We start from the raw sequence: 144,179 nt of genomic DNA on the forward strand, positions 1-144,179 counted from the left end.
TTGTGGGCTTATAACTTGGCTTCCGAATGTCCTAGAGAGATCAGGTTTGTTTTAATGTACTCCAATCAACAGCCTCTACAACCACAAAAAAGAATGAAGTCATTAGCACTTATGGTTTTTAAATGGCAACCAGAATTATGTTGCACGAAGCACAATTTCACATCATTCTGGGTCCATTTGTGTGAAAACAAGGTCCAATCAGGCTGAAACGTTACAAGAAGGTAGAATCTATTGAGTTGTAAGTGATCTGAACGTTTCATGATGATCGCACATTCCTATAGGGGGTCAAACCATGTCCCAAAGGTCACCGGGTCTGGTGTCACTTTAAAGAAGTAGTCCAGTTACACCTTTGAGGGCTTATAACTTGGCTTTGGAATAGCCTAGAGAGGTCAGGTTTGTTTTAGAGTACTCCAATTAACAGCCCCCATTACCCCCAAAAGGAATGGAGTCATTAGCACTCATGGTTTTTAAATGGCACCCAGAATTATGTTGCACGAAGCACAATTTCACATCATTCTGGGTTCATTTGTGTGAGAACAAGGTCCAATCAGGCTGAAACGTTACAGGAAGGTAGAAGCTATTGAGTTGTAATTGATCTGAACGTTTCATGATGATAGCACTTTCCTATAGGGGGTCAAACCATGTCCCAAAGGTCACCGGATCTGGTGTCACTTTAAAGAAGTAGTCCAGTTACACATTTGTGGGCATATAACTTGGCTTCTGAATGTCCTAGAGAGATCAGGTTTGTTTTAGTGTACTCCAATCAACAGCCCCTACAACCACAAAAAGGAATGGAGTCATTAGCACTTATGGTTTTTAAATGGCACCCAGAATTATGTTGCACGAAGCACAATTTCACATCATTCTGGGTTCATTTGTGTGAAAACAAGGTCCAATCAGGCTGAAACGTTACAAGAAGGTAGAATCTATTGAGTTGTAAGTGAACTGAACGTTTCATGATGATCGCACATTCCTATAGGGGGTCAAACCATGTCCCATAGGTCACCGGGCCTGGTGTCACTTTAAAGAAGTAGTCCAGTTACACCTTTGTGGGCTTATAACTTGGCTTCTGAATGTCCTAGAGAGGTCAGGTTTGTTTTAGTGTACTCCAATCAACAGCCCCTACAACCACAAAAAGGAATTGAGTCATTAGCACTTATGGTTTGTAAATGGCACCCAGAATTATGTTGCACGAAGCACAATTTCACATCATTCTGGGTCCATTTGTGTGAAAACAAGGTCCAATCAGGCTGAAACGTTACAAGAAGGTAGAATCTATTGAGTTGTAAGTGATCTGAACGTTTCATGATGATCGCACATTCCTATAGGGGGTCAAACCATGTCCCAAAGGTCACCGAGCCTGGTGTCACTTTAAAGAAGTAGTCCAGTTACACCTTTGAGGGCTTATAACTTGGCTTTGGAATATCCAAGAGAGGTCAAGTTTGTTTTAGAGTACTCCAATTAACAGCCCCCATTACCCCAAAAAGGAATGGAGTCATTAGCAGTTATGGTTTTTAAATTGCACCCAGAAATATGTTGCACGAAGCTCAATTTCACATCATTCTGGGTTCATTTGTGTGAAAACAAGGTCCAATCAGGCCGAAACGTTACAGGAAGGTAGAATCTATTGAGTTGTAAGTGATCTGAACGTTTCATGATGATAGCACTTTACTAAGGGGGTCAAACCATGTCCCAAAGGTAACCGGATCTGGTGTCAATTTAAATAAGTAGTCCAGTTACACATTTGTGGGCTTATAACTTGGCTTCTGAATGTCCTAGATAGATCAGGTTTGTTTTATTGTACTCCAATCAACAGCCCCTACAAGCACAAAAAGGAATGGAGTCATTAGCACTTATGGTTTTTAAATGGCACCCAGAATTATGTTGCACGAAGCACAATTTCACATCATTCTGGGTCCATTTGTGTGAAAACAAGGTCCAATCAGGCTGAAACGTTACAAAAAGGTAGAATCTATTGAGTTGTAAGTGATCTGAACGTTTCATGATGATCGCACATTCCTATAGGGGGTCAAACCATGTCCCAAAGGTCACCGGATCTGGTGTCACTTTAAAGAAGTAGTCCAGTTACACATTTGTGGGCTTATAACTTGGCTTCTGAATGCCCTAGAGAGATCAGGTTTGTTTTAGAGTACTCCAATTAACAGCCCCCATTACCCCAAAAAGGAATGGAGTCATTAGCAGTTATGGTTTTTAAATGGCACCCAGAAATATGTTGCACGAAGCACAATTTCACATCATTCTGGGTTCATTTGTGTGAAAACAAGGTCCAATCAGGCCGAAACGTTACAGGAAGGTAGAATCTATTGAGTTGTAAGTGATCTGAACGTTTCATGATGATAGAACTTTCCTAAGGGGGTCAAACCATGTCCCAAAGGTCACCGGATCTGGTGTCAATTTAAATAAGTAGTCCAGTTACACATTTGTGGGCTTATAACTTGGCTTCTGAATGTCCTAGAGAGATCAGGTTTGTTTTAGTGTACTCCAATCAACAGCCCCTACAAGCACAAAAAGGAATGGAGTCATTAGCACTTATGGTTTTTAAATGGCACCCAGAATTATGTTGAACGAAGCACAATTTCACATCATTCTGGTTCCATTTGTGTGAAAACAAGGTCCAATCAGGCTGAAACGTTACAAGAAGGTAGAATCTATTGAGTTGTAAGTGATCTGAACGTTTCATGATGATAGCACTTTTCTAAGGGGTCAAACCATGTCCCAAAGTTCACCAGATCTGGTGTCACTTTAAAGAAGTAGTCCAGTTACACATTTGTGGGCTTATAACTTGGCTTCTGAATGTCCTAGAGAGATCAGGTTTGTTTTAGTGTACTCCAATCAACAGCCCCTACAGGCACAAAAAGGAATGGAGTCATTAGCACTTATGGTTTTTAAATGGCACCCAGAATTATGTTGCACGAAGCACAATTTCACATCATTCTGGGTCCATTTGTGTGAAAACAAGGTCCAATCAGGCTGAAACGTTACAAGAAGGTAGAATCTACTGAGTTGTAAGTGATCTGAACTTTTCATGATGATCGCACATTCAATAGGGGGTCAAACCATGTCCCAAAGGTCACCGGATCTGGTGTCACTTTAAAGAAGTAGTCCAGTTACACATTTGTGGGTTATAACTTGGCTTCTGAATGCCCTAGAGAGACCAGGTTTGTTTTAGTGTACTCCAATCAACAGCCCCTACAACCACAAAAAGGAATGGAGTCATTAGCACTTATGGTTTTTAAATGGCACCCAGAATTATGTTGCACGAAGCACAATTTCACATCATTCTGGGTTCATTTGTGTGAAAACAAAGTCCAATCACGCTGAAACGTTACAGGAAGGTAGAATCTATTGAGTTGCAAGTGATCTGAACGTTTCATGATGATAGCACTTTCCTAAGGGGTCAAACCATGTCCCAAAGGTCACCGGATCTGGTGTCAATTTAAAGAAGTAGTCCAGTTACACATTTGTGGGCTTATAACTTGGCTTCCGAATGTCCTAGAGAGATCAGGTTTGTTTTAATGTACTCCAATCAACAGCCTCTACAACCACAAAAAAGAATGAAGTCATTAGCACTTATGGTTTTTAAATGGCACCCAGAATTATGTTGCACGAAGCACAATTTCACATCATTCTGGGTCCATTTGTGTGAAAACAAGGTCCAATCAGGCTGAAACGTTACAAGAAGGTAGAATCTATTGAGTTGTAAGTGATCTGAACGTTTCATGATGATCGCACATTCCTATAGGGGGTCAAACCATGTCCCAAAGGTCACCGGGTCTGGTGTCACTTTAAAGAAGTAGTCCAGTTACACCTTTGAGGGCTTATAACTTGGCTTTGGAATAGCCTAGAGAGGTCAGGTTTGTTTTAGAGTACTCCAATTAACAGCCCCCATTACCCCAAAAAGGAATGGAGTCATTAGCACTCATGGTTTTTAAATGGCACCCAGAATTATGTTGCACGAAGCACAATTTCACATCATTCTGGGTTCATTTGTGTGAGAACAAGGTCCAATCAGGCTGAAACGTTACAGGAAGGTAGAATCTATTGAGTTGTAATTGATCTGAACGTTTCATGATGATAGCACTTTCCTATAGGGGGTCAAACCATGTCCCAAAGGTCACCGGATCTGGTGTCACTTTAAAGAAGTAGTCCAGTTACACATTTGTGGGCTTATAACTTGGCTTCTGAATGTCCTAGAGAGATCAGGTTTGTTTTAGTGTACTCCAATCAACAGCCCCTACAACCACAAAAAGGAATGGAGTCATTAGCACTTATGGTTTTTAAATGGCACCCAGAATTATGTTGCACGAAGCACAATTTCACATCATTCTGGGTTCATTTGTGTGAAAACAAGGTCCAATCAGGCTGAAACGTTACAAGAAGGTAGAATCTATTGAGTTGTAAGTGATCTGAACGTTTCATGATGATCGCACATTCCTATAGGGGGTCAAACCATGTCCCATAGGTCACCGGGCCTGGTGTCACTTAAAAGAAGTAGTCCAGTTACACCTTTGTGGGCTTATAACTTGGCTTCTGAATGTCCTAGAGAGGTCAGGTTTGTTTTAGTGTACTCCAATCAACAGCCCCTACAACCACAAAAAGGAATTGAGTCATTAGCACTTATGGTTTGTAAATGGCACCCAGAATTATGTTGCACGAAGCACAATTTCACATCATTCTGGGTCCATTTGTGTGAAAACAAGGTCCAATCAGGCTGAAACGTTACAAGAAGGTAGAATCTATTGAGTTGTAAGTGATCTGAACGTTTCATGATGATCGCATATTCCTATAGGGGGTCAAACCATGTCCCAAAGGTCACCGAGCCTGGTGTCACTTTAAAGAAGTAGTCCAGTTACACCTTTGAGGGCTTATAACTTGGCTTTGGAATATCCTAGAGAGGTCAAGTTTGTTTTAGAGTACTCCAATTAACAGCCCCCATTACCCCAAAAAGGAATGGAGTCATTAGCAGTTATGGTTTTTAAATTGCACCCAGAAATATGTTGCACGAAGCACAATTTCACATCATTCTGGGTTCATTTGTGTGAAAACAAGGTCCAATCAGGCCGAAACGTTACAGGAAGGTAGAATCTATTGAGTTGTAAGTGATCTGAACGTTTCATGATGATAGCACTTTCCTAAGGGGGTCAAACCATGTCCCAAAGGTAACCGGATCTGGTGTCAATTTAAATAAGTAGTCCAGTTACACATTTGTGGGCTTATAACTTGGCTTCTGAATGTCCTAGATAGATCAGGTTTGTTTTAGTGTACTCCAATCAACAGCCCCTACAAGCACAAAAAGGAATGGAGTCATTAGCACTTATGGTTTTTAAATGGCACCCAGAATTATGTTGCACGAAGCACAATTTCACATCATTCTGGGTCCATTTGTGTGAAAACAAGGTCCAATCAGGCTGAAACGTTACAAGAAGGTAGAATCTATTGAGTTGTAAGTGATCTGAACGTTTCATGATGATCGCACATTCCTATAGGGGGTCAAACCATGTCCCAAAGGTCACCGGATCTGGTGTCACTTTAAACAAGTAGTCCAGTTACACATTTGTGGGCTTATAACTTGGCTTCTGAATGCCCTAGAGAGATCAGGTTTGTTTTAGAGTACTCCAATTAACAGCCCCCATTACCCCAAAAAGGAATGGAGTCATTAGCAGTTATGGTTTTTAAATGGCACCCAGAAATATGTTGCACGAAGCACAATTTCACATCATTCTGGGTTCATTTGTGTGAAAACAAGGTCCAATCAGGCCGAAACGTTACAGGAAGGTAGAATCTATTGAGTTGTAAGTGATCTGAACGTTTCATGATGATAGCACTTTCCTAAGGGGGTCAAACCATGTCCCAAAGGTCACCGGATCTGGTGTCAATTTAAATAAGTAGTCCAGTTACACATTTGTGGGCTTATAACTTGGCTTCTGAATGTCCTAGAGAGATCAGGTTTGTTTTAGTGTACTCCAATCAACAGCCCCTACAAGCACAAAAAGGAATGGAGTCATTAGCACTTATGGTTTTTAAATGGCACCCAGAATTATGTTGCACGAAGCACAATTTCACATCATTCTGGGTCCATTTGTGTGAAAACAAGGTCCAATCAGGCTGAAACGTTACAAGAAGGTAGAATCTATTGAGTTGTAAGTGATCTGAACGTTTCATGATGATCGCACATTCCTATAGGGGGTCAAACCATGTCCCAAAGGTCACCGGATCTGGTGTCACTTTAAAGAAGTAGTCCAGTTACACATTTGTGGGCTTATAACTTGGCTTCTGAATGCCCTAGAGAGATCAGGTTTGTTTTAGTGTACTCCAATCAACAGCCCCTACAACCACAAAAAGGAATGGAGTCATTAGCACTTATGGTTTTTAAATGGCACCCAGAATTATGTTGCACGAAGCACAATTTCACATCATTCTGGGTTCATTTGTGTGAAAACAAGGTCCAATCACGCTGAAACGTTACAGGAAGGTAGAATCTATTGAGTTGCAAGTGATCTGAACGTTTCATGATGATAGCACTTTCCTAAGGGGTCAAACCATGTCCCAAAGGTCACCGGATCTGGTGTCAATTTAAAGAAGTAGTCCAGTTACACATTTGTGGGCTTATAACTTGGCTTCCGAATGTCCTAGAGAGATCAGGTTTGTTTTAATGTACTCCAATCAACAGCCCCTACAACCACAAAAAAGAATGAAGTCATTAGCACTTATGGTTGTTAAATGGCACCATGAATTATGTTGCACGAAGCACAATTTCACATCATTCTGGGTCCATTTGTGTGAAAACAAGGTCCAATCAGGCTGAAACGTTACAAGAAGGTAGAATCTATTGAGTTGTAAGTGATCTGAACGTTTTATGATGATCGCACATTCCTATAGGGGGTCAAACCATGTCCCAAAGGTCACCGGATCTGGTGTCACTTTAAAGAAGTAGTCCAGTTACACATTTGTGGGCTTCTAACTTGGCTTCTGAATGCCCTAGAGAGATCAGGTTTGTTTTAGAGTACTCCAATTAACAGCCCCCATTACCCCAAAAAGGAATGGAGTCATTAGCACTTATGGTTGTTAAATGGCACCATGAATTATGTTGCACGAAGCACAATTTCACATCATTCTGGGTCCATTTGTGTGAAAACAAGGTCCAATCAGGCTGAAACGTTACAGGAAGGTAGAATCTATTGAGTTGTAAGTGATCTGAACGTTTCATGATGATAGCACTTTCCTAAGGGGGTCAAACCATGTCCCAAAGTAACCGGATCTGGTGTCAATTTAAAGAAGTAGTCCAGTTACACATTTGTGGGCTTTTAACTTGGCTTCTGAATGGCCTAGAGAGATCAGGTTTCATTTAGTGTACTCCAATCAACAGCCCCTACAACCACAAAAAGGAATGGAGTCATTAGCACTTATGGTTTTTAAATGGCACCCAGAAATATGTTGCACGAAGCACAATTTCACATCATTCTGGGTTCATTTGTGTGAAAACAAGGTCCAATCAGGCCGAAACGTTACAGGAAGGTAGAATCTATTGAGTTGTAAGTGATCTGAACGTTTCATGATGATAGCACTTTCCTAAGGGGGTCAAACCATGTCCCAAAGGTCACCGGATCTGGTGTCAATTTAAATAAGTAGTCCAGTTACACATTTGTGGGCTTATAACTTGGCTTCTGATTGTCCTAGAGAGATCAGGTTTGTTTTAGTGAACTCCAATCAACAGCCCCTACAAGCACAAAAAGGAATGGAGTCATTAGCACTTATGGTTTTTAAATGGCACCCAGAATTATGTTGCACGAAGCACAATTTCACATCATTCTGGGTCCATTTGTGTGAAAACAAGGTCCAATCAGGCTGAAACGTTACAAGAAGGTAGAATCTATTGAGTTGTAAGTGATCTGAACGTTTCATGATGATCGCACATTCCTATAGGGGGTCAAACCATGTCCCAAAGGTCACCGGATCTGGTGTCACTTTAAAGAAGTAGTCCAGTTACACATTTGTGGGCTTATAACTTGGCTTCTGAATGCCCTAGAGAGATCAGGTTTGTTTTAGTGTACTCCAATCAACAGCCCCTACAACCACAAAAAGGAATGGAGTCATTAGCACTTATGGTTTTTAAATGGCACCCAGAATTATGTTGCACGAAGCACAATTTCACATCATTCTGGGTTCATTTGTGTGAAAACAAGGTCCAATCACGCTGAAACGTTACAGGAAGGTAGAATCTATTGAGTTGCAAGTGATCTGAACGTTTCATGATGATATCACTTTCCTAAGGGGTCAAACCATGTCCCAAAGGTCACCGGATCTGGTGTCAATTTAAAGAAGTAGTCCAGTTACACACTTGTGGGCTTATAACTTGGCTTCCGAATGTCCTAGAGAGATCAGGTTTGTTTTAATGTACTCCAATCAACAGCCCCTACAACCACAAAAAAGAATGAAGTCATTAGCACTTATGGTTTTTAAATGGCACCCAGAATTATGTTGCACGAAGCACAATTTCACATCATTCTGGGTCCATTTGTGTGAAAACAAGGTCCAATCAGGCTGAAACGTTACAAGAAGGTAGAATCTATTGAGTTGTAAGTGATCTGAACGTTTCATGATGATCGCTCATTCCTATAGGGGGTCAAACCAAGGTCAACGGGCCTGGTGTTACTTTAAAGAAGTAGTCCAGTTACACCTTTGTGGGCTTATAACTTGGCTTTGGAATATCCTAGAGAGGTCAGGTTTGTTTTAGAGTACTCCAATTAACAGCCCCCATTACTCCAAGAAGGAATGGAGTCATTAGCAGTTATGGTTTTTAAATGGTACCCAGAATTATGTTGCACGAAGCACAATTTCACATCATTCTGGGTTCATTTGTGTGAAAACAAGGTCCAATCAGGCTGAAACGTTACAGGAAGGTAGAATCTATTGAGTTGTAAGTGATCTGAACGTTTCATGATGATAGCACTTTCCTATAGGGGGTCAAACCATGTCCCAAAGGTCACCGGATCTGGTTTCACTTTAAAGAAGTAGTCCAGTTACACATTTGTGGGCTTATAACTTGGCTTCTGAATGTCCTAGAGAGATCAGGTTTGTTTTAGTGTACTCCAATCAACAGCCCCTACAACCACAAAAAGGAATGGAGTCATTAGCACTTATGGTTTTTAAATGGCACCCAGAATTATGTTGCACAAAGCACAATTTCACGTCATTCTGGGTTCATTTGTGTGAAAACAAGGTCCAATCACGCTGAAACGTTACAGGAAGGTAGAATCTATTGAGTTGTAAGTGATCTGAACGTTTCATGATGATAGCACTTTCCTAAGGGGGTCAAACCATGTCCCAAAGTTCACCGGATCTGGTGTCACTTTAAAGAAGTAGTCCAGTTACACCTTTGTGGGCTTATAACTTGGCTTCTGAATGTCCTAGAGAGGTCAGGTTTGTTTTAGTGTACTCCAATCAACAGCCCCTACAACCACAAAAATGAATTGAGTCATTAGCACTTATGGTTTGTAAATGGCACCCAGAATTATGTTGCACGAAGCACAATTTCACATCATTCTGGGTCCATTTGTGTGAAAACAAGGTCCAATCAGGCTGAAACGTTACAAGAAGGTAGAATCTATTGAGTTGTAAGTGATCTGAACGTTTCATGATGATCGCACATTCCTATAGGGGGTCAAACCATGTCCCAAAGGTCACCGAGCCTGGTGTCACTTTAAAGAAGTAGTCCAGTTACACCTTTGAGGGCTTATAACTTGGCTTTGGAATATCCAAGAGAGGTCAAGTTTGTTTTAGAGTACTCCAATTAACAGCCCCCATTACCCCAAAAAGGAATGGAGTCATTAGCAGTTATGGTTTTTAAATTGCACCCAGAAATATGTTGCACGAAGCTCAATTTCACATCATTCTGGGTTCATTTGTGTGAAAACAAGGTCCAATCAGGCCGAAACGTTACAGGAAGGTAGAATCTATTGAGTTGTAAGTGATCTGAACGTTTCATGATGATAGCACTTTACTAAGGGGGTCAAACCATGTCCCAAAGGTAACCGGATCTGGTGTCAATTTAAATAAGTAGTCCAGTTACACATTTGTGGGCTTATAACTTGGCTTCTGAATGTCCTAGATAGATCAGGTTTGTTTTATTGTACTCCAATCAACAGCCCCTACAAGCACAAAAAGGAATGGAGTCATTAGCACTTATGGTTTTTAAATGGCACCCAGAATTATGTTGCACGAAGCACAATTTCACATCATTCTGGGTCCATTTGTGTGAAAACAAGGTCCAATCAGGCTGAAACGTTACAAGAAGGTAGAATCTATTGAGTTGTAAGTGATCTGAACGTTTCATGATGATCGCACATTCCTATAGGGGGTCAAACCATGTCCCAAAGGTCACCGGATCTGGTGTCACTTTAAAGAAGTAGTCCAGTTACACATTTGTGGGCTTATAACTTGGCTTCTGAATGCCCTAGAGAGATCAGGTTTGTTTTAGAGTACTCCAATTAACAGCCCCCATTACCCCAAAAAGGAATGGAGTCATTAGCAGTTATGGTTTTTAAATGGCACCCAGAAATATGTTGCACGAAGCACAATTTCACATCATTCTGGGTTCATTTGTGTGAAAACAAGGTCCAATCAGGCCGAAACGTTACAGGAAGGTAGAATCTATTGAGTTGTAAGTGATCTGAACGTTTCATGATGATAGCACTTTCCTAAGGGGGTCAAACCATGTCCCAAAGGTCACCGGATCTGGTGTCAATTTAAATAAGTAGTCCAGTTACACATTTGTGGGCTTATAACTTGGCTTCTGAATGTCCTAGAGAGATCAGGTTTGTTTTAGTGTACTCCAATCAACAGCCCCTACAAGCACAAAAAGGAATGGAGTCATTAGCACTTATGGTTTTTAAATGGCACCCAGAATTATGTTGAACGAAGCACAATTTCACATCATTCTGGGTCCATTTGTGTGAAAACAAGGTCCAATCAGGCTGAAACGTTACAAGAAGGTAGAATCTATTGAGTTGTAAGTGATCTGAACGTTTCATGATGATAGCACTTTCCTAAGGGGTCAAACCATGTCCCAAAGTTCACCAGATCTGGTGTCACTTTAAAGAAGTAGTCCAGTTACACATTTGTGGGCTTATAACTTGGCTTCTGAATGTCCTAGAGAGATCAGGTTTGTTTTAGTGTACTCCAATCAACAGCCCCTACAGGCACAAAAAGGAATGGAGTCATTAGCACTTATGGTTTTTAAATGGCACCCAGAATTATGTTGCACGAAGCACAATTTCACATCATTCTGGGTCCATTTGTGTGAAAACAAGGTCCAATCAGGCTGAAACGTTACAAGAAGGTAGAATCTACTGAGTTGTAAGTGATCTGAACTTTTCATGATGATCGCACATTCAATAGGGGGTCAAACCATGTCCCAAAGGTCACCGGATCTGGTGTCACTTTAAAGAAGTAGTCCAGTTACACATTTGTGGGTTATAACTTGGCTTCTGAATGCCCTAGAGAGACCAGGTTTGTTTTAGTGTACTCCAATCAACAGCCCCTACAACCACAAAAAGGAATGGAGTCATTAGCACTTATGGTTTTTAAATGGCACCCAGAATTATGTTGCACGAAGCACAATTTCACATCATTCTGGGTTCATTTGTGTGAAAACAAAGTCCAATCACGCTGAAACGTTACAGGAAGGTAGAATCTATTGAGTTGCAAGTGATCTGAACGTTTCATGATGATAGCACTTTCCTAAGGGGTCAAACCATGTCCCAAAGGTCACCGGATCTGGTGTCAATTTAAAGAAGTAGTCCAGTTACACATTTGTGGGCTTATAACTTGGCTTCCGAATGTCCTAGAGAGATCAGGTTTGTTTTAATGTACTCCAATCAACAGCCTCTACAACCACAAAAAAGAATGAAGTCATTAGCACTTATGGTTTTTAAATGGCACCCAGAATTATGTTGCACGAAGCACAATTTCACATCATTCTGGGTCCATTTGTGTGAAAACAAGGTCCAATCAGGCTGAAACGTTACAAGAAGGTAGAATCTATTGAGTTGTAAGTGATCTGAACGTTTCATGATGATCGCACATTCCTATAGGGGGTCAAACCATGTCCCAAAGGTCACCGGGTCTGGTGTCACTTTAAAGAAGTAGTCCAGTTACACCTTTGAGGGCTTATAACTTGGCTTTGGAATAGCCTAGAGAGGTCAGGTTTGTTTTAGAGTACTCCAATTAACAGCCCCCATTACCCCAAAAAGGAATGGAGTCATTAGCACTCATGGTTTTTAAATGGCACCCAGAATTATGTTGCACGAAGCACAATTTCACATCATTCTGGGTTCATTTGTGTGAGAACAAGGTCCAATCAGGCTGAAACGTTACAGGAAGGTAGAATCTATTGAGTTGTAATTGATCTGAACGTTTCATGATGATAGCACTTTCCTATAGGGGGTCAAACCATGTCCCAAAGGTCACCGGATCTGGTGTCACTTTAAAGAAGTAGTCCAGTTACACATTTGTGGGCTTATAACTTGGCTTCTGAATGTCCTAGAGAGATCAGGTTTGTTTTAGTGTACTCCAATCAACAGCCCCTACAACCACAAAAAGGAATGGAGTCATTAGCACTTATGGTTTTTAAATGGCACCCAGAATTATGTTGCACGAAGCACAATTTCACATCATTCTGGGTTCATTTGTGTGAAAACAAGGTCCAATCAGGCTGAAACGTTACAAGAAGGTAGAATCTATTGAGTTGTAAGTGATCTGAACGTTTCATGATGATCGCACATTCCTATAGGGGGTCAAACCATGTCCCATAGGTCACCGGGCCTGGTGTCACTTAAAAGAAGTAGTCCAGTTACACCTTTGTGGGCTTATAACTTGGCTTCTGAATGTCCTAGAGAGGTCAGGTTTGTTTTAGTGTACTCCAATCAACAGCCCCTACAACCACAAAAAGGAATTGAGTCATTAGCACTTATGGTTTGTAAATGGCACCCAGAATTATGTTGCACGAAGCACAATTTCACATCATTCTGGGTCCATTTGTGTGAAAACAAGGTCCAATCAGGCTGAAACGTTACAAGAAGGTAGAATCTATTGAGTTGTAAGTGATCTGAACGTTTCATGATGATCGCACATTCCTATAGGGGGTCAAACCATGTCCCAAAGGTCACCGAGCCTGGTGTCACTTTAAAGAAGTAGTCCAGTTACACCTTTGAGGGCTTATAACTTGGCTTTGGAATATCCTAGAGAGGTCAATTTTGTTTTAGAGTACTCCAATTAACAGCCCCCATTACCCCAAAAAGGAATGGAGTCATTAGCAGTTATGGTTTTTAAATTGCACCCAGAAATATGTTGCACGAAGCACAATTTCACATCATTCTGGGTTCATTTGTGTGAAAACAAGGTCCAATCAGGCCGAAACGTTACAGGAAGGTAGAATCTATTGAGTTGTAAGTGATCTGAACGTTTCATGATGATAGCACTTTCCTAAGGGGGTCAAACCATGTCCCAAAGGTAACCGGATCTGGTGTCAATTTAAATAAGTAGTCCAGTTACACATTTGTGGGCTTATAACTTGGCTTCTGAATGTCCTAGATAGATCAGGTTTGTTTTAGTGTACTCCAATCAACAGCCCCTACAAGCACAAAAAGGAATGGAGTCATTAGCACTTATGGTTTTTAAATGGCACCCAGAATTATGTTGCACGAAGCACAATTTCACATCATTCTGGGTCCATTTGTGTGAAAACAAGGTCCAATCAGGCTGAAACGTTACAAGAAGGTAGAATCTATTGAGTTGTAAGTGATCTGAACGTTTCATGATGATCGCACATTCCTATAGGGGGTCAAACCATGTCCCAAAGGTCACCGGATCTGGTGTCACTTTAAAGAAGTAGTCCAGTTACACATTTGTGGGCTTATAACTTGGCTTCTGAATGCCCTAGAGAGATCAGGTTTGTTTTAGAGTACTCCAATTAACAGCCCCCATTACCCCAAAAAGGAATGGAGTCATTAGCAGTTATGGTTTTTAAATGGCACCCAGAAATATGTTGCACGAAGCACAATTTCACATCATTCTGGGTTCATTTGTGTGAAAACAAGGTCCAATCAGGCCGAAACGTTACAGGAAGGTAGAATCTATTGAGTTGTAAGTGATCTGAACGTTTCATGATGATAGCACTTTCCTAAGGGGGTCAAACCATGTCCCAAAGGTCACCGGATCTGGTGTCAATTTAAATAAGTAGTCCAGTTACACATTTGTGGGCTTATAACTTGGCTTCTGAATGTCCTAGAGAGATCAGGTTTGTTTTAGTGTACTCCAATCAACAGCCCCTACAAGCACAAAAAGGAATGGAGTCATTAGCACTTATGGTTTTTAAATGGCACCCAGAATTATGTTGCACGAAGCACAATTTCACATCATTCTGGGTCCATTTGTGTGAAAACAAGGTCCAATCAGGCTGAAACGTTACAAGAAGGTAGAATCTATTGAGTTGTAAGTGATCTGAACGTTTCATGATGATCGCACATTCCTATAGGGGGTCAAACCATGTCCCAAAGGTCACCGGATCTGGTGTCACTTTAAAGAAGTAGTCCAGTTACACATTTGTGGGCTTATAACTTGGCTTCTGAATGCCCTAGAGAGATCAGGTTTGTTTTAGTGTACTCCAATCAACAGCCCCTACAACCACAAAAAGGAATGGAGTCATTAGCACTTATGGTTTTTAAATGGCACCCAGAATTATGTTGCACGAAACAATTTCACATCATTCTGGGTTCATTTGTGTGAAAACAAGGTCCAATCACGCTGAAACGTTACAGGAAGGTAGAATCTATTGAGTTGCAAGTGATCTGAACGTTTCATGATGATAGCACTTTCCTAAGGGGTCAAACCATGTCCCAAAGGTCACCGGATCTGGTGTCAATTTAAAGAAGTAGTCCAGTTACACATTTGTGGGCTTATAACTTGGCTTCCGAATGTCCTAGAGAGATCAGGTTTGTTTTAATGTACTCCAATCAACAGCCTCTACAACCACAAAAAAGAATGAAGTCATTAGCACTTATGGTTTTTAAATGGCACCCAGAATTATGTTGCACGAAGCACAATTTCACATCATTCTGGGTCCATTTGTGTGAAAACAAGGTCCAATCAGGCTGAAACGTTACAAGAAGGTAGAATCTATTGAGTTGTAAGTGATCTGAACGTTTCATGATGATCGCACATTCCTATAGGGGGTCAAACCATGTCCCAAAGGTCACCGGGTCTGGTGTCACTTTAAAGAAGTAGTCCAGTTACACCTTTGAGGGCTTATAACTTGGCTTTGGAATAGCCTAGAGAGGTCAGGTTTGTTTTAGAGTACTCCAATTAACAGCCCCCATTACCCCAAAAAGGAATGGAGTCATTAGCACTCATGGTTTTTAAATGGCACCCAGAATTATGTTGCACGAAGCACAATTTCACATCATTCTGGGTTCATTTGTGTGAGAACAAGGTCCAATCAGGCTGAAACGTTACAGGAAGGTAGAATCTATTGAGTTGTAATTGATCTGAACGTTTCATGATGATAGCACTTTCCTATAGGGGGTCAAACCATGTCCCAAAGGTCACCGGATCTGGTGTCACTTTAAAGAAGTAGTCCAGTTACACATTTGTGGGCTTATAACTTGGCTTCTGAATGTCCTAGAGAGATCAGGTTTGTTTTAGTGTACTCCAATAAACAGCCCCTACAACCACAAAAAGGAATGGAGTCATTAGCACTTATGGTTTTTAAATGGCACCCAGAATTATGTTGCACGAAGCACAATTTCACATCATTCTGGGTTCATTTGTGTGAAAACAAGGTCCAATCAGGCTGAAACGTTACAAGAAGGTAGAATCTATTGAGTTGTAAGTGATCTGAACGTTTCATGATGATCGCACATTCCTATAGGGGGTCAAACCATGTCCCATAGGTCACCGGGCCTGGTGTCACTTAAAAGAAGTAGTCCAGTTACACCTTTGTGGGCTTATAACTTGGCTTCTGAATGTCCTAGAGAGGTCAGGTTTGTTTTAGTGTACTCCAATCAACAGCCCCTACAACCACAAAAAGGAATTGAGTCATTAGCACTTATGGTTTGTAAATGGCACCCAGAATTATGTTGCACGAAGCACAATTTCACATCATTCTGGGTCCATTTGTGTGAAAACAAGGTCCAATCAGGCTGAAACGTTACAAGAAGGTAGAATCTATTGAGTTGTAAGTGATCTGAACGTTTCATGATGATCGCACATTCCTATAGGGGGTCAAACCATGTCCCAAAGGTCACCGAGCCTGGTGTCACTTTAAAGAAGTAGTCCAGTTACACCTTTGAGGGCTTATAACTTGGCTTTGGAATATCCTAGAGAGGTCAATTTTGTTTTAGAGTACTCCAATTAACAGCCCCCATTACCCCAAAAAGGAATGGAGTCATTAGCAGTTATGGTTTTTAAATTGCACCCAGAAATATGTTGCACGAAGCACAATTTCACATCATTCTGGGTTCATTTGTGTGAAAACAAGGTCCAATCAGGCCGAAACGTTACAGGAAGGTAGAATCTATTGAGTTGTAAGTGATCTGAACGTTTCATGATGATAGCACTTTCCTAAGGGGGTCAAACCATGTCCCAAAGGTAACCGGATCTGGTGTCAATTTAAATAAGTAGTCCAGTTACACATTTGTGGGCTTATAACTTGGCTTCTGAATGTCCTAGATAGATCAGGTTTGTTTTAGTGTACTCCAATCAACAGCCCCTACAAGCACAAAAAGGAATGGAGTCATTAGCACTTATGGTTTTTAAATGGCACCCAGAATTATGTTGCACGAAGCACAATTTCACATCATTCTGGGTCCATTTGTGTGAAAACAAGGTCCAATCAGGCTGAAACGTTACAAGAAGGTAGAATCTATTGAGTTGTAAGTGATCTGAACGTTTCATGATGATCGCACATTCCTATAGGGGGTCAAACCATGTCCCAAAGGTCACCGGATCTGGTGTCACTTTAAAGAAGTAGTCCAGTTACACATTTGTGGGCTTATAACTTGGCTTCTGAATGCCCTAGAGAGATCAGGTTTGTTTTAGAGTACTCCAATTAACAGCCCCCATTACCCCAAAAAGGAATGGAGTCATTAGCAGTTATGGTTTTTAAATGGCACCCAGAAATATGTTGCACGAAGCACAATTTCACATCATTCTGGGTTCATTTGTGTGAAAACAAGGTCCAATCAGGCCGAAACGTTACAGGAAGGTAGAATCTATTGAGTTGTAAGTGATCTGAACGTTTCATGATGATAGCACTTTCCTAAGGGGGTCAAACCATGTCCCAAAGGTCACCGGATCTGGTGTCAATTTAAATAAGTAGTCCAGTTACACATTTGTGGGCTTATAACTTGGCTTCTGAATGTCCTAGAGAGATCAGGTTTGTTTTAGTGTACTCCAATCAACAGCCCCTACAAGCACAAAAAGGAATGGAGTCATTAGCACTTATGGTTTTTAAATGGCACCCAGAATTATGTTGCACGAAGCACAATTTCACATCATTCTGGGTCCATTTGTGTGAAAACAAGGTCCAATCAGGCTGAAACGTTACAAGAAGGTAGAATCTATTGAGTTGTAAGTGATCTGAACGTTTCATGATGATCGCACATTCCTATAGGGGGTCAAACCATGTCCCAAAGGTCACCGGATCTGGTGTCACTTTAAAGAAGTAGTCCAGTTACACATTTGTGGGCTTATAACTTGGCTTCTGAATGCCCTAGAGAGATCAGGTTTGTTTTAGTGTACTCCAATCAACAGCCCCTACAACCACAAAAAGGAATGGAGTCATTAGCACTTATGGTTTTTAAATGGCACCCAGAATTATGTTGCACGAAGCACAATTTCACATCATTCTGGGTTCATTTGTGTGAAAACAAGGTCCAATCACGCTGAAACGTTACAGGAAGGTAGAATCTATTGAGTTGCAAGTGATCTGAACGTTTCATGATGATAGCACTTTCCTAAGGGGTCAAACCATGTCCCAAAGGTCACCGGATCTGGTGTCAATTTAAAGAAGTAGTCCAGTTACACATTTGTGGGCTTATAACTTGGCTTCCGAATGTCCTAGAGAGATCAGGTTTGTTTTAATGTACTCCAATCAACAGCCCCTACAACCACAAAAAAGAATGAAGTCATTAGCACTTATGGTTGTTAAATGGCACCATGAATTATGTTGCACGAAGCACAATTTCACATCATTCTGGGTCCATTTGTGTGAAAACAAGGTCCAATCAGGCTGAAACGTTACAAGAAGGTAGAATCTATTGAGTTGTAAGTGATCTGAACGTTTTATGATGATCGCACATTCCTATAGGGGGTCAAACCATGTCCCAAAGGTCACCGGATCTGGTGTCACTTTAAAGAAGTAGTCCAGTTACACATTTGTGGGCTTCTAACTTGGCTTCTGAATGCCCTAGAGAGATCAGGTTTGTTTTAGAGTACTCCAATTAACAGCCCCCATTACCCCAAAAAGGAATGGAGTCATTAGCAGTTATGGTTTTTAAATGGCACCCAGAAATATGTTGCACGAAGCACAATTTCACATCATTCTGGGTTCATTTGTGTGAAAACAAGGTCCAATCAGGCCGAAACGTTACAGGAAGGTAGAATCTATTGAGTTGTAAGTGATCTGAACGTTTCATGATGATAGCACTTTCCTAAGGGGGTCAAACCATGTCCCAAAGGTCACCGGATCTGGTGTCAATTTAAATAAGTAGTCCAGTTACACATTTGTGGGCTTATAACTTGGCTTCTGATTGTCCTAGAGAGATCAGGTTTATTTTAGTGAACTCCAATCAACAGCCCCTACAAGCACAAAAAGGAATGGAGTCATTAGCACTTATGGTTTTTAAATGGCACCCAGAATTATGTTGCACGAAGCACAATTTCACATCATTCTGGGTCCATTTGTGTGAAAACAAGGTCCAATCAGGCTGAAACGTTACAAGAAGGTAGAATCTATTGAGTTGTAAGTGATCTGAACGTTTCATGATGATCGCACATTCCTATAGGGGGTCAAACCATGTCCCAAAGGTCACCGGATCTGGTGTCACTTTAAAGAAGTAGTCCAGTTACACATTTGTGGGCTTATAACTTGGCTTCTGAATGCCCTAGAGAGATCAGGTTTGTTTTAGTGTACTCCAATCAACAGCCCCTACAACCACAAAAAGGAATGGAGTCATTAGCACTTATGGTTTTTAAATGGCACCCAGAATTATGTTGCACGAAGCACAATTTCACATCATTCTGGGTTCATTTGTGTGAAAACAAGGTCCAATCACGCTGAAACGTTACAGGAAGGTAGAATCTATTGAGTTGCAAGTGATCTGAACGTTTCATGATGATATCACTTTCCTAAGGGGTCAAACCATGTCCCAAAGGTCACCGGATCTGGTGTCAATTTAAAGAAGTAGTCCAGTTACACATTTGTGGGCTTATAACTTGGCTTCCGAATGTCCTAGAGAGATCAGGTTTGTTTTAATGTACTCCAATCAACAGCCCCTACAACCACAAAAAAGAATGAAGTCATTAGCACTTATGGTTTTTAAATGGCACCCAGAATTATGTTGCACGAAGCACAATTTCACATCATTCTGGGTCCATTTGTGTGAAAACAAGGTCCAATCAGGCTGAAACGTTACAAGAAGGTAGAATCTATTGAGTTGTAAGTGATCTGAACGTTTCATGATGATAGCACTTTCCTAAGGGGGTCAAACCATGTCCCAAAGGTCACCGGATCTGGTGTCAATTTAAATAAGTAGTCCAGTTACACATTTGTGGGCTTATAACTTGGCTTCTGAATGTCCTAGAGAGATCAGGTTTGTTTTAGTGTACTCCAATCAACAGCCCCTACAAGCACAAAAAGGAATGGAGTCATTAGCACTTATGGTTTTTAAATGGCACCCAGAATTATGTTGCACGAAGCACAATTTCACATCATTCTGGGTCCATTTGTGTGAAAACAAGGTCCAATCAGGCTGAAACGTTACAAGAAGGTAGAATCTATTGAGTTGTAAGTGATCTGAACGTTTCATGATGATCGCACATTCCTATAGGGGGTCAAACCATGTCCCAAAGGTCACCGGATCTGGTGTCACTTTAAAGAAGTAGTCCAGTTACACATTTGTGGGCTTATAACTTGGCTTCTGAATGCCCTAGAGAGATCAGGTTTGTTTTAGTGTACTCCAATCAACAGCCCCTACAACCACAAAAAGGAATGGAGTCATTAGCACTTATGGTTTTTAAATGGCACCCAGAATTATGTTGCACGAAGCACAATTTCACATCATTCTGGGTTCATTTGTGTGAAAACAAGGTCCAATCACGCTGAAACGTTACAGGAAGGTAGAATCTATTGAGTTGCAAGTGATCTGAACGTTTCATGATGATAGCACTTTCCTAAGGGGTCAAACCATGTCCCAAAGGTCACCGGATCTGGTGTCAATTTAAAGAAGTAGTCCAGTTACACATTTGTGGGCTTATAACTTGGCTTCCGAATGTCCTAGAGAGATCAGGTTTGTTTTAATGTACTCCAATCAACAGCCCCTACAACCACAAAAAAGAATGAAGTCATTAGCACTTATGGTTGTTAAATGGCACCATGAATTATGTTGCACGAAGCACAATTTCACATCATTCTGGGTCCATTTGTGTGAAAACAAGGTCCAATCAGGCTGAAACGTTACAAGAAGGTAGAATCTATTGAGTTGTAAGTGATCTGAACGTTTTATGATGATCGCACATTCCTATAGGGGGTCAAACCATGTCCCAAAGGTCACCGGATCTGGTGTCACTTTAAAGAAGTAGTCCAGTTACACATTTGTGGGCTTCTAACTTGGCTTCTGAATGCCCTAGAGAGATCAGGTTTGTTTTAGAGTACTCCAATTAACAGCCCCCATTACCCCAAAAAGGAATGGAGTCATTAGCAGTTATGGTTTTTAAATGGCACCCAGAAATATGTTGCACGAAGCACAATTTCACATCATTCTGGGTTCATTTGTGTGAAAACAAGGTCCAATCAGGCCGAAACGTTACAGGAAGGTAGAATCTATTGAGTTGTAAGTGATCTGAACGTTTCATGATGATAGCACTTTCCTAAGGGGGTCAAACCATGTCCCAAAGGTCACCGGATCTGGTGTCAATTTAAATAAGTAGTCCAGTTACACATTTGTGGGCTTATAACTTGGCTTCTGATTGTCCTAGAGAGATCAGGTTTGTTTTAGTGAACTCCAATCAACAGCCCCTACAAGCACAAAAAGGAATGGAGTCATTAGCACTTATGGTTTTTAAATGGCACCCAGAATTATGTTGCACGAAGCACAATTTCACATCATTCTGGGTCCATTTGTGTGAAAACAAGGTCCAATCAGGCTGAAACGTTACAAGAAGGTAGAATCTATTGAGTTGTAAGTGATCTGAACGTTTCATGATGATCGCACATTCCTATAGGGGGTCAAACCATGTCCCAAAGGTCACCGGATCTGGTGTCACTTTAAAGAAGTAGTCCAGTTACACATTTGTGGGCTTATAACTTGGCTTCTGAATGCCCTAGAGAGATCAGGTTTGTTTTAGTGTACTCCAATCAACAGCCCCTACAACCACAAAAAGGAATGGAGTCATTAGCACTTATGGTTTTTAAATGGCACCCAGAATTATGTTGCACGAAGCACAATTTCACATCATTCTGGGTTCATTTGTGTGAAAACAAGGTCCAATCACGCTGAAACGTTACAGGAAGGTAGAATCTATTGAGTTGCAAGTGATCTGAACGTTTCATGATGATATCACTTTCCTAAGGGGTCAAACCATGTCCCAAAGGTCACCGGATCTGGTGTCAATTTAAAGAAGTAGTCCAGTTACACATTTGTGGGCTTATAACTTGGCTTCCGAATGTCCTAGAGAGATCAGGTTTGTTTTAATGTACTCCAATCAACAGCCCCTACAACCACAAAAAAGAATGAAGTCATTAGCACTTATGGTTTTTAAATGGCACCCAGAATTATGTTGCACGAAGCACAATTTCACATCATTCTGGGTCCATTTGTGTGAAAACAAGGTCCAATCAGGCTGAAACGTTACAAGAAGGTAGAATCTATTGAGTTGTAAGTGATCTGAACGTTTCATGATGATCGCTCATTCCTATAGGGGGTCAAACCAAGGTCAACGGGCCTGGTGTTACTTTAAAGAAGTAGTCCAGTTACACCTTTGTGGGCTTATAACTTGGCTTTGGAATATCCTAGAGAGGTCAGGTTTGTTTTAGAGTACTCCAATTAACAGCCCCCATTACTCCAAGAAGGAATGGAGTCATTAGCAGTTATGGTTTTTAAATGGTACCCAGAATTATGTTGCACGAAGCACAATTTCACATCATTCTGGGTTCATTTGTGTGAAAACAAGGTCCAATCAGGCTGAAACGTTACAGGAAGGTAGAATCTATTGAGTTGTAAGTGATCTGAACGTTTCATGATGATAGCACTTTCCTATAGGGGGTCAAACCATGTCCCAAAGGTCACCGGATCTGGTTTCACTTTAAAGAAGTAGTCCAGTTACACATTTGTGGGCTTATAACTTGGCTTCTGAATGTCCTAGAGAGATCAGGTTTGTTTTAGTGTACTCCAATCAACAGCCCCTACAACCACAAAAAGGAATGGAGTCATTAGCACTTATGGTTTTTAAATGGCACCCAGAATTATGTTGCACAAAGCACAATTTCACGTCATTCTGGGTTCATTTGTGTGAAAACAAGGTCCAATCACGCTGAAACGTTACAGGAAGGTAGAATCTATTGAGTTGTAAGTGATCTGAACGTTTCATGATGATCGCACTTTCCTAAGGGGGTCAAACCATGTCCCAAAGTTCACCGGATCTGGTGTCACTTTAAAGAAGTAGTCCAGTTACACATTTGTGGGCTTATAACTTGGCTTCTGAATGCCCTAGAGAGATCAGGTTTGTTTTAGTGTACTCCAATCAACAGCCCCTACAACCACAAAAAGGAATGGAGTCATTTGCACTTATGGTTTTTAAATGGCACCCAGAATTACGTTGCACGAAGCACAATTTCACATCATTCTGGGTTCATTTGTGTGAAAACAAGGTCCAATCACGCTGAAACGTTACAGGAAGGTAGAATATATTGAGTTGCAAGTGATCTGCACGTTTCATGATGATAGCACTTTCCTAACGGGTCAAACCATGTCCCAAAGTTCACCGGATCTGGTGTCACTTTAAAGAAGTAGTCCAGTTACACATTTGTGGGCTTATAACTTGGCTTCTGAATGTCCTAGAGAGATCAGGTTTGTTTTAGTGTACTCCAATCAACAACCCCTACAAGCACAAAAAGGAATGGAGTCATTAGCACTTATGGTTTTTAAATGGCACCCAGAATTATGTTGCACGAAGCACAATTTCACATCATTCTGGGTCCATTTGTGTGAAAACAAGGTCCAATCAGGCTGAAACGTTACAGGAAGGTAGAATCTATTGAGTTGTAAGTGATCTGAACGTTTCATGATGATCGCACATTCCTATAGGGGGTCAAACCATGTCCCAAAGGTCACCGGATCTGGTGTCACTTTAAAGAAGTAGTCCAGTTACACATTTGTGGGCTTATAACTTGGCTTCTGAATGCCCTAGAGAGATCAGGTTTGTTTTAGTGTACTCCAATCAACAGCCCCTACAACCACAAAAAGGAATGGAGTCATTAGCACTTATGGTTTTTAAATGGCACCCAGAATTATGTTGCACGAAGCACAATTTCACATCATTCTGGGTTCATTTGTGTGAAAACAAGGTCCAATCACGCTGAAACGTTACAGGAAGGTAGAATCTATTGAGTTGCAAGTGATCTGAACGTTTCATGATGATATCACTTTCCTAAGGGGTCAAACCATGTCCCAAAGGTCACCGGATCTGGTGTCAATTTAAAGAAGTAGTCCAGTTACACATTTGTGGGCTTATAACTTGGCTTCCGAATGTCCTAGAGAGATCAGGTTTGTTTTAATGTACTCCAATGAACAGCCCCTACAACCACAAAAAAGAATGAAGTCATTAGCACTTATGGTTTTTAAATGGCACCCAGAATTATGTTGCACGAAGCACAATTTCACATCATTCTGGGTCCATTTGTCTGAAAACAAGGTCCAATCAGGCTGAAACGTTACAAGAAGGTAGAATCTATTGAGTTGTAAGTGATCTGAACGTTTCATGATGATCACACATTCCTATAGAGTTTCAAACCATGTCCCAAAGGTCACCGGGTCTGGTGTCACTTTAAAGAAGTAGTCCAGTTACACCTTTGAGGGCATATAACTTGGCTTTGGAATAGCCTAGAGAGGTCAGGTTTGTTTTAGAGTACTCCAATTAACAGCCCCCATTACCCCAAAAAGGAATGGAGTCATTAGCACTCATGGTTTTTAAATGGCACCCAGAATTATGTTGCACGAAGCACAATTTCACATCATTCTGGGTCCATTTGTGTGAAAACAAGGTCCAATCAGGCTGAAACGTTACAAGAAGGTAGAATCTATTTAGTTGTAAGTGATCTGAACGTTTCATGATGATCGCACATTCCTATAGGGGGTCAAACCATGTCCCAAAGGTCACCGGATCTGGTGTCACTTTAAAGAAGTAGTCCAGTTACACATTTGTGGGCTTATAACTTGGCTTCTGAATGCCCTAGAGAGATCAGGTTTGTTTTAGTGTACTCCAATCAACAGCCCCTACAACCACAAAAAGGAATGGAGTCATTTGCACTTATGGTTTTTAAATGGCACCCAGAATTATGTTGCACGAAGCACAATTTCACATCATTCTGGGTTCATTTGTGTGAAAACAAGGTCCAATCACGCTGAAACGTTACAGGAAGGTAGAATCTATTGAGTTGCAAGTGATCTGCACGTTTCATGATGATAGCACTTTCCTAAGGGGTCAAACCATGTCCCAAAGTTCACCGGATCTGGTGTCACTTTAAAGAAGTAGTCCAGTTACACATTTGTGGGCTTATAACTTGGCTTCTGAATTTCCTAGAGAGATCAGGTTTGTTTTAGTGTACTCCAATCAACAGCCCCTACAAGCACAAAAAGGAATGGAGTCATTAGCACTTATGGTTTTTAAATGGCACCCAGAATTATGTTGCACGAAGCACAATTTCACATCATTCTGGGTCCATTTGTGTGAAAACAAGGTCCAATCAGGCTGAAACGTTACAAGAAGGTAGAATCTATTGAGTTGTAAGTGATCTGAACGTTTCATGATGATCGCACATTCCTATAGGGGGTCAAACCATGTCCCAAAGGTCACCGGATCTGGTGTCACTTTAAAGAAGTAGTCCAGTTACACATTTGTGGGCTTATAACTTGGCTTCTGAATGCCCTAGAGAGATAAGGTTTGTTTTAGTGTACTCCAATCAACAGCCCCTACAACCACAAAAAGGAATGGAGTCATTAGCACTTATGGTTTTTAAATGGCACCCAGAATTATGTTGCACGAAGCACAATTTCACATCATTCTGGGTTCATTTGTGTGAAAACAAAGTCCAATCACGCTGAAACGTTACAGGAAGGTAGAATCTATTGAGTTGCAAGTGATCTGAACATTTCATGATGATAGCACTTTCCTAAGGGGTCAAACCATGTCCCAAAGGTCACCGGATCTGGTGTCAATTTAAAGAAGTAGTCCAGTTACACATTTGTGGGCTTATAACTTGGCTTCCGAATGTCCTAGAGAGATCAGGTTTGTTTTAATGTACTCCAATGAACAGCCCCTACAACCACAAAAAAGAATGAAGTCATTAGCACTTATGGTTTTTAAATGGCACCCAGAATTATGTTGCACGAAGCACAATTTCACATCATTCTGGGTCCATTTGTCTGAAAACAAGGTCCAATCAGGCTGAAACGTTACAAGAAGGTAGAATCTATTGAGTTGTAAGTGATCTGAACGTTTCATGATGATCACACATTCCTATAGAGTTTCAAACCATGTCCCAAAGGTCACCGGGTCTGGTGTCACTTTAAAGAAGTAGTCCAGTTACACCTTTGAGGGCTTATAACTTGGCTTTGGAATAGCCTAGAGAGGTCAGGTTTGTTTTAGAGTACTCCAATTAACAGCCCCCATTACCCCAAAAAGGAATGGAGTCATTAGCACTCATGGTTTTTAAATGGCACCCAGAATTATGTTGCACGAAGCACAATTTCACATCATTCTGGGTCCATTTGTGTGAAAACAAGGTCCAATCAGGCTGAAACGTTACAAGAAGGTAGAATCTATTGAGTTGTAAGTGATCTGAACGTTTCATGATGATCGCACATTCCTATAGGGGGTCAAACCATGTCCCAAAGGTCACCGGATCTGGTGTCACTTTAAAGAAGTAGTCCAGTTACACATTTGTGGGCTTATAACTTGGCTTCTGAATGCCCTAGAGAGATCAGGTTTGTTTTAGTGTACTCCAATCAACAGCCCCTACAACCACAAAAAGGAATGGAGTCATTTGCACTTATGGTTTTTAAATGGCACCCAGAATTACGTTGCACGAAGCACAATTTCACATCATTCTGGGTTCATTTGTGTGAAAACAAGGTCCAATCACGCTGAAACGTTACAGGAAGGTAGAATCTATTGAGTTGCAAGTGATATGCACGTTTCATGATGATAGCACTTTCCTAAGGGGTCAAACCATGTCCCAAAGTTCACCGGATCTGGTGTCACTTTAAAGAAGTAGTCCAGTTACACATTTGTGGGCTTATAACTTGGCTTCTGAATTTCCTAGAGAGATCAGGTTTGTTTTAGTGTACTCCAATCAACAGCCCCTACAAGCACAAAAAGGAATGGAGTCATTAGCACTTATGGTTTTTAAATGGCACCCAGAATTATGTTGCACGAAGCACAATTTGACATCATTCTGGGTCCATTTGTGTGAAAACAAGGTCCAATCAGGCTGAAACGTTACAAGAAGGTAGAATCTATTGAGTTGTAAGTGATCTGAACGTTTCATGATGATCGCTCATTCCTATAGGGGGTCAAACCAAGGTCAACGGGCCTGGTGTTACTTTAAAGAAGTAGTCCAGTTACACCTTTGTGGGCTTATAACTTGGCTTTGGAATATCCTAGAGAGGTCAGGTTTGTTTTAGAGTACTCCAATTAACAGCCCCCATTACTCCAAGAAGGAATGGAGTCATTAGCAGTTATGGTTTTTAAATGGTACCCAGAATTATGTTGCACGAAGCACAATTTCACATCATTCTGGGTTCATTTGTGTGAAAACAAGGTCCAATCAGGCTGAAACGTTACAGGAAGGTAGAATCTATTGAGTTGTAAGTGATCTGAACGTTTCATGATGATAGCACTTTCCTAAGGGGTCAAACCATGTCCCAAAGGTCACCGGATCTGGTGTCAATTTAAAGAAGTAGTCCAGTTACACATTTGTGGGCTTATAACTTGGCTTCTGAATGCCCTAGAGAGATAAGGTTTGTTTTAGTGTACTCCAATCAACAGCCCCTACAACCACAAAAAGGAATGGAGTCATTAGCACTTATGGTTTTTAAATGGCACCCAGAATTATGTTGCACGAAGCACAATTTCACATCATTCTGGGTTCATTTGTGTGAAAACAAAGTCCAATCACGCTGAAACGTTACAGGAAGGTAGAATCTATTGAGTTGCAAGTGATCTGAACATTTCATGATGATAGCACTTTCCTAAGGGGTCAAACCATGTCCCAAAGGTCACCGGATCTGGTGTCAATTTAAAGAAGTAGTCCAGTTACACATTTGTGGGCTTATAACTTGGCTTCCGAATGTCCTAGAGAGATCAGGTTTGTTTTAATGTACTCCAATGAACAGCCCCTACAACCACAAAAAAGAATGAAGTCATTAGCACTTATGGTTTTTAAATGGCACCCAGAATTATGTTGCACGAAGCACAATTTCACATCATTCTGGGTCCATTTGTCTGAAAACAAGGTCCAATCAGGCTGAAACGTTACAAGAAGGTAGAATCTATTGAGTTGTAAGTGATCTGAACGTTTCATGATGATCACACATTCCTATAGAGTTTCAAACCATGTCCCAAAGGTCACCGGGTCTGGTGTCACTTTAAAGAAGTAGTCCAGTTACACCTTTGAGGGCTTATAACTTGGCTTTGGAATAGCCTAGAGAGGTCAGGTTTGTTTTAGAGTACTCCAATTAACAGCCCCCATTACCCCAAAAAGGAATGGAGTCATTAGCACTCATGGTTTTTAAATGGCACCCAGAATTATGTTGCACGAAGCACAATTTCACATCATTCTGGGTCCATTTGTGTGAAAACAAGGTCCAATCAGGCTGAAACGTTACAAGAAGGTAGAATCTATTGAGTTGTAAGTGATCTGAACGTTTCATGATGATCGCACATTCCTATAGGGGGTCAAACCATGTCCCAAAGGTCACCGGATCTGGTGTCACTTTAAAGAAGTAGTCCAGTTACACATTTGTGGGCTTATAACTTGGCTTCTGAATGCCCTAGAGAGATCAGGTTTGTTTTAGTGTACTCCAATCAACAGCCCCTACAACCACAAAAAGGAATGGAGTCATTTGCACTTATGGTTTTTAAATGGCACCCAGAATTACGTTGCACGAAGCACAATTTCACATCATTCTGGGTTCATTTGTGTGAAAACAAGGTCCAATCACGCTGAAACGTTACAGGAAGGTAGAATCTATTGAGTTGCAAGTGATATGCACGTTTCATGATGATAGCACTTTCCTAAGGGGTCAAACCATGTCCCAAAGTTCACCGGATCTGGTGTCACTTTAAAGAAGTAGTCCAGTTACACATTTGTGGGCTTATAACTTGGCTTCTGAATTTCCTAGAGAGATCAGGTTTGTTTTAGTGTACTCCAATCAACAGCCCCTACAAGCACAAAAAGGAATGGAGTCATTAGCACTTATGGTTTTTAAATGGCACCCAGAATTATGTTGCACGAAGCACAATTTGACATCATTCTGGGTCCATTTGTGTGAAAACAAGGTCCAATCAGGCTGAAACGTTACAAGAAGGTAGAATCTATTGAGTTGTAAGTGATCTGAACGTTTCATGATGATCGCTCATTCCTATAGGGGGTCAAACCAAGGTCAACGGGCCTGGTGTTACTTTAAAGAAGTAGTCCAGTTACACCTTTGTGGGCTTATAACTTGGCTTTGGAATATCCTAGAGAGGTCAGGTTTGTTTTAGAGTACTCCAATTAACAGCCCCCATTACTCCAAGAAGGAATGGAGTCATTAGCAGTTATGGTTTTTAAATGGTACCCAGAATTATGTTGCACGAAGCACAATTTCACATCATTCTGGGTTCATTTGTGTGAAAACAAGGTCCAATCAGGCTGAAACGTTACAGGAAGGTAGAATCTATTGAGTTGTAAGTGATCTGAACGTTTCATGATGATAGCACTTTCCTATAGGGGGTCAAACCATGTCCCAAAGGTCACCGGATCTGGTTTCACTTTAAAGAAGTAGTCCAGTTACACATTTGTGGGCTTATAACTTGGCTTCTGAATGTCCTAGAGAGATCAGGTTTGTTTTAGTGTACTCCAATCAACAGCCCCTACAACCACAAAAAGGAATGGAGTCATTAGCACTTATTGTTTTTAAATGGCACCCAGAGATATGTTGCACAAAGCACAATTTCACGTCATTCTGGGTTCATTTGTGTGAAAACAAGGTCCAATCACGCTGAAACGTTACAGGAAGGTAGAATCTATTGAGTTGTAAGTGATCTGAACGTTTCATGATGATAGCACTTTCCTAAGGGGGTCAAACCATGTCCCAAAGTTCACCGGATCTGGTGTCACTTTAAAGAAGTAGTCCAGTTACACATTTGTGGGCTTATAACTTGGCTTCTGAATGTCCTAGAGAGATCAGGTTTGTTTTAGTGTACTCCAATCAACAGCCCCTACAAGCACAAAAAGGAATGGAGTCATTAGCACTTATGGTTTTTAAATGGCACCCAGAATTATGTTGCACGAAGCACAATTTCACATCATTCTGGGTCCATTTGTGTGAAAACAAGGTCCAATCAGGCTGAAACGTTACAAGAAGGTAGAATCTATTGAGTTGTAAGTGATCTGAACGTTTCATGATGATCGCACATTCCTATAGGGGGTCAAACCATGTCCCAAAGGTCACCGGATCTGGTGTCACTTTAAAGAAGTAGTCCAGTTACACATTTGTGGGCTTATAACTTGGCTTCTGAATGCCCTAGAGAGATCAGGTTTGTTTTAGTGTACTCCAATCAACAGCCCCTACAACCACAAAAAGGAATGGAGTCATTTGCACTTATGGTTTTTAAATGGCACCCAGAATTACGTTGCACGAAGCACAATTTCACATCATTCTGGGTTCATTTGTGTGAAAACAAGGTCCAATCACGCTGAAACGTTACAGGAAGGTAGAATATATTGAGTTGCAAGTGATCTGCACGTTTCATGATGATAGCACTTTCCTAACGGGTCAAACCATGTCCCAAAGTTCACCGGATCTGGTGTCACTTTAAAGAAGTAGTCCAGTTACACATTTGTGGGCTTATAACTTGGCTTCTGAATGTCCTAGAGAGATCAGGTTTGTTTTAGTGTACTCCAATCAACAGCCCCTACAAGCACAAAAAGGAATGGAGTCATTAGCACTTATGGTTTTTAAATGGCACCCAGAATTATGTTGCACGAAGCACAATTTCACATCATTCTGGGTCCATTTGTGTGAAAACAAGGTCCAATCAGGCTGAAACGTTACAGGAAGGTAGAATCTATTGAGTTGTAAGTGATCTGAACGTTTCATGATGATCGCACATTCCTATAGGGGGTCAAACCATGTCCCAAAGGTCACCGGATCTGGTGTCACTTTAAAGAAGTAGTCCAGTTACACATTTGTGGGCTTATAACTTGGCTTCTGAATGCCCTAGAGAGATCAGGTTTGTTTTAGTGTACTCCAATCAACAGCCCCTACAACCACAAAAAGGAATGGAGTCATTAGCACTTATGGTTTTTAAATGGCACCCAGAATTATGTTGCACGAAGCACAATTTCACATCATTCTGGGTTCATTTGTGTGAAAACAAGGTCCAATCACGCTGAAACGTTACAGGAAGGTAGAATCTATTGAGTTGCAAGTGATCTGAACGTTTCATGATGATATCACTTTCCTAAGGGGTCAAACCATGTCCCAAAGGTCACCGGATCTGGTGTCAATTTAAAGAAGTAGTCCAGTTACACATTTGTGGGCTTATAACTTGGCTTCCGAATGTCCTAGAGAGATCAGGTTTGTTTTAATGTACTCCAATGAACAGCCCCCATTACCCCAAAAAGGAATGGAGTCATTAGCACTCATGGTTTTTAAATGGCACCCAGAATTATGTTGCACGAAGCACAATTTCACATCATTCTGGGTCCATTTGTGTGAAAACAAGGTCCAATCAGGCTGAAACGTTACAAGAAGGTAGAATCTATTGAGTTGTAAGTGATCTGAACGTTTCATGATGATCGCACATTCCTATAGGGGGTCAAACCATGTCCCAAAGGTCACCGGATCTGGTGTCACTTTAAAGAAGTAGTCCAGTTACACATTTGTGGGCTTATAACTTGGCTTCTGAATGCCCTAGAGAGATCAGGTTTGTTTTAGTGTACTCCAATCAACAGCCCCTACAACCACAAAAAGGAATGGAGTCATTTGCACTTATGGTTTTTAAATGGCACCCAGAATTATGTTGCACGAAGCACAATTTCACATCATTCTGGGTTCATTTGTGTGAAAACAAGGTCCAATCACGCTGAAACGTTACAGGAAGGTAGAATCTATTGAGTTGCAAGTGATCTGCACGTTTCATGATGATAGCACTTTCCTAAGGGGTCAAACCATGTCCCAAAGTTCACCGGATCTGGTGTCACTTTAAAGAAGTAGTCCAGTTACACATTTGTGGGCTTATAACTTGGCTTCTGAATTTCCTAGAGAGATCAGGTTTGTTTTAGTGTACTCCAATCAACAGCCCCTACAAGCACAAAAAGGAATGGAGTCATTAGCACTTATGGTTTTTAAATGGCACCCAGAATTATGTTGCACGAAGCACAATTTGACATCATTCTGGGTCCATTTGTGTGAAAACAAGGTCCAATCAGGCTGAAACGTTACAAGAAGGTAGAATCTATTGAGTTGTAAGTGATCTGAACGTTTCATGATGATCGCTCATTCCTATAGGGGGTCAAACCAAGGTCAACGGGCCTGGTGTTACTTTAAAGAAGTAGTCCAGTTACACCTTTGTGGGCTTATAACTTGGCTTTGGAATATCCTAGAGAGGTCAGGTTTGTTTTAGAGTACTCCAATTAACAGCCCCCATTACTCCAAGAAGGAATGGAGTCATTAGCAGTTATGGTTTTTAAATGGTACCCAGAATTATGTTGCACGAAGCACAATTTCACATCATTCTGGGTTCATTTGTGTGAAAACAAGGTCCAATCAGGCTGAAACGTTACAGGAAGGTAGAATCTATTGAGTTGTAAGTGATCTGAACGTTTCATGATGATAGCACTTTCCTATAGGGGGTCAAACCATGTCCCAAAGGTCACCGGATCTGGTTTCACTTTAAAGAAGTAGTCCAGTTACACATTTGTGGGCTTATAACTTGGCTTCTGAATGTCCTAGAGAGATCAGGTTTGTTTTAGTGTACTCCAATCAACAGCCCCTACAACCACAAAAAGGAATGGAGTCATTAGCACTTATTGTTTTTAAATGGCACCCAGAGATATGTTGCACAAAGCACAATTTCACGTCATTCTGGGTTCATTTGTGTGAAAACAAGGTCCAATCACGCTGAAACGTTACAGGAAGGTAGAATCTATTGAGTTGTAAGTGATCTGAACGTTTCATGATGATAGCACTTTCCTAAGGGGGTCAAACCATGTCCCAAAGTTCACCGGATCTGGTGTCACTTTAAAGAAGTAGTCCAGTTACACATTTGTGGGCTTATAACTTGGCTTCTGAATGTCCTAGAGAGATCAGGTTTGTTTTAGTGTACTCCAATCAACAGCCCCTACAAGCACAAAAAGGAATGGAGTCATTAGCACTTATGGTTTTTAAATGGCACCCAGAATTATGTTGCACGAAGCACAATTTCACATCATTCTGGGTCCATTTGTGTGAAAACAAGGTCCAATCAGGCTGAAACGTTACAAGAAGGTAGAATCTATTGAGTTGTAAGTGATCTGAACGTTTCATGATGATCGCACATTCCTATAGGGGGTCAAACCATGTCCCAAAGGTCACCGGATCTGGTGTCACTTTAAAGAAGTAGTCCAGTTACACATTTGTGGGCTTATAACTTGGCTTCTGAATGCCCTAGAGAGATCAGGTTTGTTTTAGTGTACTCCAATCAACAGCCCCTACAACCACAAAAAGGAATGGAGTCATTTGCACTTATGGTTTTTAAATGGCACCCAGAATTACGTTGCACGAAGCACAATTTCACATCATTCTGGGTTCATTTGTGTGAAAACAAGGTCCAATCACGCTGAAACGTTACAGGAAGGTAGAATATATTGAGTTGCAAGTGATCTGCACGTTTCATGATGATAGCACTTTCCTAACGGGTCAAACCATGTCCCAAAGTTCACCGGATCTGGTGTCACTTTAAAGAAGTAGTCCAGTTACACATTTGTGGGCTTATAACTTGGCTTCTGAATGTCCTAGAGAGATCAGGTTTGTTTTAGTGTACTCCAATCAACAGCCCCTACAAGCACAAAAAGGAATGGAGTCATTAGCACTTATGGTTTTTAAATGGCACCCAGAATTATGTTGCACGAAGCACAATTTCACATCATTCTGGGTCCATTTGTGTGAAAACAAGGTCCAATCAGGCTGAAACGTTACAGGAAGGTAGAATCTATTGAGTTGTAAGTGATCTGAACGTTTCATGATGATCGCACATTCCTATAGGGGGTCAAACCATGTCCCAAAGGTCACCGGATCTGGTGTCACTTTAAAGAAGTAGTCCAGTTACACATTTGTGGGCTTATAACTTGGCTTCTGAATGCCCTAGAGAGATCAGGTTTGTTTTAGTGTACTCCAATCAACAGCCCCTACAACCACAAAAAGGAATGGAGTCATTAGCACTTATGGTTTTTAAATGGCACCCAGAATTATGTTGCACGAAGCACAATTTCACATCATTCTGGGTTCATTTGTGTGAAAACAAGGTCCAATCACGCTGAAACGTTACAGGAAGGTAGAATCTATTGAGTTGCAAGTGATCTGAACGTTTCATGATGATATCACTTTCCTAAGGGGTCAAACCATGTCCCAAAGGTCACCGGATCTGGTGTCAATTTAAAGAAGTAGTCCAGTTACACATTTGTGGGCTTATAACTTGGCTTCCGAATGTCCTAGAGAGATCAGGTTTGTTTTAATGTACTCCAATGAACAGCCCCTACAACCACAAAAAAGAATGAAGTCATTAGCACTTATGGTTTTTAAATGGCACCCAGAATTATGTTGCACGAAGCACAATTTCACATCATTCTGGGTCCATTTGTCTGAAAACAAGGTCCAATCAGGCTGAAACGTTACAAGAAGGTAGAATCTATTGAGTTGTAAGTGATCTGAACGTTTCATGATGATCACACATTCCTATAGAGTTTCAAACCATGTCCCAAAGGTCACCGGGTCTGGTGTCACTTTAAAGAAGTAGTCCAGTTACACCTTTGAGGGCATATAACTTGGCTTTGGAATAGCCTAGAGAGGTCAGGTTTGTTTTAGAGTACTCCAATTAACAGCCCCCATTACCCCAAAAAGGAATGGAGTCATTAGCACTCATGGTTTTTAAATGGCACCCAGAATTATGTTGCACGAAGCACAATTTCACATCATTCTGGGTCCATTTGTGTGAAAACAAGGTCCAATCAGGCTGAAACGTTACAAGAAGGTAGAATCTATTGAGTTGTAAGTGATCTGAACGTTTCATGATGATCGCACATTCCTATAGGGGGTCAAACCATGTCCCAAAGGTCACCGGATCTGGTGTCACTTTAAAGAAGTAGTCCAGTTACACATTTGTGGGCTTATAACTTGGCTTCTGAATGCCCTAGAGAGATCAGGTTTGTTTTAGTGTACTCCAATCAACAGCCCCTACAACCACAAAAAGGAATGGAGTCATTTGCACTTATGGTTTTTAAATGGCACCCAGAATTATGTTGCACGAAGCACAATTTCACATCATTCTGGGTTCATTTGTGTGAAAACAAGGTCCAATCACGCTGAAACGTTACAGGAAGGTAGAATCTATTGAGTTGCAAGTGATCTGCACGTTTCATGATGATAGCACTTTCCTAAGGGGTCAAACCATGTCCCAAAGTTCACCGGATCTGGTGTCACTTTAAAGAAGTAGTCCAGTTACACATTTGTGGGCTTATAACTTGGCTTCTGAATTTCCTAGAGAGATCAGGTTTGTTTTAGTGTACTCCAATCAACAGCCCCTACAAGCACAAAAAGGAATGGAGTCATTAGCACTTATGGTTTTTAAATGGCACCCAGAATTATGTTGCACGAAGCACAATTTCACATCATTCTGGGTCCATTTGTGTGAAAACAAGGTCCAATCAGGCTGAAACGTTACAAGAAGGTAGAATCTATTGAGTTGTAAGTGATCTGAACGTTTCATGATGATCGCACATTCCTATAGGGGGTCAAACCATGTCCCAAAGGTCACCGGATCTGGTGTCACTTTAAAGAAGTAGTCCAGTTACACATTTGTGGGCTTATAACTTGGCTTCTGAATGCCCTAGAGAGATAAGGTTTGTTTTAGTGTACTCCAATCAACAGCCCCTACAACCACAAAAAGGAATGGAGTCATTAGCACTTATGGTTTTTAAATGGCACCCAGAATTATGTTGCACGAAGCACAATTTCACATCATTCTGGGTTCATTTGTGTGAAAACAAAGTCCAATCACGCTGAAACGTTACAGGAAGGTAGAATCTATTGAGTTGCAAGTGATCTGAACATTTCATGATGATAGCACTTTCCTAAGGGGTCAAACCATGTCCCAAAGGTCACCGGATCTGGTGTCAATTTAAAGAAGTAGTCCAGTTACACATTTGTGGGCTTATAACTTGGCTTCCGAATGTCCTAGAGAGATCAGGTTTCTTTTAATGTACTCCAATGAACAGCCCCTACAACCACAAAAAAGAATGAAGTCATTAGCACTTATGGTTTTTAAATGGCACCCAGAATTATGTTGCACGAAGCACAATTTCACATCATTCTGGGTCCATTTGTCTGAAAACAAGGTCCAATCAGGCTGAAACGTTACAAGAAGGTAGAATCTATTGAGTTGTAAGTGATCTGAACGTTTCATGATGATCACACATTCCTATAGAGTTTCAAACCATGTCCCAAAGGTCACCGGGTCTGGTGTCACTTTAAAGAAGTAGTCCAGTTACACCTTTGAGGGCTTATAACTTGGCTTTGGAATAGCCTAGAGAGGTCAGGTTTGTTTTAGAGTACTCCAATTAACAGCCCCCATTACCCCAAAAAGGAATGGAGTCATTAGCACTCATGGTTTTTAAATGGCACCCAGAATTATGTTGCACGAAGCACAATTTCACATCATTCTGGGTCCATTTGTGTGAAAACAAGGTCCAATCAGGCTGAAACGTTACAAGAAGGTAGAATCTATTGAGTTGTAAGTGATCTGAACGTTTCATGATGATCGCACATTCCTATAGGGGGTCAAACCATGTCCCAAAGGTCACCGGATCTGGTGTCACTTTAAAGAAGTAGTCCAGTTACACATTTGTGGGCTTATAACTTGGCTTCTGAATGCCCTAGAGAGATCAGGTTTGTTTTAGTGTACTCCAATCAACAGCCCCTACAACCACAAAAAGGAATGGAGTCATTTGCACTTATGGTTTTTAAATGGCACCCAGAATTATGTTGCACGAAGCACAATTTCACATCATTCTGGGTTCATTTGTGTGAAAACAAGGTCCAATCACGCTGAAACGTTACAGGAAGGGAGAATCTATTGAGTTGCAAGTGATCTGCACGTTTCATGATGATAGCACTTTCCTAAGGGGTCAAACCATGTCCCAAAGTTCACCGGATCTGGTGTCACTTTAAAGAAGTAGTCCAGTTACACATTTGTGGGCTTATAACTTGGCTTCTGAATTTCCTAGAGAGATCAGGTTTGTTTTAGTGTACTCCAATCAACAGCCCCTACAAGCACAAAAAGGAATGGAGTCATTAGCACTTATGGTTTTTAAATGGCACCCAGAATTATGTTGCACGAAGCACAATTTCACATCATTCTGGGTCCATTTGTGTGAAAACAAGGTCCAATCAGGCTGAAACGTTACAAGAAGGTAGAATCTATTGAGTTGTAAGTGATCTGAACGTTTCATGATGATCGCACATTCCTATAGGGGGTCAAACCATGTCCCAAAGGTCACCGGATCTGGTGTCACTTTAAAGAAGTAGTCCAGTTACACATTTGTGGGCTTATAACTTGGCTTCTGAATGCCCTAGAGAGATAAGGTTTGTTTTAGTGTACTCCAATCAACAGCCCCTACAACCACAAAAAGGAATGGAGTCATTAGCACTTATGGTTTTTAAATGGCACCCAGAATTATGTTGCACGAAGCACAATTTCACATCATTCTGGGTTCATTTGTGTGAAAACAAAGTCCAATCACGCTGAAACGTTACAGGAAGGTAGAATCTATTGAGTTGCAAGTGATCTGAACATTTCATGATGATAGCACTTTCCTAAGGGGTCAAACCATGTCCCAAAGGTCACCGGATCTGGTGTCAATTTAAAGAAGTAGTCCAGTTACACATTTGTGGGCTTATAACTTGGCTTCCGAATGTCCTAGAGAGATCAGGTTTGTTTTAATGTACTCCAATCAACAGCCCCTACAACCACAAAAAAGAATGAAGTCATTAGCACTTATGGTTTTTAAATGGCACCCAGAATTATGTTGCACGAAGCACAATTTCACATCATTCTGGGTCCATTTGTGTGAAAACAAGGTCCAATCAGGCTGAAACGTTACAAGAAGGTAGAATCTATTGAGTTGTAAGTGATCTGAACGTTTCATGATGATCGCACATTCCTATAGGGGGTCAAACCATGTCCCAAAGGTCACCGGGTCTGGTGTCACTTTAAAGAAGTAGTCCAGTTACACCTTTGAGGGCTTATAACTTGGCTTTGGAATAGCCTAGAGAGGTCAGGTTTGTTTTAGAGTACTCCAATTAACAGCCCCCATTACCCCAAAAAGGAATGGAGTCATTAGCACTCATGGTTTTTAAATGGCACCCAGAATTATGTTGCACGAAGCACAATTTCACATCATTCTGGGTTCATTTGTGTGAGAACAAGGTCCAATCAGGCTGAAACGTTACAGGAAGGTAGAATCTATTGAGTTGTAATTGATCTGAACGTTTCATGATGATAGCACTTTCCTATAGGGGGTCAAACCATGTCCCAAAGGTCACCGGATCTGGTGTCACTTTAAAGAAGTAGTCCAGTTACACATTTGTGGGCTTATAACTTGGCTTCTGAATGTCCTAGAGAGATCAGGTTTGTTTTAGTGTACTCCAATCAACAGCCCCTACAACCACAAAAAGGAATGGAGTCATTAGCACTTATGGTTTTTAAATGGCACCCAGAAATATGTTGCACGAAGCACAATTTCACATCATTCTGGGTTCATTTGTGTGAAAACAAGGTCCAATCAGGCTGAAACGTTACAAGAAGGTAGAATCTATTGAGTTGTAAGTGATCTGAACGTTTCATGATGATCGCACATTCCTATAGGGGGTCAAACCATGTCCCAAAGGTCACCGGGCCTGGTGTCACTTTAAAGAAGTCGTCCAGTTACACCTTTGTGGGCTTATAACTTGGCTTCTGAATGTCCTAGAGAGGTCAGGTTTGTTTTAGTGTACTCCAATCAACAGCCCCTACAACCACAAAAAGGAATGGAGTCATTAGCACTTATGGTTTGTAAATGGCACCCAGAATTATGTTGCACGAAGCACAATTTCACATCATTCTGGGTCCATTTGTGTGAAAACAAGGTCCAATCAGGCTGAAACGTTACAAGACGGTAGAATCTATTGAGTTGTAAGTGATCTGAACGTTTCATGATGATCGCACATTCCTATAGGGCAGAGATCACTAATAGGCGGACCTGGGTCCGGATCCGGACCGAAATGCTGTCTGGTGTGGACCCGAGCCTAATGCCAAAATAAAGTTCGCCTAATTTTATAACCGCTTCTGGCCGGTGCAGCTATTGCATTCTTTACGGTAGTATTCTAGCATCCACGAACACCCACAGGCCAATTGTGCGCGAGTTTAGTCAGACCACGTGACACCAACAAGTCAATAACATGTTTTATTCCTGCCAGAAAATACAGGCGATACGTAGCGAAAATAAACGGTTTAGACGCCGGAGAGAAGGAGAGCAGCAAAGAGCAGAAATTCGAACAGAGAAAACGAGAGATTCAGGCGGAGAGCGGTGGAAAGAAGGAGACATTCAGGCTAAGAGCAGCGACAAGGAGAGATTCAGGTGTAAAGGAGGAGGAATTCAGTTAGAGAAAAGGAAAGCGGCGACAGGCGACAAGGAGAGATTCAGGCGGGTGAGACGGAGAGAAGTAGAGAAAGCAGAAATGGCAGCCTCTAAAAAACGGAAAGTGGACAGCGAAAATAGAGCATTTAATCCAGAATGGACAGAGTCATTTCTCTTTGTTCTTCCCACTGGTGGCACAAAACCTGTTTGTCTCATATGTTCAGAAACAGTGGCACTTATTAAAAGTGGCAATGTGAAACGCCATTATGAGACAAAACACAAATGTTTTGAAGAAACATATCCCCTCAGATCAGAAGTAAGATCAGAGAAAATACGTAGTCTCAAAGCCCAATATGAACAGTCCACCAGGATCCTGAGCCACACGTTCACTGCTCAGCAACGAGCCCATGAGAGTTCCCTCAGAGTTTCTTGGATTTTGGGTCAGCACAAAAAACCATTTACTGATGGAGAGGTTGTCAAAGAGTGTATGACAGCAGTTGCTGAAACACTGTTTGAAGGAAAAGAAAAACAAGAAGTTTGTGAAAAAATAAAGCAAATCCCCATTTCAGCATCATCTGCTACAAAGAAAAGTGAAATACTGACTCAGGATGTTGTAGCCCAGCTAGATGAAGCCATACAGAAGGCACCATGTGTAGGTTTGGCTGTGGATGAGTCCACTGACGTGTGTGACAATGCTCAGCTGTTGGTTTATGTGAGGTTTTATTACGCAGAGCAGAAAGCATTCTATGAAGACCTGCTGGGTATTACTCCTCTTCAGACCAGCACAACAGGAGAGGACATCTACCTGGCCATTATGGAGATGTTGGCAAAGAGAGGAATTGAGCCTTCAAAAGTGATTTCAATAACTACAGATGGAGCCCCTGCTATGATAGGGAGAGAAAAGGGAGCTGTAACAAGAATGAAGAAAGACAACCCTGACCTCTTAACCTACCATTGCATTATTCATCAATCTGTCCTCTGTGCCTCCCTGTCAGATGAGCATGCTGAGGTGATGACTTCAGTGATGAAAATGATCAACTTTCTTAGAGCGTCCTCTTCCTACCAGCATCGCATGCTTAGAGAATTCCTCAAAGAAGTTGATGCCAATGCTGATGATCTTCTGCTGCACAACAATGTGAGATGGCTCAGCAAAGGCAGAGTTTTAGCACGCTTTTGGGCCATTAGGAGGGAAGTAGCATCTTTTTTGGCAGAGCTAAAACATCATAAGGCAACACAGTTTTCTACATTTCTAGAAAATGAGAAGCAGATGGACAATGTTGCCTTTTTGGTTGATATAACTTCACATCTAAACGAACTGAACTTGAGGCTACAGGGCAAGGACAATTCTATTTGTGAACTAATGACAGCTGTGCGTGCCTTTCAGAGAAAACTTGAAATGTTCAAGGAGGACTTGCAGGAAGACTGTGTCCACTTCCCAGCAGTGCAGGAACAGGTTCAGGGACAGCGAGATGTCTCGTCGTTTGTCGTCTTCATTGATAAACTTATTGCTAACTTCAGCAATCGTTTTGATAGCTTCAGCATTGGCCAGCAGCTCACCATGTTCATTCAGAATCCATTCCTCATCACAGATGTCAGGAGCTTCTCAAAGGAAGCCACACAGCATTTTAAATGGGTCAATGCCAGGGATCTTCAGATGGAGTTAGTTGACCTCCAAGCAAACTTGGCCATGAAAGAACTGTCTGCCAGGACTGACCCGTCCTCATTCTGGCTCCAAATGGTTCCTGAGACAGCTTTCTCACATCTAAAGAAAGTAGCCTTGTACATCCTGACCATGTTTGGTTCCACCCACAACTGTGAGGCAGCGTTCTCCACAATGAACATTATAAAAACAAATATCGTTCCAGGCTCACCAATGAGCATCTCCACACATGCATGAGGATGGCTCTGTCTCCATTCAAGCCCAGGTTCAAAATGTTGGCAGGACAAGCAAGAGCTCACTTCTCTCACTAAGTAAAAATGTGGAAAACATTAACCTAAATATATGTTCAGTTATTACATGTGTGCAAAGTCACATTTTTTAAAATCATTTTAAGACTTTTTAGTTCGCACGTGAAGAGGAAAAATGTAAAAAATTATGCTTTTTCTACATTTATTCTGAAGTTAGTAGTTTGTGAAGATTCAGTTGCCATGTGTTATTTTCTTGTTGACAATTTTTTCTACTTTTATTTAGTAAACGAGAGAACATTCCAAATAAATCATTTACATGTTCAACACTTTAAGTGACAATAAATGTCATAAGTATTTGAATTACACTGAAGTATTTCTGATTTGATATGCAAATTAATAATGCAGATGTTGATAAAACTGCTAGGATACTTAAATACATGTCACACTATTGTAGGTCGGACATAATGATCTTTCGGACCTTGGGCTAAAAAAATTCTTTCTGACTGGACCGTTTTAAATAGTATTTGTATACCCCTGCTATAGGGGGTCAAACCATGTCCCAAAGGTCACCGAGCCTGGTGTCACTTTAAAGAAGTAGTCCAGTTACACCTTTGAGGGCTTATAACTTGGCTTTGGAATATCCTAGAGGTGTCATGATTGTTTTAGAGTACTCCAATTAACAGCCCCCATTACCCCAAAAAGGAATGGAGTCATTAGCAGTTATGGTTTTTAAATTGCACCCAGAAATATGTTGCACGAAGCACAATTTCACATCATTCTGGGTTCATTTGTGTGAAAACAAGGTCCAATCAGGCCGAAACGTTACAGGAAGGTAGAATCTATTGAGTTGTAAGTGATCTGAACGTTTCATGATGATAGCACTTTCCTAAGGGGGTCAAACCATGTCCCAAAGGTAACCGGATCTGGTGTCAATTTAAATAAGTAGTCCAGTTACACATTTGTGGGCTTATAACTTGGCTTCTGAATGTCCTAGATAGATCAGGTTTGTTTTAGTGTACTCCAATCAACAGCCCCTACAAGCACAAAAAGGAAAGGAGTCATTAGCACTTATGGTTTTTAAATGGCACCCAGAATTATGTTGCACGAAGCACAATTTCACATCATTCTGGGTCCATTTGTGTGAAAACAAGGTCCAATCAGGCTGAAACATTACAAGAAGGTAGAATCTATTGAGTTGTAAGTGATCTGAACGTTTCATGATGATCGCACATTCCTATAGGGGGTCAAACCATGTCCCAAAGGTCACCGGATCTGGTGTCACTTTAAAGAAGTAGTCCAGTTACACATTTGTGGGCTTATAACTTGGCTTCTGAATGCCCTAGAGAGATCAGGTTTGTTTTAGAGTACTCCAATTAACAGCCCCCATTACCCCAAAAAGGAATGGAGTCATTAGCAGTTATGGTTTTTAAATGGCACCCAGAAATATGTTGCACGAAGCACAATTTCACATCATTCTGGGTCCATTTGTGTGAAAACAAGGTCCAATCAGGCTGAAACGTTACAAGAAGGTAGAATCTATTGAGTTGTAAGTGATCTGAACGTTTCATGATGATCGCACATTCCTATAGGGGGTCAAACCATGTCCCAAAGGTCACCGGGCCTGGTGTCACTTTAAAGAAGTAGTCCAGTTACACCTTTGTGGGCTTATAACTTGGCTTCTGAATGTCCTAGAGAGGTCAGGTTTGTTTTAGTGTACTCCAATCAACAGCCCCTACAACCACAAAAAGGAATGGAGTCATTAGCACTTATGGTTTGTAAATGGCACCCAAAATTATGTTGCACGAAGCACAATTTCACATCATTCTGGGTCCATTTGTGTGAAAACAAGGTCCAATAAGGCTGAAACGTTACAAGAAGGTAGAATCTATTGAGTTGTAAGTGATCTGAACGTTTCATGATGATCGCACATTCCTATAGGGGGTCAAACCATGTCCCAAAGGTCACCGAGCCTGGTGTCACTTTAAAGAAGTAGTCCAGTTACACCTTTGAGGGCTTATAACTTGGCTTTGGAATATCCTAGAGAGGTCAAGTTTGTTTTAGAGTACTCCAATTAATAGCCCCCATTACCCCAAAAAGGAATGGAGTCATTAGCAGTTATGGTTTTTAAATTGCACCCAGAAATATGTTGCACGAAGCACAATTTCACATCATTCTGGGTTCATTTGTGTGAAAACAAGGTCCAATCAGGCCAAAACGTTACAGGAAGGTAGAATCTATTGAGTTGTAAGTGATCTGAACGTTTCATGATGATAGCACTTTCCTAAGGGGGTCAAACCATGTCCCAAAGGTAACCGGATCTGGTGTCAATTTAAATAAGTAGTCCAGTTACACATTTGTGGGCTTATAACTTGGCTTCTGAATGTCCTAGATAGATCAGGTTTGTTTTAGTGTACTCCAATCAACAGCCTCTACAAGCACAAAAAGGAATGGAGTCATTAGCACTTATGGTTTTTAAATGGCACCCAGAATTATGTTGCACGAAGCACAATTTCACATCATTCTGGGTCCATTTGTGTGAAAACAAGGTCCAATCAGGCTGAAACGTTACAAGAAGGTAGAATCTATTGAGTTGTAAGTGATCTGAACGTTTCATGATGATCGCACATTCCTATAGGGGGTCAAACCATGTCCCAAAGGTCACCGGATCTGGTGTCACTTTAAAGAAGTAGTCCAGTTACACATTTGTGGGCTTATAACTTGGCTTCTGAATGCCCTAGAGAGATCAGGTTTGTTTTAGAGTACTCCAATTAACAGCCCCCATTACCCCAAAAAGGAATGGAGTCATTAGCAGTTATGGTTTTTAAATGGCACCCAGAAATATGTTGCACGAAGCACAATTTCACATCATTCTGGGTTCATTTGTGTGAAAACAAGGTCCAATCAGGCCGAAACGTTACAGGAAGGTAGAATCTATTGAGTTGTAAGTGATCTGAACGTTTCATGATGATAGCACTTTCCTAAGGGGGTCAAACCATGTCCCAAAGGTCACCGGATCTGGTGTCAATTTAAAGAGGTAGTCCAGTTACACATTTGTGGGCTTATAACTTGGCTTCTGAATGTCCTAGAGAGATCAGGTTTGTTTTAGTGTACTCCAATCAACAGCCCCTACAAGCACAAAAAGGAATGGAGTCATTAGCACTTATGGTTTTTAAATGGCACCCAGAATTATGTTGCACGAAGCACAATTTCACATCATTCTGGGTCCATTTGTGTGAAAACAAGGTCCAATCAGGCTGAAACGTTACAAGAAGGTAGAATCTATTGAGTTGTAAGTGATCTGAACGTTTCATGATGATCGCACATTCCTATAGGGGGTCAAACCATGTCCCAAAGGTCACCGGATCTGGTGTCACTTTAAAGAAGTAGTCCAGTTACACATTTGTGGGCTTATAACTTGGCTTCTGAATGCCCTAGAGAGATCAGGTTTGTTTAAGTGTACTCCAATCAACAGCCCCTACAACCACAAAAAGGAATGGAGTCATTAGCACTTATGGTTTTTAAATGGCACCCAGAATTATGTTGCACGAAGCACAATTTCACATCATTCTGGGTTCATTTGTGTGAAAACAAGGTCCAATCACGCTGAAACGTTACAGGAAGGTAGAATCTATTGAGTTGCAAGTGATCTGAACGTTTCATTATGATAGCACTTTCCTAAGGGGTCAAACCTTGTCCCAAAGGTCACCGGATCTGGTGTCAATTTAAAGAAGTAGTCCAGTTACACATTTGTGGGCTTATAACTTGGCTTCTGAATGTCCTAGAGAGATCAGGTTTGTTTTAATGTACTCCAATCAACAGCCCCTACAACCACAAAAAAGAATGAAGTCATTAGCACTTATGGTTTTTAAATGGCACCATGAATTATGTTGCACGAAGCACAATTTCACATCATTCTGGGTCCATTTGTGTGAAAACAAGGTCCAATCAGGCTGAAACGTTACAAGAAAGTAGAATCTATTGAGTTGTAAGTGATCTGAACGTTTCATGATGATCGCACATTCCTATAGGGGGTCAAACCATGTCCCAAAGGTCACCGGGTCTGGTGTCACTTTAAAGAAGTAGTCCAGTTACACCTTTGAGGGCTTATAACTTGGCTTTGGAATAGCCTAGAGAGATCAGGTTTGTTTTAGAGTACTCCAATTAACAGCCCCCATTACCCCAAAAAGGAATGGAGTCATTAGCACTCATGGTTTTTAAATGGCACCCAGAATTATGTTGCACGAAGCACAATTTCACATCATTCTGGGTTCATTTGTGTGAGAACAAGGTCCAATCAGGCTGAAACGTTACAGGAAGGTAGAATCTATTGAGTTGTAATTGATCTGAACGTTTCATGATGATAGCACTTTCCTATAGGGGGTCAAACCATGTCCCAAAGGTCACCGGATCTGGTGTCACTTTAAAGAAGTAGTCCAGTTACACATTTGTGGGCTTATAACTTGGCTTCTGAATGTCCTAGAGAGATTAGGTTTGTTTTAGTGTACTCCAATCAACAGCCCCTACAACCACAAAAAGGAATGGAGTCATTAGCACTTATGGTTTTTAAATGGCACCCAGAATTATGTTGCACGAAGCACAATTTCACATCATTCTGGGTTCATTTGTGTGAAAACAAGGTCCAATCAGGCTGAAACGTTACAAGAAGGTAGAATCTATTGAGTTGTAAGTGATCTGAACGTTTCATGATGATCGCACATTCCTATAGGGGGTCAAACCATGTCCCAAAGGTCACCGGGCCTGGTGTCACTTTAAAGAAGTAGTCCAGTTACACCTTTGAGGGCTTATAACTTGGCTTTGGAATATCCTAGAGAGGTCAAGTTTGTTTTAGAGTACTCCAATTAACAGCCCCCATTACCCCAAAAAGGAATGGAGTCATTAGCACTTATGGTTTTTAAATGGCACCCAGAAATATGTTGCACGAAGCACAATTTCACATCATTCTGGGTTCATTTGTGTGAAAACAAGGTCCAATCAGGCTGAAACGTTACAAGAAGGTAGAATCTATTGAGTTGTAAGTGATCTGAACGTTTCATGATGATCGCACATTCCTATAGGGGGTCAAACCATGTCCCAAAGGTCACCGGATCTGGTGTCACTTTAAAGAAGTAGTCCAGTTACACATTTGTGGGCTTATAACTTGGCTTCTGAATGCCCTAGAGAGATCAGGTTTGTTTTAGAGTACTCCAATTAACAGCCCCCATTACCCCAAAAAGGAATGGAGTCATTAGCAGTTATGGTTTTTAAATGGCACCCAGAAATATGTTGCACGAAGCACAATTTCACATCATTCTGGGTTCATTTGTGTGAAAACAAGGTCCAATCAGGCCGAAACGTTACAGGAAGGTAGAATCTATTGAGTTGTAAGTGATCTGAACGTTTCATGATGATAGCACTTTCCTAAGGGGGTCAAACCATGTCCCAAAGGTCACCGGATCTGGTGTCAATTTAAATAAGTAGTCCAGTTACACATTTGTGGGCTTATAACTTGGCTTCTGAATGTCCTAGAGAGATCAGGTTTGTTTTAGTGTACTCCAATCAACAGCCCCTACAAGCACAAAAAGGAATGGAGTCATTAGCACTTATGGTTTTTAAATGGCACCCAGAATTATGTTGCACGAAGCACAATTTCACATCATTCTGGGTCCATTTGTGTGAAAACAAGGTCCAATCAGGCTGAAACGTTACAAGAAGGTAGAATCTATTGAGTTGTAAGTGATCTGAACGTTTCATGATGATCGCACATTCCTATAGGGGGTCAAACCATGTCGCAAAGGTCACCGGATCTGGTGTCACTTTAAAGAAGTAGTCCAGTTACACATTTGTGGGCTTATAACTTGGCTTCTGAATGCCCTAGAGAGATCAGGTTTGTTTTAGAGTACTCCAATTAACAGCCCCCATTACCCCAAAAAGGAATGGAGTCATCAGCAGTTATGGTTTTTAAATGGCACCCAGAAATATGTTGCACGAAGCACAATTTCACATCATTCTGGGTTCATTTGTGTGAAAACAAGGTCCAATCAGGCCGAAACGTTACAGGAAGGTAGAATCTATTGAGTTGTAAGTGATCTGAACGTTTCATGATGATAGCACTTTCCTAAGGGGGTCAAACCATGTCCCAAAGGTCACCGGATCTGGTGTCAATTTAAATAAGTAGTCCAGTTACAGATTTGTGGGCTTATAACTTGGCTTCTGAATGTCCTAGAGAGATCAGGTTTGTTTTAGTGTACTCCAATCAACAGCCCCTACAAGCACAAAAAGGAATGGAGTCATTAGCACTTATGGTTTTTAAATGGCACCCAGAATTATGTTGCACGAAGCACAATTTCACATCATTCTGGGTCCATTTGTGTGAAAACAAGGTCCAATCAGGCTGAAACGTTACAAGAAGGTAGAATCTATTGAGTTGTAAGTGATCTGAACGTTTCATGATGATCGCACATTCCTATAGGGGGTCAAACCATGTCCCAAAGGTCACCGGGCCTGGTGTCACTTTAAAGAAGTAGTCCAGTTACACCTTTGTGGGCTTATAACTTGGCTTCTGAATGTCCTAGAGAGGTCAGGTTTGTTTTAGTGTACTCCAATCAACAGCCCCTACAACCACAAAAAGGAATGGAGTCATTAGCACTTATGGTTTGTAAATGGCACCCAGAATTATGTTGCACGAAGCACAATTTCACATCATTCTGGGTCCATTTGTGTGAAAACAAGGTCCAATAAGGCTGAAACGTTACAAGAAGGTAGAATCTATTGAGTTGTAAGTGATCTGAACGTTTCATGATGATCGCACATTCCTATAGGGGGTCAAACCATGTCCCAAAGGTCACTGGATCTGGTGTCACTTTAAAGAAGTAGTCCAGTTACACATTTGTGGGCTTATAACTTGGCTTCTGAATGCCCTAGAGAGATCAGGTTTGTTTTAGAGTACTCCAATTAACAGCCCCCATTACCCCAAAAAGGAATGGAGTCATTAGCAGTTATGGTTTTTAAATGGCACCCAGAAATATGTTGCACGAAGCACAATTTCACATCATTCTGGGTTCATTTGTGTGAAAACAAGGTCCAATCAGGCCGAAACGTTACAGGAAGGTAGAATCTATTGAGTTGTAAGTGATCTGAACGTTTCATGATGATAGCACTTTCCTAAGGGGGTCAAACCATGTCCCAAAGGTCACCGGATCTGGTGTCAATTTAAAGAGGTAGTCCAGTTACACATTTGTGGGCTTATAACTTGGCTTCTGAATGTCCTAGAGAGATCAGGTTTGTTTTAGTGTACTCCAATCAACAGCCCCTACAAGCACAAAAAGGAATGGAGTCATTAGCACTTATGGTTTTTAAATGGCACCCAGAATTATGTTGCACGAAGCACAATTTCACATCATTCTGGGTTCATTTGTGTGAAAACAAGGTCCAATCACGCTGAAACGTTACAGGAAGGTAGAATCTATTGAGTTGCAAGTGATCTGAACGTTTCATTATGATAGCACTTTCCTAAGGGGTCAAACCATGTCCCAAAGGTCACCGGATCTGGTGTCAATTTAAAGAAGTAGTCCAGTTACACATTTGTGGGCTTATAACTTGGCTTCTGAATGTCCTAGAGAGATCAGGTTTGTTTTAATGTACTCCAATCAACAGCCCCTACAACCACAAAAAAGAATGAAGTCATTAGCACTTATGGTTTTTAAATGGCACCATGAATTATGTTGCACGAAGCACAATTTCACATCATTCTGGGTCCATTTGTGTGAAAACAAGGTCCAATCAGGCTGAAACGTTACAAGAAGGTAGAATCTATTGAGTTGTAAGTGATCTGAACGTTTCATGATGATCGCACATTCCTATAGGGGGTCAAACCATGTCCCAAAGGTCACCGGGTCTGGTGTCACTTTAAAGAAGTAGTCCAGTTACACCTTTGAGGGCTTATAACTTGGCTTTGGAATAGCCTAGAGAGATCAGGTTTGTTTTAGAGTACTCCAATTAACAGCCCCCATTACCCCAAAAAGGAATGGAGTCATTAGCAGTTATGGTTTTTAAATGGCACCCAGAAATATGTTGCACGAAGCACAATTTCACATCATTCTGGGTTCATTTGTGTGAAAACAAGGTCCAATCAGGCCGAAACGTTACAGGAAGGTAGAATCTATTGAGTTGTAAGTGATCTGAACGTTTCATGATGATAGCACTTTCCTAAGGGGGTCAAACCATGTCCCAAAGGTCACCGGATCTGGTGTCAATTTAAATAAGTAGTCCAGTTACACATTTGTGGGCTTATAACTTGGCTTCTGAATGTCCTAGAGAGATCAGGTTTGTTTTAGTGAACTCCAATCAACAGCCCCTACAAGCACAAAAAGGAATGGAGTCATTAGCACTTATGGTTTTTAAATGGCACCCAGAATTATGTTGCACGAAGCACAATTTCACATCATTCTGGGTCCATTTGTGTGAAAACAAGGTCCAATCAGGCTGAAACGTTACAAGAAGGTAGAATCTATTGAGTTGTAAGTGATCTGAACGTTTCATGATGATCGCACATTCCTATAGGGGGTCAAACCATGTCCCAAAGGTCACCGGATCTGGTGTCACTTTAAAGAAGTAGTCCAGTTACACATTTGTGGGCTTATAACTTGGCTTCTGAATGCCCTAGAGAGATCAGGTTTGTTTTAGTGTACTCCAATCAACAGCCCCTACAACCACAAAAAGGAATGGAGTCATTAGCACTTATGGTTTTTAAATGGCACCCAGAATTATGTTGCACGAAGCACAATTTCACATCATTCTGGGTTCATTTGTGTGAAAACAAGGTCCAATCACGCTGAAACGTTACAGGAAGGTAGAATCTATTGAGTTGCAAGTGATCTGAACGTTTCATGATGATATCACTTTTCTAAGGGGTCAAACCATGTCCCAAAGGTCACCGGATCTGGTGTCAATTTAAAGAAGTAGTCCAGTTACACATTTGTGGGCTTATAACTTGGCTTCCGAATGTCCTAGAGAGATCAGGTTTGTTTTAATGTACTCCAATCAACAGCCCCTACAACCACAAAAAAGAATGAAGTCATTAGCACTTATGGTTTTTAAATGGCACCCAGAATTATGTTGCACGAAGCACAATTTCACATCATTCTGGGTCCATTTGTGTGAAAACAAGGTCCAATCAGGCTGAAACGTTACAAGAAGGTAGAATCTATTGAGTTGTAAGTGATCTGAACGTTTCATGATGATCGCTCATTCCTATAGGGGGTCAAACCAAGGTCAACGGGCCTGGTGTTACTTTAAAGAAGTAGTCCAGTTACACCTTTGTGGGCTTATAACTTGGCTTTGGAATATCCTAGAGAGGTCAGGTTTGTTTTAGAGTACTCCAATTAACAGCCCCCATTACTCCAAGAAGGAATGGAGTCATTAGCAGTTATGGTTTTTAAATGGTACCCAGAATTATGTTGCACGAAGCAAAATTTCACATCATTCTGGGTTCATTTGTGTGAAAACAAGGTCCAATCAGGCTGAAACGTTACAGGAAGGTAGAATCTATTGAGTTGTAAGTGATCTGAACGTTTCATGATGATAGCACTTTCCTATAGGGGGTCAAACCATGTCCCAAAGGTCACCGGATCTGGTTTCACTTTAAAGAAGTAGTCCAGTTACACATTTGTGGGCTTATAACTTGGCTTCTGAATGTCCTAGAGAGATCAGGTTTGTTTTAGTGTACTCCAATCAACAGCCCCTACAACCACAAAAAGGAATGGAGTCATTAGCACTTATGGTTTTTAAATGGCACCCAGAATTATGTTGCACAAAGCACAATTTCACGTCATTCTGGGTTCATTTGTGTGAAAACAAGGTCCAATCACGCTGAAACGTTACAGGAAGGTAGAATCTATTGAGTTGTAAGTTATCTGAACGTTTCATGATGATAGCACTTTCCTAAGGGGGTCAAACCATGTCCCAAAGTTCACCGGATCTGGTGTCACTTTAAAGAAGTAGTCCAGTTACACATTTGTGGGCTTATAACTTGGCTTCTGAATGTCCTAGAGAGATCAGGTTTGTTTTAGTGTACTCCAATCAACAGCCCCTACAAGCACAAAAAGGAATGGAGTCATTAGCACTTATGGTTTTTAAATGGCACCCAGAATTATGTTGCACGAAGCACAATTTCACATCATTCTGGGTCCATTTGTGTGAAAACAAGGTCCAATCAGGCTGAAACGTTACAAGAAGGTAGAATCTATTGAGTTGTAAGTGATCTGAACGTTTCATGATGATCGCACATTCCTATAGGGGGTCAAACCATGTCCCAAAGGTCACCGGATCTGGTGTCACTTTAAAGAAGTAGTCCAGTTACACATTTGTTGGCTTATAACTTGGCTTCTGAATGCCCTAGAGAGATCAGGTTTGTTTTAGTGTACTCCAATCAACAGCCCCTACAACCACAAAAAGGAATGGAGTCATTTGCACTTATGGTTTTTAAATGGCACCCAGAATTACGTTGCACGAAGCACAATTTCACATCATTCTGGGTTCATTTGTGTGAAAACAAGGTCCAATCACGCTGAAACGTTACAGGAAGGTAGAATATATTGAGTTGCAAGTGATCTGCACGTTTCATGATGATAGCACTTTCCTAACGGGTCAAACCATGTCCCAAAGTTCACCGGATCTGGTGTCACTTTAAAGAAGTAGTCCAGTTACACATTTGTGGGCTTATAACTTGGCTTCTGAATGTCCTAGAGAGATCAGGTTTGTTTTAGTGTACTCCAATCAACAGCCCCTACAAGCACAAAAAGGAATGGAGTCATTAGCACTTATGGTTTTTAAATGGCACCCAGAATTATGTTGCACGAAGCACAATTTCACATCATTCTGGGTCCATTTGTGTGAAAACAAGGTCCAATCAGGCTGAAACGTTACAGGAAGGTAGAATCTATTGAGTTGTAAGTGATCTGAACGTTTCATGATGATCGCACATTCCTATAGGGGGTCAAACCATGTCCCAAAGGTCACCGGATCTGGTGTCACTTTAAAGAAGTAGTCCAGTTACACATTTGTGGGCTTATAACTTGGCTTCTGAATGCCCTAGAGAGATCAGGTTTGTTTTAGTGTACTCCAATCAACAGCCCCTACAACCACAAAAAGGAATGGAGTCATTAGCACTTATGGTTTTTAAATGGCACCCAGAATTATGTTGCACGAAGCACAATTTCACATCATTCTGGGTTCATTTGTGTGAAAACAAGGTCCAATCACGCTGAAACGTTACAGGAAGGTAGAATCTATTGAGTTGCAAGTGATCTGAACGTTTCATGATGATATCACTTTCCTAAGGGGTCAAACCATGTCCCAAAGGTCACCGGATCTGGTGTCAATTTAAAGAAGTAGTCCAGTTACACATTTGTGGGCTTATAACTTGGCTTCCGAATGTCCTAGAGAGATCAGGTTTGTTTTAATGTACTCCAATGAACAGCCCCTACAACCACAAAAAAGAATGAAGTCATTAGCACTTATGGTTTTTAAATGGCACCATGAATTATGTTGCACGAAGCACAATTTCACATCATTCTGGGTCCATTTGTGTGAAAACAAGGTCCAATCAGGCTGAAACGTTACAAGAAGGTAGAATCTATTGAGTTGTAAGTGATCTGAACGTTTCATGATGATCGCACATTCCTATAGGGGGTCAAACCATGTCCCAAAGGTCACCGGGTCTGGTGTCACTTTAAAGAAGTAGTCCAGTTACACCTTTGAGGGCTTATAACTTGGCTTTGGAATAGCCTAGAGAGATCAGGTTTGTTTTAGAGTACTCCAATTAACAGCCCCCATTACCCCAAAAAGGAATGGAGTCATTAGCAGTTATGGTTTTTAAATGGCACCCAGAAATATGTTGCACGAAGCACAATTTCACATCATTCTGGGTTCATTTGTGTGAAAACAAGGTCCAATCAGGCCGAAACGTTACAGGAAGGTAGAATCTATTGAGTTGTAAGTGATCTGAACGTTTCATGATGATAGCACTTTCCTAAGGGGGTCAAACCATGTCCCAAAGGTCACCGGATCTGGTGTCAATTTAAATAAGTAGTCCAGTTACACATTTGTGGGCTTATAACTTGGCTTCTGAATGTCCTAGAGAGATCAGGTTTGTTTTAGTGAACTCCAATCAACAGCCCCTACAAGCACAAAAAGGAATGGAGTCATTAGCACTTATGCTTTTTAAATGGCACCCAGAATTATGTTGCACGAAGCACAATTTCACATCATTCTGGGTCCATTTGTGTGAAAACAAGGTCCAATCAGGCTGAAACGTTACAAGAAGGTAGAATCTATTGAGTTGTAAGTGATCTGAACGTTTCATGATGATCGCACATTCCTATAGGGGGTCAAACCATGTCCCAAAGGTCACCGGATCTGGTGTCACTTTAAAGAAGTAGTCCAGTTACACATTTGTGGGCTTATAACTTGGCTTCTGAATGCCCTAGAGAGATCAGGTTTGTTTTAGTGTACTCCAATCAACAGCCCCTACAACCACAAAAAGGAATGGAGTCATTAGCACTTATGGTTTTTAAATGGCACCCAGAATTATGTTGCACGAAGCACAATTTCACATCATTCTGGGTTCATTTGTGTGAAAACAAGGTCCAATCACGCTGAAACGTTACAGGAAGGTAGAATCTATTGAGTTGCAAGTGATCTGAACGTTTCATGATGATATCACTTTCCTAAGGGGTCAAACCATGTCCCAAAGGTCACCGGATCTGGTGTCAATTTAAAGAAGTAGTCCAGTTACACATTTGTGGGCTTATAACTTGGCTTCCGAATGTCCTAGAGAGATCAGGTTTGTTTTAATGTACTCCAATCAACAGCCCCTACAACCACAAAAAAGAATGAAGTCATTAGCACTTATGGTTTTTAAATGGCACCCAGAATTATGTTGCACGAAGCACAATTTCACATCATTCTGGGTCCATTTGTGTGAAAACAAGGTCCAATCAGGCTGAAACGTTACAAGAAGGTAGAATCTATTGAGTTGTAAGTGATCTGAACGTTTCATGATGATCGCTCATTCCTATAGGGGGTCAAACCAAGGTCAACGGGCCTGGTGTTACTTTAAAGAAGTAGTCCAGTTACACCTTTGTGGGCTTATAACTTGGCTTTGGAATATCCTAGAGAGGTCAGGTTTGTTTTAGAGTACTCCAATTAACAGCCCCCATTACTCCAAGAAGGAATGGAGTCATTAGCAGTTATGGTTTTTAAATGGTACCCAGAATTATGTTGCACGAAGCAAAATTTCACATCATTCTGGGTTCATTTGTGTGAAAACAAGGTCCAATCAGGCTGAAACGTTACAGGAAGGTAGAATCTATTGAGTTGTAAGTGATCTGAACGTTTCATGATGATAGCACTTTCCTATAGGGGGTCAAACCATGTCCCAAAGGTCACCGGATCTGGTTTCACTTTAAAGAAGTAGTCCAGTTACACATTTGTGGGCTTATAACTTGGCTTCTGAATGTCCTAGAGAGATCAGGTTTGTTTTAGTGTACTCCAATCAACAGCCCCTACAACCACAAAAAGGAATGGAGTCATTAGCACTTATGGTTTTTAAATGGCACCCAGAATTATGTTGCACAAAGCACAATTTCACGTCATTCTGGGTTCATTTGTGTGAAAACAAGGTCCAATCACGCTGAAACGTTACAGGAAGGTAGAATCTATTGAGTTGTAAGTTATCTGAACGTTTCATGATGATAGCACTTTCCTAAGGGGGTCAAACCATGTCCCAAAGTTCACCGGATCTGGTGTCACTTTAAAGAAGTAGTCCAGTTACACATTTGTGGGCTTATAACTTGGCTTCTGAATGTCCTAGAGAGATCAGGTTTGTTTTAGTGTACTCCAATCAACAGCCCCTACAAGCACAAAAAGGAATGGAGTCATTAGCACTTATGGTTTTTAAATGGCACCCAGAATTATGTTGCACGAAGCACAATTTCACATCATTCTGGGTCCATTTGTGTGAAAACAAGGTCCAATCAGGCTGAAACGTTACAAGAAGGTAGAATCTATTGAGTTGTAAGTGATCTGAACGTTTCATGATGATCGCACATTCCTATAGGGGGTCAAACCATGTCCCAAAGGTCACCGGATCTGGTGTCACTTTAAAGAAGTAGTCCAGTTACACATTTATTGGCTTATAACTTGGCTTCTGAATGCCCTAGAGAGATCAGGTTTGTTTTAGTGTACTCCAATCAACAGCCCCTACAACCACAAAAAGGAATGGAGTCATTTGCACTTATGGTTTTTAAATGGCACCCAGAATTACGTTGCACGAAGCACAATTTCACATCATTCTGGGTTCATTTGTGTGAAAACAAGGTCCAATCACGCTGAAACGTTACAGGAAGGTAGAATATATTGAGTTGCAAGTGATCTGCACGTTTCATGATGATAGCACTTTCCTAACGGGTCAAACCATGTCCCAAAGTTCACCGGATCTGGTGTCACTTTAAAGAAGTAGTCCAGTTACACATTTGTGGGCTTATAACTTGGCTTCTGAATGTCCTAGAGAGATCAGGTTTGTTTTAGTGTACTCCAATCAACAGCCCCTACAAGCACAAAAAGGAATGGAGTCATTAGCACTTATGGTTTTTAAATGGCACCCAGAATTATGTTGCACGAAGCACAATTTCACATCATTCTGGGTCCATTTGTGTGAAAACAAGGTCCAATCAGGCTGAAACGTTACAGGAAGGTAGAATCTATTGAGTTGTAAGTGATCTGAACGTTTCATGATGATCGCACATTCCTATAGGGGGTCAAACCATGTCCCAAAGGTCACCGGATCTGGTGTCACTTTAAAGAAGTAGTCAAGTTACACATTTGTGGGCTTATAACTTGGCTTCTGAATGCCCTAGAGAGATCAGGTTTGTTTTAGTGTACTCCAATCAACAGCCCCTACAACCACAAAAAAGAATGGAGTCATTAGCACTTATGGTTTTTAAATGGCACCCAGAATTATGTTGCACGAAGCACAATTTCACATCATTCTGGGTTCATTTGTGTGAAAACAAGGTCCAATCACGCTGAAACGTTACAGGAAGGTAGAATCTATTGAGTTGCAAGTGATCTGAACGTTTCATGATGATATCACTTTCCTAAGGGGTCAAACCATGTCCCAAAGGTCACCGGATCTGGTGTCAATTTAAAGAAGTAGTCCAGTTACACATTTGTGGGCTTATAACTTGGCTTCCGAATGTCCTAGAGAGATCAGGTTTGTTTTAATGTACTCCAATGAACAGCCCCTACAACCACAAAAAAGAATGAAGTCATTAGCACTTATGGTTTTTAAATGGCACCCAGAATTATGTTGCACGAAGCACAATTTCACATCATTCTGGGTCCATTTGTCTGAAAACAAGGTCCAATCAGGCTGAAACGTTACAAGAAGGTAGAATCTATTGAGTTGTAAGTGATCTGAACGTTTCATGATGATCACACATTCCTATAGAGTTTCAAACCATGTCCCAAAGGTCACCGGGTCTGGTGTCACTTTAAAGAAGTAGTCCAGTTACACCTTTGAGGGCTTATAACTTGGCTTTGGAATAGCCTAGAGAGGTCAGGTTTGTTTTAGAGTACTCCAATTAACAGCCCCCATTACCCCAAAAAGGAATGGAGTCATTAGCACTCATGGTTTTTAAATGGCACCCAGAATTATGTTGCACGAAGCACAATTTCACATCATTCTGGGTCCATTTGTGTGAAAACAAGGTCCAATCAGGCTGAAACGTTACAAGAAGGTAGAATCTATTGAGTTGTAAGTGATCTGAACGTTTTATGATGATCGCACATTCCTATAGGGGGTCAAACCATGTCCCAAAGGTCACCGGATCTGGTGTCACTTTAAAGAAGTAGTCCAGTTACACATTTGTGGGCTTATAACTTGGCTTCTGAATGCCCTAGAGAGATCAGGTTTGTTTTAGTGTACTCCAATCAACAGCCCCTACAACCACAAAAAGGAATGGAGTCATTTGCACTTATGGTTTTTAAATGGCACCCAGAATTATGTTGCACGAAGCACAATTTCACATCATTCTGGGTTCATTTGTGTGAAAACAAGGTCCAATCACGCTGAAACGTTACAGGAAGGTAGAATCTATTGAGTTGCAAGTGATCTGCACGTTTCATGATGATAGCACTTTCCTAAGGGGTCAAACCATGTCCCAAAGTTCACCGGATCTGGTGTCACTTTAAAGAAGTAGTCCAGTTACACATTTGTGGGCTTATAACTTGGCTTCTGAATTTCCTAGAGAGATCAGGTTTGTTTTAGTGTACTCCAATCAACAGCCCCTACAAGCACAAAAAGGAATGGAGTCATTAGCACTTATGGTTTTTAAATGGCACCCAGAATTATGTTGCACGAAGCACAATTTCACATCATTCTGGGTCCATTTGTGTGAAAACAAGGTCCAATCAGGCTGAAACGTTACAAGAAGGTAGAATCTATTGAGTTGTAAGTGATCTGAACGTTTCATGATGATCGCACATTCCTATAGGGGGTCAAACCATGTCCCAAAGGTCACCGGATCTGGTGTCACTTTAAAGAAGTAGTCCAGTTACACATTTGTGGGCTTATAACTTGGCTTCTGAATGCCCTAGAGAGATCAGGTTTGTTTTAGAGTACTCCAATTAACAGCCCCCATTACCCCAAAAAGGAATGGAGTCATTAGCAGTTATGGTTTTTAAATGGCACCCAGAAATATGTTGCACGAAGCACAATTTCACATCATTCTGGGTTCATTTGTGTGAAAACAAGGTCCAATCAGGCCGAAACGTTACAGGAAGGTAGAATCTATTGAGTTGTAAGTGATCTGAACGTTTCATGATGATAGCACTTTCCTAAGGGGGTCAAACCATGTCCCAAAAGTCACCGGATCTGGTGTCAATTTAAATAAGTAGTCCAGTTACACATTTGTGGGCTTATAACTTGGCTTCTGAATGTCCTAGAGAGATCAGGTTTGTTTTAGTGTACTCCAATCAACAGCCCCTACAAGCACAAAAAGGAATGGAGTCATTAGCACTTATGGTTTTTAAATGGCACCCAGAATTATGTTGCACGAAGCACAATTTCACATCATTCTGGGTCCATTTGTGTGAAAACAAGGTCCAATCAGGCTGAAACGTTACAAGAAGGTAGAATCTATTGAGTTGTAAGTGATCTGAACGTTTCATGATGATCGCACATTCCTATAGGGGGTCAAACCATGTCGCAAAGGTCACCGGATCTGGTGTCAATTTAAATAAGTAGTCCAGTTACACATTTGTGGGCTTATAACTTGGCTTCTGAATGTCCTAGAGAGGTCAGGTTTGTTTTAGTGTACTCCAATCAACAGCCCCTACAACCACAAAAAGGAATGGAGTCATTAGCACTTATGGTTTGTAAATGGCACCCAGAATTATGTTGCACGAAGCACAATTTCACATCATTCTGGGACCATTTGTGTGAAAACAAGGTCCAATCAGGCTGAAACGTTACAAGAAGGTAGAATCTATTGAGTTGTAAGTGATCTGAACGTTTCATGATGATCGCACATTCCTATAGGGGGTCAAACCATGTCCCAAAGGTAACTGGGCCTGGTGTCACTTTAAAGAAGTAGTCCAGTTACACCTTTGAGGGCTTATAACTTGGCTTTGGAATATCCTAGAGAGGTCAAGTTTGTTTTAGAGTACTCCAATTAACAGCCCCCATTACCCCAAAAAGGAATGGAGTCATTAGCACTTATGGTTTTTAAATGGCACCCAGAAATATGTTGCACGAAGCACAATTTCACATCATTCTGGGTTCATTTGTGTGAAAACAAGGTCCAATCAGGCCGAAACGTTACAGGAAGGTAGAATCTATTGAGTTGTAAGTGATCTGAACGTTTCATGATGATAGCACTTTCCTAAGGGGGTCAAACCATGTCCCAAAGGTTACCGGATCTGGTGTCAATTTAAATAAGTAGTCCAGTTACACATTTGTGGGCTTATAACTTGGCTTCTGAATGTCCTAGAGAGATCAGGTTTGTTTTAGTGTACTCCAATCAACAGCCCCTACAACCACAAAAAGGAATGGAGTCATTAGCACTTATGGTTTTTAAATGGCACCCAGAATTATGTTGCACGAAGCACAATTTCACATCATTCTGGGTTCATTAGTGTGAAAACAAGGTCCAATCACGCTGAAACGTTACAGGAAGGTAGAATCTATTGAGTTGCAAGTGATCTGAACGTTTCATGATGATAGCACTTTCCTAAGGGGTCAAACCATGTCCCAAAGGTCACCGGATCTGGTGTCAATTTAAAGAAGTAGTCCAGTTACACATTTGTGGGCTTATAACTTGGCTTCCGAATGTCCTAGAGAGATCAGGTTTGTTTTAATGTACTCCAATCAACAGCCCCTACAACCACAAAAAAGAATGAAGTCATTAGCACTTATGGTTTTTAAATGGCACCATGAATTATGTTGCACGAAGCACAATTTCACATCATTCTGGGTCCATTTGTGTGAAAACAAGGTCCAATCAGGCTGAAACGTTACAAGAAGGTAGAATCTATTGAGTTGTAAGTGATCTGAACGTTTCATGATGATCGCACATTCCTATAGGGGGTCAAACCATGTCCCAAAGGTCACCGGGTCTGGTGTCACTTTAAAGAAGTAGTCCAGTTACACCTTTGAGGGCTTAGAACTTGGCTTTGGAATAGCCTAGAGAGGTCAAGTTTGTTTTAGAGTACTCCAATTAACAGCCCCCATTACCCCAAAAAGGAATGGAGTCATTAGCACTCATGGTTTTTAAATGGCACCCAGAATTATGTTGCACGAAGCACAATTTCACATCATTCTGGGTTCATGTGTGTGAGAACAAGGTCCAATCAGGCTGAAACGTTACAGGAAGGTAGAATCTATTGAGTTGTAATTGATCTGAACGTTTCATGATGATAGCACTTTCCTATAGGGGGTCAAACCATGTCCCAAAGGTCACCGGATCTGGTGTCACTTTAAAGAAGTAGTCCAGTTACACATTTGTGGGCTTATAACTTGGCTTCTGAATGTCCTAGAGAGATCAGGTTTGTTTTAGTGTACTCCAATCAACAGCCCCTACAACCACAAAAAGGAATGGAGTCATTAGCACTTATGGTTTTTAAATGGCACCCAGAATTATGTTGCACGAAGCACAATTTCACATCATTCTGGGTTCATTTGTGTGAAAACAAGGTCCAATCAGGCTGAAACGTTACAAGAAGGTAGAATCTATTGAGTTGTAAGTGATCTGAACGTTTCATGATGATCGCACATTCCTATAGGGGGTCAAACCATGTCCCAAAGGTCACCGGGCCTGGTGTCACTTTAAAGAAGTAGTCCAGTTACACCTTTGTGGGCTTATAACTTGGCTTCTGAATGTCCTAGAGAGGTCAGGTTTGTTTTAGTGTACTCCAATCAACAGCCCCTACAACCACAAAAAGGAATGGAGTCATTAGCACTTATGGTTTGTAAATGGCACCCAGAATTATGTTGCACGAAGCACAATTTCACATCATTCTGGGTCCATTTGTGTGAAAACAAGGTCCAATCAGGCTGAAACGTTACAAGAAGGTAGAATCTATTGAGTTGCAAGTGATCTGAACGTTTCATGATGATCGCACATTCCTATAGGGGGTCAAACCATGTCCCAAAGGTCACCGGGCCTGGTGTCACTTGAAAGAAGTAGTCCAGTTACACCTTTGAGGGCTTATAACTTGGCTTTGGAATAGCCTAGAGAGGTCAGGTTTGTTTTAGAGTACTCCAATTAACAGCCCCCATTACCCCAAAAAGGAATGGAGTCATTAGCACTCATGGTTTTTAAATGGCACCCAGAATTATGTTGCACGAAGCACAATTTCACATCATTCTGGGTTCATTTGTGTGAGAACAAGGTCCAATCAGGCTGAAACGTTACAGGAAGGTAGAATCTATTGAGTTGTAATTGATCTGAACGTTTCATGATGATAGCACTTTCCTATAGGGGGTCAAACCATGTCCCAAAGGTCACCGGATCTGGTGTCACTTTAAAGAAGTAGTCCAGTTACACCTTTGTGGGCTTATAACTTGGCTTCTGAATGTCCTAGAGAGGTCAGGTTTGTTTTAGTGTACTCCAATCAACAGCCCCTACAACCACAAAAAGGAATGGAGTCATTAGCACTTATGGTTTGTAAATGGCACCCAGAATTATGTTGCACGAAGCACAATTTCACATCATTCTGGGTCCATTTGTGTGAAAACAAGGTCCAATCAGGCTGAAACGTTACAAGAAGGTAGAATCTATTGAGTTGTAAGTGATCTGAACGTTTCATGATGATCGCACATTCCTATAGGGGGTCAAACCATGTCCCAAAGGTCACCGGGCCTGGTGTCACTTTAAAGAAGTAGTCCAGTTACACCTTTGAGGGCTTATAACTTGGCTTTGGAATATCCTAGAGAGGTCAAGTTTGTTTTAGAGTACTCCAATTAACAGCCCCCATTACCCCAAAAAGGAATGGAGTCATTAGCACTTATGGTTTTTAAATGGCACCCAGAAATATGTTGCACGAAGCACAATTTCACATCATTCTGGGTTCATTTGTGTGAAAACAAGGTCCAATCAGGCCGAAACGTTACAGGAAGGTAGAATCTATTGAGTTGTAAGTGATCTGAACGTTTCATGATGATAGCACTTTCCTAAGGGGGTCAAACCATGTCCCAAAGGTTACCGGATCTGGTGTCAATTTAAATAAGTAGTCCAGTTACACATTTGTGGGCTTATAACTTGGCTTCTGAATGTCCTAGAGAGATCAGGTTTGTTTTAGTGTACTCCAATCAACAGCCCCTACAAGCACAAAAAGGAATGGAGTCATTAGCACTTATGGTTTTTAAATGGCACCCAGAATTATGTTGCACGAAGCACAATTTCACATCATTCTGTGTCCATTTGTGTGAAAACAAGGTCCAATCAGGCTGAAACGTTACAAGAAGGTAGAATCTATTGAGTTGTAAGTGATCTGAACGATTCATGATGATCGCACATTCCTATAGGGGGTCAAACCATGTCCCAAAGGTCACCGGATCTGGTGTCACTTTAAAGAAGTAGTCCAGTTACACATTTGTGGGCTTATAACTTGGCTTCTGAATGCCCTAGAGAGATCAGGTTTGTTTTAGTGTACTCCAATCAACAGCCCCTACAACCACAAAAAGGAATGGAGTCATTAGCACTTATGGTTTTTAAATGGAACCCAGAATTATGTTGCACGAAGCACAATTTCACATCATTCTGGGTTCATTTGTGTGAAAACAAGGTCCAATCACGCTGAAACGTTACAGGAAGGTAGAATCTATTGAGTTGCAAGTGATCTGAATGTTTCATGATGATAGCACTTTCCTAAGGGGTCAAACCATGTCCCAAAGGTCACCGGATCTGGTGTCAATTTAAAGAAGTAGTCCAGTTACACATTTGTGGGCTTATAACTTGGCTTCCGAATGTCCTAGAGAGATCAGGTTTGTTTTAATGTACTCCAATCAACAGCCCCTACAAATACAAAAAAGAATGAAGTCATAAGCACTTATGGTTTTTAAATGGCACCATGAATTATGTTGCACGAAGCACAATTTCACATCATTCTGGGTCCATTTGTGTGAAAACAAGGTCCAATCAGGCTGAAACGTTACAAGAAGGTAGAATCTATTGAGTTGTAAGTGATCTGAACGTTTCATGATGATCGCACATTCCTATAGGGGGTCAAACCATGTCCCAAAGGTCACCGGGTCTGGTGTCACTTTAAAGAAGTAGTCCAGTTACACCTTTGAGGGCTTAGAACTTGGCTTTGGAATAGCCTAGAGAGGTCAAGTTTGTTTTAGAGTACTCCAATTAACAGCCCCCATTACCCCAAAAAGGAATGGAGTCATTAGCACTCATGGTTTTTAAATGGCACCCAGAATTATGTTGCACGAAGCACAATTTCACATCATTCTGGGTTCATGTGTGTGAGAACAAGGTCCAATCAGGCTGAAACGTTACAGGAAGGTAGAATCTATTGAGTTGTAATTGATCTGAACGTTTCATGATGATAGCACTTTCCTATAGGGGGTCAAACCATGTCCCAAAGGTCACCGGATCTGGTGTCACTTTAAAGAAGTAGTCCAGTTACACATTTGTGGGCTTATAACTTGGCTTCTGAATGTCCTAGAGAGATCAGGTTTGTTTTAGTGTACTCCAATCAACAGCCCCTACAACCACAAAAAGGAATGGAGTCATTAGCACTTATGGTTTTTAAATGGCACCCAGAATTATGTTGCACGAAGCACAATTTCACATAATTCTGGGTTCATTTGTGTGAAAACAAGGTCCAATCAGGCTGAAACGTTACAAGAAGGTAGAATCTATTGAGTTGTAAGTGATCTGAACGTTTCATGATGATCGCACATTCCTATAGGGGGTCAAACCATGTCCCAAAGGTCACCGGGCCTGGTGTCACTTTAAAGAAGTAGTCCAGTTACACCTTTGTGGGCTTATAACTTGGCTTCTGAATGTCCTAGAGAGATCAGGTTTGTTTTAGTGTACTCCAATCAACAGCCCCTACAACCACAAAAAGGAATGGAGTCATTAGCACTTATGGTTTGTAAATGGCACCCAGAATTATGTTGCACGAAGCACAATTTCACATCATTCTGGGTCCATTTGTGTGAAAACAAGGTCCAATCAGGCTGAAACGTTACAAGAAGGTAGAATCTATTGAGTTGCAAGTGATCTGAACGTTTCATGATGATCGCACATTCCTATAGGGGGTCAAACCATGTCCCAAAGGTCACCGGGCCTGGTGTCACTTTAAAGAAGTAGTCCAGTTACACCTTTGAGGGCTTATAACTTGGCTTTGGAATAGCCTAGAGAGGTCAGGTTTGTTTTAGAGTACTCCAATTAACAGCCCCCATTACCCCAAACAGGAATGGAGTCATTAGCACTCATGGTTTTTAAATGGCACCCAGAATTATGTTGCACGAAGCACAATTTCACATCATTCTGGGTTCATTTGTGTGAGAACAAGGTCCAATCAGGCTGAAACGTTACAGGAAGGTAGAATCTATTGAGTTGTAATTGATCTGAACGTTTCATGATGATAGCACTTTCCTATAGGGGGTAAAACCATGTCCCAAAGGTCACCGGATCTGGTGTCACTTTAAAGAAGTAGTCCAGTTACACATTTGTGGGCTTATAACTTGGCTTCTGAATGTCCTAGAGAGATCAGGTTTGTTTTAGTGTACTCCAATCAACAGCCCCTACAACCACAAAAAGGAATGGAGTCATTAGCACTTATGGTTTTTAAATGGCACCCAGAATCATGTTGCACGAAGCACAATTTCACATCATTCTGGGTTCATTTGTGTGAAAACAAGGTCCAATCAGGCTGAAACGTTACAAGAAGGTAGAATCTATTGAGTTGTAAGTGATCTGAACGTTTCATGATGATCGCACATTCCTATAGGGGGTCAAACCATGTCCCAAAGGTCACCGGGCCTGGTGTCACTTTAAAGAAGTAGTCCAGTTACACCTTTGTGGGCTTATAACTTGGCTTCTGAATGTCCTAGAGAGGTCAGGTTTGTTTTAGTGTACTCCAATCAACAGCCCCTACAACCACAAAAAGGAATGGAGTCATTAGCACTTATGGTTTGTAAATGGCACCCAGAATTATGTTGCACGAAGCACAATTTCACATCATTCTGGGTCCATTTGTGTGAAAACAAGGTCCAATCAGGCTGAAACGTTACAAGAAGGTAGAATCTATTGAGTTGTAAGTGATCTGAACGTTTCATGATGATCGCACATTCCTATAGGGGGTCAAACCATGTCCCAAAGGTCACCGGGCCTGGTGTCACTTTAAAGAAGTAGTCCAGTTACACCTTTGAGGGCTTATAACTTGGCTTTGGAATATCCTAGAGAGGTCAAGTTTGTTTTAGAGTACTCCAATTAACAGCCCCCATTACCCCAAAAAGGAATGGAGTCATTAGCACTTATGGTTTTTAAATGGCACCCAGACATATGTTGCACGAAGCACAATTTCACATCATTCTGGGTTCATTTGTGTGAAAACAAGTTCCAATCAGGCCGAAACGTTACAGGAAGGTAGAATCTATTGAGTTGTAAGTGATCTGAACGTTTCATGATGATAGCACTTTCCTAAGGGGGTCAAACCATGTCCCAAAGGTTACCGGATCTGGTGTCAATTTAAATAAGTAGCCCAGTTACACATTTGTGGGCTTATAACTTGGCTTCTGAATGTCCTAGAGAGATCAGGTTTGTTTTAGTGTACTCCAATCAACAGCCCCTACAAGCACAAAAAGGAATGGAGTCATTAGCACTTATGGTTTTTAAATGGCACCCAGAATTATGTTGCACGAAGCACAATTTCACATCATTCTGGGTTCATTTGTGTGAAAACAAGGTCCAATCAGGCTGAAACGTTACAAGAAGGTAGAATCTATTGAGTTGTAAGTGATCTGAACGATTCATGATGATCTCACATTCCTATAGGGGGTCAAACCATGTCCCAAAGGTCACCGGATCTGGTGTCACTTTAAAGAAGTAGTCCAGTTACACATTTGTGGGCTTATAACTTGGCTTCTGAATGCCCTAGAGAGATCAGGTTTGTTTTAGTGTACTCCAATCAACAGCCCCTACAACCACAAAAAGGAATGGAGTCATTAGCACTTATGGTTTTTAAATGGAACCCAGAATTATGTTGCACGAAGCACAATTTCACATCATTCTGGGTTCATTTGTGTGAAAACAAGGTCCAATCACGCTGAAACGTTACAGGAAGGTAGAATCTATTGAGTTGCAAGTGATCTGAACGTTTCATGATGATAGCACTTTCCTAAGGGGTCAAACCATGTCCCAAAGGTCACCGGATCTGGTGTCAATTTAAAGAAGTAGTCCAGTTACACATTTGTGGGCTTATAACTTGGCTTCCGAATGTCCTAGAGAGATCAGGTTTGTTTTAATGTACTCCAATCAACAGCCCCTACAACCACAAAAAAGAATGAAGTCATAAGCACTTATGGTTTTTAAATGGCACCATGAATTATGTTGCACGAAGCACAATTTCACATCATTCTGGGTCCATTTGTGTGAAAACAAGGTCCAATCAGGCTGAAACGTTACAAGAAGGTAGAATCTATTGAGTTGTAAGTGATCTGAACGTTTCATGATGATCGCACATTCCTATAGGGGGTCAAACCATGTCCCAAAGGTCACCGGGTCTGGTGTCACTTTAAAGAAATAGTCCAGTTACACCTTTGTGGGTTTATAACTTGGCTTCTGAATGTCCTAGAGAGGTCAGGTTTGTTTTAGTGTACTCCAATCAACAGCCCCTACAACCACAAAAAGGAATGGAGTCATTAGCACTCATGGTTTTTAAATGGCACCCAGAATTATGTTGCACGAAGCACAATTTCACATCATTCTGGGTCCATTTGTGTGAAAACAAGGTCCAATCAGGCTGAAACGTTACAAGAAGGTAGAATCTATTGAGTTGTAAGTGATCTGAACGTTTCATGATGATCGCACATTCCTATAGGGGGTCAAACCATGTCCCAAAGGTCACCGGGCCTGGTGTCACTTTAAAGAAGTAGTCCAGTTACACGTTTGAGGGCTTATAACTTGGCTTTGGAATATCCTAGAGAGGTCAAGTTTGTTTTAGAGTACTCCAATTAACAGCCCCCATTACCCCAAAAAGGAATGGAGTCATTAGCACTTATGGTTTTTAAATGGCACCCAGAAATATGTTGCACGAAGCACAATTTCACATCATTCTGGGTTCATTTGTGTGAAAACAAGGTCCAATCAGGCCGAAACTTTACAGGAAGGTAGAATCTATTGAGTTGTAAGTGATCTGAACGTTTCATGATGATAGCACTTTCCTAAGGGGGTCAAACCATGTCCCAAATGTTACCGGATCTGGTGTCAATTTAAATAAGTAGTCCAGTTACACATTTGTGGGCTTATAACTTGGCTTCTGAATGTCCTAGAGAGATCAGGTTTATTTTAGTGTACTCCAATCAACAGCCCCTACAACCATTAAAAGAAATGGAGTCATTAGCACTTATGGTTTGTAAATGGCACCCAGAATTATGTTGCACGAAGCACAATTTCACATCATTCTGGGTTCATTTGTGTGAAAACAAGGTCCAATCAGGCTGAAACGTTACAGGAAGGTAGAATCTAATGAGTTGTAAGTGATCTGAACGTTTCATGATGATAGCACTTTCCTATAGGGGGTCAAACCATGTCCCAAAGGTCACCAGATCTGGTGTCACTTTAAAGAAGTAGTCCAGTTACACATTTGTGGGCTTATAACTTGGCTTTGGAATATCCTAGAGAGGTCAGGTTTGTTTTAGAGTACTCCAATTAACAGCCCCCATTACTCCAAGAAGGAATGGAGTCATTAGCACTTATGGTTTTTAAATGGCACCCAGAATTATGTTGCACGAAGCACAATTTCACATCATTCTGGGTTCATTTGTGTGAAAACAAGGTCCAATCAGGCTGAAACGTTACAGGAAGGTAGAATCTATTGAGTTGTAAGTGATCTGAACGTTTCATGATGATAGCACTTTCCTATAGGGGGTCAAACCATGTCCCAAAGGTCACCGGATCTGGTGTCACTTTAAAGAAGTAGTCCAGTTACACATTTGAGGGCTCATAACTTTGCTTCTGAATGTCCTAGAGAGATCAGGTTTGTTTTAGTGTACTCCAATCAACAGCCCCTACAACCACAAAAAGGAATGGAGTCATTAGCACTTATGGTTTGGAAATGGCACCCAGAATTATGTTGCACGAAGCACAATTTCACATCATTCTGGGTCAATTTGTGTGAAAACAAGGTCCAATCGGGCTGAAACGTTACAAGAAGGTAGAATCTATTGAGTTGTAAGTGATCTGAACGTTTCATGATGATAGCACTTTCCTAAGGGGTCAAACCATGTCCCAAAGGTCACCCACCGGATCTGGTGTCAATTTAAAGAAGTAGTCCAGTTACACATTTGTGGGCTTATAACTTGGCTTCTGAATGTCCTAGATAGATCAGGTTTGTTTTAGTGTACTCCAATCAACAGCCCCTACAACCACAAAAAGGAATGGAGTCATTAGCACTTATGGTTTTTAAATGGCACCCAGAATTATGTTGCACGAAGCACAATTTCACATCATTCTGGGTTCATTTGTGTGAAAACAAGGTCCAATCACGCTGAAACGTTACAGGAAGGTAGAATCTATTGAGTTGTAAGTTATCTGAACGTTTCATGATGATAGCACTTTCCTAAGGGGTCAAACCATGTCCCAAAGTTCACCGGATCTGGTGTCACTTTAAAGAAGTAGTCCAGTTACACAATTGTGGGCTTATAACTTGGCTTCTGAATGTCCTAGAGAGATCAGGTTTGTTTTAGTGTACTCCAATCAACAGCCCCTACAAGCACAAAAAGGAATGGAGTCATTAGCACTTATGGTTTTAAAATGGCACCCAGAATTATGTTGCACGAAGCACAATTTCACATCATTCTGGGTCCATTTGTGTGAAAACAAGGTCCAATCAGGCTTAAACGTTACAAGAAGGTAGAATCTATTGAGTTGTAAGTGATCTGAACGTTTCATGATGATCGCACATTCCTATAGGGGGTCAAACCATGTCCAAAAGGTCACCGGATCTGGTGTCACTTTAAAGAAGTAGTCCAGTTACACATTTGTGGGCTTATAACTTGGCTTCTGAATGCCCTAGAGAGATCAGGTTTGTTTTAGTGTACTCCAATCAACAGCCCCTACAACCACAAAAAGGAATGGAGTCATTAGCACTTATGGTGTTTAAATGGCACCCAGAATTATGTTGCACGAAGCACAATTTCACATCATTCTGGGTTCATTTGTGTGAAAACAAGGTCCAATCACGCTGAAACGTTACAGGAAGGTAGAATCTATTGAGTTGCAAGTGATCTGAACGTTTCATGATGATAGCACTTTCCTAAGGGGTCAAACCATGTCCCAAAGGTCACCGGATCTGGTGTCAATTTAAAGAAGTAGTCCAGTTACACATTTGTGGGCTTATAACTTGGCTTCCGAATGTCCTAGAGAGATCAGGTTTGTTTTAATGTACTCCAATCAACAGCCCCTACAACCACAAAAAAGAATGAAGTCATTAGCACTTATGGTTTTTAAATGGCACCCAGAATTATGTTGCACGAAGCACAATTTCACATCATTCTGGGTCCATTTGTGTGAAAACAAGGTCCAATCAGGCTGAAACGTTACAAGAAGGTAGAATCTATTGAGTTGTAAGTGATCTGAACGTTTCATGATGATCGCACATTCCTATAGGGGGTCAAACCATGTCCCAAAGGTCACCGGGCCTGGTGTCACTTTAAAGAAGTAGTCCAGTTACACCTTTGAGGGCTTATAACTTGGCTTTGGAATATCCTAGAGAGGTCAAGTTTGTTTTAGAGCACTCCAATTAACAGCCCCCATTACCCCAAAAAGGAATGGAGTCATTAGCAGTTATGGTTTTTAAATGGCACCCAGAAATATGTTGCACGAAGCACAATTTCACATCATTCTGGGTTCATTTGTGTGAAAACAAGGTCCAATCAGGCCGAAACGTTACAGGAAGGTAGAATCTATTGAGTTGTAAGTGATCTGAACGTTTCATGATGATAGCACTTTCCTAAGGGGGTCAAACCATGTCCCAAAGGTCACCGGATCTGGTGTCAATTTAAAGAAGTAGTCCAGTTACACATTTGTGGGCTTATAACTTGGCTTCTGAATGTCCTAGAGAGATCAGGTTTATTTTAGTGTACTCCAATCAACAGCCCCTACAACCACAAAAAGAAATGGAGTCATTAGCACTTATGGTTTGTAAATGGCACCCAGAATTATGTTGCACGAAGCACAATTTCACATCATTCTGGGTCCATTTGTGTGAAAACAAGGTCCAATCAGGCTGAAACGTTACAAGAGGGTAGAATCTATTGAGTTGTAAGTGATCTGAACGTTTCATGATGATCGCTCATTCCTATAGGGGGTCAAACCATGTCCCAAAGGTCACCGGGCCTGGTGTCACTTCAAAGAAGTAGTCCAGTTACACCTTTGTGGGCTTATAACTTGGCTTCTGAATGACCTAGAGAGATCAGGTTTGTTTAAAGTACTCCAATTAACAGCCCCCATTACCCCAAGAAGGAATGGAGTCATTAGCAGTTATGGTTTTTAAATGGCACCCAGAATTATGTTGCACGAAGCACAATTTCACATCATTCTGGGTTCATTTGTGTGAAAACAAGGTCCAATCAGGCTGAAACGTTACAGGAAGGTAGAATCTATTGAGTTGTAAGTGATCTGAACGTTTCATGATGATAGCACTTTCCTAAGGGGGTCAAACCATATCCCAAAGGTCACCAGATCTGGTGTCACTTTAAAGCAGTAGTCCAGTTACACATTTGTGGGCTTATAACTTGGCTTCTGAATGTCCTAGAGAGATCAGGTTTGTTTTAGTGTACTCCAATCAATAGCCCCTACAACCACAAAAAGGAATGGAGTCATTAGCACTTATGGTTTTTAAATGGCACCCAGAATTATGTTGCACGAAGCACAATTTCACATCATTCTGGGTTCATTTGTGTGAAAACAAGGTCCAATCAGGCTGAAACGTTACAGGAAGGTAGAATCTATTGAGTTGTAAGTGATCTGAACGTTTCATGATGATCGCACATTTCTATAGGGGGTCAAACCATGTCCCAAAGGTCACCGGGCCTGGTGTCACTTTAAAGAAGTAGTCCAGTTACACCTTTGAGGGCTTATAACTTGGCTTTGGAATATCCTAGAGAGGTCAGGTTTGTTTTAGTGTACTCCAATTAACAGCCCCCATTACCCCAAGAAGGAATGGAGTCATTAGCAGTTATGGTTTTTAAATGGCACCCAGAATTATGTTGCACAAAGCACAATTTCACATCATTCTGGGTTCATTTGTGTGAAAACAAGGTCCAATCAGGCTGAAACGTTACAGGAAGGTAGAATCTATTGAGTTGTAAGTGATCTGAACGTTTCATGAAGATAGCACTTTCCTATAGGGGGTTAAACCATGTCCCAAAGGTCACCGGATCTGGTGTCACTTTAACGAAGTAGTCCAGTTTAGGGTTGTCACGGTAACCGGTATAGCGGTAAACCCCGGTAAAAAAGTTGACAATAAAAATAACCGTCCAGCTTTTAAAAAATGAAATTATCTCGGTGGGTTTACCGTGGCTGCGGTTTCGGCGCGGTGACCCTTACCAGCCACCGTCGCTTCAGCTGAAGTTCCCGCGGCGCGCACACGCACTTTTTAGTTTGCAACGGCACCAAAACTTTGAAGCTGAAATAATGGCCGAAGGAGGAGACGGCAGCGCCCAGGACATCCATCAGCCCTCAAAGAAGACTAAATCGGAAGTATGGGCATATTTTGGATTTCTGAAAAATGCTGAGGGACAGTTAATAGAAGACTGCTATCCCGTTTGCAGAACGTGCAGGAAAAGTGTCTGCAAAAGGCAGCAACACTTCGAATCTAATGGCACATCTGCGTGACCATCGCCCACGTCCCTACAGCCAGTGCAAGGTAAGTTAACATTAGCATTTTAGCTTAAATGCATGACGTGAAGACTTTTGGTTGAAGGAGAATGAGAGAGGATTATAAGATACCTTTCGTCAAACATTTTGACAGGTCTATTGTTCTTTGACCTTTTTGACCTTTCAGTCCTATTGTTCATTTTGACCCTTGACCTTGCCCCCCTTTCCTATCATTAATCAAATGGACAGGTGTATTGTTCAATCTTTGCCCCCCCCTTCCATATCATTAATCAAATGGACATGTGTATTGTTGATCATCCAGATGGCCTAGACCCCCCACGCCGCATCATCAATGGCGTATTGTTGAGCGTCCAGATGTCCATGATCCCCACGTCATATGCTAATGTGTGTAATGGCGTGTGAAGTTTCTTATTGTGTTACTCCAGCGGTTCCCACAGCCCCCTCCCTTCTGAGTGTAATCCTATAGTGGATAACTCTTTAAAAGCTCAGATCTGTCCGAATGGTGAAAAGCCGAGCTCTAAGAAAAAATGATGAACCACGAGGAGATGCATGAAGCACCAAGCCACGAGGAAGAGGTGCCTACTACATCCGACGCTTCAACTTCAACTCAAAAAGTGAAAGAAGAGAGCGTGGATACGCCGCTGTCAAAAACCATGCTTTGTGAAAAATCCATCGCTATACATCAGATGCCGGCTGGAATTGGTGCTCCCCGCAAATCTACATTTTACATCTGCAGAGTGCAGGTTCCTCCTTTCGGCGGTAAAGAGATCTTGGAGCAAATATGGCAGTTGGAACCTTACGGCTATTCCGGTAGTTTTGGGTACCGGTTCAGCTACGACACTAAGGAACTGTGTTTAATCCAAGATGTGGCTGAGGGGGAACCTCTTAAATCCTATTTATCAAACTCACCAGCGGTTCTCTCCTACAACGATTGGGCTGTGCTCAGGCTGGCTGTTCCACGCAAGGTGCACAGAGATGATGAAGAGAGACCTCGTCCGCCTGTCAATCGCAGCGGGCCGCAAGCTCTTCCAACGTTGGATGAAATCCAGAACGCTGTGACAGCATTCAGCGCTTCATGGGAGGGGGAAGAGGATGCTGATGGAGAGTGGATGTTCAAGGCCTCGGTCCGTGTGAGAGGATTTGAGCTCTTTTTTGTGCTGGAGAATGTGCATTCTGTATGCGGAATTTACCGCCTTCTACAGGTTGTACCTTTCGAAGCCTGGTGTGAAAAAATAAATGAAGTGGAGGATCGTATTACTTCACTTTTTCGTACCAGCCGCTGTTGGAACGACATTCTGACAGTGCGAAAAAAGCTGGAGTTCTAAGACCTGCCTTAGGAGGAGGAGGAGGAGGTTGCATCTTCATACCACGCCCCCCACCCAGCACTAGTTATAAAGAGCTTACAGTTAGAAACCATTTCATCCAGACGATCTAGGCATCAGCATGACGGGGTTCTACAATCAGACGACCCTTAAAGACCTTTGGAGCCCACCACCGAGCTGGGTACTAACGGATTCATCACCACCGAGATACAACACCAGTCCGAGGTCCAGATCGCTACCATCACCACCACCGCCGAGATACAACGGCAGTCCGAGGCCCGCATCGGCACCATCGTGTTTTCCAGAGGATAACCTACCACGACTCCCCACCATCATGGAGGTTCCTGAGAACGTACCATTCAGGCCCTGGGTCGACGGGGCTGATCCACCTTTGGTGACATCAAACCCTGAGCCGCTGCCAGGTCATGAGGAGGAGGAGGAGGAGGAGGATGGGCAACCCCTCGACATCCAGAGCACCGATGAGGAGCCTCACCGTCTGCCTGACTGGGTGTTTTCAGAAGACAAAGTAGACCGTGTGAAAATGGGTCTTCTTCACTTGGTCAACATGGCGATCAAAGCTCACTTACCAACCATCTGCCACGGATGCAAGATCGATCACCCCAGTCAACGGCAACACGAATGTCTTTACGTAGCTGAAAATGAATTATTTTACGATTTTCACTTTACGGACATTATTCGCAGGGTTTTAACACCTAAACTGATTCCGGCTCTTCAAAGTTTTCTCAGTCTGCACGGCTTCCAGCCTCTGGACACTGAGATTCTGTTCACCATGGCTGTGACGAAGCTGCACGGATTCAGGGCTGTGATGCCCATTCACAAAGACATTTTTCCGGTGTACGATCGCCTGTCCAAAGCTGACCTGGACGCGCTGTCCGGGGTGGTGATGGAGTGAGCGAGCTGCGGAGGGTCTCTTCTACAACTTTATTATTATATTTGACGACAGTATGATTAGATTTTAGTTCTGACTAGTGTTTAGATTAGACTGTGTGATTTTATTCATTATATTTGATGACTGTTTTTAGTTCTGACTAGTGTTTAGATTATATTTGACGGTTGTTTTTTACAGTATGATTAGACTGTGTGATTTTATTCATTATATTTGACGACTGTTTTTAGTTCTGACTAGTGTTTAGATTATATTTGACGACAGTATGATTAGACTGTGTGATTTTATTCATTATATTTGACGACTGCTGTTTTTACAGTATGATTAGATTTTATTTCTGACGGTAGCGTCATTAGATTTTAGTTCTGATTAGATTGTGTGTACAATTTATGAAATAAAAAGAACTAATGAAAACAATTATGCATCATTTTTGCCAACCATTCATCAGAGATGGAGGAGGTAATGAAAAAGGTTTATTTTACACCAGAACATCAGGGTAGTTACGGTGGTGTGGAAAGGTTTAGAACCGGTTTACAACAAGATATTGGGGAGAAAGTTTCATCGGATAAGGCTCGCGATTTTCTCTCAGAATAAGACGCCTATACACTTCACAAACCTGCAAGAGTTCATTTTCCGAGAAATAAGGTTTTTGTCTCAGGGCCGCTAAAACAGTTTCAAGCTGACTTATGCGACATGCAGGCCTTGTCAAAATCAAACGACGGCTTTAATTACCTATTAACCGTCATAGATGTATTTTCAAAGAAAGCCTATGTACGAGCCCTGAAAAACAAATCGGGGAAAGATGTTACAGAAGCTTTTGCTTCAGTTTTGAAAGACAGCGGTGTCCCTAAAAAATTGCAAACAGATTCCGGTAAAGAATTTTTAATAAGAAATTTGAAGCCCTCATGAAGAAACACGAAATTGTGCATTTTGCCACAGCCAGCAGCGTAAAGGCCAGCATTGTGGAGAGATTTAACAGGACTCTAAAAGGTAGAATGTGGAGATATTTCACAGCCAAAAACACCCATCGCTACATAGATGTGATTCAAGATTTGGTGAAAGGTTATAATCATAGCTACCACACTTCTATCAAAATGGCCCCCTTTGAAGTTAACACGGAAAATCAATGGCAAGTGTTTCGCAACCTTTACGGGACCACCGCACCGAAGCCTGCAAAGAAAATGAAGTTTAACAGGGCGTTGTGAGAATTTCCAAACTCAGAGGTGTTTTTGATAAAAAATATGAGCAGAGTTTCACGCACGAGCTGTTCACAGTGGACCAGTGTCTTCATCGAGCACCGCCGGTTTATAAACTCAAAGATTTTGATGGGGAAAAAATTGAAGGGTCATTTTATGAACCCGAATTGCAGAAAGTAAACTTATCGACCGAACGATCCTTCCACGTTGAAAAAATTTTAAAGCGCAGAACTTACAGAGGCCAGAAGCAAGTTTTTGTTAAATGGCTTGGCTGGCCTCAAAAATTTTCCAGTTGGATTAAAGCCTCAGACCTGCACGACGTTTAAAAAAACAGATACAATAAAAAAATGGATCTGAGACAAGAGGAGGGTTTTTATATCACATTGCCCTCTAACGCCAGTAACGAAGTGTTTAAAAATAACACGATTGCCAGTTACAGAACCGATCTAGCCCGTCACATCAATCTCAATGGCAGGTGGCAAGTGGGACTGTCTGAAATCACTTACGTGCACTCGTGGTTTAATTTACCGAACGATCGTGCGTTTGTTGAATGGCGACGAGTGAAAGAACCTAAGAAAATCAACAGAGCTCCGATTACTCCCGGATATTATAAAGCTATCCAAACACTTAGATTGGAATGTGAGACTGCTATGAGAAAGATTGATCCTGATTTCAATCTCATTCACCGATTCCCCGACCCCATTCTCAAATATCAGATCGGTGATGAAATAGAATTTAGATTTTTAGCGCCTCTGGCCTATCTGTTAGGTTTCAACGCGGGTGAGTGGTTGACGCCTGAAGGTACTTCAGGCCTCGATGAACCGATCAAATCGGCGCCTCACCCACCCGATTTAACAGGCGGTCTATATCAGTTTTACTGCTACACGGATGTCGTGACCGAGCAGTTGGTCGGGGACGTCTTTGCGCCTTTATTACGTACGGTGAAAGTTGAAGGGACCTTCGGTCACACGGTCACTCATGTGTTTAATCCTGTGGATTACATCAGCGTTTCTACGAATCATATAGAAAGCATTCATATCAAAATAAAATCTGATCAGAATGAGCCGATTCACTTCTTATACGGAAAAACAACGGTGAGGCTTCATTTCAGGCTCGCACATCAGAGAAATACAATAATATAACGCTCGTGAAACAGGGTGAGAGAGTCAGTTACGCTCGTACGTCTTGCAGACATGATTTATCACCTGCAGAGAAACGATCCTAACCGTTTTATCAATTATTACGTCACTCAGGCCGGTCATGGTTTACCAGGTTTTAGCAGTGTTCCTTATATGTACGGACGTGGCTTTGGATCGATATTTTCAAGACTGTTTCGATTCATATCACCTTTTGTTAAAAAAGGATTTGCTCTGGCTAAACCGCATCTCAAAAAGGCCGCTACAGGAATCGTGTCAGATTGTTGACGAGAGCCGTCGGTAAAATCAATGACCCTAATGCCCAAGAGGGGTCAGGCCTCATGGTTCTGTCGAGGCGTGTTCGCAAAAGACCCCCCGGCAGGCGTTTAAAGACATCTACATCACGAAGCGACCGGCGCATCAAAGCTCCAGTTACAAAACGCAAGCAAAAGAGGAAGAAGTCTCGCCAGACGGGCTCTGATATTTTTTAATCATGTCACTGCTCCACAGCAAATCGTCAGAATGTACGCTGAGTGAACTGGATCTCTTCACCGTACCCATGACGCAGTTGTCTATCGAAGATAAGATCTACAGCGAAATTTTACCCATAGCGGCCCTGACGGACGGCGGGCCTGTAGAATTTTTTGTCCCCGGAGATGGAGAAAAATATTTGGATTTAAACGACACTCTTCTATTTTTGCGGGTGAAAATTACAAACGATGACGGCAGCCCGCTAGATGATGGTGCTGCCACCGGTCTGATTAATTACCCGATAAACACGATTTTCTCACAATGTGACGTGGTTCTCGGCGATCGTCTGATTTCACAGTCCAGCGCCACGCACCCCTACAGAGCGATCATCGAAACCCTGCTGAACTTTTCTGAAGCGAGTTTGAATTCTCAATTCAGCGCGGGATTGTTCTTCAAAGACACCGCAGGCGCGCACGATTCCACCGTTGTAATTAACGGACGCAATTTAGGCCTTAATCAACGAGCGACTTTTACAGAAAACTCCAGAGAAGTGGATCTGATAGGACCCCTGCATTCTGATATATTTTTCTGTGAAAGACTTCTTTTAAATTCTGTCGATCTCAGAATTAAACTGACACGCGCGTGTGATGCTTTTTGCCTGATGGGGGCGCGTGATTCCACCTACAAGCTGAAACTGCTAGGTGCATCGCTTTTTGTGAAGAAAGTTAATATTTCACCCGCCGTACGTTTGGGTCACGAGTCTGCTTTACTAAAAGCAAACGCCATGTACCCGCTCTCACGCGTGACCGTCAAAACTTATTCCATTCCACAAAATTCGAGGATATGTAATCTGGAGAACCTCTTTCTCGGCGCCATTCCTAAATATATCGTCTTAGGATTAGTGGATCACGAAGCTTACACAGGACGTCGAGATCTTTCGCCTTTTAATTTTCGCCACATGAATGTGGAATATCTGGCGTTGTCCAGAGACGGAAAACAGATTCCATCGAAAGCCTTCCAACCTACTTTTTACCAGGGAACATCGGTCAGAGAATTTTATAATCTGTTTACAGCCACTTCAAGACAATTGAAAGATTTGCCTCTATCGATTAATAGGTTGGAATATCAACAGGGGTATACACTCTTTGCCTTTAATCTGAACACAGCGGATGACTCGGAGGCGCTTTCAACCGTTTCCACCGGCAACCTGAGGATGGAGATGCGCTTTGGAGAACCTCTGAGAGCCACGGCTACACTCATTGTGTATGCGTGTTACGACTCCATTCTGGAGATAAACTCAAAGAGAGAGGTATTGGTGGATTATTATTAATGGATAATCACGAATTGGACGGCATATTATCGAGCCTGCTGGGAGATTATTTTGGTGGTGTGTACGCGTCTGATCAGCTGTCTACCGTCCCAAAAAACATTCGACTACCGGCCTACTTTGTGGTAAACACTCATCCTGTCCATTTACCCGGTGAACACTGGTTGGCGCTAGCTGTGGAACAAAATGGCCTCGGGACATTTTTTGACTCTTACGGTCTATCGCCTGAATTTAAATATTACCCTGAAACCATCCAGAATTTTCTAACAGAACGTTGTTCACGAATACAATATCAGGATTGTCAGCTACAGAGTTTTGCATCCGACCGTTGTGGCCAGCATTGTGTTTTTTTCCTGTGTCATAAGGCTTGTGGACTTTCTCTGAAACAAATTCTGTCTAAATATCATAAAAATGTAGATAAAAATGATGCTATGGTTTATCATTTTGTTAAAAATTTTTCAAATTGCATCAAACGTCATGATGTATACTTCACACAGGTGAATTGTACTCTTGAAATGTTTAAAGAATGTCACGGACTGTGAAATTTGTTTTGAATAAAGTTTTATTGAACAAACAAGAGAGTTAAGGTGTAAAGCTGATCCATTTCTTCAAAGTGGGGACATTGCTCCAGCTTGGTGATAAAATGATATTTCTCCTCGGTTTTTTCTTTTTTTTTCTTCAAAACACCGTCTTCAGAATCCGGAAGCACAACCCCTCCGTTCCTGAGTTGCGTAATCTGATGTTTCGCTAGCGGATTGGACACGATAGATAAGGGTAAATTTTTTCTACTAGAGTTTTTAGGAAAGGAGTCCAACCCGTCGGTTCTTATTGTGGATGTTTTTTTAACGGGTTGCTGATGCTTTTAATCAAGTCAAGGATGTGTGATCCTTTCTGCACATCGCCTTTATATTTAAATTCCCCCGTCGGAGTCCAGTTTAATCGTGTCATTTTCAGCAGGTACTCGGCGTTTTTTCTTCCGCGTACAGGAAGATTCTGTAGCGTTTCATTAATGAGTGTGTCAGCTGCTGTTTCTACAGCTGACGTAGGCTCAGCCGTCACCGTGGGCGGTTCAGTGGGAGGTGCACTTTCGTGTAATCCGCTTCTCAACAACTTTAAATAATGCTGTAGCAGCGCATTGTATTTTTTAATTTTCTCATACGGCGTTAATCCCGTCCCCTGCATAATTAATTTCATTTCAGAGTCAAGATTCTCTTCAGCCACGTCCCGTATCGTAGGTTTAACAAGCTGACGTAATTGTTGGGGGGGTCACCATAAACATTTTTTGAGAAGCCATCGTTTATTTCCTTATTAAGCCACCTATCAGTTCACCGATCAGAGGCGCAGCGGCTGCTAGTAGTATGGGTAGAAATCCGCCTTTCTGGCCGACTAAAAGCTTCTTTTTTTTTAAAAGGCTAGTTTTGTTATGAGTCAACTGTCTGAGCAATTCTTTGCTTTTAGACAACTTTTGAAATTGACGCGGCGACAGATGTATATTTCCTTTGATCACGTTTAAAGCTATCTCGCACAAAGCCTTGAGAACGTCCTCGGAGCACCCTTTTAAAACCTCCTGACGTTGGCGAGGCTTCATACGTGACAAAGCACGTAGAATCTTGGCGTTGCGTTTTATCCGGGCTGACATGGCTCTGTTTTAGACAAATACACCGCAGTGAGCTGATCCGGAAGTAAACCCGTACGGAGACGGAAAGATTCTGGCGTTTCCGCTTTTAAATCCACAATTAAATAACCGTACGGTTCTGACGTAGCATCTTGAAAACTCTCCATGAAATATCTTTTTTGGGTAGGATATATTTGATTTGCTAAAACATTGATTTGCAATTTGTCTCGAGGGTTTTTAAACAAAATCAAATAATTGGTGTTTAAGCTGATGGAACGACTATGTTTTCCTTGATGAAAAACATTTTGAGTGATTAAAATGACGCTCATATTTCTGTGATGTCTCAGCTGGGTAAATAATTTTAGCACTCCAGGATGGCTGGACGTTTGAGACATCATTTCATCCAAGATCACCAAGTGGTTTTGACCCGATGGAAATAAATCATCATCCTCGAATGAAAGTGGGAGACCTTGAATGAATCTAATACTTTTATTACAAAGATCATCATACATAGGTTGATAAGATGTAAAAAACCACACAATGTTTTTTGGCATTTCAGTTAAACATTGCATACAATTTTCCAAAATACTTTTTACAAAAAAGGTTTTTCCACAGCCTGACGGACCAGCTATTTGTACACTGAATGGAGATTTCAGTCTAGCGTCAAAATCAGTTTCCATTTTTAATACCCAAATGGTTCTGTACTGCCGTCAGCAAATAACCTCCGCTTATCAAAAATCACACGAAACCTTTTCACAAATGAAACATTCGAGAGAGTGAGGCCTTTTTTATCCCTCTTGACGATCTCCTGCCGAGTTTGCAAAAATCTTCCCCTTTCTCCAGCCACGTACCCCTCAACCAGCAGCGCTAAGCTGTCAAAATTGATGTGATCAGATGAAATGAATGACTGTGTGATACCCTTAGCCTTTAGCACCACCTGCTGGCGGTCCCGGGTTTTGTAAGCATACGTTTTTGGACCGGATGAAGCAAATTCCGTGATGGAATCGCCGTGCAGTTCATCGGTTAAATCCCCCAGCAGCGGTCCTGTTGGTAAAACACACTCATTCTCTTTGACAGAATAAATTATAGAATCTGTATCGTAATAAATGACGCGATTTCCCAGTTTGTTCAACGCATTTAATAATTTCAGTTTGGCATAAGTTGTGGTGAAAACGGCTATAAATATGTTGTTGCTTCTGCCAGGAGTCGTTAGGCATTTTTCTGTCAAACTGTGCTGCACCAGAACGGCTCCTGAAGTGACAAAGCTAAAGAATTTAACTTTGTGTTTCCCTGAAAACAGAATGTCAAAAAATTCATCAGGTTTTTGAACAAATGTGGTTTGTACAAGATCATCTCTTTGGCCAAACTTTCCCCAGAGTGAATTGAGACATAATTTTGAAATGGCACGCTTAGCAGGATTGTGCTGAATCTTAGACTCATCTAATTGTATTCCCTGATGAAGTTGGTAGTCCTGAATGTATTTTCTTTTCGACTCATCGTCAATCAATCCTTCAGGAAAACCAGACGCTTGTTGTTTCTGCTTCAAAAACGTGTTAATGTAACCTGCGAACACATCTTTACTGCTTTTCTCAAAATCCCAGACTTCAATCATTTTCACCAGACGGTAACCTGACTCCAAAGCGTAATTGAACTCTACACTCACCCAAACGCCCGTCAAAGCACGTTGAGACGCGCTGTGTGAACAAGAATCAGATTGATTATTCATTTCAGCGCATGTGCGACATAGTGTAAAAACAAGTTTACCTTTGGATGTTTTAAAAGGCAGAACAGGGAAAAACAGTTTTCTGGGTGGCAAAACGACAGCTTTAATCAAGCCAAAATAGTGACTTGGATCTCTGAAATTTTTAACATGAATTTTGGGATGGCCTATGGGATAAGCCTGTGTGGCATTTACATAAGGGTACAGACTCGTAAAATCCACATAGTGGATTTTTTCACCGCTCTGAGCCGAATGCCTCAGCCGAACCGGACAAGTTCTGCCTCCATACAGGGCTTCACGAGGTAAAAGAGGAACTGGCGGTGGGTCAAATCTTGAGACAAACTGTTTCACGTCCGGATCAGTTTTTACCATCTCCTGCCAATCATGTTCCCAAATGACATTCATTTTTAATCGATGCACAGTTTCCAACGACTGAAGCTTTTCGACGGTTTTGTCATAAATTTCACCAAAAGTGATTTTTCTCAGAGGACATATGGATGACTGTAAGAAACATTTTGGACAGCCGTGGAAAAAACAACCCATATACTCAAACCCTTGTTCGACGCCTGAAATCACAGCATATCCGTCGAGATAAAAATCTCCCACTTTATACTCCCCCAAAGGCGTTAAAGCGTGTTGAATGTCTACATTTTGACTGCGTGAAACCCATTCCAGCCACACGATGCTTGAACTTGAAAATGGTTTTTGTTGCGGTCGATAGCCGAGCGGACAAGGAATGGCCAATGTGTCTGGTTTTAGGAATTTTGATCTAAACACGCGCATGCAAGCTGAAGCGATCGTGACAGATTTCAGCGGGTTGAAAATATATGTAACTCTCATATAAGCTCTTTTATTATTCATTGTTACATGCTACTCTTTTCATTATGGGATCATGTTATAATATTAAAGGCCTCTCTGTGTTTCTCTCCTGCACAAGCTCTTAATACAGCTGCAGGAACTCCAAAAGGGAGTGAGACATTGCAGTCTCTTCTTGTACCGGTTACCAAGGATGCTTCTGCTCATCTTAGAATTACAAGTTCTTGTGACATGTTAGTTCCTGCCTAACAAGGCAATATATATATATATGTTTACCTTATAAGCTCATTTTATTATTCTATGCTATGGAAACTCGCTCAGATACTCAAGGCCTCTACACAAAGATTAATAGCTGTGTATCTTCTCCTGCACCAGAGAAGGGAGTGTGCACATTCCATCTCCACTCAGTGCCTCTCGGTACCAGTGAATGTATCTTCTCCTGTCATGAATGTATCAGGATGTTCCTGGTAATCTCAAGGATGTATGTTCTAGTGATGTATTAAACTGTCCGCTAACAAGGCTGTTATTCTTTACCTGTCATGATCATTGACGTATGTACATGGCAAACTACGTATGTAACATTCCTGTAATCTTCAATAAAAATCAGCCGTTTTCAGCAGAACGGCGAGAGTCTGTCCGAAGCAACTGACGGGAGCAGGTCGCGGGACCTGCTGTATGTTGCAAAGGCTCTCCCCCTCATGAGCGGTGAAACAGTGAATGGACTTCTGATCATTTGTCTCCTCGTTCTGTCAACTTAAAAGGTGTTTAACTCCATCTTCTCCGTACCCGTGCTTGGTCTAACAGAAGAAAGACCAACAAATTTGGCGTCACGAACAGGATTTTTTCTTTTTGAAGAAAAAGGAGTTTTTGGAGGACGATTCGACCTACTGACCCAGCGAACGATCTTGGCACAGAACACCGCGGTGGAAAACAAGGTGAGCAGAACCTTATTTTCTAAAATCTGCTCATTGGATTTATCCAAAGCCTTTGTGTCCAGAATCATAGTAGCTGTGGTCCTAAAATAATAGTTGGAGACGAAAGTGGAGACAAGTGCAGAAGAAATAAGAGATTTTTTGTAATGGTTTATTGGTAAAATAAAATGAGGATTTTCACAATGGTTTAATGATAAATGAGATAAGGAAATAGAACAGAACAGTAGGGGTTGGAGGCCCAGGGTAATAAGAAGCCCTAAATTCCACTTAGAGAGGGGTTGGAGGCCCAGGGTAATAAGAAGCCCTAAATTCCACTTAGAGAAGGGTTGGAGGCCCAGGGCTATTAGAGAAGCCCTAAATTCCATTTTCCAGGTCGTGGCTGACCACACTATTTGCTGACGAGTGAATAGAATATATAACGAGGTTATATAATGCTTGGTTGGAGTCCATAGGTGTGGGAAGCCTAAAATTCTACAGGTCAAGGACCTGGTTCGGGTTAAGGCCCTGGGAGGCTAAAGAGAGCTCCCTAAATTTTAAAGGCACAGGTCAAGGACCTGGTTCGGGTTAAGGCCCTGGGAGGCTAAAGAGAGCTCCCTAAATTTTAAAGGCACAGGTCGAGGACCTGGTTTGGGTTAAGGCCCTGGGAGGCTAAAGAGAGCTCCCTAAATTCGAAAGGTCAAGGACCTTTGCATGAGATGAGAAAAATGTTCTAAGGTAACTGTTTTTGCATAAAATAAGTAATGTTTAAAATATGACAAGCAGCCCAGTTGAAGCCACGAGAAATAAGGTTTTATTGAGAAAGTCAGCAGAAAAGGCGATGAAGGAAAAAGGGGTAGATGTTAACAGTAGAGGTAACTGGAGCAAGATTTGGGAAGTGAAGGCTGCAGAATCGAGAGAAAAAGGCACAGCTGTAGACAAGCTTCCTGTGTGTGTAAGCTGAGTTCAGCCTGTGTGTGTGAGGCGCAGCAAGAGGCTGCTTACGGCTCTGGATTGAAAGTGCAGCACTAGGAGAGTGCAGAATGCAGAGCAGAGTTTTGGGAGCTCCGTGTGTGTGTGTGTGTGTACAGCGCTGGGTGTGTGTGTGAAGGCCTGATGCGGTACCAGAAAATAAATAAATAAGATAAATAAGAGCTTTAAAAAGTTGCAACTCGTATATGTAAATTACACTGCAGTGCTAAAATTAATGTTTGGAGCTACGCAAAATTCAAAATTCTGCAACCCTGTTCTGATCAGTCTTTGAACAGAACACCATAAGTTAATAAATAAAAGGTTTTTAAAGTAACATATGTGTATGTATGTGTGTATGTATGTATATGTGTATACATATATATACATATGTAGTGTACAAGCGTGATAATCATTTGTGTGCGGGGCAGCATGTGAGGGACCCCGATCTGGGGGTTAAGTGGCCTGGAGATAAAAAAAAAAAAAAAAAAAAAAACAATAAGAAATGCAAGTAAGGTTGTATATGACAGCTTTATTTCAGAAATATATGGATATACATATACATAAAGTCAGGTAGCTGCTAAACAGTAAAATCAAAACAGATCTGCAGAAAATAAATATATAAACTATTCCTCAGAGCGCTCTCAAAAAATTGCAATTGGATTTGCTCTAATGTTACATAAGGCCTGCTTAAAAGCATAGTAAGCATTAAATTCTGAAAATAACCAGGGCAGTGTTAAATAAATTCTGTGCTTAAAATATTATATATATATATAGAGAGAGAGAGAATAAATAAGTGACGAACTGACTTAATTTAAAAAAAAAAAAAAAAAAAAGACTGTGACAAACAAAGAATGTCTCTGTGCCTTGTGAATGAGTGGATGCGTGTCTTCTTGCATGAGAAGTAAATGCTGCTTTCGCTGGATCTTCTCCTGAAATGACTCAGTTTTTAATAGAGGGAGCAGCTGCTTGAGAAACAGTGCGGTCCATGTTTTTGCTAGATGGTTATTTAGTTCAAGAGACTGTGGAAACAATAGAAAAAGAATTTATCGTTAGTGTGATGACAAGTAAATCCTTTAAAATACAAAAGTTGCATGGTTGTGGTTATAAAGGAAGTATTTTGTCTGATTATGGGCCGTGGAGTCAGCTGGACTCCCTCGCTCTCACTGTTTTTCTGTGTAACATGCAGTTTTAAGCAATTTGTGACTTTAGAAAGGATATTTTTCGGTGTTTTGGACGTACCTTAAGGCTCCTGGTTAGGGTAATCAGGAGATCCTTCCTCTCGGACAGATCTAGTGAGAATGACTGGAGTTTCAGCCTGGGGACCTGACTCCACCCACTTTTACACACAAGAATCCCATAGTCTAAAAATAGCACAGGGTGCTGCGAAAAGCAGCTCTGAACTTCTCAGGATCATCTTTATGAAAACCATAAAATTAACAAATAATCAGTCAAGAAATAAAATATTTGTTAAATCTTGCTATAAAACAAAATCCAATAATTGTCTTGCCTCAACTTTAAGAACCATTAACGTTAATGGCTGGATTTTGGGACGCTGAATAATGAAAAAACAGATAAACTAAGTATTATTTCCTGTAACCTGGCTAGAAACTGTACCAGGCTGTTTTGAGTTAAAAACTGGTAGTTATTTTCCTAAAATAAAAATAGATAAATAAAAAATGAAAGGAGGGATCTTGCATTTGGGATAGATTGTGCCTAACGTTTAAAACCTGTGTAGAACTGATTTGATGATTCAGAACAAATTGTGCATAGGAAGTAGTCTAGATTTACCTTTGGGTCAATAAAGTCGACTAATTATTAGAAACCATCGTTGATTTTGATTTGTAAAAAGAGAAAGTTCTGTCATTTCAATCCAATCAACATATTTAAGGAAAACGTTTGCTGTGCATTGTGGTGGGCATGAACTTTACTGGGTGGGCCTGTCACAACCAGCTGCAAAGAATGTTTGGGTCTGACTTCTATACAAAGAGAACCTGGAAGCCCTCACCAAAAACTGTGACTTATAACATCAAGACGGGGAGCACTACAAGATGGACAAAGAGGCAGAAACTTATTTGCCCTGCTGCTGATGAAACAAAGTACAAAAGGGGGAGCATGTGTGCTAACATGTGAACTTTAATCAATGACGGTGGTCATCCTGGACTTACAAAGAGAGACTCAAAAGAGACTGTTTCCTATGGTTACACCCAGTAAAAGAGTGCTTGCTGCAGTCAGGTAATGAACAAGGCTTTTTGGCAACAACCAGTTGAATTGATGAAATGTCAGAATTGTGGAAAATTTACTAAACTACTGTAGTACATAGTTAACTGAGAAGGTTAGCCTATTAAAAAAAAAAAAGAGAGATAATGATAATAACAATAAACGAATAAATAATAGGATTAGTAACCTGGATTTCAGCCCAACTCACCATTGGACGTCAAAATAATCTTTATTGTCTTAGGATTCTCAGCTGCAGCGGACATACAGTAAAGCCTTATTTTCTTTTCAAAACGGAATACATCAGCGTTATCACTTATTTTCATTGGTTAAGGAAACGGTGTCTATTTATAAGTCTAGGAGAACGCTTTAGGCTTCAACAGTTTTCTCCTTCGAGCAAACATGCGCAAATTTTTGAACAGTTCCATCCCATTTCATTCATTGCATAAAATAACAATTAAATGAATAATTTGGCGTTCAGCTGACTAAATGATTCATGGAACATCTCATCCGAGACAACAGAGTTGTTTCAGCTCCGTTGAGTTTCCCAACAGATCTAGCCAAACCTAGCTGATCCTATATTTTTATATCAGCTGTAAGTTCTAACGTAGAAAATAATGTCACAAAAATATTGAATAATTGTACCCCTCATTCGATAAAAATTATGTTCACATTTTTATCTTGTGAAATCTTTAACATAATATTTTTAATTGGCCTTTTTGACGACAATTGGCTAAAAAGTCTTTAAGATTATCATCACAGGATGGCATGATAAATAAGTAAATAACATAAATAAATAAATAGATAAAAATAAGAGAGAAAAAGAAAAATTAATTAAATGAAACGTAATAGTAATAAAACGTTAAATTGATCTAAAATCTGTCAATCAGTGCCACTGGAAAAAGGAAGAGGATAGGGGAGTATTTCTTAGCACAAATCACGTTATTGATTTAGCAATGCAGCTTAATTTCAGATGCTTTAAGGATGATACTAACTTGTGTTATAGATGGAGGAGTAGCACAGAAACACTTCTAGATGAGGAGATAAGGAAAAAAAAAACTGCTGATTACCAATACTATGCACAAACAAACCTGTAACTGCAGTTTCGTTATTTATGAATTGACCTTAAGTAGTGAATTAATTCTTAGGATTTCTTGTGCGAGTAGTGTTTTTAAAAGAAAGAAAGAAAGAAAGAAAGAAGGTAAGAAAGACAGGTAGTTTAGGTAAGGGACAACCTGAAACTATTTGGTTGAATTGATAGTAAAAGTGGTTGTCCTAATTTCTAATTGGAGAGATCACACCGCAACATGAGTTTAGAACGGCAGTTATGGGAAGTTTTGTTGGATTGATTTGATTACACGCTTTAGGTCTTATTTTTTTTTTCTTTTCTTTCCACTGATTTAGCGTTAGGTTGAGTGTTTTCACACTTTCGCTTCAGTCTGACATTTGCTTGGTGTGTGGGGGCACAGAGACGTGTATGGACCGTGTGTTTGACTGTGTTTGTCTTGTTTGTTTGTTTATTTATCTATATGGGTGTGGCTGAGCCTTGAGAGACATCAACAAAGCCATTGGGCTATTCTGAGTAAATTGACCAATTCAAATTCAGGATCCTGAAACAATTTGGCTATAACCTCTAATTGATGAAGGACATCTTAAGAAATTCATTGTACAAGGATTCCTCTCCAGTGTTGCCAGAACTGTTATAAAACCCATGCATGGTTGTATATTTTAGTTTGATCATTTATACTCATTGAATTATTGTTGTTTGCTTTATGTTTTAATTTCTTTGTAATTTTTTCTCTGTGACACAGGTGGAGATGCTGGTGGCAAAGTGGATCCCACTCATTTCTTTCTCCCACACACATTCTTACTCTCTCCCTCTCTCTCTGTGTATGTGCATGTGTATGTGTTTGTGTGTCTGTGTGTGTCCATGTCGTGGTGTCACTGTACCTTTAATTGCGCTTGCTGTTCGTAACTGTATGTGTCTGATGTTGAAGGTATCAGAGGCTAGGGTCAGTAAGAGCTAGGACATTTTTGTGCATAACCTTTAATCCCTAGGCGATCGGTTCGGGGAACTTCTGGTCCGGCCGGAGTGTGAATCTTCCTACCAACTATCTGCCAAGATCAATTGGACTGCACAAGCCGAGAAAGCCTTCATTGGACCAAAACCACACATGAAGATACTTCGCCTTCGGTGCCAGGCGTCGTCTGGGTCCTGCTGAAGGTCACCAAAAGAAAGTAGACGGAACCAAGGTGGACCGGGCCATACAGGATCACGGAGAGGACATCACACGCTGTCCGGCTGGACGGGAGGATCCTAACCTGGAAGAGAAGCAGCCGACATCTGCCTGACCAGAAAAAGTACCCAAGGACCAGGACGAGAAGCAGCTGACATCTGCCTAACTAAAAAAAAAAAAAAAAAAAAAAAAAAGGATCACAGACTAAAACCTGGAAGAGAAGTTGCTGACTACAGTAGCGTGCCAAGCTACCACCACATCCTGCAGGATGAGAATCTTGATATCATCACCCCCTGCAGCTGCCTGGAGCCAGTGAAGGGACCTCAACAGGGGGAAGAAGTAACCACCCTATGAACATTCTACAAGGGTTCTATTTAACACCCTCATTTATTTTACAAGGGTAATATTTTACACCCTCCACCTGCTGACCCAATTATCCAGATGCCCTTGTTACTAGCCAATCCTAACATCTATTTGGGAGGGGAACCCTCTGATGAAAGTGATGACTCTCATGATGAAGAAGATGTTGTTAGAGTGTGAGAATATTGAGTGATTTATGTAACAATCCCTTAAACTGTTTATTTCTATGAGTTTTTTGATTGTGTTGTTTTTATTTTTTGATCATTGATGTCCTAGGCATGCCCACTCTGTGCCAAAAGGCGTTCGCCTCAAAATGAGGGGACATGGGGGAATTTTCCCTATTTGACGTACATAATTAGGGTTTTTCGCCCTCATACGGGTGTGCATGCGATCCATACATGTTGTAACATGTTCAGTTGAAAGTATGATCATGTTTTTGTATTAGTTTACTGCTAGAAATATGAGAAGCAGTAGTCTGATTGATTGTTTGTATTGGTATTTTAATACTTTGCTTATTAGATTCCTTTTGATGAAATTTGGTGTTGTTGTTTTGATTTCCTACATCTTTGTTGAACTCTTAAAAGAGTTCAAAAGGGGGATTGAAAATATATGTAACTCTCATATAAGCTCTTTTATTATTCATTGTTACATGCTACTCTTTTCATTATGGGATCATGTTATAATATTAAAGGCCTCTCTGTGTTTCTCTCCTGCCCAAGCTCTTAATACAGCTGCAGGAACTCCAAAAGGGAGTGAGACATTGCAGTCTCTTCTTGTACCGGTTACCAAGGATGCTTCTGCTCATCTTAGAATTACAAGTTCTTGTGACATGTTAGTTCCTGCCTAACAAGGCAATATATATATATATGTTTACCTTATAAGCTCATTTTATTATTCTATGCTATGGAAACTCGCTCAGATACTCAAGGCCTCTACACAAAGATTAATAGCTGTGTATCTTCTCCTGCACCAGAGAAGGGAGTGTGCACATTCCATCTCCACTCAGTGCCTCTCGGTACCAGTGAATGTATCTTCTCCTGTCATGAATGTATCAGGATGTTCCTGGTAATCTCAAGGATGTATGTTCTAGTGATGTATTAAACTGTCCGCTAACAAGGCTGTTATTCTTTACCTGTCATGATCATTGACGTATGTACATGGCAAACTACGTATGTAACATTCCTGTAATCTTCAATAAAAATCAGCCGTTTTCAGCAGAACGGCGAGAGTCTGTCCGAAGCAACTGACGGGAGCAGGTCGCGGGACCTGCTGTATGTTGCAAAGGCTCTCCCCCTCATGAGCGGTGAAACAGTGAATGGACTTCTGATCATTTGTCTCCTCGTTCTGTCAACTTAAAAGGTGTTTAACTCCATCTTCTCCGTACCCGTGCTTGGTCTAACAGAAGAAAGACCAACAGGGTCGATACCTGTTTCATTAAAAAACTCCTCTCTGAAAATACCGCATGCTTTACGCAGAATTTCCACATCGTTTCTACAATAAAACACGGCCTCCTTTCTGAAATCAAACAGCTGCTGTTTAGACACATCGGTGTACCATTCTAAAAATATTTTTTTATGCTCCGGAGACATTTGTTCAATCCCATAATGGCTGACATCTGGATAAGGCCCTTTATAATTCAGATGTTCAAGCGATGAAAATCTGTGAGGAAAATAACCTTTAGTTTTATCTGTAAAGCCCAAAGCAGCTGGAAGGTTGGCTAATTTCATCATGAGAAAACTTAAGGAATCTATGAATCTCAACCCGAAATCTGGATCGTGAAAACTCAGGATTTTACAGCCTTGCATGAGTATATTTTTGGGAACAATTTTTAATTGACACATAGCTCTCAAAATTATATAAGCATCAAATCCGCGCGCATTGTGTGCAACAAATGTATAATTGCTGAATTTAGGACGACGCATCTGCATAATAAAATCTTTAATGCAATCTAAACCAAATTTCTCCCAAACGTCGCCTGAATCGGATTTTGCACAGATTAAAAAAGGTGTATGCACACCGTTCTGATCCGTAAACGTTTCAGTGTCGTAATAAATAACCTTTTCCGTTAAACCGTCATCTTTTTTTTCAAGCTGAATAAAACAGCGATGATCATCCATGACCACCGACTGTTTGCAAACGATGCATTTGGTCGCTGAGCAAACGTGCTGTGAACCATTTCCACCTATGGCGATGTAATAAGTTTGTTTACAAATGGTGCATTTTTTAAACATTTCGCAAGGAGAAACTAACCTGTTTGCTTGAGGCCTTAAAACAGGTGTTTTGTGAGTTTGAAAACATATTACATTTTGGCATATTCGATTACAATCAGAACATGTGATGAGAGACGTTTCTGTTCGTTTGCATAAATCGGTATTACACACGCGACAGAACCATTTACAATGATGTCCATTCATGTTATTATAAGCGGAAAAGCACCATGAACAAAAATATTTGGCTCCTAAGAAACCTTTAATATTTTTTATGCCGTAATAATGTTGATTCAGTAGCAAAATGAACAACGGATTTGACCGATCGCGAAAATCTGTTTCAAATTTAGAAATGATTCTGTCGGATCTGTAAAAAATGATTATTTTTCTTTGAACAATATTTTCAAATCGAATCACGTCGCTAAATGAAACGGTTGATTGCTCCTGATGCCCTGCCTGTTGATGAATATTTTTAGCCACATTCAATAATTCTGTATCTCTCGCTGAGGGATTTAACAGTCCGGCTATGCTTAGCGCAAAACACAACGGCTGATTGGCCTCTGGAGGGCAAATGAGATGGTTTCGTTTTTTATTGACTAATTCGTGATCCAGAATGGTTTCGATTTTTCGTTTCCCACCGCCGGAAGGATTATTTATCACTTGCAGTCTGAAATTAAATTCGTTGTCGGCCTCTAATGCTTCATTTGATTGGACTAACAGATCCAGTAAATACTGAAGCTGATTTAACATATTTGATCCGTCATAATTAAAATTAACGTGGTGCGTCGTGTGCAAAGTATTAATTTCAAACTGGACTCTATCGTTGGGACGCGCGATCTGGCTTCCTCTTTCAGCAAACCTGTTTAATATTTCCATCAGATTAATATAAAACTCGGCTGGGTCGTTGATTGCTTGAAAAGACACTCTCTCTCTAATTTCACGCTGGTTAAAAGCTGCGTTTACGCTCCCTCCGATCTGCCGGTGTTCTATTTGTCTCAAAATTTCATCTACAGCTTGTGGAGATTCTGGCGTTTCCGCTTTTAATCCACAATTAAATAACCGTACGGTTCTGACGTAGCGTCTTGAAAACTCTCCATGAAATATCTTTTTTGGGTAGGATATATTTGATTTGCTAAAACATTGATTTGCAATTTGTCTCGAGGGTTTTTAAACAAAATCAAATAATTGGTGTTTAAGCTGATGGAACGACTATGTTTTCCTTGATGAAAAACATTTTGAGTGATTAAAATGACGCTCATATTTCTGTGATGTCTCAGCTGGGTAAATAATTTTAGCACTCCAGGATGGCTGGACGTTTGAGACATCATGTCATCCAAGATCACCAAGTGGTTTTGACCCGATGGAAATAAATCATCATCCTCGAATGAAAGCGGGAGACCTTGAACGAATCTAATACTTTTATTACAAAGATCATCATACATAGGTTGATAAGTTGTAAAAAACCACACGATGTTTTTTGCCATTTCAGTTAAACATTGCATACAATTTTCCAAAATACTTTTTACAAAAAAGGTTTTTCCACAGCCTGACAGACCAGCTATTTGTACACTGAATGGAGATTTCAGTCTAGCGTCAAAATCAGTTTCCATTTTTAATACCCAAATGGTTCTGTACTGCCGTCAGCAAATAACCTCCGCTTATCAAAAATCACACGAAACCTTTTCACAAATGAAACATTCGAGAGAGTGAGGCCTTTTTTATCCCTCTTGACGATCTCCTGCCGAGTTTGCAAAAATCTTCCCCTTTCTCCAGCCACGTACCCCTCAACCAGCAGCGCTAAGCTGTCAAAATTGATGTGATCAGATGAAATGAATGACTGTGTGATACCCTTAGCCTTTAGCACCACCTGCTGGCGGTCCCGGGTTTTGTAAGCATACGTTTTTGGACCGGATGAAGCAAATTCCGTGATGGAATCGCCGTGCAGTTCATCGGTTAAATCCCCCAGCAGCGGTCCTGTTGGTAAAACACACTCATTCTCTTTGACAGAATAAATTATAGAATCTGTATCGTAATAAATGACGCGATTTCCCAGTTTGTTCAACGCATTTAATAATTTCAGTCTGGCATAAGTTGTGGTGAAAGCGGCTATAAATATGTTGTTGCTTCTGCCAGGAGTCGTTAGGCATTTTTCTGTCAAACTGTGCTGCACCAGAACGGCTCCTGAAGTGACAAAGCTGAAGAATTTAACTTTGTGTTTCCCTGAAAACAGAATGTCAAAAAATTCATCAGGTTTTTGAACAAATGTGGTTTGTACAAGATCATCTCTTTGGCCAAACTTTCCCCAGAGTGAATTGAGACATAATTTTGAAATGGCACGCTTAGCAGGATTGTGCTGAATCTTAGACTCATCTAATTGTATTCCCTGATGAAGTTGGTAGTCCTGAATGTATTTTCTTTTCGACTCATCGTCAATCAATCCTTCAGGAAAACCAGACGCTTGTTGTTTCTGCTTCAAAAACGTGTTAATGTAACCTGCGAACACATCTTTACTGCTTTTCTCAAAATCCCAGACTTCAATCATTTTCACCAGACGGTAACCTGACTCCAAAGCGTAATTGAACTCTACACTCACCCAAACGCCCGTCAAAGCACGTTGAGACGCGCTGTGTGAACAAGAATCAGATTGATTATTCATTTCAGCGCATGTGCGACATAGTGTAAAAACAAGTTTACCTTTGGATGTTTTAAAAGGCAGAACAGGGAAAAACAGTTTTCTGGGTGGCAAAACGACAGCTTTAATCAAGCCAAAATAGTGACTTGGATCTCTGAAATTTTTAACATGAATTTTGGGATGGCCTATGGGATAAGCCTGTGTGGCATTTACATAAGGGTACAGACTCGTAAAATCCACATAGTGGATTTTTTCACCGCTCTGAGCCGAATGCCTCAGCCGAACCGGACAAGTTCTGCCTCCATACAGGGCTTCACGAGGTAAAAGAGGAACTGGCGGTGGGTCAAATCTTGAGACAAACTGTTTCACGTCCGGATCAGTTTTTACCATCTCCTGCCAATCATGTTCCCAAATGACATTCATTTTTAATCGATGCACAGTTTCCAACGACTGAAGCTTTTCGACGGTTTTGTCATAAATTTCACCAAAAGTGATTTTTCTCAGAGGACATATGGATGACTGTAAGAAACATTTTGGACAGCCGTGGAAAAAACAACCCATATACTCAAACCCTTGTTCGACGCCTGAAATCACAGCATATCCGTCGAGATAAAAATCTCCCACTTTATACTCCCCCAAAGGCGTTAAAGCGTGTTGAATGTCTACATTTTGACTGCGTGAAACCCATTCCAGCCACACGATGCTTGAACTTGAAAATGGTTTTTGTTGCGGTCGATAGCCGAGCGGACAAGGAATGGCCAATGTGTCTGGTTTTAGGAATTTTGATCTAAACACGCGCATGCAAGCTGAAGCGATCGTGACAGATTTCAGCGGGTCGATACCTGTTTCATTAAAAAACTCCTCTCTGAAAATACCGCATGCTTTACGCAGAATTTCCACATCGTTTCTACAATAAAACACGGCCTCCTTTCTGAAATCAAACAGCTGCTGTTTAGACACATCGGTGTACCATTCTAAAAATATTTTTTTATGCTCCGGAGACATTTGTTCAATCCCATAATGGCTGACATCTGGATAAGGCCCTTTATAATTCAGATGTTCAAGCGATGAAAATCTGTGAGGAAAATAACCTTTAGTTTTATCTGTAAAGCCCAAAGCAGCTGGAAGGTTGGCTAATTTCATCATGAGAAAACTTAAGGAATCTATGAATCTCAACCCGAAATCTGGATCGTGAAAACTCAGGATTTTACAGCCTTGCATGAGTATATTTTTGGGAATGAAAATATACGTATCTACCTTATAAGCTTCACGTATCCACCTTATAAGCTTCTTTTATATATTTACCTTTTAAGCTCAGTTGTATTACTCTATGATATGTACACTTGCTCAGATACTCAAGGCCTCTACACAAAGATTTACAGCAGCATGTTCTGTTCTGCAACCTTGTAGGGAGCGAGCACATTCCAGCTCCTCTCTGTACCAGTGAATGTATCTTCTCCTGTCATGAATGTATCAGGATGTTCCTGGTAATCTCAAGCTGCTAACAAGGCTGTTATTCTTTACCTGTCATAATCATTGACGTATGTACATGGCAAACTACGTATGTAACATTCCTGTAATCTTCAATAAAAATCAGCCGTTTTCAGCAGAACGGCGGAGAGTCTGTCCAAAGCAGCTGGCAAGAGCAGGTCGCGGGACCTGCTGCAAAAGGGCTCTCCCCCTCTCGAGCGGTGAAACAGTGACTGGACTCCTCTGATCATTTGTCTCCTCATTTCTACCAACTCAAAAGGTGTTTAACTCCATCTTCTCCGTACCCGTGCTTGGTCTAACAGAAGAAAGGACCAACAAAATTTGGCGTCACGAACAGGATTTTTTCTTTTTGAAGAAAAAGGAGTTTTTGGAGGACGATTCGACCAGCTGACCCAGCGAACGATCTTGGCACAAAAACACCGCGGTGAAAAACTAAGGTAAGCAGGCCTTATTTACTAAAATCTGCTCATTGGATTTATCCAAAGCCTTTGTGTCCAGAATCATAGTAGCTGTGGTCCTAAAATAATAGTTGGAGAAGAAAGTGGAGACAAGTGCAGAAGAATAAGAGATTTTTTGTAAAGGTTTAATGGTGAAATGAAATGAGGATTTTTCTAATGGTTTAATGGTAAATGAGATAAGGAAATAGTACAGAAGAAGGGATGGTGGCCCAGGGTTATTAGAAGAGCCCTAAAGTTCCATTTCCAGGTCGTGGCTGACCACACTATTTGCTGACGAGCGAATAGAATATATAACGAGGTTATATAAGAGCTTGGCGAAAGAGTCCATAGGTGTGGGAACCCTAAAAGTCCACAGGTCGAGGACCTGGTTTGTGTTGAGGCCCTGGGAGGCTAAAGAGAGCTCCCTAAAGTACAGGTCGAGGACCTGGTTCGGGTTAAGGGCAGGGGAGGCTAAAGAGAGCTCCCTAGATTTTAAAGGTCAAGGACCTTTTGTATGAGATGAGAAAAATGTTTTTGATCGTTTTTGCATAAAATGCGCTATGTTTTTGGCTGTTTCTGCGTGAAGTGAGTAGTGCTTTTGGCTGTTTCTGCGTAAAAATGAGCAATGTTTTTGGCTGTTTCTGCATGAAATAAGCAATGTGGATATGAAACTGTATTTTTTTTTTGACACAAAACACACGTTATAGTTAGAGAACACGCTGTATGAATGTCAAGTCTCAATCAGCTTTGTCGGTAAAACAGATGGAGCTGACTGATTAACTTGAATTACATAATAAAAGAGACAGATAAACTCCAAATGAGAGTGAATAAGTCTCTTTAGGCTTAGCGAACATATCATCTGCACTCACAGCGCAGATAGTAAGGATAAGTGTAAAAACACATAGATTTTTTCATATCACAACTAATAGGGATTAGTTGAATAAGCGGAAGACCACCACACCCTCCGCAGTGAAGACGGGTAACGAATGAATGAACTGTACTAACAAATTGTATGTGTAAGTGAGAGAAATACAGCGCGCCCTTGTGGATGCTCTAGGCAAGATTTCCTCACCTGAAACACAGGTTGAAGAAGGAAATACCACAGAGGTCATTGGCGCTGTCTCACTAATCAACACTGGTGAGCTAGAGCCCCCTATGGGCTAAACCCCTCGTCAGTCCAAATTGTCACCAAAAATCAGCAACATACAACATACTAACAGAATGATGGAAAAAGAACATGTTTGTGGAACGGAGAATGATGGATGGGGGTCTGATGACATTCTGAGTACACTGGGAGAACAATTAGCTTGTATGGAGACTGTAATAAATTTGACAAGCAGCCCGGTTGAAGCTACGAGAAATAAGGTTTTATTGAGAAAGTCAGCAGAAAAGGCGATGAAGGAAAAAGGAGTAGATGTTAACAGCAGAGGTAATTGGAGCAGGATCTGGGAAGTAAAAGCTGCAGAAGCGAGAGAGAAAAGGCAGGAGGCTGCAGAGACTCTGAGGGAAGCTGGAATGTTGACAAGGAAGAAAGCAAAAAGTGAGGTTGACAGGCAGGCAGCTCGTGTGAGTAAATACATGCAGTGGATAATGTTATGGAACACCGCCAGACCTAATATGAAGCGCGTAAAAAAGGAGCATCCACCTCCTTACTCTTCTACTGCTCCGACAGCTGGAATGTATCCATTAATTAAAGTTACAAGCGGTACATTGGACATTCAGCCTGAAGTCCCACTTGATAATGAGAGTGAGTGGTCAAGTGTAACTATGACCTCAGGATCAGACGTTAAAGTCAGTCCCACAGCCCCTGAGACACATGATCCTTATCTGAGAAGCAATGAAACATTAAACAGCATTCCATCTGCGAACAACCCAGCTGCGCCGTTCGAATTAAGAGCTAAACGTCAGGAAATAGATAACTCACAGAAACAGTTCACTACTCCCTACTTCAGTCAGGGCCTGGTCGCTCCTGACTACAGCACGGGGATGAGCTCCCATGCTCCCCCTCCAGCGCCTTGGGCAAACTGCCCACAAGTATGGCCTGAAGCACCTGAACAAAAGCCAACACCAATTTTTGCATCCTCTCAGTTAAAGGGTGAAGAGCAGGAAGACCCTAACAGAAGTATAGTGGTTAAGATGGTTCTGGTGGGACATGAATCATCTGATCTCCCTCCAGCAGCCAGTCAGAGTCATGAATCTCTCCTAGAGGAGGAATGGCAGAAGCCGCCCTCTAAGGAAGAGTGTGGGGGAGAAGGGGATTTGCTTTCCCACCCTCCATCCCCAGAGCCAGAAAGAAGACACACTAGGTCCATGGGACCACCCACTTACCAATTACCCCTGGTGCAGAACAAACCCAACGCCCAGAAAGTCTATCAGCCGTATTCCCTTGGGGACATACAGGCTTTAATAGATAAATTACCAGACATACAGGAGGGTGGAAACACTTGGCTCTCAGACTTTGACACCCTCACTGCTGGACAGGATCTTGCATTGGGAGACTTCAGAGCAGTAATCACTAGATGCACGTCACGCTCACAGGCGGAGGCCTTAGAAAAGGATGCTGGCACAACTCGTGATTCTAATTCTGTACCTCTAGGTAGAGTGATAGCCCAATTAGGCCCAGCAGTCAGAAAGATGTTTCCACTAAAAGATAGCAGCTCAATGTGCAAATTTAAATGGGATGCTAAACAAAATCCTTCAATTTACCTGAACCAAGCCATTGACACCTGGGTGGCCCAAACTGGCCAACACCCATCCAAACGGGGCACGAGCAGCATGTGGTTTAAAAATGCAGTCCTTAAAGGAGTCCCTGATTCGGTGACTCATAAAATGGAAGACAACCCTGATTTGCAGGATTGTGATTTTAGCAAATGGAAAAAACATCTTATTTTTAACCTTAATAAAATGCAGGTAAAGGAAGAAAAAGACTCTGATAACTTAGAAGATTTACAGAAACAATTGCTCAGGGTCCAATTACAAGCCGCAAAAAAGACTTTAGGTGAAAAGGGGGACAAGGTTAAGAAACAAATGGTTGCGTCCACAGCCACCCCCCCACCACAGCAGACACTTCCTGATCAGGTTTCATCTATAGCTTGGCAGCCGCAGCCACCATATTCAGGGCAGCCACAGCCACAATATTCAGGGCCATATGTAAACACACCCAACCCATACGCTGCCCAGCGACCACCTTTTGCTGGTCGAACCAGAGGCGGTTTCAGGGGAAGGGGACAGTGGAGGCCAGTGGGCAGCAAAGGGGGACCACGTGCTCAAGACATTTGCTTTAACTGTGGTCAACCAGGACATTGGTACAGGAACTGCCCTTTGCCATACAGCCCACAAAAGGAAGGTCGAGGCAGAGGCACCTTTTCAGGACAAGGAGGGCCTACAGGACCCCACACCCAGATGCCAATGATGGGCTGGGAACAGTGGGAGGGTGGTCCAAGACAATAGGACGCCCCACAGAGAAACTCCGACGGTCAGGGAGCCACGGCAGACCCCCTGCTGTCAATAACTGTAGATGGACAACAACAACCTTTTTTGGTTGACACTGGTGCCACCTGCTCCACCATACAAACTGTGCCGCCCTCTAAAACATCTACGCGCACTATCTCAGTTACGGGCTTCTCTGGGGAACAACAAACTCTGCTTTTCTCCCTGCCACTCCCAACTACGGTGGGAAACCAGACAGTACTGCACAGCTTCGTCTGTTCACCAACAGTTCCAGTCAACTTACTAGGAAGAGATCTCCTCATCAAGCTAGGAGCCACCATTTTGTGTGGACCTACGGGACTTACTGTCACTCTGCCAGAAGGGACTATTTTGCCCTGCACCGGAGAAGCCAGTGATGGCATGTACTTGGCCCAAAAACTGCCTGACATATCAGACTGTGCTGAGATTTATTGGGCTCTGTTGGACACAGAAACCAAGGACACTCCTGGCTTAATGACTCTGTACCAGCAGTGGAAACCCTGGCTGACTCAGGTCCATCCTTATGTTTCTCCCCCTGACCCTCCTCACCTAACATTATTCTATGACAGACATGATTCAGTTTGGTACAAAGAAGCCTTCCAAAATCATTTAGAGGGACAGCAATGGTGTGTACAAACAACAGATATTTATGCTGCACCAGAAGGTGTGGCTGCTGCAGCCAACCTAACCCAAGAACAATTGGCATGGTACATGATGGAAGATGAGGCAGTACCTCATGTCTCTCTTGCTTTACATCCAGCCCATCAGGCAAAAGAACTAGGAGGAATGGTTAAACGTTCCCTAGCAACCACTGATTGGCGTTCAACTCCTCTTCCACAAGTGTCGTATTCAGACTCGACTCAGACATTTAAAATCACTGCGGTTTGTACTAATTCAACACATTTACAACAGGAAACAATTAGCAGATCTCATGGCCGTGAACGAACCGATCACCCTGATGCTCTAACAATGTTAGACTCGCTTCCCACCTCCCTGTGGTCAACAGGCCCCACTGATGTTGGGTTGGTGTCCATCCCACCTGTGACCTTTCACCTAAAAGATCATGCTCCCCTGTGGGTTCCACAATACCCACACAAACCATATGCTGAAGAGGGGATAGCAGACACCATCAATGGTCTGTTGCAGGCAGGGGTGTTGGAACCATCCATGTCAGAATGGAACACTCCGATTTTACCTGTAGAAAAGAAAAATACTGGTAAATATCGAATGGTTCATGACCTGCGTCGTATAAACGCCCTACTTAACACAGACTCACTTCCCGTCCCTAACCCATATGTGGCTCTGACAAACTTACCACCTTCACATGCATGGTTTTCCTGCATAGATTTAGCAAATGCATTCTTTTGTCTCCCGCTTCATGAGTCTCTGAGGGACATTTTCTCTTTCACATTCAGAGGGCAGCAATTCAGATACACGCGTTTGCCACAAGGGTTCACCCTGTCACCTGGTTTGTTCAACCAATGTTTGCGTCAGCTCCTAGACACATGCCCCCTACCTGATGACTGTGTTTTAGTGCAGTATGTTGACGATTTGCTTCTGTCAGCGCCCTCTGCGGGCTCCTGTCTGCAAGCTACTCAAACATTACTAACTCATTTGGCCAGGCTTGGATTTAAGGTCAGCCGGTCCAAACTTCAGATAGCCAGGAAACAAGTGTCATTTTTGGGCAGGATGGTTTCACAAGTTGGTGTGTCATTGTCACCAGATCACAGAAACTCCATTCTCCATCACTCTAAACCTGAAACAGTCAAAGACATGTTATCTTTCCTAGGCCTGACAGGCTACAGTAGACACTTCATCCCTAACTATGTTGGTCTCACTGCCCCACTACGTGCTCTTATAGCACCTTTTGGGATGCGTCAGCTCACAGCTCACCTGAACTGGACTATTCCAGCAGAAGAAGCTTTCATAAAACTCAAACAACAACTCTCCACTGCTAGTGATTTAGCTACTGCAGACTACAAATCCACATTTTTTCTTGATGTTTCTGGATCAGAAACTCATGTGAATGGAGTTCTGTTCCAGATAAAAGGGGGAGGTCAGAGACAAGTCTTGATGTACATAAGTGTCATGCTAGACAACATGGAAAAAAGACACCCACCTTGCACACAGCATGTAGCAGGCCTTGCAAAAATTTTACAAAAAACAGCACACATTGTAATGGGCTATCCTCTGAAAGTACTAACAACACACAGTGTAGTGGCTTACATTACATCACAAGCTTTCACCATGACCCCACTAAGACAAAGAAAAATCAGTAAGATCCTAGAGGCCCCACACATCACCTACACACATGAAGGGATAAACATGGCAGACCACATGGGTAATGGGGAGCCTCATTCGTGCGAACAAAGAACAGCAATAGAAGAAAAATTCAGACCAGATTTAAGTGCAACCCCACTACAAAATCCTGATAAGAACTGGTTCACAGATGGCTGCTGCTACAGAGATGACAATGATGGATTAAAAGCTGCATGGGCAGTAGTAGAGCAACTCCCTACAGGCGAGTGGTTCACTGCAGGAGCGGAAAAGCTGAAAGGACAACAGTCAGCACAGAGAGCAGAAGTGTTAGCTATTATTGCCGCTCTCAAAATGAGCACAGGGAAGAAAGTAAATATTTACAGTGACTCAGCTTATGCTGTAGGAGCCGTGCATGTTGAATTGAAACAGTGGTTGAGAGCTGGCTTTGTGACTGCTGGGGTGAAACCCATAAGACATGAGTCTGAGATGAGGGAACTAGCAGAAGCTTTATTCCTTCCAGCAGAAGTGGCTGTGATAAAATGCAAAGGACATAGTCAGGGCTCTGACTTTGTATCTAAGGGAAATCAGGAGGCAGATAGGGCTGCCAAGATAACAGCTGAATATCTTCCTGTATATAACCTAGTGGTTGAAACAGTAACTGTTGAAAAAAGCATTGATCCTAGAATATCCATCACAAAAGAAACACTGAAAGACATGCAAGATCAAGCTTCAGCACAGGAAAAAACTTTGTGGTTGGCAAGAGGTGCAACCAACACAGATGTTTGGAGAAGTCCAGATGGTAGACCCATACTACCACCTGGCATCAGGCAAACAGCAATGGAAGAAGCACATGGTGTTGGACATGTTGGTGTAGCACAGATGATGAGAAATTTGTCCCCCTGGTGGCATCCATACCTAACAGACATGGCCAGATATTTGGTTAAAACTTGTACAGAGTGTACTCAGTTTGGCATTAAACCTACCCTGAAACCAATCCAAGGTCAATTTCCAATACCAACATGCCCTGGAAAAGAGATAATCATAGATTTCACAGATATGATTGACAGGGTAAAAGGCTACAGGTATCTCCTAGTGTGTGTAGATGCCTACACTGGATGGCCGGAGGCTTGGCCTGCGAAAAAAGAAGACAGCAAAACAGTCATCAAATGTCTGATCAATCATTACATTCCCCAACACGGGTTTCCGGAAAAAATCAGATCGGACAATGGGACACATTTTAAGAACAAAGATCTACAAGAGGTTGAAACCATGCTGGGACTGAAACACAAGTTTGGTTCAGTGTATCATCCTCAGTCCCAGGGAAAGGTGGAAAGGATGAATCAAACGCTAAAGGTCAAATTGGCTAAAATCTGTGCACAGACCAAATTAACTTGGTTAGATGCTTTGCCCCTTGCTCTGATGTCCACACGGAGCTCAGTTAACAAAACCACAAGGTTCACTCCCTTTGAATTACAGACTGGACGGCCGTTTCCAGGACCCACCACAAAACTACCTCTGACTGCTGACTTGACTGACTCCCTCGACTCAAGGTCATATTATAATCTGTTGCATAGTCTTGTCTCTCAGTTCTCGTTACAGGTTAAGGCTGATCGTACCACCACAGATGCCCCATCTCCACAACCTGGGACAGACTGGGTCCTGCTGAAAGTCACCAAAAGGAAGTGGACGGAACCGAGGTGGACCGGACCCTACAGGATCACGGAGAGGACGTCACACGCTGTCCGGCTGGACGGCAAAGGAGACTCCTGGTACCATTGGACCCAGTGTGCTGCTGCGGAGGTGCCACACCGCACCCTGACCGAGGTCCAAGAAAACCTGTCACAGAGGGAGGAGCCTAACCTGGAAGAGAAGCAGCCGACATCTGCCTGACCAGAAAAGTACCTAAGGACCAGGACGAGAAGCAGCTGACATCTGCCTAACCATAAAAAGGATTCAAAAAAAAAAAAAAAAAAAAACCAGGAAGAGAAGTAGCTGACTACAGTAGCGTGTCAAGCTACTAATTCTGCGGGACGAGGTAGCATGCCAAGCTGCCACCACATCCTGCGGGACAAGAATATTGATATCATATCCCCCTGCAGCTGCCTGGAGCCAGTGGAGGGACCTCCACAGGGGGAAGAAGTAACCACCCTATGAACATTCTACAAGGGTTCTATTTAACACCCTCATTTATCTTACAAGGGTTCTATTTAACACCCTCCATTTATTTTATCTGGGTTCTATTTCACACCCACATTTATTTTACAAGGATTATATTTTATACTCACTACTCATTTTTATTATTACTCATTTACCTGTTTAGTATTAGATATATGTTTGCGCTCATTGCATTTCTACAAACTTAATGTACATTCTGATCACTCATTTGTCCTGGCCGGTAGAAGATTCTGAGGGTAACATAATTCAACGAGAATCCTTTCCAATAGTCTGGTATCCAAGTAAACTAAACCGGTTGGCATACAGGGACAGCAGGTTGGGGTTGTGGAACGACAGATACTTTCGCGATTTCACTGACCTAGAAGATTTGGTAACAATAGCAATTTTAGCATATAGTGCGTTCTCTGGCACTGATTACAGCAGCTATAACCCTTACAATTTCTTAAATTAACTCCTGAATAAGCCTAATTATGTCCTGGCCATTCCCACCCATCCTCACGTGCAGGCAGCGTCTCCTGATCCTACTTTTCACTGTTATCCTGCTATGTATCCCACTGGCTATTTTGTTCCTCTGCAATGATCTCCCCTTACCACTCTTGCCACTCTCATCCCCTAAGCCTATCCCGCTAACACCAACGGCCCATCCTCCACCACCTATTGACCGGCACAAGCGATCCCTACCTCTTCCATCCCCCTCACCTCCTTGTAACTCTGATTTTCTCTATTTAACCCAAGCAATCACTCTGTGTATCCCATTATCCACAGCCACCACGGTTACACTCCCCTACGACATTTTGCCCTCGAACCCTGCACATGGTCATTACACGCCATCTGATCTGAAAGAGCATGTTTGGTACTTAACGTGGGGATCTTACTCTCAATGGAAGTGGAGCAGTCTTGTTGCTGAAACAGGCGATGATTGGTCATCCTACTCCAAAGGAGTAGCTACAACTTGGCGTACCAGAATCAAATTGATAAAACAAGGCGGATCTAAAACAGGCCCTTTGACTTTCATAATTAGTCCAATAAACTCCCTTGGATGTACCCTATTTGTACTTGCTCCTTGGATTAGTGGGAGCTACTACTGGACAGTGCACCTCTGTGTCCGTAATATTATTTCACCTACCTCTACCGTCTTTGATATTGTCGGGCTAAGTAAATCACCCTCCACTCCTGTGTTAACTGACATTGATAAAGTAAATAAACCCTCGCCAGCGATAACTATTGAGACTAAAAACCCTTCGGTTGATGAGACATTTCAGACGGTTACCGGCATTTCCGCTAGCACTAATAATTGGTTACTCCTGGCTGAACAAGCAGCTAATGCTTCTGATCAGGATTGTCTTGTTTGCCTTTCAGCTCGTCCTACTCTCCGTATTGTACCACCTCCGATTCCTCCAGAATGTTTTCTTCATTTGATGAACGGAACTTCCCTAAATTCCAATTGTACCAAGTTTGGACAAATCTTTCCAAAGCAAAAACCAGGCGATGACATTGGTACGCCCTTCTTTTCCAACATTGTGGCCCCTAATATTGTATTCATCTAATTGGACGAGGCGGTCCTTTTCTAGGGAATGTCACCACAAATTGGTGCGTTAATACAACCGTGTCAGTTTCTTCACAATTCAAACCCAAAAAGCGTGCCAATCTATGGTGGTGGTGTGGTGCACCTCAGCTCTATAATGGTTTTCCCAGGAAATCTTCAGGTTTGTGTGCCCTTATTACCTTACTGTTACCTGTCACTGTTACTCCTGTAACCCTTCATGATGCCCCTATTTCCAGCTCTTACTCTAGCACCCGACGAAAGCGATCTTTACCAGCTTTACCTGCATTTCACAATCCCACTTATATAGATGCAATTGGCGTTCCCAGAGGCGTTCCAGACGAATACAAATTAGTTGACCAAATAGCCGCCGGATGGGAATCTATTTTTGTCTGGATAACTCCCAATAAAAATGTCGACCGCATTAACTACATCCATTTCAATGTTCAACTCTTAAGTAATTACACTCGTACTGCTCTTGAGGCAGTTCACCAACAACTATCGGCTACTTCCTTGATGGCTTTCCAAAACAGAATTGCTGTAGACATGCTGTTAGCTGAAAAAGGGGGCGTGTGTGCCATGTTTTCTCACGATTGCTGTGTTTTTATCCCCAACAATACGGCCTCGGAAGGTAGCTTAACTAAGGCCTTAGACGGCCTCCGCTCTTTGACAGAAAAAATGAAATCCCACTCTGGTGTAGACACCTCCATGTGGGACTCTTGGCTTGATGTATTTGGTAAATACAAATCTCTCGTTTCCTCCGTCCTGGTGTCCATGTCTGTCTTCGCTGCCATTCTTGTTACTTGCGGCTGTTGCTGTATCCCCTGTCTTAGGCACTTAGTCCAGAGATTGATTACCATTGCCATCTCTCCTCCACCTGCTGACCCAATTATCCAGATGCCCTTGTTACTAGCCAATCCTAACATCTATTTGGGAGGGGAACCCTCTGATGATAGTGATGACTCTCATGATGAAGAAGATGTTGTTAGAGTGTGAGAATGTTCAGTGATTTATGTAACAATCCCTTCATCAGTTCATTTCTATGGGTTTTTTGATTGTTTTGTTTTTATTTTTTGATCATTGATGTGCTAGGCATGCCCACTCTGTGCCAAAAGGCGTTCGCCCCAAAATGGGGGGACATGGGGGAATTTTCCCTATTAACGTACAACAATTAGGGTTTTTTGCCCTCATACGGGTGTGCATGCGCTCCATACATGTTGTAACATGTTCAGTTGACAGTATGATCATGTTTTTTGTATCAGTTTACTGCTAGAAATATGAGTAAATGTAATCTGATTGGTTGTTTGTATTGGTGTTTTAAAACTCTGCTTATTATATTCTTTTTGATGAAATTTGGTGTTGTTGTTGTTTTTATTTCCTACATCTTTGTTGAACTCTTAAAAGAGTTCAAAAGGGGGATTGAAAATATACGTATCTACCTTATAAGCTTCACGTATCCACCTTATAAGCTTCTTTTATATATTTACCTTTTAAGCTCAGTTGTATTACTCTATGATATGTACACTTGCTCAGATACTCAAGGCCTCTACACAAAGATTTACAGCAGCATGTTCTGTTCTGCAACCTTGTAGGGAGCGAGCACATTCCAGCTCCTCTCTGTACCAGTGAATGTATCTTCTCCTGTCATGAATGTATCAGGATGTTCCTGGTAATCTCAAGCTTTTAACAAGGCTGTTATTCTTTACCTGTCATAATCATTGACGTATGTACATGGCAAACTACGTATGTAACATTCCTGTAATCTTCAATAAAAATCAGCCGTTTTCAGCAGAACGGCGGAGAGTCTGTCCAAAGCAGCTGGCAAGAGCAGGTCGCGGGACCTGCTGCAAAAGGGCTCTCCCCCTCTCGAGCGGTGAAACAGTGACTGGACTCCTCTGATCATTTGTCTCCTCATTTCTACCAACTCAAAAGGTGTTTAACTCCATCTTCTCCGTACCCGTGCTTGGTCTAACAGAAGAAAGGACCAACAGGAACAATTTTTAATTGACACATAGCTCTCAAAATTATATAAGCATCAAATCCGCGCGCATTGTGTGCAACAAATGTATAATTGCTGAATTTAGGACGACGCATCTGCATAATAAAATCTTTAATGCAATCTAAACCAAATTTCTCCCAAACGTCGCCTGAATCGGATTTTGCACAGATTAAAAAAGGTGTATCCACACCGTTCTGATCCGTAAACGTTTCAGTGTCGTAATAAATAACCTTTTCCGTTAAACCGTCATCTTTTTTTTCAAGCTGAATAAAACAGCGATGATCATCCATGACCACCGACTGTTTGCAAACGATGCATTTGGTCGCTGAGCAAACGTGCTGTGAACCATTTCCACCTATGGCGATGTAATAAGTTTGTTTACAAATGGTGCATTTTTTAAACATTTCGCAAGGAGAAACTAACCTGTTTGCTTGAGGCCTTAAAACAGGTGTTTTGTGAGTTTGAAAACATATTACATTTTGGCATATTCGATTACAATCAGAACATGTGATGAGAGACGTTTCTGTTCGTTTGCATAAATCGGTATTACACACGCGACAGAACCATTTACAATGATGTCCGTTCATGTTATTATAAGCGGAAAAGCACCATGAACAAAAATATTTGGCTCCTAAGAAACCTTTAATATTTTTTATGCCGTAATAATGTTGATTCAGTAGCAAAATGAACAACGGATTTGACCGATCGCTAAAATCTGTTTCAAATTTAGAAATGATTCTGTCGGATCTGTAAAAAATGATTATTTTTCTTTGAACAATATTTTCAAATCGAATCACGTCGCTAAATGAAACGGTTGATTGCTCCTGATGCCCTGCCTGTTGATGAATATTTTTAGCCACATTCAATAATTCTGTATCTCTCGCTGAGGGATTTAACAGTCCGGCTATGCTTAGCGCAAAACACAACGGCTGATTGGCCTCTGGAGGGCAAATGAGATGGTTTCGTTTTTTATTGACTAATTCGTGATCCAGAATGGTTTCGATTTTTCGTTTCCCACCGCCGGAAGGATTATTTATCACTTGCAGTCTGAAATTAAATTCGTTGTCGGCCTCTAATGCTTCATTTGATTGGACTAACAGATCCAGTAAATACTGAAGCTGATTTAACATATTTGATCCGTCATAATTAAAATTAACGTGGTGCGTCGTGTGCAAAGTATTAATTTCAAACTGGACTCTATCGTTGGGACGCGCGATCTGGCTTCCTCTTTCAGCAAACCTGTTTAATATTTCCATCAGATTAATATAAAACTCGGCTGGGTCGTTGATTGCTTGAAAAGACACTCTCTCTCTAATTTCACGCTGGTTAAAAGCTGCGTTTACGCTCCCTCCGATCTGCCGGTGTTCTATTTGTCTCAAAATTTCATCTACAGCTTGTGGAGAAGGGTCATCTGAATTTGCCAGTATTTGATCGATCTCGTTTACGCTCTGCTGGTGTTCTATTTGTCTGAAAATTTCGTTTATTGCTTCTGCTGAAGGCTCATCTGAATTTGCTAGAATTTGATCGACCTCGTTTGAAACGGCTTGGGATGCTAAAATATCGTCTAAGATCTCACTATCTGAAGCTAATTCATCTACTTCACTCAGTCCGCTTAAATCAAACCAGTCATTTAATAGAATTTCTTCGGCCTCTTCCACTGAGGGATTTTGGCTGGCTAAAATTCGATCTAACAAATCTACGTTTAATTCATCATCTACTTCAAACAAATCTGAAAGGTCATCAAACCAATTTTCACTCATGATACAAAAGACATTAAAAACCTACTAAAAATTAAGAAAAAAAATCTGCGTCCTCCTTTTACAGAGCCAGAACTTGCTGGATCACTTCCACCAGGCCGGAATTCACTTGCAGGAGCAGGTAGCCAAGCTTCATCCTGTTTGATCTCTGAAGTCGCGTAAATCTGCCCCGCTTCTTCTTCTTTAACCGTTTTTCTGATGAAAAAATAAATAAAAAATAAATAAAATGAACGAGCTTTTAATAAATTATATATATAAATTTAACTTACTCTGTACAGGTGCAGGAGGTGGTGCGTTCTCTTCGTCGGTCGTGGGTTGTTCTGAAAGGTGTTGGTCTCTCTTCCGTTAGACCAAGCACGGGTACGGAGTAGATGGAGTTAAACACCTTTTAAGTTGACAGAACGAGGAGACAAATGATCAGAAGTCCATTCACTGTTTCGCCGCTCATGAGGGGGAGAGTCTCTGCAGCAAGTCCCGCGACCTGCTCTTGCCAGATGCTTCGGACAGACTCTCGCCGTTCTGCTGAAAACGGCTGATTTTTATTGAAGATTACAGGAATGTTACATACGTAGTTTGCCATACACACACGTAATTCTGCCATCTGCACCTGCAGACGCACGTCAGCTAATAGCCTTGTTAATGAAAGACCAATTCATCCCAAGGACATGCAACCTTGAGATGATCAGGACACATCCTGCAACATCCTTTGCTAACAAAGACAGTTGTTCTTGTATTGAGGAACTGAAGGAAGGAACGCTTTCACTCCCTTATGCAGCTGTTCAGCTTGAGCAGAAAAGGCACAGAGAGGTTTTCGATATTATAACAAGATTCCATGAAAAGGCATATAATAATGTATTTATGATAATATATAAGGGGCAAAAGTGAGAGATACATATTTAATCATATAAAAGAGCTTATAATAATATATGAAAGAGCTTATATGAGAGATATATATTTTCAATCCCCCTTTTGAACTCTTTTAAGAGTTCAATAAAGATATAAGAAATCAAAACAATAACACCAAATTCCATCAAAAAGAATCCAATAAGCAAAGTTTTTTTTTTTAAAATACCAATACAAACAACCAATCAGATTACATTTACTCATCTTTCTAGCAGTAAACTAATACAAAAAACATGATCATACTTTCAACTGAACATGTTACAACATGTATGGATCGCATGCAACTCCATATGAGGGCGAAAAAACCCTAATTATCATATGTTTATAGGGAAAATTCCCCCATGTCCCCCCATTTGTCATATCTCAATTTTGGGGCGAACACCTGTTGGCATAGAGTGTGCATGCCTAGGACATCAATGATCAACAAAAAATAAAACAAAACAAACAAAAAAATCATAAAAATGAACTGGTGAAGGGATGGTTACATAAATCACTGAACATTCTCACACTCTAACAACATCTTCTTCATCATGAGAGTCATCACTATCATCAGAGAGTTCCCCTCCCAAATAGATGTTAGGATTGGCTAGTAACAAGGGCATCTGGATAATTGGGTCAGCAGGTGGAGGGTGTAAAATATTACCCTTGTAAAATAAATGAGGGTGTTAAATACAACCCTTGTAGAATGTTCATAGGGTGGCTACTTCTTCCCCCTGTTGAGGACCCTTCACTGGCTCCAGGCAGCTGCAGGGGGTGATGATGTCATGATTCTCGTCCTGCAGGATGTGGTGGTAGCTTGGCATGCTACTGCAGTCAGCTACTTCTCTTCCTGGTTTTTGGATCCTTTCTCTGGTTAGGCAGATGTCAGCTGCTTCTCTTCCAGGTTAGGCTCCTCCCGTCCAGCCGGACAGCGTGTGATGTCCTCTCCGTGATCCTGTATGGCCCGGTCCACCTCGGTTCCGTCCACTTCCTTTTGGTGACTTTTAGCAGGACCCAGACGCCTGGCACCGAAGACGAAGCCTCTTCGTGTGTGTAGTTTTGGTCCAATGAAGGCTTTCTCGACTTGTGCAGTCCAATTGAGCTTTGGCAGATAGTTGGTAGGAAGATTCACACTCCGGCCGGACCAGAAGTTCCCCGGACCGATCGCCTAGGGATTAGAGGTTATGCACAAAAATGTCCTAGCTCTTACTGACCCTAGCCTCTGATACCTTCAACATCAGACACATACAGTTACGAACAGCAAGCGCAATTAAAGGTACAGTGACATCACGACATGGACACACAGACACACAAACACATACACATGCACATACACAGAGAGAGAGGGAGAGAGTAAGAATGTGTGTGGGAGAAAGAAATGTGTGGGATCCATTTTGCCACCAGCATCTCCACCTGTGTCACAGAGAAAAAAATTACAAAGAAATTAAAACATAAAGCAAACAACAATAATTCAATGAGTATAAATGATCAAACTAAAATATACAACCATGCATGGGTTTTATAACAGTTCCGGCAACACTGGAGAGGAATCCTTGTATAATGAATTCTTAAGATGTCCTTCATCAATTAGAGGTTATAGCCAAATTGTTTCAGGATCCTGAATTTGAATTTGAATTGGTTAATTTACTCAGAATAGTCCAATGTCTTTGTTGATGTTTCTCAAGGCTCGGCCATGCCCATATAGATAAATAAACAAACAAACAAGACAAACACAGTCAAACACACGGTCCATACACGTCTCTGTGCCCTCACACACCAAGCAAATGTCAGACTGAAGCGAAAGTGTGAAATACTTAACCTAATGCTAAATCAGTGGAAAGAAAAAATAAGACCTAAAGCGTTTAATCAAATTAATCCAACAACACTTCCCATAACTGCTGTTCTAAACTCACGTTGCGGTGTGATCTCTCCAATTAAAAATTAGGACAACCACTTTTACTATCAATTCAACCAAATAGTTTCAGGTTGTCCCTTACCTAAACTACCTGTCTTTCTTACCTTCTTTCTTTCTTTCTTTCTTTCTTTTTTAGGAACACTACTCGCACAAGAAATCCTAAGAATTAATTCACTACTTAAAGTTAATTCATAAATAACGAAACTGCAGTTACAGGTTTGTTTGTGCATAGTATTGGTAATCAGCAGTTTTTTTCCTTATCTCCTCATCTAGAAGTGTTTCTGTGCTACTCCTCCATCTATAACACAAGTTAGTATCATCCTTAAAGCATCTGAAATTAAGCTGCATTGCTAAATCAATAACGTGATTTGTGCTAAGAAATACTCCCCTATCCTCTTCCTTTTTCCAGTGGCACTGAATGACAGATTTTAGATCAATTTAACGTTTTATGACTATTACGTTTCATTTAATTAATTTTGCTTTTTCTCTCTTATTTTTATCTATTTATTTATTTATGTTATTTACTTATTTATCATGCCATCCTGTGATGATAATCTTAAAGACTTTTTAGCCAACTGTCGTCAAAACGGCCATTTAAAAATATTATGTTAAAGATTTCACAAGATAAAAATGTGAACATAATTTTTATCGAATGAGGGGTACAATTATTCAATATTTTTGTGACATTATTTTCTACGTTAGAACTTACAGCTGATAGAAAAATATAGGATCAGCTAGGTTTGGCTAGATCTGTTGGGAAACTCAACGGAGCTGAAACAACACTGTTGTCTCGGATGAGATGTTCCATGAATCGTTTAGTCAGCTGGATGCCAAATTATTCATTTAATGTTTATTTTTATGCAATGAAAGGAATGGGATGGAACGTTACTATAAACTATCCGGAAATTTGCGCATGTTTGCTCGAAGGAGAAAACTGTTGAAGCCTAAAGCGTTCTCCTAGACTTATAAATAGACACCGTTTCCTTAACTAATGAAGATAAGTGATGACGCCGATGAATGACTTTTTGAAAAGAAAATAAGGCTTTACTGCATGTCCGCTGCAGCTGAGAATCCTAAGACAATAAAGATTATATTGACGTCCAATGGTGAGTTGGGCTGAAATCCAGGTTACTAATCCTATTATTTATTTATTTATTGATATTATTATTATCTTTTTTTAGGCTAACTTTCTCAGTTAACTATGTTCTACAGTAGTTTAGTAAATTTTCCACAGTTCTGACATTTCATCAATTCAACTGGTTGTTGCCAAAAAGCCTTGTTCATTACCTGACTGCAGCAAGCACTCTTTTACTGGGTGTAACCATAGGAAACAGTCTCTTTTGAGCCTCTCTTTGTAAGTCCAGGATGACCACCGTCATTGATTGAAGTTCACATGTTAGCACACATGCTCCCCCTTTTGTACTTTGTTTCATCAGCAGCAGGGCAAATAAGTTTCTGCCTCTTTGTCCATCTTGTAGTGCTCCCCGTCTTGATGTTATAAGTCACAGTTTTTGGTGAGGGCTTCCAGGTTCTCTTTGTATAGAAGTCAGACCCAAACATTCTTTGCAGCTGGTTGTGACAGGCCCACCCAGTAAAGTTCATGCCTCCACAATGCACAGCAAACGTTTTCCTTAAATATGTTGATTGAGTTGAAAGGACAGAACTTTCTCTTTTACAAATCAAAATCAACGAAGGTTTCTAATATTTAGTCAACTTTATTGACTCAAAGGTAAATCTAGACTATTTCCTATGCACAATTTTTCTGACTCGTCAAATCGGTTCTACACAGGTTTTAAACTTTAGGCACAATCTATCCCAAATGCAAGATCCCTCCTTTCATTTTTTATTTATCTATTTTATTTTGGGAAAATAACTACCAGTTTTTTACTCAAAACAGCCTAGTACAGTTTCTAGCCAGGTTACAGGAAATAATACTTAGTTTATCTGTTTTTTCATTATTCAGCGTCCCAAAATCCAGCCATTAACGTTAATGGTTCTTAAAGTTGAGGTAAGACAATTATTGGATTTTGTTTTATAGCAAGATTTAACAAATATTTTATTTCCTGACTGATTATTTGTTAATTTTATGGTTTTCATAAAGATGATCCTGAGAGGTTCAGAGCTGCTTTTCGCAGTACCCTGTGCTATTTTTAGACTGCGGGACTCCTGTGTGTAAAAGTGGGTGGAGTCAGGTCCCCAGGCTGAAACTCCAGTCATTCTCACTAGATCTGTCCGAGAGGAAGGATCTCCTGAATACCCTAACCAGAAGCCTTAAGGTACGTCCAAAACACCGAAAAATATCCTTTCTAAAGTCACAAATTGCTTAAAACTGCATGTTACACAGGAAAACTGTGAGAGCGAGGGAGTCCAGCTGACTCCACGGCCCATAATCAGACAAAATACTTCCTTTATAACCACGACCATACAACTTTTGTATTTTAAAGGATTTTCTTGTCCTCACACTAACGATAAATTCTTTTTCTATTGTTTCCACAGTCTCTCGAACTAAATAACCGTCTAGTAAAAACATGGACCGCACCCTGTTTCTCAAGCAGCTGCTCCCTCTATTAAAAACTGAGTCATTCAGAAGATCCAGCGAAAGCAGCTCATGCAAGAAGACACACATTCACTCATTCACAAGGCACAGAGACATTCTTTGTTTGTCACAGTCTCTTTTTATTATTATTATTATTTTTTTAAGGTAAGTCAGTTCGTCACTTATTTATTCTCTCTCTATATATATATAATATTTTAAGCACAGAATTTATTTAACACTGCACTGGTTATTTTCAGAATTTAATGCTTACTATGCTTTTAAGCAGGCCTTATGTAACATTAGAGCAAATCCAATTGCAATTTTTTTGAGAGCGCTCTGAGGAATAGTTTATATATTTATTTTCTGCAGATCTGTTTTGATTTTACTGTTTAGCAGCTATATGACTATATTTCTAAAATAAAGCTGTCATTTACATCCTTACTTGCGTTTCTTGGTGGTTTTTTCCCTTTTTTCATCTCCAGGTCACTTAACCCCCAGATCGGGGTCACTCACATGCTGCCCCACACACAAATGATTATCACGCTTCTACACTACATATGTATATATATGTATACACATATACATACATACACACATACATATGCATATGTTACTTTAAAAACCTTTTATTTATTAACTTATGGTGTTCTGTTCAAAGACTGATCAGAACAGGGTTGCAGAATTTGAATTTTGCGTAGCTCCAAACATTAATTTTAGCACTGCAGTGTAATTTACATATACGAGTTGCAACTTTTTAAAGCTCTTATTTATCTTATTTATTTATTTTCTGGTACCGCATCAGGCCTTCACACACACACCCAGCGCTGTACACTCACACACACACACACACGGAGCTCCCAAAACTCTGCTCTGCATTCTGCACTCTCCTAGTGCTGCACTTTCAATCCAGAGCCGTAAGCAGCCTCTTGCTGCGCCTCACACACACAGGCTGAACTCAGCTTACACACACAGTGAAGCTTGTCTACAGCTGTGCCTTTTTTCTCTCGATTCTGCAGCCTTCACTTCCCAAATCTTTCTCCAGTTACCTCTACTGTTAACATCTACCCCTTTTTTCTTCATCGCCTCTTCCGCTGACTTTCTCAATAAAACCTTATTTCTCGTGGCTTCAACTGGGCTGCTTGTCATATTTAAACATTGCTCATTTTATGCAAAAACAGCCAAAAGCACGCAGAAATAGCCAAAAGCACTGCTCTCTTCACACAGAAGCAGTCAAAACATTTATCATCTTATGCAAAAACAGTTACCTCAGAACATTTTTCTCATCTCATGCAAAAGGTCCTTGACCTTAAAAAATCCAGGGAGCTCTCTTTAGCCTCCCCTTCCCTTAACATAAAAACCAGGTCCTTGACCTTTAAATCCAGGGAGCTCTCTTTCAGCCTCCCCTTCCCTTAACACAAAAACCAGGTCCTCGACCTGTGGACTTTTAGGGTTCCCACACCTATGGATCCAGCCAAGCTTTATATAACCTCGTTATATATTCTATCCGCTCGTCAGCAAATAGTGTGGTCAGCCACGACCTGGAAATGGAACTTTAGGGCTCCTCAGCCCTGGGTCACCATCCCTTCATCTGTACTATTTCCTTTTCTCATTTACTCATTAAACCATTACAAAAAATCCTCATTTCATTTCACCACTAAACCATTACAAAAAAAATCTCTTATTCTCCCGCACTTGTCTCCACTTTCTTCTCCAACTATTATTTTAGGACCTCAGCTACTATGATTCTGGACACAAAGGCTTTGGATAAATCCAATGAGCAGATTTTAGATAATAGGCTCTGCTCACCTTGTTTTCCACCGCGGTGTTCTGTGCCAAGATCTGTTCGCTGGGTCGGTTGGTCAAATTGTCCTCCAAAAACTCCTTTTTCTTCAAAAAGAAAAAATCCTGTTCGTGACGCCAAATTTGTTGGTCTCTCTTCCGTTAGACCAAGCACGGGTACGGAGTAGATGGAGTTAAACACCTTTTAAGTTGACAGAACGAGGAGACAAATGATCAGAAGTCCATTCACTGTTTCGCCGCTCATGAGGGGGAGAGTCTCTGCAGCAAGTCCCGCGACCTGCTCTTGCCAGATGCTTCGGACAGACTCTCGCCGTTCTGCTGAAAACGGCTGATTTTTATTGAAGATTACAGGAATGTTACATACGTAGTTTGCCATACACACACGTAATTCTGCCATCTGCACCTGCAGACGCACGTCAGCTAATAGCCTTGTTAATGAAAGACCAATTCATCCCAAGGACATGCAACCTTGAGATGATCAGGACACATCCTGCAACATCCTTTGCTAACAAAGACAGTTGTTCTTGTATTGAGGAACTGAAGGAAGGAACGCTTTCACTCCCTTATGCAGCTGTTCAGCTTGAGCAGAAAAGGCACAGAGAGGTTTTCGATATTATAACAAGATTCCATGAAAAGGCATATAATAATGTATTTATGATAATATATAAGGGGCAAAAGTGAGAGATACATATTTAATCATATAAAAGAGCTTATAATAATATATGAAAGAGCTTATATGAGAGATATATATTTTCAAAGGATAAAAAACATATTTTTTTACTTCAAAATTTAATATACTCTGCGGAGCGGTTTTGTGAAACAGCTTACCGGCTGGCTGCTCAGTAGCACGTTCAGCGGTTTCAGAGTCACTGTCGGATTGTTCTGAAAGAATAAAAACAAGGAAAAATATGAACGAATCATCTTTGAAGTAAATAACCACCTTTTTATATATCTCTTACCCTGTGCAGGAGAAGGGGGAGGAGGAGGAGGAGGAGGAGGTGTGGGCGGAGATATTGAAGCGGCTGTCTGATGTTGTTCTGAAAGGATAAAAAACAACGGTAAATGTGAACGAGACATCTTTGACTTATTAATCAGTTGTTTTTTTATCGTTACCATCCGTCTGCGCATGAGAAGGGGTTGGAGGTGGTGGGGGCTGAGATATTGGGGGTGCGTAGGCCGTCGGCCGTTGCTCTGGAGAATAAAAACGATAAATATGAACGACACATCTCTGACTTATTAATCGCTATTTTGTAATCACTTACCAGCTTCGAGGATCGTCTGTGGCGTGATGGTCCTGTAACGAACAGCTTTCACGTTCGCATTCGCGTGTGATCTGACGGTATGGCTGGGCTGATACGAATGTAAGACGGTTCGGCTGGTGGATGGAGGCGTGGTTGGGTAAAAGTTATCACTTCCGGGGTAAGGTTGAACCCCCTCCTTTTCTGTAAAATGAGATATTTCTCAGCTGAAGAAAAGAACGTTACGTATATATTTATAAAATCCACTCACTCAGATTCTCGACCGCACGATTAATTTTAGACAAATCATCGAGAGGGACCGGAGTTTTACAAGTTAATTCCTCAATAGGAATTTCTTCCCACTCGCCGTCCGATATGACAATAGCGTCTGAAAATAAAGATGTTAAACCAGAAAGAGAAAAAAAGATTTACGTCTTAAGTTAAAAACTTACCCGTCATCTTAGCTTGTTACACCTCAAATCACGACTCCGAAAATGCGGTTTTACATTTTATACAGCTGTTTAAAAAAATCTTGAATAGAAAACGGTTGCGATTGGTCGAAAAAAAAAAATGTTTATAAACAATACAGAGTCATTTGCTTTGTTGTATAGGTAGACAAATGTCTGAATGGGTGTTTAGAGTTGTGTGTGTGTGTGTGTGTGTGTGTGTGTGTGTGTGTGTGTGTGTGTGTGTGTGTGTGTGTGTGTGTAACTCGTATCCATTGCTTCATCAAAACTCCCCGGAGCAGAAATAAAAAAACCTTTACGATCCAAAAAATAATACCGGACCGGTTTTGTACCGGACATTTCTTCCTGAAATCGCTTATGAAAAATCTGTTGCGTTGTCAAGCCAATCTCATCATGTCTCAATGAGGCAGGAAGCAATGTGTGTGTGTGTGTGTGTGTGTGTGTGTGTGTGTGTGTGTGTGTGTGTGTGTGTGCGTGCGTGCGTGCGTGTGTGTGTGTGTGTGACAGTGAAAACAAAATGTGACACTAAAGGCAGGAGGCGATGGTTAAGCTTTCACTGCTGATGATGACGAACCAAAGATGCTGTTCACCTAAATAGCTCTTTGAAACAATAGCAAGTCATTTGCTTTTGTGAATTGTTTCCATGCCGACTTGGTTAGAATGAACCAGATCTTTGTTTTAAAACTTTCCCGCCACCTGCAAAAAAAAAGGAAGTCAATTGCTTTGTCAGAAGTCGCTGGCCGTGTAAAATTGTTTAGAATGAGCTTTAAGAAAGCTCAACAGATCTTTGTTGAACCAACTTCCAGACACTCTTTCAAACAAATCCACCTGCAGAACAATACAGAGTCATTTGCTTTGTGAGTTGTCGACTAAAAGCTCACGCTGAGGTAAGGATCAACTTTTATTCTTATAGGCTTGAGTATGCAGGGTGGTTTACAACAGAACCATAAATGGTTTAGGATGGCAAACCATTGCTTTTCTGAAGTGAGAGAAATGTATGAATGGTGTTTAGAGTTGGTAACCTAAATTCTTTACTTGTCTTAGAGAGAGTCAGACATTTTCTGAAAGGGGAAAGTGCTTTAAATGTGTGTGTGTGTGTGTGTGTGTGTGTGTGTGTGTGTGTGTGTGTGTGCGTGTGTGTGTGTGTGTGTGTGTGTGTGTGTGTGTGTGTGTGTGTGTGTGTGGGCTTACAGCCATTAATTTGATGTGCTGCTGGACAGAGAGTTTTACACAATAGTTTTAGTTCTGGTCAAAACGTGTCAGTGAGCTGCATGTAAATATTTACACATTTAAACACAAAGTTTAAGACTGAACATACGAAATCCAACGTGAACATCTGCCAGATGGCTGAGTAAATCAAAGAGAGTATTAATGACATAGACAATGTGTCACTCTGAAGAGTTTGTGTGTGTTCAGTAAAAGGCTGCAAAAGTTCTTGCATTGACCTCAGCTTCTGTCACTCACTCGAGAGCAAGCAGACCATCCCATCTTGTCTGCTACTCCAAAAACAGATTCTTTAACTTTGAGGAGACGTACAACCATTTCATAAGTACTTGACCAGCGTGTGGGGCTGTCATTCACAGCAGTTAGGCCGCACTCATCCACTGTCAGTGAGCCATGTCATGTTTGATATAAAAAGTCCCACGAGGTTAGACTGATATGGTGTGCCAGTAAGGGCTGGTAAATGCATTATAACGGCTGCAGCGTCAGACTGATGTGGTTCTGCTCACTGGTGAGGCTGGCCTTCTTTTTCTTGCTTCTCTGCATTTGCAGTACAATTTAGATGACAAAACTTTCTGTGTGTTGAATTTAGGTGATGAACATATCTGAGAGGTAAGACATTCCTCTTCCTCGTGGCTTGGTGCTTCATGCATCTCCTCGTGGTTCATCATTTTTTCTTAGAGCTCGGCTTTTCACCATTCGGACAGATCTGAGCTTTTAAAGAGTTATCCACTATAGGATTACACTCAGAAGGGAGGGGGCTGTGGGAACCGCTGGAGTAACACAATAAGAAACTTCACACGCCATTACACACATTAGCCTATGACGTGGGGATCATGGACATCTGGACGCTCAACAATACGCCATTGATGATGCGGCGTGGGGGGTCTAGGCCATCTGGATGATCAACAATACACATGTCCATTTGATTAATGATACGGAAGGGGGGGCAAAGATTGAACAATACACCTGTCCATTTGATTAATGATAGGAAAGGGGGGCAAGGTCAAGGGTCAAAATGAACAATAGGACTGAAAGGTCAAAAAGGTCAAAGAACAATAGACCTGTCAAAATGTTTGACGAAAGGTATCTTATAATCCTCTCTAGAATGCACCGAGACACTATATACTGCAGCCGCAGCGTCCTCTGCCAGCATTTAAACCGTGTCACGGACACCCTGTTGCTGGATGAAGCATCTTATTTGTTGATGATGAAGAGAAATATACAATTAGTTCCTTGTCATTGATTTGTTTACTTATTCAATGCCATTTATACTTGAACATTTGGATTTGATTACATAGTGTAGTAGTTATTTTAGTAATTTGTTTAAAGTGGCTATTTATTTTAAATACATATTTTTTTAAGGTTGACTTGTACAGTGCTCAAGTCAAGTGTGGACTGGAGTTTTAGATTTTCATTTTGATAATGAAGAAAACAAGTATATGAGAAAACAAGTGGTGTTTCTTTGATTTGTTTACATGTTGTTTATGTTTTGAATGTTTGGATTTGTATAATTTAAACCTGAACAGACTACTGTAACATGTTCCAGAAAAAGAAGCTATTTGTTCCTTTACTTGTGAAAAGTTGCACTTTTGCTAAGGCTTTGTGTTATTTTAGGTTTAATAAACACTGTTAAGCCTTTTCAGAACTATTTCAGTTTGTGTAGAACAGGACTATCAATGCTTTCTGAACATATGCAACACCGTTTAAAAAATACCGCGATAATACCGAAAACCGTGATAATTTTGGTCACAATAACCGTGAGGTTAAATTTTCATACCGTGACAACCCTAGTCCAGTTACACATTTGAGGGCTTATAACTTGGCTTCTGAATGTCCTAGAGAGATCAGGTTTGTTTTAATGTACTCCATTCAACAGCCCCTACAACCACAAAAAGGAATGGAGTCATTAGCACTTATGGTTTTTAAATGGCACCCAGAATTATGTTGCACGAAGCACAATTTCACATCATTCTGGGTCCATTTGTGTGAAAACAAGGTCCAATCAGGCTGAAACGTTACAAGAAGGTAGAATCTATTGAGTTGTAAGTGATCTGAACGTTTCATGATGATCGCACATTCCCATAGGGGGTCAAACCATGTCCCAAAGGTCACCGGGCCTGGTGTCACTTTAAAGAAGTAGTCCAGTTACACCTTTGAGGGCTTATAACTTGGCTTTGGAAAATCCTAGAGAGGTCAGGTTTGTTTTAGAGTACTCCAATTAACAGCCCCCATTACCCCAAAAAGGAATGGAGTCATTAGCAGTTATGCTTTGTAAATAGCACCCAGAGTTATGTTGCACGAAGCACAATTTCACATCATTCTGGGTTCATTTGTGTGAAAACAAGGTCCAATCAGGCTGAAACGTTACAGGAATGTAGAATCTATTGAGTTGTAAGTGATCTGAACGTTTCATGATGATAGCACTTTCCCAAGAGGGTCAAACCATGTCCCAAAGGTAACCGGATCTGGTGTCAATTTAAAGTAGTAGTCCAGTTACACATTTGTGGGCTTATAACTTGGCTTCTGAATGTCCTAGAGAGATCAGGTTTGTTTTAGTGTACTCCAATCAACAGCCCCTACAACCACAAAAAGGAATGGAGTCATTAGCACTTATGGTTTTTAAATGGCACCCAGAATTATGTTGCACGAAGCACAATTTCACATCATTCTGGGTTCATTTGTGTGAAAACAAGGTTCAATCAGGCTGAAACGTTACAAGAAGGTAGAATCTATTGAGTTGTAAGTGATCTGAACGTTTCATGATGATCGCACATTCCTATAGGGGGTCAAACTATGTCCCAAAGGTCACCGGGCCTGGTGTCACTTTAAAGAAGTAGTCCAGTTACACCTTTGTGGGCTTATAACTTGGCTTTGGAATATCCTAGAGAGGTCAGGTTTGTTTTAGACTACTCAAATTAACAGCCCCCATTACGCCAAAAAGGAATGGAGTCATTAGCACCTATGGTTTTTAAATGGCACCCAGAATTATGTTGCACGAAGCACAATTTCACATCATTCTGGGTTCATTTGTGTGAAAACAAGGTCCAATCAGGCTGAAACGTTACAAGAAGGTAGAATCAATTGAGTTGTAAGTGATCTGAACGTTTCATGATGATCGCACATTCCTATAGGGGGTCAAACCATGTCCCAAAGGTCACCGGGCCTGGTGTCACTTTAAAGAAGTAGTCCAGTTACACCTTTGTGGGCTTATAACTTGGCTTCTGAATGTCCTAGAGAGGTCAGGTTTGTTTTAGTGTACTCCAATCAATAGCCCCTACAACCACAAAAAGGAATGGAGTCATTAGCACTTATGGTTTGTAAATGGCACCCAGAATTATGTTGCACGAAGCACAATTTCACATCATTCTGGGTCCATTTGTGTGAAAACAAGGTCCAATCCGGCTGAAACGTTACAAGAAGGTAGAATCTATTGAGTTGTAAGTGATCTGAACGTTTCATGATGATCGCACATTCCTATAGGGGGTCAAACCATGTCCCAAATGTTGGGTATTTTTATAATTGTACCTTTTTGAGGCCTAAAAGATGGCCAACTGTTGCTGTGCATGAAAGGTAGAGCAAGGATTTTAATTGAGAAAACTCTGTACCTCTGTAACTTGAGAAGGTCCGCCTTCTCCCCCATCCATTTGGTGAATAAAGCCCCTGAAGAACTGGGAGCACAGGGGGAGTGACGTGGGGAAGCCTCGGAGGAGGTTTCTCTGTGTTAACTCTCCATGTTCTGGAGACTCAGGGTAAAATGTCTTCCTTGTTGTCATGTGTGTTATTACAGGTTCCAGGGTTATGGAGATTAAATATTACCTAACATTCTAGTCTCCTGATGGAGACCACGGGTATGCAGAGCTGGTGAGGTAAAGGCTTTGAGGCTGGAGCAGAGTGGGGCCTGGTTGAGCCACACACATGGACATGGGGGCTGGTTGAGTCATGCACATGGACATTACAAATAATCAATTTACTCTCTCTCTCTCTCAAAGGGTGTGTCGTCCTTTAAGGTAATATGGGATAAAATCAAATTACCCAACAAGTGGTGGAGAATGCGGGCACGGCAGAGCCGTCGATGGGAAGCTGGCTTCGGGGAGCTGTACAGGCGCCACTTACCTCACCAAAGCCCGGGGAACTAAAATTGTTTCACCGGCCGGCTTTTTAGCCTTGCAGGCAGATTCCCATTCAAGCTCTCGCCTTCCTGAACTCAGGACGAAAGTACCACGGAGAGTAAGTTAATTCATTAATTCATTAAGCTAATTCATTAATTTGTGTCTGTTTCTTTAACCACTGGCAGTGTGGTTTAAGTTGATTGAGGTTGGCCAGTTGCGGCCGTGTGTGTGTGTGTGTGAACCTTTTGAGTGTATGAGAAAGTTGATGACCGGAAAAAGACGTGTGGAATTGTTTGGCTAAAATTGTTTTGAGTCTGTTTCTGGTAAGGGGAGACTGTGGATCAGCTCTGGTGAGCTCTGGAGAGCAGAGTTCTGGTGGGAGATCGCTTCGCAATCTGGCAGCTGAATAGCACGCTGAGTGAGTACCTAAATTAAATTGCACCTTTTTCCTAATAACTGGACGACAGTGATTTTACGCTGGTAGTGATTTTTTTGCCATTCACGCACGAAAGACGTTTCGTGCCCTAGCAGAGGACTGGGCTGAGAGTCGCTGGACTTTGTCCTGGACTCCGTTTGTCTCTGAGGGAACAGAGTAAACGCGAGGGAGGTTGTAATTTTTCCATGTCAGCGAACATGGACCCCCCATGACGGACTGTGGGTTGTAATAGAGTTGAATGTGCAGACTCACTATGTAAGCTCACTGTTGCTGGAATTGTTAAAATATGTTATGGTGCGTACACTAAAATTAATCACCGTTATTTGGCTTAAAGTTCTCAAATCGGTCTAAATTTCCGGTGTATGTTATGTGTGTTGTGATTTTTCTGGCGTCATGGGCTGCGTTCCATTTTGCCGGTTTCCGTGTTGTGTATTGTTGAAAGTTGATGCTGAGGACGGGCATGTTAATTTCTGACAGAGTTTTGCTCTGTCTGTGTATGAGTAAAGGTTTTTGGGCCTAACCAGATCTGGTCTGATCTGGGGGGGTTGTGTCCAAGTTCTGAATGTGTGTGAGTGAAAGCCTGCAGGTCCGTTTCTGTGTGTGTGTGTGTGAGAGAGAGAGACGTTTTGGGCCGAAGTTCTGAAGCCTGAATGTGTGTGAATGTGCCGAGATCTCTGAATGGATGGAAGGTCCAAATGCATGATAATGTGTGTGACTGAGGCTTTGAGCCTAGTTTGTTCTGTGTGAAACCTGCAGATTCTAGATAGTCTATGTTCTATGTTTCTGTTTTGTTCTGTGTTGTCTTGTTCTTTATTCTGTACATGTATGAATAAGACTAACATCCTGTGGTGTGTAAGTGTGGGTCAGAAGGCTCAGGTGTGTGTGTGTGTATGTGTTTCCTAAGAGATGCTGGAGAAATAGAAGAAAGGAAAAGGAGGGGTGAAGGTTTGAGGGGGTGTATGAAGAGACAACGAAGTGTTATGGGGGATAGTTTTGATAAGGCTGCAGGCCACTAAATGTTTGATGGTTTGGTTAGGAAGAAATGAGAGGTTAGCAGAGAAGGTTGAGGAAAAGGAGACAGGTGGAGAAAAGAGAGAATTAAAGAAATGGTTGAAGAAACAGAGAAACCAAATAGAACGTTTAAAGAAATGTTTGAGGAAGTGAGAAGGTTTATTTTTCAAAATTCTAATTAGAAATGAGCAAAAGTTTGTGAGTGAGGCTTCTCAGGCTGAATGGTTGCCCAAATATGATGGAGATGATTCACGCGATTGCCTCAAATTAAATTAGATATTCTGGTCTACAGGCCTTTTATTATTTTATTAAAATAAATAAATACTCTTTCTAAAAGATCATGTATTTAGACCTAAGTAGTTCCCCTAATCTTTTATTGATGGATTTGACTGACCCCAAATTACAGAATTAGAAGGGAAAATTCATGATTTTGTGTTTTAAGAGGCACATAACCTTATAACTAGCTTATGCCATTTAAAAATGACAGACTCTTTAGATTAGCTGTGCAGCAGCTACTCTGGATCCGAAGATACCTTTTGCTCATGAACCAAGATTAAAAATACAACTTTGACTCAAGATGGTCTCTATTTCACACGTGGTAGGCTGTTCCTTTACTGAAATGCAAACTTTAGACAGTTCTATATAGATAGTTTAAACAGCGCCAAACTAAATATTTCAGCCTGGTGTACGTGGTTTAATTTGAACATTCTGATTTTATGAGACCTATTGTTTAAATTTTCTAATCTGATAGATGTAAGCTAGTGTTACCATGTTCGGTATTATTGTTTAGATTATGCAGTTTTACTTTAGTGGGTTATGTTCTTGGGTAAATAGAATTCTACACTATGCAGTAACAGTTTTTTATCTCAGCATTTTATCATATGACTAAATCATGTTAAACTTGGTGTTCCTGCCATAAGCAGACCATATTCAGTTGACTGGTTTTACAGGAGGGTGTTTAGATCTTTTATGAACCTTAAAAACTTCCCGTTAAATGTGTCTTGTCGACCATTGATAGATTAAGTAACTGGTGTTAATTTAATGACATGATTGAATCAACACGGTGCTAGATTTTTCCTGTATGCTATTCCTATGCAAATCTTGTTTGAAATGTAAACATCAACTCAGCCCTGCAGACCATAATGCTAATCGTAGTATTTTATTTTACACAACAGTAAGGCTGTTTTTGTAACTATTTCAACATTTGAGCTATTACCTTCATTTATTTTCTGTTTGGGTTATAAGGTTTAATAAATCTGAGTGACTTCCTTTTGATTAATTTAGATCCTGTAAATGTGTGAGACGCCTACCTCCACAGGAGGGGGTGGTGTAACTGATAAAGTTTTGATTACCTTACAAGGTGGAGACGGGCTAGTTCATTTAAATTAGAATGCCTTTTGCCTGAATGCAAATGTGTGAGCCTAAGCAGCTAAATCAAGCTAGACTGGAAGTCTCTTGTGGCACCCTTTTGTGAAAAACCTCTTTGAAGCCTCTGTGACGTGAGTGTGTAAACTCCGCCTTAGTGTGATAGAATCTCTGATTAACTCCTTTTGAGACAAGCTAGTTTTAAAGAATTTGGATGTGTTTTATTTTGTTTGTGATAATTTGGGACAGACCATATCTGACTAGTTTCATGCTAAACCAGACATCAATGTTTATTAATTTAAACAATTAGGCAGCACAACTTTTGGGTACACTGTTTTCCTAAATGCAAATTGTTCCCTATGCAAAGACAGGCTGGGAGACTCCTTGATTTGTGTCCTGCTGTGATATGATGGTGGCAACTCGATTAACAGGTGATAAAGATCAGTGGCTGGCTGCATTGGTTCCTGCAGAAAACATCAAAGGACACAGATCGGACACAAGAAACTTTGTGCCCCATTGACCCTCAACAACCAGGAAGGTATTGTGATTGCAACACAAGATGGTTGCTATGTCATGTCCTGATACTCTCCGAATGCAGGAATGGCAGACTCAGGGGAAGACTTCAGAGGATCTGAGTTCCTTCTGGCAAGCAGCTGTGGAAGTTGAACGCATATCTAACTGAATGCAAATTGGTCTGTGTCTGTAGCATCCTGCTGTGGGTCTTTGAAGCGTTTGTGACTTGTAGGTGTGTTCAGAAGGAAGTGGAGCCTACAATCCAAGATGGAGGAAGCACGAAAGACATGGCTAAACTGCTGACTTGCAGTCCAAGACGGAAGTGCCACAAACCACCATCACCAGCTGAGCTAATGTTAAACCACAAACCAAGTGGATCAGTTAGCTGAAACCAGTACCAACCTGTGCGCTGATGTAAAACCACAAAACCCGCTGTGGGCCAGTCAGCTCTCTCAGGAAGTGACCTGCGTCGACACGTCAGCGGGACGACGCAAATTTGAGAGCACAGTGTGACCGAGATATCACACCTGAACTGGAGATGAGGCGCAGAGGTCAAACACCAACTTCAGGAGGGAACCAGAACTGCAGGTCTGCCATCACAGAAAACTCAAAACCTGTGACACCTGTTCAGTCCTACAAGCGATCGATTGCAGCACGAGGTAACGACGGATGTGGAGCAGAAGATCCACAAGTGTTTGATGACAAATGATATGGGTTACTTTAATAAAGCTAGGAACTCAAGATTATTATGTAGGTTTTTGTTGTCTAGTTTATTCATTCCTAATTGCAGGTTTTAACTCTTGCTCTGGGTTTTATTGACAGGATAATCATTGCTCAAAGGTAGCATTCAGGGGGGATAAATTAATAAAGCTAGAAATACAGGATAAAATTGGGTTTGATGTCTGGTTTAATGTTGAACTAAAATCCGATTGATTGGTCATTTCAAATTCCAGGTTAGGTGTGTCCTAATTTCATGTTAATGTTGTTTTATTGGTTTAATCTTTTATTGCTCAAAAGGTCACATCAGGAGGGAATGTTGGGTATTTTTATAATTGTACCTTTTTGAGGCCTAAAAGATGGCCAACTGTTGCTGTTCATGAAAGGTAGAGCAAGGATGTTAATTGAGAAAACTGTGTCCCTCTGTAACTTGAGAAGGTCCGCCTTCTCCCCCATCCATTTGGTGAATAAAGCCCCTGAAGAACTGGGAGCACACGGGGAGTGACGTGGGGAATCCTCAGAGGAGGTTTCTCTGCGTTAACTCTCCATGTTCTGGAGACTCAGGGTAAAATGTCTTCCTTGTTGTCATGTGTGTTATTACAGGTTCCAGGGTTATGGAGATTAAATATTACCTAACATTCTAGTCTCCTGATGGAGACCACGGGTATGCAGAGCTGGTGAGGTAAAGGCTTTGAGGCTGGAGCAGAGTGGGGCCTGGTTGAGCCACACACATGGACATGGGGGCTGGTTGAGTCATGCACATGGACATTACAAATAATCAATTTACTCTCTCTCTCTCAAAGGGTGTGTCGTCCTTTAAGGTAATATGGGATAAAATCAAATTACCTAACACCAAAGGTCACCGGGCCTGGTGTCACTTTAAAGAAGTAGTCCAGTTACACCTTTGAGGGCTTATAACTTGGCTTTGGAATATCCTAGAGAGGTCAGGTTTGTTTTAGAGTACTCCAATTAACAGCCCCCTTACCCCAAAAAGGACTGGAGTCATTAGCACTTATGGTTTTTAAATGGCACCCAGAATTATGTTGCACGAAGGACAATTTCACATCATTCTGGGTTCATTTGTGTGAAAACAAGGTCCAATCAGGCTGAAACGTTACATGAAGGTAGAATCTATTGAGTTGTAAGTGATCTGAACGTTTCATGATGATAGCACTTTCCTAAGGGGGTCAAACCATGTCCGAAAGGTCACCAGATCTGGTGTCAATTTAAAGAAGTAGTCCAGTTACACATTTGTGGGCTTATAACTTGGCTTCTGAATGTCCTAGAGAGATCAGGTTTGTTTTAGTGTACTCCAATCAACAGCCCCTACAACCACAAAAAGGAATGGAGTCATTAGCACTTATGGTTTTTAAATGGCACCCAGAATTATGTTGCACGAAGCACAATTTCACATCATTCTGGGTTCATTTGTGTGAAAACAAGGTCCAATCAGGCTGAAACGTTACAGGAAGGTAGAATCTATTGACCTGTAAGTTATCTGAACGTTTCATGATGATAGCACTTTCCTAAGGGGGTCAAACCATGTCCCAAAGGTCACCGGATCTGGTGTTAATTTAAAGAAGTAGTCCAGTTACACATTTGTGGGCTTATAACTTGGCTTCTGAATGTCCTAGAGAGGTCAGGTTTGTTTTAGAGTACTTCAATTAACAGCTCCTACAACCCCAAAAAGGAATGGAGTCATTAGTACTTTTGGTTTTTAAATGGCACCCAGAATTATGTCGCACAAAGCACAGTTTCACATCATTCTGGGTCCATTTATGTGAAAACAAGGTCCAATCAGGCTGAAACATCACAGAAGAGTAAAATCTATTGAGTTGTAAATGATTCCTTTGTTTCATGATGATAGCACCTTCCTAAGGGCATCAAATCAGGTCACAAAGGTCACCGGATCACTTGTTCCTTAAAGGCAGGGTTCCAAACACACATTTGTGGGCTTATAACTTGGCTTCTGAACAGTGTTAATTTTGTTGACAAAATATTTTCGTCTTTTTTTTTCATCACGAAAATATATTTACAGACGAAAATGAAACAAAAATTCAAAATAAATGCTTGGAAAAAGACGAAGACGATAATTAAATTGATTGAAACTTTTCGTCAACGAATGAAAGACGAGACGAAAATCTACGATGACGCTCCTCTACATGGCGCACTATGGTGCGGTGCGACTATTGTGTTGTTGTGAGATGCGAACGTAGTAGAAGACAAGGGGCGTGGCGTGCCGTGAACGTGCGGGACGACGTGAGAGAAGACAGACCCTGAATAGTATAAAGGGGCAGGTCGCTCTTCTACATGGCGCGGTGCGACTATTGTGTTGTTGTGAGATGCGAACGTAGTAGAAGACAAGGGGCGTGGCGTGCCGTGAACGTGCGGGACGACGTGAGAGAAGACAGACCCTGAATAGTATAAAGGGGCAGGTATGCGCGGTGTGCTAAACATAGCTCACTGAATATATCGACGGCATAAGAAGAAGGAGTAGAGGAAAATGTTAACTGCTGGGCGAAAAAGAAGAGAAGATGTGTGGAGTCATTTTTCTTATGATAACATTGCTACCAAAACTACATGCCGAGAGTGTGGACTGTCGTTCCGAGGAAAGAACACAACGAATCTGAAGAGGCATCTACAGAATGGCCACTTCGCCATTTTCTCCAAGGTAAATCCACTTAAATGTTGTACACGTGACGACCTGAAAAGTAATATACAGGCAAATAAAACTGTATCAACACTGTCATGTTGGGACAAAAATTCGGAAGTACCGTATTTTCATGACTATAACGTGTGTTATTAGGGAAATAGCGGGCGAGCAGTGTTGATGCATGATTGCGCATGCGCCGTGAGCGGTTCTGGTACTTTTTGGGTCACAGCCGCTCGCTGCACGTGCGCTCTAAACCAGGACTAGACCAGTAAAGTGAAGCATGCTGTTGGCTGTTTATAATTTTCACAATGTCTGGTTTGCACTAATATGATCTGAGTCCCGAGCCCGCACAGATGTTTATGTGTGTGTGTGTATGTATATATATGTATGTAATATAATGTATGAAATCTCAAAAAGCAACAGGTAAATCATTGTTAGAAAGTCAATGTTTTAATTGTGTATTTTTATTTTTTTGCAGTTGCAGAAAACCATTGCTGATGGTGGCCAACCAGCTACCAAAAAGGCAAAAATGTCCAACCAGAACATTGAGGACGCATTTACAAGTACTACAAAGTACAAGAGTGATGCCAAAGATCAACAAATTAAAGAAGAGGCTATCGCTACATGTATTGGATGTACAGGATTGCCGGTCACAACAGTAGAAGATGAGGATTTTATTCTGATGATGGAAAGTTTGGATAAGAAGTTTACTGTGCCAAAGAAAACCAAGATAAGTAATCTAATTGAAAAACACAATGAAAACAAAAAAGCTACATTTAAGAAAAGACTGTCTAGTGCCAGAAAAGTATGTATTGGGACTGATCTGTGGACTAAAAAGGGACTGACAGCATCATTCCTTGGCATAAGTTGCTGCTTTTTCTGTGTTGAACAACAAAAACCAGAACACTTACTGCAAGCTCTTGAACAACTTGACCATCCGCACACCGCCCAGTCCATTAAGGCAGGGGTGGGCAATTATTTTTTCCATGGGGCCACATGAGAAATAGAAAATATTGTGGAGGGCCAGGCCAAAAGGCTGAAGTCAATTATGCATAATATTAATGGTATTTCTTTATAAAAAAGCAGTAAATACCATTGTTTCTTCAAGCTGGTAAGAGTAGACTATATGTTATAAATGAGCAAAAAGGAAAAAGTGAGGTTGTCTTACAAAAATGTGATTTATTCAAATTTCCCAAGGCAATGGTAAACAAAGTGTGCACATTTGGTTTTTGTTAAACATTTGTGACTTATATTAGTTAACAGTTTCAGTCACATTCACTCCAAAACACATTCTGAGTTTCAAATATTGTTGGAAAGAGGTTCTTAGCATTCTACAGACACACAGTATTGTCTGTAAAATAAAATCACTGAACTGTGATCTTGAGAAAGAGGTTTAAAAAAAGTGTCCCAGTTCACTGCTAGTTGCCTACATTTGTGGTCCAAACACCTTATTTTGTGTTTTTAAGTGATTTTTTTCTTATTCAGTGAGAGAAATCTAGTCTCTGCTGGGCTTTAACGAGTGCATCAAAGTCAGGTTGAATGTCTGAGGTGGAGAAGCGAAGCACAGCTGACAAATGATCATCAGTGAGAGAGGATCTATACCTGGATTTTGTAAACTTCATCATTGAAAATGTTTGTTCACAAATGTAGGTAGAGCCGAAGAGAACCAACATCTTCTGAGCATGTCTCCTCAGGTTTGGAAAGTCCTCCTTTAGAGAAGAGTAGAAATCCAGCAGAGATCCTGAATCTCTGCTTTCAAGTCACAAACCCTCTTCAGCACTTTCCCCAGGCTGAGCCAGCTGACAGCTGTGTGGAGTCCTCCAAAAGAGCCACAAACTGTCTGTGATCCATCGCCCGCGCCCTGATGAAGTTTATTATTTTAGTAACAACATCAGTAACATGGTTGATTTTTAGCACTGACTTGCACAACACATGTTGGTGTATAATTCAATGCAAAAACACCTATTTTTGATCTGCATCGATTTCTGTCACTTTATCTTGCATGCGTTTCAAAAGTCCGACATTTTTCCATGTAAAGCCGGGCGTACACTGTGTGACTTTTTCACTCGCAGCACTCAGCTTCAGCTCAAAGTGTACGACTTCCTCGCAGAGCAGATCTCACGAGTCGTGTGCTCACACTGTACAACCCAGTTCTCGGATGCGACCTGACTGCTCACACTGTACGTCTGGTAGCAACACGTCGGCCCTAAAAATGTGCTAAAAATAGCAGTTTTTACTCAACACGTCAGAGTTTTTTGTCTTGTCTTGCCTGTTGTCCTTCGGGAGAGCTGCAGGAGGACACACAGGGATTTATGGGGGTTGGATGAGGAAAACGAAATAAAGAAAGTAAATCTGTGTTTTGTGATCAGTTTAATTTGACATGAACACGACAAACACGCTTTCTTGACAATCTTTGTGAGTAAAAAAAACGTGTAGAAACAAAAACGAACAGCGTGTGTTATTAGGGAAATAGCGAGCGACCGGCGTTGATGCAGGATTGCGCGCGCATGCGCCGTGAGCGGTTCTGATACTTTTTGGGTCGCAGCTGCTCGCAGCGCCGCTTCAACAGTGCGATACCCTCACGAGGGACGAGCGAAATATTAAACACACCAGAGTGCGACCTCACGACTGCTGATCGGCGGCTGGTCACGTGGTGTTAATCGCCTCTCGTAACCCCCTGTACACTACACGACCGCTCGGCGCAAAACTCGCCACGATGTCGTGGCTTCTCGCACGACTGGAAAATCGGCTCAAAAAAGTGAAAAAGTCGCACAGTGTACGCCCGGCTTAAGATTTGGACAACCGTCTGTTGTGACACCTGACAGTCTCTCCCATTTCAATCCCAGAGTGTCCGTGCACGCATTTACCTCTGTAGAAACATCACTCCCTGTCGTTGTCCCTTTCATCCACCGCATTGCTGCCCGCTCCTCTGTGAGCTTGAAGTCCGTTATCCCCGGACAAATACGAGCAGCTGGGCTGTGTCGCGGACATCACAGCTCCCGTCTAATGAGAAAAAGTCAAAACTTGCCACTTCACGTTGCAGCTGAAGCTCCAGGTTCCCCGCAATGTCCTCGATCCTCCTGGTCACGGTTCGCCTGGACAGCGGGATTTGCTCAAATGCGCCTTTTTTTTCAGGGCATATTAGTGCGGCAGAGTCCACCATGCACTCTTTGACAAACTCTCCCTCCGAAAACGGCTTGCTGTTTTTAGCTATTTTGTGGGATATCACAAAGCTGGTCCTGGCTGCTGCATCCCTGGATGTGTGAAGCTTAGTAAAACAGCCTTGCTGCTTTTGCAACTTTGCAAGCAAAGCTTCGGATGTCCGTGCCCTCTCAGCTCTCAGCATCAGACAAGTTCTTGTATTTTTCCGAGTGTTTCTTGTCGTAATGCCGACTCAAATTGTAGTCCTTAAACACGGCAATCTCCTCCCCGCAAACCAAACACACGGCTTTACCTCCGACTTCAGTAAAAAAAATACTTAGCAGTCCAATTTTTGTTGAAAATCCTGCATTCGGCATCTTTCTTTTTTTTTTTTTTTTTTTTTTTTTGCATGAGCGGACATTTCTCAGGCTACAATCACCATGTCAACCGCGGGCACTTGTTGCTATACGTATTGCGTCATTGTGCACGTAAAAAACAACTTCAAAATAAAAGCAATGCAGCCTTAGCCCATGCATGAGGTAAAATGAGAAAATACATTTATTTTGTAATTTCCAATTAACCTTACGCGGGCCGGTCAAAGTCAACCAAAGGGCCGGATGTGGCCCGCGGGCCGTAAAATGCCCAGGTCTGCATTAAGGCTTGTGTGGAAAAGTGCATGCAAGAATGGGGGATCCCAAATGAGAAAGTTCTCACCGTAATAACAGACAATGGTAGCAATATGGTGGCAGCATTCAAACATAGTGCTCCAGAAGATGAAGATTCCAGCTCCGATGATCCAGATGCATCCATCCTAAGTGAAAGTGATTCCAAGGAGACAGAAAACCTGCAGTGTCAGGACATGGGCATGGACAGGATGCCATGTGTCGTCCATACGCTGCAGCTTGTTGTCCACATGATAAACAAGGAGGAAAGCATCAACAGAGTCTTGAACAAAGTCCGATCAATCGTGAAACTTTTTCGCAAGTCATCAGTCGCAACACAGAAGATTTTGGATGAGTGCGGCCTAACTGTTGTGAATGACTGCCCCACACGCTGGTCAAGTACTTATGAAATGGTTGCACGTCTCCTCAAAGTTAAAGAATCTGTTTGTGAAGTAGCAAACGAGATGGGATGGGACTGCTTGCTCTCAAGTGAGTGGCAGAAGCTGTAGTCAATGCAAGAACTTTTGCAGCCTTTTGCTGAACACACACAAACTCTTCAGAGTGACACAATGTCGATGTCATTAATACTCCCTGCTCTCTTTGATTTACTCAGCCATCTGGCAGATGTGGAACAAAACACAAGTCGAGATGTTGCTGCTCTAGCCCGTAAAATGGAAGGTAATGTGAACCAGCGTTTTGCCTGGGTACTTGATCCCTCAGATGACAAGTTTTCCCCACTTGTAGCAGCTGCTTGCTTTCTCAATCCTACTGTGTGTCAGACCCTCCTCAATGTGGCTGATGATAACATTCAGGAGCTGCTCAAGCAGGCAGAAGGGTATGTTGTTCGGTGCTCTCAGACACAGGAGAACCACTCTGATCTGGAGGAACTGAATGGACCTGAACCGGCACCACCCGCCGCCGCCTCCTCTTCATCATCTGCCTCCTCCTCCTCTAGACAACCAGTCTTTAAGTTTCTCTCCAAATTCGGAACAAAGCCTGAACCAAAATCTTCCAAGTGTAGTGTAAGACAGCAGATAAGCCAGTGTTGAGGGTCCGACCTCATGAGGAAATTACTATGCAGTGATTTTCTCCAAAATGACTGTGCTTAAATTGCTCTGAAAAGCAAATAATCACATCAGCGCCAAGAAACTTCATTTCCCATGATGCTTTGCACACGGAAGCATTGTGATGACGTCACCGCCTAGTACCAGAAACACGTTCTGCGCATGTGCGGGAAGCCGTGGAGCTTTTCCCGCGAACTAAGACCATAAATCTTCAGCAGAGACAAAGAATCCTCGTTCTTTTGCCCAGGATACCTGGCGGTAAGGACACGCTTGTCAACGCTCCGACTCCCTTGAGCACGCGGAAGCTCTACGTGCCCAAGTTGAGCCCACGGAACTGCTGGAAACTAAACTGCAAGCCCATCAGATCTGCTCGTTTCTGCTCCCCTCCAGCTGATGTTTGAGGACACAGAACTGCGGAGGAAAGCAACAACTCCATCAAGCACGCTGTAAGTTATAACTCAGCACAGAAAGAAACTTTGCTGTCTCTGTCCAGCCCGTGGAGAAACACTCGTGAACGCCAAACAACGGAGAAAGCATCAAACCGACGGACGACGCCGAAAGCTGCGGAGAAACACGGAGAACCGTCAAATCAAAGAGGGAGGGACGCCTCGCTCTTCTGGTGATCAGAAACTCATCTCTTTCTCTCATTCTTTCCTTCTCCCGTTTCCTCTATAGTCTCAAATAAGCAATAAACCGCGTCTATTGCTTAAAAAGTAGCTTCGTGTTTTCCTCTTTCGTCCCAAACACGTCAGTCGGGTCATTTTGAAAGAATAAACTGCTTATTGATCATTGTTTGGTATCTTTAAATGTTTTCTGCTTGGCCACGTGGTTAAACTAAAAGATATTATTCGTGATTAATCTTTTGTGTTGTTTCATGATCTTTTGAAATGTTTTGAGTGATTTAAGGTTAAGTTACTACTGATTCTAAGTGCTTTGGAAGTTAAAGTGCAAGTTGCCACCCACACTTTAGCCAGACAAAGGGGTCAGCCATCTTGTATTCAAGACTCCATTTTGAATCCATACACACACACACACACACACACACACACACACACACTACTCCTTTGTGAGAACAAAGGACCCCATTCATACATCCTCCATCACATGCAAACACATCCATCTTCAATCATATCACATGGTTATTATTCATCTATTCCACTGTTTATTCATTTGACAAATTGTTAATTAAATGTTATAAAATTCAGATTTTTGTGTCCAGTAGCTTTGTTGTGTCGAAGAGAAGTCTCTGCTCCAAGGATTCTACGAACTTCAAGAAAGACTGATAAGAGTTTTGGATTCAATTTTTCCCCGGAAAAAGGGGAATGGTGCCCCGTATATCTAAGAATATCTTAATTAATTAATAAATCAGTAAATATTCCCATATTTACAGAATTTATTGAAGAATCCAAAAGTAAGTTGAAGCTTACTAATTGTTCGCTCCTAATAACCCCAACATTTTATTGGTGCGGCCGTGTGAGGCTTGGATACACAGAGATTTCTATCCGGCACAAACAAACAAATAAATCCAAAGAGCTTGAATTAAAAATAATCCGTTGTTCAGCCTTGAACCAGCAACAGAGTGGTGCTGATTTCGCTGAGCAGGAAGCTGCATCGAACTCTCACCAGTAACTCAGTGCTTCTTTAAAGGTGCAACGTGTAAATTAATTCTGGTTGACCTTTTAGGTTAAAAATTCAGTTTTTCCTTAAAGGTGCAACGTGTAATTAATTCTGGCTAACCTTTTAGGTTAAAATTCAGCTTTTCCTTAAAGGTGCAACGTGTAATTAATTCTGGCTAACCTTTTAGGTTAAAATTCAGTTTTTCCTTAAAGGTGCAACGTGTAATTAATTCTGGCTAACCTTTTAGGTTAAAATTCAGTTCCTCATTAAAGGTGCAGCATGTAAGTAATTCTGACTAACCCTTTTAGGCTAAAATTAACTGCTAATTTAGCGACTTTAACTCACAGTGGCTATTGTAACTAACTGAAACCTTCACTCAAAGACTGATAACACCTTGTTTGCTAATATTCTGAAGGAATAACTAGCATATTTAACACTGCAAGTGTTGTAAGACGTTGCTACGGCAACGCACCAGCTTTTGCTAAAATACTGAAAGGGATAGTATTTTAGGCGTTAGTCACGGCATTCCGTGCAATCTTAAAACGCTAAAACCTGTGCGCACAAAGGTTAATTTAGTGTTTTTCTGCTACAAAGCTAGCAGTTGCTGCCCAAAAGGTGCAGTTTGAGCTATCTGCAGAAGCTCTACTAGGCTATTTTTGGTTCGGTTGTTAAAATGGAGGGACAGAGTAGTGAACTGACCAACTCCCAGCAACCAGGTGACGCTGCGGCCCACGACTATGAACCTGGCCTACTTTCTGGACAAATATTGTCCAAACTGGTCGCGGTTGCTCGAGAACCCGACTACCCTTCTAGGGATTTCACTGAAGAACAGCGTAGCGACGAGCTAGAAGCTGTAATTGATCAAATAGAAAACCCGGATGGTACTAAACCAATCCAGGTTCACTTGGCTAAGTTAGCCCTGATCCTCTATCAGAGAGGACTCCAACATGATCGAGAGATCTTGAACCTCCAGAGTATGCTAGCTGAAAAACAGCGAAATGGAAGTCTGAAGGATGAGGAGGACGACGACACCCGCACCGATTCTGGGGAAGATGGGGAGAAGACCCCGCCCCCTTCTGCTGATGACAACAGACAGTGGGAAGGGGGGAAACACCAGGACTCTCTGGACGGACGCACGCCGCAGGGGAGAGATGAAGCTCATCTGTTCCAACCTTCGGCCCCGTTCCCTACACACACTATAGGGCATTCAGGACCACCTAGGGGCCGAGAGCAGTTCACCCTCGAATCCCAGGTTGGACCCTCATCTTCACGGCCTTCTCAATCAGTGAGAAGTCGACCAGCTGAGCGGCACCTCTATTTAGACCGCTCCCCCAGTCCACGAAGGGTGCAAGGTGCCGATTGGGGTTATGCACCTCAAGCTGCACCTCAACCATCCACCCATCCTAGCTACTCCGGTATTCGGCATGCCGATAACCAGCTGCATGACCAAGCATCATACGCCAGTCCGTACCCGGACAGAGCGTATTACGCAGAAGCCCCAGTTGAAAGACGCAGGCTGCACTACGCAGACGTGCCCCGGGAGGAGGACCTCCCAAGACACCCACGTGACATGCCAGCAGCCCGCCACAACATGCCGAACCCCGATTTGGGCCCCAGGAGTCAACATTGGGAGCCCAGAGCACACCAGCGATATCCAGCGCCTTCTGAGACAGACCGTGGGTCAGAGTCAGAGGATGACGCGCCGTACCGTGAGTCAGGGCTCCGTGTACGTCAAATTGAATCGCTAGCTAAAGACATAGAACGCTTTGATCCTAACACCAATGAATCCAATGTCGACGATTATCTGTGGGAGATAGAACGTTGTCTGCTTGATCTTCCAGCACCCTCTTCAAGGGAAAAGCTCAAGCTAATTTGGAAAACCACATCTAGAACGGTGCACGGTTTCATGGAAACTCTACCACCTGACATTCGTGATCGGTACTCCTCGCTCTGCCGAGCGTTGAGAGATGAATACGCCACGTATGCAGACTCTGCGTCAGCTACAATGGGGGCCTTCTCCATCAAACACTGGAGAAACGAACCCCCCAGAGAGTATTATCGCAGACTCAAAAGTGCTTATTTCCAAGGTCGAAACGGCCCTGGGCTCGAGGAAGACCCTGCCTTCAGATCCCTGTTCATTCACAACCTGCACGAGTGTGTTCGCTCCGAAGTCTCAATGTATTGTCGGATGAAGAAACTGACAACTCAGGAGATTAGGAGATACGCTCAACAGGCTTGGGAAGCCGGCGGAAAGCCCCAAAAGCCTGACGCACATCACCGCGTCATGCACCTAGCTCCTGACGCCGAGCCGCGTTTGGAGCTCGAAGGCACAGAAGCTCCACCCACTAAGCCAAAATCTGCTAAACCTAGACCTGTTAAACCGCGAGAGCAGTCCCAATCTCCTCAACAGGGGAAGGGGGGTGCTGATTGATTGCCTAGGTCTGGACAATCAGACAGGAAGTGGCCCAACCAAAACCAACGGCAAGCAGGTCGGAACAGTGGAAGGTTTAAGGAGCGCCGCCCACAGGTAGGTCCCGAACACAAGTCCGCAGGTGAGTACTTGACCAAAGCCGACCTCCAGGAGATGTTTCAGCAGTTCCTAGCTAAACAGAAGGAACAGCTGAGATCTGCAGAAGAGACCCCTGCACCAAAGTCTTCTTCTAAGAAGCCAGACCCAGAGCCAACGTCCGCATGACTAGGCGTGGCTCAAACCCCCAGCGTGGCCAGGACCTACCTGATCAGCTGGGGGAACACTACTGGTAGATCACAGGAGTCTCCTGAAATCTACCCCCCAGAGAAACTTGATACTAAATTTCTGAAGTTCCTTGGTGACTTAACAAACCATGATCATGCTCGCCGTTTGTACTGTAGCACCAACGTAGGTGGATGCATACAGGTTGATGCTCTGCTGGATACTGGCTCAGAAATCACCCTGATATGCTCCACACTGTTCCATCGCTTGTCTGACACCATGCGGTCGCTCGGGAAACCAGTCCAGGTAGAACCCTGTGACCTGAAAATCACCAGCTACACCCAGACCCGGGAGTGTATCACTCACCGGGCGTGGCTGGATATCACCTTCCAAGACATGACTCTGGTTCACCCGTTTTATGTCTGCCAGCTAGACACTGAACCACTTCTCGTTGGTCAGGACCTGCTTGAACGTCTAGCTCCCCTCATCGACTGCCAGAAGGGTCAACTGTGGGCCCAGGTGGACACACCTAAGCCCTGGAACCCGGATAGCAGCCGACCATCCTCCATTCTTGAAGTCAGCATAAGTGAGCAGCAAAACCCTTGTTCCAAGGTCATGCCCCTCCCTACAGCTCCCACAGACGATGTCCGCCTGCAAAGGCATGAAACCGCTCCTGGAACTCCGTTCCGCACACATTCATCTTTTCTCTGCTCGCTGAGGAACGTCAGCCTGCAGCCATATGCACCACACATAGTTGGTGGTCTTACCATCAACTGCACCCACATCTCAGATGCTCGCCTTGCTCTTTGGTCTGAAAAGTCAGCCATCAGCCAGCAGACGTTTGAACACCTGCGTCAGAAGGACCCCCTTCTGGTCAGTGTGACACGTAGCCATCGGCTCTTGTCACCTACTTGGCCGCAGAGGCTCCTGAAAGCGCCAGAGGTCTGCTCTCTGACTATCCAACTTGGAGCAAGACAGCTCACACATACATTCAGCATCATACCACAGCTTGATCCACCTGCACTCATTGGAGCAGATCTGCTGGTTCGACTAGGTGCCCAGCTGGAAACTTGCAATCAAGTCCTTTGGGCCCGGGCCACACCTTCCTCTGAGCCTCGCTCAGAAGGCCGTGAACACTTGCTGTCCGGACAGACCATTCCACAGGCCTGCCGTGCAGTGGTTGAGGCCAGCACGGTTCTGCCCCCACTGGTCAAAGGAGTGCCTGTTCGTCTGACTCTGATGAAGCATCAGAAGCTGCCAGGCACACAGGCCTTCTTCCAGCCATCACCACACTTCTTGGAGCTCAACTTAGCCGTCTGTGGCACGCCACTCTTGGAGCTGAACACTCGTTCTGCGTACTTGTTGGTCGAAAATCCGACCCAGAGTCCTATCCACCTGCCAGCAGGAAAGCCCTTGGGCATGCTGATAGATAGCTCATTCCATGACTTCGAACTTTCAGTCCCCGTGATCGGACAACTTCCGTTGTTCTTGAACGACAGACAGGTTGGTGCAGACACATTCAGTACTTTCCCTTCACAAATGATTACCATCAAGCGGCATGAAGCCCTTCCTGAGGAACCCATTTGCAGTGCAACCTTAGATACTGACGGCGGTCAGTGTCTAACGGTTTTTGCAATAAATACTCAACCCTCTGAGTCACCGGTTGAAAGCCCGGAACACCAGAGACCCTCCTCCTCTGAACCTTATGACGGCTTCGAGGCCGAAGTCAGCCAGCAGCTTGACAAAGCGGATGCGCTGGAGTCAGAGGAGCAGAGAGCAGAGCTTAGAAGCCTGTTCTATGAGTTTCAGTCCGTCTTATCCAGGGACTCCCTGGACTGTGGACTCACAAACCTGCACACGGTTCGCATTCCGACGAACCCGAATGCCCCTCCTATTTTTGTACGTCAGTACAAGATTCCCCTCGCTGCTTATGAGTCGATCCAGGAGATCCTCGATCAGCTGAAGGAGAAAAACATCATCAGAGAGTGTAACTCCACTTACAACTCTCCCATCTGGCCGGTTCTGAAACCGACTGGGAAATGGCGTCTCACCATAGACTATCGTGCACTGAACAAACAAGTACCTCTCTCCAGGTGGCCTATGATCCATTTAGATCAGGAGCTAGCCAGAGTCAGAGATGCTCGTTTCTTCTCTACGGTTGACGTAGCCAACGGCTTCTGGACCATGAAGGTTGAGCCGGCGGACCAGTATAAACTGGCTTTCTCCTTTGGAAATCGCCAATATACTTGGATTCGCTGCCCCTTTGGCTACTCTAACTCACCTGCCGAGTTAAACATCTTCCTCCACAAAGCCATGTCAGATGCTGCTTCCAGAGGGAACCTCATATATGTCGATGACATCTTGATGAGGAGTCGTACCTTCGAGGAGCACCTGGCCGAACTCCGTCACGTGCTGCAACAGCTCGCTGACGCCGGAGCTAAATTGGCGATTCTCAAGGGACAGTGGTGTCGAACCAAAGTGGAGTATGTTGGACTGCTGGTTGGCCCTAATGGAGTCGAGCCCCAAGCGGGACGCATTAGAGCCATTCAGGACATCAAAGCCCCAGCTAATCTGACTGAACTCAGGAGCTTCCTCGGAGTCTGCAACTACTCCAGACAGTTCATTGAGGAGTACGCTGAAACAGCGAGGCCCCTCACTGAGCTGCTTCGGAACGACACACCTTTCGTGTGGGACAGACCCCAAGAACTCTCCTTCCAGTTCCTAAAACAGAAGTTGGCGTCCGCACCCTGTCTGGCTTACCCAGACAAGGATAAAGAGTTCTACATAGAGGCTACTTTCTCCTCTCACTGCCTGAGCGCTGCTTTGAAGCAAAAACACGATCAGGACATGAGAGTTGTGGCATACGCCAGCAAGCCTCTGAGCAAGGTGGAACTCCAGTTCTCAGACTGCGAGAGAGCTCTCCTCTCTACAGTCTGGGCCGTCGAACACTTTCGTAGTTACATCGGTGGAAAGAAAGTGATCATTGAAACGTGTCATCAGCCCGTCACCTTCCTAAACAGCCAGCGTCTGCGCGAAGGAAGAGTGTCAAACAGCCGCATTGCGACGTGGATGATGGTGCTCCAAGGATACAACATTGAGGTCAAGTATGGTCAGAACACCAAGCTAGCGCTAGGACAAGGGCTAGCTGGCTGCCAGCACTGTGACTCTGACTCCGTCATGGGTCCCCTGGACACACCTGCCGCAGTCTACCCAACCGCATCCAATCATCGCTACTTTGATGAGAATGTTTGCCAAGGGCTTCCGAAAGTTTACACTGACGGATGCGCCTACCTTCACGAAGGCCAGCTCCGTGCCGGGGTTGGAGTCGTTTGGGTGGACTGTGACACCAAGCAACCAAATCACTACCGGTTGGGCCAAAAGTCTAGTCAGTACGCCGAAATTGCTGCAGTGTTGATAACCCTCCAGCAGGCGGCAGCCTTGGACATCACTCAAATCGTCCTTTGCTCTGATTCAAACTACGCTAGACACAGCTTCATCTCTCACTTCCCCATGTGGAAGGAGAATCACATGAAAAACGCCAGGAACAGAGACGTGAAACACTCGGAGTTATTCCTAGCGTGTGATCTGCTCACCACTGAGAAAGGCATAATGGTCTACTGGAAAAAGGTCAAAGGTCACTCCAGGACCATAGGTCCGGAGAAAGATGGTAATGACGAAGCTGACCGCCTTGCTAAGCTCGGTGCTGACCAGGGAACCTGTTGGGAATTCAAAGACGAGTGGCTTCCACCCAAGGCCGTTCACAAGGTCTGCGCGATTACTTGTCGCCATGCTAAACAGGCAGACGAACCTCGGACCGTTGAGGTACCAGTGTTTCTAGGCAGACAACCACAGGACGTGGACCTAGTCACCATGCAGGAACAAGATCCTGACCTGAAGCTCATCCGCGAGCTTCTCCAAAAGGGCCCGATGTCTAAACAACCATCACCACCTATTGGTGCAAGCCAAGATTTGGTAAACCTGCATCGTCAACTCACGCACCTGAAACTACAAAACGATTTGTTAGTTTACATGCGTGACGATCACAGCCCGCCGCGCTGGGTTGTTCCACTCGACCACAGAGGAGTGATGCTTGCCTACGCCAACGACACTCCGGTTGGAGGTCACCGCGGAGCAAAAGCTACCCTCGCGTCACTGACAGAAGTAGCATATTGGCCGTCAATGTCCAAGGACGTACACAGCTATGTCCAAGGCTGCCTCATCTGTGCCCAGTTTCAACCCTCCCAGCCGCTTGCTAGAGCACCACTGCAACGCAGGGGAATAACCTTCCCTTGGTCCCACCTGCAGATCGACTGGGTTGGACCGGTTCCCAAATCGGCAAGAGGAAACAAATATATGCTAACTGTAACTTGCAGTTTCACAAAGTGGGTTGAGTGCCTTCCAGCGCCAAACGATACAGCCGTCACAACCGCTGTACTGCTGATTAACCATGTTTTCAGTCGATGGGGACTTCCACTCTGCATTGACTCTGACCGAGGAACTCATTTCACATCCAGTGTAATGACGTCCCTGTTTGAACTTCTGGGAGTGGAAGTGAGATTCCACCTCCCCTATCACCCACAGTCATCCGGACAGGTCGAACGGATGAACCGCACGGTCGTCTCTATGCTCAAAAAGTACGTCTGCTCCACTGGGAAGGACTGGGACGTCAAGCTCCCTCTGGTCCTGATGGCCATACGGTCCACTCCCCAGCGATCCACAGGGGTTACGCCCTTTGAGATGATGACCGGCAGACTGATGACCCTACCACTGCAC

General features: G+C 42.0%; 1 protein-coding gene and 1 long non-coding RNA gene across 2 annotated transcripts; one reads left to right on the forward strand and one right to left on the reverse strand.

The window, feature by feature from the left end:
• Window positions 1-41,045: 41,045 nt before the first annotated feature.
• On the forward strand, window positions 41,046-104,044 carry LOC139070781 (uncharacterized). Its single transcript, XM_070553680.1, has 5 exons — window positions 41,046-41,428; window positions 95,587-95,678; window positions 97,941-98,530; window positions 99,626-103,698; window positions 103,990-104,044. Exons 1-5 carry the CDS (start codon window positions 41,046-41,048, stop codon window positions 104,042-104,044), a joined length of 5,193 nt encoding a protein of 1,730 aa, XP_070409781.1.
• Window positions 104,045-117,497: 13,453 nt separating this feature from the next.
• On the reverse strand, window positions 117,498-118,887 carry LOC139071427 (uncharacterized). Its single transcript, XR_011521314.1, has 4 exons — window positions 118,007-118,887; window positions 117,760-117,939; window positions 117,611-117,688; window positions 117,498-117,534 (listed from the first exon to the last, which is right to left on the reverse strand). It is a non-coding gene; the product is annotated as an uncharacterized lncRNA (long non-coding RNA).
• Between the last annotated feature and the right edge of the window lie 25,292 nt (window positions 118,888-144,179).

The sequence above is a fragment of the Nothobranchius furzeri genome, chromosome 1 (assembly GCF_043380555.1).
Source record: "Nothobranchius furzeri strain GRZ-AD chromosome 1, NfurGRZ-RIMD1, whole genome shotgun sequence".
Lineage (NCBI taxonomy): Eukaryota > Metazoa > Chordata > Actinopteri > Cyprinodontiformes > Nothobranchiidae > Nothobranchius > Nothobranchius furzeri.

What these genes read in the sequence shown, in the direction of transcription:
- LOC139070781 (XM_070553680.1), top strand. Translation starts at nt 41,046, where the DNA reads ATGTTCAAGGAGGACTTGCAGGAAGACTGTGTCCACTTCCCAGCAGTG. An exon ending in CATCTAAAGAAAGTAGCCTT is followed by an intron (nt 41,429 to 95,586) that starts GTACATCCTGAC and finishes ACACTTGCTCAG; the next exon opens with ATACTCAAGGCCTCTACACA. An exon ending in GCTGCTGCGGAGGTGCCACA is followed by an intron (nt 103,699 to 103,989) that starts CCGCACCCTGAC and finishes ATCCCCCTGCAG; the next exon opens with CTGCCTGGAGCCAGTGGAGG.